Source organism: Drosophila arizonae, chromosome 3 (assembly GCF_054131065.1).
Source record: "Drosophila arizonae isolate 15081-1271.41 chromosome 3, UAZ_ARI_1.0, whole genome shotgun sequence".
Classification (NCBI taxonomy): Eukaryota; Metazoa; Arthropoda; class Insecta; order Diptera; family Drosophilidae; genus Drosophila; species Drosophila arizonae.
The window spans coordinates 30,833,478-30,977,656 of record NC_142923.1 but is presented as its reverse complement, the minus strand read 5'-3'; the positions used below and the strand labels follow the sequence as shown (position 1 = coordinate 30,977,656).

General features: G+C 39.4%; 4 protein-coding genes, 4 long non-coding RNA genes and 2 pseudogenes across 36 annotated transcripts in view; 5 read left to right on the top strand and 5 right to left on the bottom strand.

The window, feature by feature from the left end:
* Window positions 1–22,460, top strand: part of LOC149270059 (uncharacterized) — a 33,646-nt gene extending 11,186 nt beyond the window's left edge. For 4 of the 11 annotated variants that reach the window (XM_089466268.1, XM_089466269.1, XM_089466273.1 and 1 more), the window contains 4 exons: window positions 14,451–14,637; window positions 20,169–20,266; window positions 20,354–20,501; window positions 20,573–22,460. In XM_089466268.1, the coding sequence (XP_089322394.1) occupies window positions 14,451–14,637; window positions 20,169–20,266; window positions 20,354–20,501; window positions 20,573–22,030 (1,891 nt within the window). In that variant the 3' untranslated portion in view covers window positions 22,031–22,460. Of the gene's footprint in view, window positions 1–1,099; window positions 1,868–4,862; window positions 4,962–11,790; window positions 11,911–13,332; window positions 13,353–14,450; window positions 14,638–14,899; window positions 14,916–20,168; window positions 20,267–20,353; window positions 20,502–20,572 lie in introns of those variants that run through there. The other 7 variants (XM_089466276.1, XM_089466267.1, XM_089466274.1 and 4 more) reach the window with 7 other exon arrangements.
* LOC149270060 (uncharacterized) lies at window positions 8,101–9,050 on the bottom strand. Its single transcript, XR_016269551.1, has 2 exons — window positions 8,561–9,050; window positions 8,101–8,502 (listed from the first exon to the last, which is right to left on the bottom strand). It is a non-coding gene; the product is annotated as an uncharacterized LOC149270060 (long non-coding RNA).
* Window positions 22,461–25,544: 3,084 nt separating the features above from the next.
* Window positions 25,545–26,607, top strand: LOC149270058 (uncharacterized; the record flags this gene model as incomplete). Its single annotated transcript, XM_089466279.1, has 1 exon — window positions 25,545–26,607. A coding segment is annotated over one exon (525 nt), but the record flags the coding sequence as incomplete, so codon positions are not given.
* An 8,410-nt stretch (window positions 26,608–35,017) lies between these two features.
* On the bottom strand, window positions 35,018–54,341 carry gus (splA/ryanodine receptor domain and SOCS box containing gustavus). 3 transcript variants are annotated; one of them, XM_089465343.1, is made up of 3 exons: window positions 54,185–54,341; window positions 37,829–38,718; window positions 35,018–36,466 (listed from the first exon to the last, which is right to left on the bottom strand). In XM_089465343.1, coding segments are annotated over exons 1-3 (1,032 nt in total). In that variant the 5' UTR covers window positions 54,187–54,341; the 3' UTR covers window positions 35,018–36,326. The 3 variants fall into 3 exon arrangements, with proteins under 3 accessions (XP_089321469.1, XP_089321468.1, XP_089321470.1); XM_089465342.1 differs by lacking the exon at window positions 54,185–54,341 and adding an exon at window positions 39,074–39,369; XM_089465344.1 differs by lacking the exon at window positions 54,185–54,341 and adding an exon at window positions 39,320–39,342.
* LOC149270057 (uncharacterized) lies at window positions 42,172–45,654 on the top strand. Its single transcript, XR_016269387.1, has 3 exons — window positions 42,172–43,734; window positions 43,825–44,990; window positions 45,049–45,654. It is a non-coding gene; the product is annotated as an uncharacterized LOC149270057 (long non-coding RNA).
* A 3,247-nt stretch (window positions 54,342–57,588) lies between the features above and the next one.
* Window positions 57,589–66,045, bottom strand: LOC149270056 (uncharacterized). Its single transcript, XR_016269386.1, has 4 exons — window positions 65,890–66,045; window positions 58,347–58,498; window positions 58,182–58,261; window positions 57,589–58,125 (listed from the first exon to the last, which is right to left on the bottom strand). It is a non-coding gene; the product is annotated as an uncharacterized LOC149270056 (long non-coding RNA).
* Utx (Utx histone demethylase) lies at window positions 60,661–131,725 on the top strand. 14 transcript variants are annotated; one of them, XR_016269380.1, is made up of 18 exons: window positions 60,675–60,843; window positions 60,899–61,221; window positions 65,636–65,744; window positions 65,871–65,900; window positions 83,684–83,859; window positions 84,456–84,584; window positions 87,680–87,905; window positions 87,962–88,142; window positions 89,577–89,843; window positions 97,270–97,630; window positions 97,775–98,442; window positions 98,506–98,630; window positions 98,697–99,116; window positions 102,018–102,227; window positions 104,445–104,571; window positions 111,954–112,153; window positions 131,273–131,319; window positions 131,379–131,725. XR_016269380.1 is itself a non-coding variant. In XM_089465330.1 (17 exons), the coding sequence occupies exons 1-16, from the start codon at window positions 60,794–60,796 to the stop codon at window positions 112,146–112,148; spliced, it is 3,597 nt and encodes a 1,198-aa protein (XP_089321456.1). In that variant the 5' UTR covers window positions 60,675–60,793; the 3' UTR covers window positions 112,149–112,153; window positions 131,273–131,725. The 14 variants fall into 14 exon arrangements, 12 of the variants coding, with proteins under 12 accessions (XP_089321467.1, XP_089321466.1, XP_089321458.1 ...); XM_089465330.1 differs by having other exon boundaries at window positions 131,273–131,725; XM_089465329.1 differs by lacking the exons at window positions 131,273–131,319; window positions 131,379–131,725 and having other exon boundaries at window positions 111,954–112,241.
* On the bottom strand, window positions 77,371–80,566 carry LOC149270055 (uncharacterized). 4 transcript variants are annotated; one of them, XR_016269384.1, is made up of 3 exons: window positions 80,427–80,566; window positions 78,576–79,742; window positions 77,371–78,517 (listed from the first exon to the last, which is right to left on the bottom strand). It is a non-coding gene; the product is annotated as an uncharacterized LOC149270055 (long non-coding RNA). The 4 variants fall into 4 exon arrangements; XR_016269383.1 differs by having other exon boundaries at window positions 78,576–79,273; window positions 79,405–80,470; XR_016269385.1 differs by having other exon boundaries at window positions 78,576–79,236; window positions 79,405–80,470.
* On the bottom strand, window positions 106,753–107,543 carry LOC149270054 (uncharacterized; annotated as a pseudogene).
* A 233-nt stretch (window positions 131,726–131,958) lies between the features above and the next one.
* Window positions 131,959–139,632, top strand: LOC149270053 (uncharacterized; annotated as a pseudogene).
* Window positions 139,633–144,179: the final 4,547 nt, after the last annotated feature.

Sequence of the window (144,179 nt, the reverse complement as noted above, 5' to 3'; positions counted from 1 at the left end):
AATTTATTACTGGCTTTTGATGTTTTTAATTGATAACAAAATATGGGTATGGACCCGGCAAACGTTGCTTTACCTCCAGATAATAATTTAACACTGTTTCAACATAGTGGCCATCGATGATTGTTTTTTAATGTTACAAACTGCATCTAGATTATTTTGATTGTTCAGTGGCAACATGAATGCCGAATGAGCTGTTCTGCCTCCATCTTATAAAGTAAATGCCAGATGATGGAACGGCTAATGCGAGGCCATTGAAAATGGGAAATCAGTATATATATAAAGTATATATATTCTTGATCAGGGTGACGGGCTGAGTCGATTTAGCCCTGCCCGTCTATCTGTCCGTCCGTCTGTCCGTATGTTTGAACTCGTCGATTTCCGAAGATATGAGAGCTAGAGACTTGAAATTTTTTTCCTAGGTCCGTGTATAGCAGGCGCATATCGAGTTTAGCTTTGAATATCGATAAATTGCCCCGTTATTTTGTTATCGATTAAAAACATTATCGAAAACCAGTAATAAATTTATATCTCCTACATCTTTAAAGCTAGAGTCTCCAAATTTGTTATGTATACTTATATTTTTTACAATTTTATTTTATACAATTTCGGTTTTTGTCGAAATTCACCCCCCACCCCTAATTGACCCCCTCACCCTCACATTTGTAAAAGGCGTATTTTAAATACTAGAGACTTGTGCTTTGGCAAATACATACTCAAAATTGACCTGGTCACATTAATAGGTGTGTTTAACTAAACAAAAAATTATTAAAATATTAAAGTGTTTTTGAGTAAGCAAAGGTAGTATTATTATTGAATATAATTTGATTGAAGCATAAAAATTTTCATTTGCAACATTTAAATAAAATTAGATGGGTCGTGGAGTTCACTGCAGTGCTGAAGAGAGAAATCTCGTTCTCAAGCTTCGTGAAGAGGGTAAAACTTATAAATACATTGCCTCACTAATGGGACGATCGGAGAACTTCGTTACAAATGCTCTAAAACCAAAAAAAGATAAAAAGAAGCCGGGTGCCCGGAGGAAAACTACCGTAAGATAGGATTCCCGTATAGTCACCTTGGCTAAAAGGGACCCATTTAAGTCTTCGAGAGCGATTGCCATCGAAATGGGCAATGTTGTATCGGCACGAACTATTCGTCGACGGCTATTAAGCTCGAATCTACCTGGGAGAGTTGCTCGCAGGGTTCCTCTATTGCGAAAATCAAATATTCGGATGAGGCTTAATTTTGCTCAAACTCACAAGGCCTGGTGTGGTTTAGAGGGAAAGCGTAAATGGAGGAACATTCTCTGGAGTGATGAGATGAAAATAAATTTGTTTGGGAATGACTCAAATTTACATGTCCGAAGACCTAAAGGCAAAGAGTTAGATCCTAGATATACAAAGAAGACGGTTAAGCACGGAGGAGGCAGCATAATGGTTTGGGGCTGCTTTTCGTGGCAAGGCGTTGGTCCGATTCATCGAATTAACGGCATCATGGATAGATTCCTGTATAAGGATATATTGAGTAGTGTTATGCTACCATATGCCGACGACAACATGCCTCTGAAATGGAAATTTCAACAGGATAACGATCCTAAACACTGCTCCCGAGTAGTTAAGGGTTGGTTGCATGAAAATAGAATTGACGTTATTGAGTGGCCAAGTCAGTCTCCAGATCTCAATCCGATTGAGAACCTTTGGGGACACCTTAAAAGGAGACTTTCCAAAACTAGATGCTCCAATAAGAACCAATTATGGGAAAATATTCGGGAGGAATGGTACAACATTCCTGTGGAAATGTGCAGAAAGTTAATATCCTCTATGCCCCAAAGAATCAGCAAAGTCATTGCGAATAAAGGCGGATATACAGGGTATTAACCATACTTATCTAAATATATTCTAAATATTCTACAATATTTGAAAATTTTTAATTTTTTTTTTTTAAATTTGCTGGGCACACCTATTAATCTGGCCAGCAAAATTTTGAGTTTTTTGTGAAGTATGCCAAAATTATGCTAAAAATTATTATTGTTTTGTTGTTGTTATTCTATGATGTGTCTATTTTTAAATATAAGTTGAATTTTTTAGTTACATGAAAAAATATAGACGTTATTTCCATTTAAAAAAAAAAAAATTTCACACCTATTAATTTGACCATGAGTGTATCTATGATATAATCACAATCTGTTTCATGAAGAAAGTACATCCAAAAGAAAAGTTATTGAACAATTAAGTTGCCTTAGTAAGCCACCACTGCAGCCGATGGGTGTTTATGCGTGCGTGCGTATCTCTGTGTGTGTATGCGTGTGTGTGTGTGTGTGTGTGTACGTGCGTGTTTCTTGTGTAAGCAGTAAGACGCGAAAAATGATTAAAACAGCTATTGCTCGAAGGGTTCAGGGGATCTCGTAGTCGGGCACTCTCGACTAGAGCTTTCTTACTTGTTATATGTATATATGTATTTATATCCATTTATTTGATACCGGCTTCAAGCTAACAGCAGATCAGCGTGATTTTCCTGTACATGTGCACACACTCATCGTCTATTCTATGCGTACAGACAGAAGCGCGCCTTTCCCACATTCTTAGAATTTCGATTGATTTCTGGACTTTCTAGCCGTTACTGTAGTTTTGTCTGATGACGCTCTCTTAATAAGCTATTCTATTTTCGCAACTGGCTGGTCAAGCAAAGCAGTGGTGCGGGTGCTAAAGGCGACGCAAGTAATGTTAGAGTAGGAGGTTCGAACCTCTTCGGTGCTATTTTTTTTTCACACATACATATGTATTTCGTTTTTTATAAAATAGATTTTTTATTGGGAAGATGCAGGCTTGACTAAATGGCACTTAATACTTTTCTTTTTCTTAGTCGAATAATTTTATAAGTTTAAATTTGTTTCTTCTTACATATACGCAAATACATACATTTATATATATGTATATGTCGAAGCAAGTAGTATTAATATGTTGGCGAGCACTATAATTGTGCTTACTACCTACTCGCATATTTTCCCTTTTCTGTATGCTTTCGCACTTATGCGTGTGGTTGTAGTGTCGGTGTGTAATGAGGTTGTATGTATGTGGTTGTAGTTTTCGGCTATTTTCCAAGAATTGATTTCATCATATTGCATCAGCCAATATTTGTATTTTGTCGCTTAAGAAGTACCGTTTTAGCGGGGCGACAGCGTTGTGTCGCTGTCGCCGAGTGAGGTTCGATGGTAGGCACAAAGAATAATTGAGAGACACAAGTTAGTTGCGTCCAGAGATCAAGTGCGGTCGAAACTCGCTGCGCGAAACGATGACTGATAAAAATACTGTTCCGACATACAGTTTGACACGAAAGTGTTTTCACTTGGGAAAAAAATAGCAATTTTGTTCTTTGACATTAAAAAAAAACTACTAAATGTGATATTTCTAATTTTTTTTTAATTACATTATGTTTTTCAATTTGTTGTCTTACAAAAAAAAACTTTAAAAAAATTAAAAAACTATTAACATAGGCTTAAATAACAATAACAACATAAAAGATATTCAAATTCAACTGACACGAAAGTGTTTGCACAAAAATAAAGTATTCAAAATAAGGCACTATTAATTATATTAAGTATCAAAATTAGTATTTAGTATGACCCCCATTGGCTTCAATGACCGCTTCCAACCGTCTACTCATGGAATTGATTAGTTTTTGCACATATTCCACCGGTGTCTTCTCCCATTCCTCTAATATACAGGCTTTCAAATCGCTTTTGTTTGTTGGACGTCGCTTGGCTGTCCTTTTTTTGAGATCAGCCCACAGATTCTCTATGGGATTAAGGTCGGGACTTTGTGCAGGAGTATCCAACACCTTTGCACAATTGTAGAGAAGCCAGCACCTAACTATGTTAGCTTTGTGTTTGGGGTCATTATCTTGGTAAAACCTAAATGTTGGTTTACCATCCCTAAAAAATCCAAACTTGCGGGCACTGGACACTTCTCCAACTCCTTTACTAGAAATACACCCCCAGACCATCACTGAAAGTTTTCCGAACTTAATAGTGGGAATTATATTTTTCCGTTCAAGGGCTTTCAACGGCTTTCTCCAAACACGGCTGGGTCCATCGTTGTAATACATCATCTTCGTCTCGTCACAAAATATGGTTTCATCCCAATATGAATCCACATGTCCCACATGCAACCTGGCGAATGTTAGACGTCTTTTCTCATGATTCGACGACAACAATGGTTTTTTCCGCGCAACTCGGGATGCAAACTCGTTCCTTTTTAGGGCTCTGCGGACACTTTCGCGGGATATGTCAATACGACATTCTTCCTGCAGCTCCCTGGCAAGCGTTCTGGTCGAAATTGTTGGGTTATCATTAACTTTCCTGGCCAGAATACGCTCGGCCCTATCTGTTAACGCCCGAGGTCGTCCAGTTGAATGTCTTGGCTCCAGTGTTTCATTGTTTTCTGCGCGGCTTAAAATATTGTAAATGGTCCTCTTCGATATTATAAACATTTCTGATATCTCCGCCACTGATTTTCCTATGGAGTGGTTATAATAAACCAATTGAATCATGTCAAATGACAATCGCTTCCCTGGCATTCTTAATTTGTTTAAATTTTTTGAAGATTGAATCGATTCTTACAAAATATGACGAAAATGCTCAGAACATAGCATTAGCCACAGCTGTGCACATTGAAATCGCCGAAAACAACGGTAAATACGAATTTAGCAGTAAGAAGAAATAAAGAATAACACTTTCGTGTCAGTTGAATTTGAATATCTTTTATGTTGTTATTGTTATTTAAGCCTATGTTTGAAGTTTTTTAATTTTTTTAAAGTTATTTTTGTAAGACAACAAATTGAAAAACATAATGTAATTTAAAAAAAAAATAGAAATATCACATTTAGCAGTTTTTTTTTAATGCCAAAGAACAAAAATGCTTTTTTTTTCCCCATGTGAAAACACTTTCGTGTCAAACTGTATATATGTAAGTCTGCACGCATAGCATCAAGCATTCCAGCCTTATACACGCGCTCATTTGTATGTGTGTATGTATGTACACATATGTAAATGGGTACTCTAGCATATTCTAAGAATCTCGTTGCGATTGATTTGTCTTTGCATTGTATTTGAATTTCCAGCCGCTACACTGGCTTTTCATTGCCATATGGCGTCATGGAAGAGGCATTTTTCGATCTACCACGCCCCTAATGAGGCGTAAAAATAATTTTTGGGGCATCGATAGAGGAGGCTACTAGTAACTCAACTATCCAAATTTGAAGCTTCTAGCTCTTAAGCTGTAGGATATATAAACTTTAGCGGTTTGCCACGCCCCCTATGGGCGGACATATATCTACCATAGCTCGTCGGACTTTCAGGTCTCTAGTATCAATAGTGCCTATAATATAGTAGAATTCAAAAAATCACTATATTTTCAGGTCCGATATACAGTTTGGCAAGAAAGTGTTAACACATAGGGACAAAATTTAAATTTTTTACTTTGAAGCGAAATAAAAGCATTAAGAATATGCATATTCAATTTTTTTTTAAATGAAAATAGGTAAATTAGACTATAAACTATATTAGTAAGTAAAAAAATTACAATATGTTTCCATTAACAAAAGAAAATAACAAAAAACAAAAGAAGTAACAAAAATCAGCTGACAAGAAAGTGTTTACACAACTAAAACAATTAATTCATTATAGTGTTTTAACTACTTTTTAGTTAAAACTAATCATTTTTTTGGCCACCTTTGGCATCTATGACTGCTCCCAAGCGTCTATTCATAGATTGGACCAAGTTTCTTACATATTCCACTGGGATATTTTGCCATTCCTCCAAAACATTGGTTTTCATTTCAGTTTTATTCTTTGGATGCCTCTTAGCGGGTAAAACTGCCACAGAGATTGGCCAAATGTTTTTGATTTCTTGGAAAACGGTATATAATATACTAAGCCGAGCAAGAAAAAGAGGATAGGCTTGAGTTAGAGGTTAAAGGTTAAAATTAAAGGACGGCCTCTTCTATTATCACCCAGGGTAGAGCGAATTACGCTCAGAAAAATGGACGAGAAACCAACTATTTTGATCAGGATGCTTGCCAGTGACCTGAAGGAGGAGTGTAGCATAACCATTTCCCGGGAAAGTGTCAGAAGAGCACTAAAAAGTAACGATCTGTCGTCCCGACTAGCCCGAAAAAAAACACTGATGTCGGCAGATCACGCTCAAAAGCGTCTAATGTTTGCTAAAATGCACGAAAATCTGCCAGATTCATATCGGGATGATGTAATATTTTGCGATGAATCCAAAAAGATGGTATATTATAACAATGGTCCAACTAGAAAGTGGCGCAAGCCCCTAAAAGCCCTCGAGAAGAAAAATATAATACCGACTGTTGATTTTGGAAAGCGTTCGGTAATGGTCTGGGGGTGCATCTCAAGCAAAGCAGTTGGATATCTCTGTTTCATTGAGAACACCATGGATGTTGGACAGTATTTTCACATTTTGCGCACACATTTAGTAACCAGAGCCAACAAATTTGGATTCTTTGTCAATGGCAAACCAACTTTTAGGTTTTATCAAGACAAAGATTCAAATATAAGGCGCATATTGTGAGGTGCTGGCTTCTTTATAACTGGAAAAATGTGATGGATACGCAAGCTAAAGGCCCGGACTTAAGCCTCATTGAGAATTTGTGGGCTTATCTGAAGAAGAGGACCGCAAAGAGGTAACCAAAGAATAAAACTGAGCGAAAAAACCAATGTTTTGGAGGAATGGCAAAATATCCCAGTGGAATATGTAAGAAACTTGGTCCAATCGATGAATAGACGCTTGGGAGCAGTCATAGATGCCAAAAGTGGCCAAAAAAATGATTAGTTTTAACTAAAAAGTAGTTAAAACACTATAATGAATTAATTGTTTTAGTTGTGTAAACACTTTCTTGTCAGCTGATTTTTGTTACTTCTTTTGTTTTTTGTTATTTTCTTTTGTTAATGGAAACATATTGTAATTTCTTTTACTTACTAATATAGTTTATAGTCTAATTTACCTATTTTCATTTAAAAAAAATTGAATATGCATATTCTTAATGCTTTTATTTCGCTTCAAAGTAAAAAATTAAAATTTTTTCCCTATGTGTAAACACTTTCTTGCCAAACTGTATGTATGTAGATATAAAGTTAAACAATTTTTTAAATGCACCCATCTTTATTGAATCGAAACATCAGTTTACGTGCAAAATTTCAGCATTCTAGACTACTTTAGGAGATACAGTTTTATCCGATTTGCCACGCCCCCAATGGGCGGAGATATATCCGCCATAGCTCGTGATCTTGGGTGGTCGACGCGGACCTACATACCAAATTTCAGCTTTCTAGCTCTTCATTAAACATGATATCTGGTATATCGGAAAATGCATTTTCCGATTTGCCACGCCCCTAGTGGGCGGATCGGGAAAATTTTAACACTATAAATCGGAAATATACATGAGTATGTGTTGCAGATTTCAAGTCCCTAGCTTCAATAGCGCCGAAATAGATTGCGTTCATACGGACAGACGGAAAGACGGACGGACAAGACGGACAAAACCAATATACTCTTTCACTTCGTGAATGAGTCTAACAAGTTTCTTACTCTAGCTCTAGCTCTAGTCGAGTGTGCTCGACTACGAGATCCCCTAAACCCTTCGAGCAATAGCTACACACACACACACACATGCACCCAAACATACACAGCACATACAGAAAAACATACACAGACACATACACACACAAACATATACACACACAAGCACCCACCCATAAACATGCATGGGCTGCAGTGCTGCCAACTTTTTACCAGAGAAAAAAGCTGTTTTAGATGGAAACTGAAAAAAAACTGAAAATTTTTACAAAAAAGCCTTTAAAAAAAAAACGGTTTTTATGGCTTGATTATTTTCATGTTTTTTTTTTATTTTTTTATTTTTTTTTTTTATTTTACAAGATTTTCAGCATTTTAGCATCGCTTTCAGAATCGTACGACCTATTAGTACCTATCATGCGAAGATAATTTGGAGGAACTTTGTATTCATAGCAGCATTTGCCCAGTCTTCGCAAACCATATCTGTGTTATATTAAATAAAAAAGTAATATATAAATCGGTATCATCTTTAATCAAATATACTGTTTATTGTGTTTAGGCTCATTGAGTTCCTTAACTTGGACTTTACCAAGTTAAGCTGGCTAAATACGTGTTTCACCTCCGCGTTGGACCATGGTAATGAAAACATTTGCAGGACAACAGCTGCCAAGTCAAGGAAACTGCGGTTGCCGCCAGAATCCTTGTAATTAGACACTTCATTCCAAAATTTGGAGCTGTCATTGACGTTCTCCCACTTAACTAGATTAATGTCATAGTACTGCCGCTCAATGTCGGCTATTCTGTCTGCTTGGAGGTGTTCTATGAATTCTGTTATTCCTTTTTTTTTAGTTGACAGAATTTTGTCAACGGAAAAAGCGTCAATGTTTTTAAAATTTTTAAATTGTCGGGGAGCCTGCAGATAAAATCAAAATTATTTAATGGTCGGTAGAAGAATCAGACAAATTGGTTACCTCTGCTTTAGCTGCTTGATAAGTTCAATTACAAAATAAGAGCACCGAGCACGAATTTCTTGTTCGAGGCTTGCATCGATATTCAAAGATTTGATTTTCTTTTCAAAATCATACCCTTTGTACATTCTACATGCCGAAAAAATCCCACTTATTGTGATCACAGTTTGTGTAAAGTAGTGGTGGTGATATTGGCGAATATCGATATAAACGTATGATAAAGCTGCCACTCTTTGACACATTTGGTATATTTTTACCAAACTTCTTCACAGGTTTATCGAAAATGGAAGATTTTAATACCAAACTTTTTTTACAAGTGGCAACCGCGCTGCTAAATTTCTTATATTGGTGGCAGTATTAAAAAAAAGCGAAAGAAAGACTAATTCATTTTTAAAAAAGCCAGAATTCCCGCTTCCCGCAATTCCCAAATATTTCCCGCAATTGGTCTTCGGAAACAGCCAGATTTGACGGGAAAAAAGCTAAATTGGCAGCAGTGGATGCGATGCTCACAATTATGGGATATCACTTGTAGACAGGGCTGCCAATTTAGCTATTTTCCCACTAGATCTAGTGGGTTGCAACACTAACCAGAGGACACATAGACTAGACATCTAAAACAAATTTTTTCACCGACGAAAAAATGCGCTGAGGAGACTACACAACTTCGTATTTGCTCGGCTCAGTCTCTTGAGGCTCAAGCAGTGAAAATATTGCACGACAAAATCAGTGTGCTGCAAGCGCTCAAACGAAATGGTGCCATTCTTATATGAAGCACGGCTATGCGCTATTTGTCCTACTCTCTCTCTCTCACTCTATCTCTCTCTCTCTATGGCCTCTCAAATAGCAGCAGCGCACAGAAATTGAATATTGTTCGCGACGATCCCAGCTCTTTCCTCTTGAGTGAAGGGTATACCGAAATCATAAAAGCATTTGTCACGCTCATGCAAGCAACATGTAAGCGTTTCGATGGTTATTCGTGGGAAGGGTATGAAAGCGTTGATACGCATAAAGAATATGATTTCGCGACGGGCAAGTACACACACACTTGTAGTCCCTTGCTACATGTATGAGCATTTGTGACCTGCGTGCGTTACTCTTACTGCTTGTAGCAATTTTAAAGTCCAGCATTTGCATTTGGTCGGTCTTACGGACTGTCATAACCACTTTAAAACAGATGTACTATGTATGAACATACATACATATGTACATAAGTACATTTATATATTATTATTGCTAATCATGTTTATAAATGTGTTTATATCCGTAAATAATTATATATAATTAAAATTATTTTACACACATTTTTAACCGAAAAAATTATCGTATGAATGCTATCCAATATATGAAATACATATGTCATATTACACTCAAGCTTTACTCATTATTGTCAAAAATTTCTAATTAAGTCATAATGGCCCATTTGATAGTCACCCTACGATTCAAATCATACAAAATTTACAAACTACTAAATCCAGAGACAATTAGCTTGCCATCCCATACAAGCATACACATACACAAATGTATGTATGCATGTGCTCACTTCACAAGGCAGACCAACGGTAAATTTTGGGCTGATGCTAGACGAAAATACTGAGAAAGAATTGAGTTTCGCGACGCACGCACACAAAAGCACATACACGTAGCAAGGATGTAAGTGTGTGTGTGCATGCTCGTCGCGAAAATGTATTCTTTCTGTGCACAACAGCCTGTGCAAATTGTAAAGCGATCAGAGCGATAGGCAGATCTATCGAGATAAGTTCAAAGATGCATACATATGTACGTATATAAGTATGTATGTATGTATGTATGTACATATATAGTGTGTACAGTGAGCAGGGAATCCAAGTCAAAATTTGAGAATTACGTAGCGTACTTTTATTAAGCTTAAAAACAATTTTTATAAAAGGAACAAGTAAGAACGTTGCAGTCGGGCGATACCGATTGCAATACTCATTCACAGCCCAAACGCTGTGAACCGAAGTATGTACATACATATGTATGTATATTGTGCAATTTTCAAGTCTAGTGCGCATCAAAAAACAGAACATGATCCCATTAAAAATAGAAAATCATTGATAGCTATTGCTATCATCATTGCATCATTGCAGTTAGGATCGTCAAATTAATTAATTATATATCATTTATTAATTAATTAAATTTAATTTAATTAATTATATATCATTTATACAATTTTGATTTGTATTATCTATTTATGTATATCCATCAGAGCTCGCAAATGAGAGTTGATCGTTTTTTCGTATATGCTCTGCTTCGTATCATAACAAGATAAAAGATTGTGCAGACACGATCTCGCTCTGAGGGATACTCTTTATTTTCTTTAGAATCTGTTTCGGTCAGACGCATTGCAATGACTCATTCGTGTGACGCTCTCAAATGAGTGTCGCGTAAAGACTAATACGCTTTTCGCTCACACAAAGACTCTCAGCAAAAGACAGTTTGACTAAAAAACTCAACAGAAATGATCTTTGCTTTCGTGTGCATGTAAATACATGCATACATACATACAAAAAGAAGGAAACAATCACGCGTGATTACACATACAAACGCAACTGACAGTTTGCTTCATTTAACTCAAGCAAACGATCAGTGTTTGACTTGAGCGAAACGAAAACAGAAATAAACGTCTCCCTCAGAGCGCGAGCGAGCTAAGCCAGACGCGACAAAAACAGTTTCTGTCTGAGTTTTTTTGATTGTGTCAGTGAAAGACACTTATTTGCAGACAACGAAAAAGTGTTAACAGTTATTTGCGAGCTATGATATCCATATATTGGATACCGGCTTCAAGCTAGCAGCAGATCAGCGCGATTTTCCTATACATGTGCACACACTCATCGTCTATTCTATGCGTACAGACAGAATCGCGCCTTTTCTCACATTCTTAGAAGTTCGATTGATTTCTGGACTTTCTAGCCGTTACTGTAGTTTTGCTGATGACGCTCTCTTATTAACTATTCTATTTTATCTACTACCTGATCAAGCAGAGCAGTGGCGCGGGTGCTAAAGGTGACGCAAGTTATGTTAAAGTAGGGGAGGCTCGAAACCTCTTCGGTGAAAATTAGTTTTCACACATACATACATATTTCGTTTTTTATAAAATAGATATTTTATTAGGTAGGTGCGAGCTTGACTGAATGGCACTTAATACTTTTTCTTAGTCGAATAATTTTATAAGTTGAAATTTGTTCTTCTTAAATAGCCCTCAAATACATATTCGCAATTACATACATATGTATATATATATATATATATATATATATATATATATATGTAAGTCTGCACGCATAGCATCAAGCATTCCAGCCTTATACACGCGCTCATTTGTATGTGTGTATGTATGTACACATATGTAAATGGGTACTCTAGCATATTCTAAGAATCTCGTTGCGATTGATTTGTCTTTGCATTGTATTTGAATTTCCAGCCGCTACACTGGCTTTTCATTGCCATATGGCGTCATAACAATAATGTGATTTTGTTTTAACTACTGTTGATCGAAACGACGCGGTGGTGCTGTAGCCAGAAGCGCCGGCGATCTTTATTTTAGATATTTTGACATGAGCATGCTATTCGGCTTGGGTGCGAGTTCAAATTCCGCGGAAAACTGGTTTTTGTGAACTGCAAATTTTTGTTATTTTAGCTTTTTTATATTTTATTAATTTTATAAAAATGTTTCCTTCCGTGCTATCAATGCCCATTAAGCCTATTTATGTGTACAAATACATACATAAATGGCGGACGCATATAAATGCCGCAATATGGGCACTATAAATGCCGATTGCCACGCCCCTAGTGGCCGTAGACTTCTCATTTTTGGCCAGTTTTAGATCGAGCAACCGGTAACTTAAATGCAAAATTTTAATTCTTACGCTCAAAAAATGTGAAAATTACAGGGTATTTTTCGATATGCTACGCCCCTAAAGAGGCTTAAAAATCGATCGATAGAGGAGGCTACCAGTAACTCAACTTCAAATTTGGATAGTTAAGATACTGGTAGCTTCTAGCTCTTAAACTGTAGGAGATATAAACTTTTGCGGTTTGCCACGCTCTCTATGGGCGGACATATATCTACCATGGCTCGTTGTACTTGGGTGATCAACCCGCGTAAATATACCAAATTTCACTAGCATTAATAGTGTCCTAAATATAGCCGAATTCGAAATCACTACATCTTCAGGTCCGATTTGCCACGCCCCTAGTAGGCGTAGATTTATAATTTTTTCAACCATCTTTATAGAATTAAAACATCAGCTTACGTGTGATTCAGCTTTCTAGGTTGACAACTTTAGGAGATACAGTTTTATCCGATTTGCCACGCCCTCAATAGGCGGAGATATATCCGCCATAGCTTTTCATCTTGGGTGGTCGATGCGGACCTACATACCAAATTTCAGCTTTTTAGCTCTTCAACAAACATGATTTCACATGATGAACACATGCCCTTCCCACAATTAATAACGAAAACGCAAACATTCAGCACGAGCGTGGCAAACGGCTTGAAGAGTTCGGAATGCTCTTCACTCAGAAGGGAAGACATGGGTTCTTGCTGCGACGAAATTTTAATTATCGTGAGCTGCTGCTTGTGCTCACATGCATATATACATATACATATTTGAGGGACTAGAGAGCATCGAGAGTGAGAGAGAGAGAGCAAGGAAAACATTCACCGAGGAAACGCTTTAAAAATTTCAAAATTGCTTTCTAGCTCTTATATCTTCTGAAATCGGTATGCTCATACGGACGGACGGACAGACGGAGAATATATATACTTTATGCGGTCTGCGATGATTCTTTCTTTCCTATTACATACTTTACACAAAACCATTATACCCTGATTTCCCATATTCAATGGGATATTTTTGAATGTGTGTGTGTATAATTTTGAATGTGTGTGTGTCTACGTATAGGATAACTGTAGTATTTGCTGCACGAGCGTTTGTTAATTTGCCAAACATTTTCATATACTCTGAACTCATTGAAAATGGAGGATCAGGGTGTAATGGTTTTCTTGAAATATAAGTAATTAAAAAAAATTTAAATCTAGACTCATATGTTTTTTGTTACAATATAACCCCCCCCCCCCCCCCCCCCCCCCCCCCCTATATCACCCCTTCCCACCCAGACCTTTGTAAAAGGCGTATTTCTAATACTAGAGTCCTTTGGCACATACACGAACTTAAATGTTATAATAACGATTTGAAAGATTCATGAGCATAGTCCATCAACAAGAAAAGTTATTAAACAATTAAGTTACCGTTGTAAGCCCACACTGCGTGTTTATGTGTGCGTGCATGCTGTATGTGTGCATGTGCAATTGTTGAAGTATCAGTTGCTCGATGATACCAGGGGATCTCGTAGTCGAGCATGATTACTTGTTTCATTAATCATTTCAGAATCATATCATTAGCAAAATGAACGTTTTACCCTTGAAATTCTAGTTTTATTTGATTCGCAACGCCGCCAATGGGCGTAGATATGTCCGCCATAGCTTTTGCTCTTGGGTGGTCGACGCGGCTCTAAATACCAAATTTCAGCTTTCTAGCTCTTCAACTAATATGATTTCTGGTATATAGGAAAATGCATTTTACGATTTGACACGCCCCTAGTGGACGGATCGGGGAAAACGCCTTATAAATCGGAGATGTACACAAGTATGTTTTCCAAATTTCAAGTCTCTAGCTTCAATAGCGCCGAAAAATATTCTGTTCATACGGACAGACAGACGGACGGACAAGACGGACATTGCACAAAACCAATATACTCATTTCACTTTCGTGAATGAGTATAAAAATCTTTAGTCGGGACGCTCGACTACTGACATTTGAATTGATAGTCAAAATTAACACACTTATATTCATAATCAATTTTTTTTTAGGACTTTTCGTTCATTTAACTTAAAAAAAAAATCATCTACTTTGGGTATACAAAAAACTTCTGAGAGCCCCCCCGTTCTGCGAAGAAATTTAGATTTAACTAAATCATATCTGCATTCTGGAGGGAATAATTATAGCAAAAGAAGACCTCTAGTGAGATCCTTACAGAATGTCAACGACTCTATCGATGTAAGTAGCTAATTATATTTATTGTACTCTAAAAAAAAAAAAAAAAAAAAAAAAAAAAAAAAAAACATTCTTAACTAATTCTTAATAGAAACAAATATGAAAACTCTAGTCGAGAGTGCTCGACTAGATAATACTTTGAATCAAACTAAACTAGTAAAAAAGCTCAAGTCGAGAGTCTCGCCTCGGGGCTCCTCGATTACGAGATCCCCTAAACCCTTAAAACAACTGATATTTTAATAATTATTCGCACACGCACACACAGACAGGATATTAGGGCGGTGAGTGCATTTCAACAAAAATCGAAATTCTATAAAGTTCATATGATTCTACATTTCAAATTTTGTGACTCTAGCTTTAAAGATGTAGCAGATATAAGTTTATTGATGGTTTTTATACCCTGAACCCATTTTCAATGGGAAATCAGGGTATAATGGTTTTGTTGAAATGTATGTAACAGGGAGAAGGAGGCGTGGCAGACCCCACAAAGTATATACATTCTTGATCAGGGCGACGAGCTGAGTTGATTTGGCCCTGTCCGTCTGTCTGTCCGTCTGTCCGTCCGTCCGTCTGTCCGTCTGTCCGTATGTATGAACGCGTCGATTTCAGAAGATATAAGAGCTAGAGACTTCAAATTTTTATACCCTGAACCCATTTTCAATGGGAAATCAGGGTATAATGGTTTTGTTGAAATGTATGTAACAGGGAGAAGGAGGCGTGGCAGACCCCACAAAGTATATATATTCTTGATCAGGGCGACGAGCTGAGTTGATTTGGCCCTGTCCGTCTGTCTGTCCGTCTGTCCGTCTGTCCGTCTGTCCGTCCGTCCGTCTGTCCGTCTGTCCGTATGTATGAACGCGTCGATTTCAGAAGATATAAGAGCTAGAGACTTCAAATTTTTTTTTAAATATCCGTAATTACAGCGCGCATATCAAGTTTATCATTAAAAATCGATAACTCATCCCGATCTTTTTTTTATCGATAAAAAACCTTATCGAAACCCAGTTATAAAATTATATCTTCTACACCTTTATTGCTAGAGTCTCCAAATTTTTAATGTATGCTTATACGCAATTTATACAATTTCGGTTTTTGTTAAAATTAACCCCCCACCCTTAAATTCACCCCCTGACCCTCACTTTTGTAAAAAGCGTATTTCAAATACTAGAGACTTGTGCTTTAGCAATTACATGCATATCCATGTTATAAACATAATCTAAAAGTTTCATGAAGATCGTACGTCCACAAAAAAAGTTATTAAACAATTAAGTTCTCATAGTAAGCGCTCACTGCCGCCCATGCGTGTATATGCTTGTGTGTGTATATGTATGTAATTGTTTGTGTATGTGTGTGTATGTGTGTGTATGTATGCCCGTGTGTGCGTGCGTGTGTGTGTGTGTGTGTGTGTGCGTGTTTCTTGTGTAAGCTGAAAGTCGCGAAAAATTATTGAAATAGCTATTACTCCAAGGGTTCAGGGGATCTCGTAGTCGAGTAGTCTCGACTAGAGCTTTCTTACTTGTTTTTAAAATGTCCGTAATTACAGCGCGCATATCAAGTTTATCATTAAAATTCGATAACTCATCCCGATCTTTTTTTATCGGTAAAAAACCTTATCGAAAACCAGTTATAAAATTATATCTTCTACACCTTTATTGCTAGAGTCTCCAAATTTTTAATGTATGCTTATATGCAATTTATACAATTTCGGTTTTTGTCAAAATTTACCCCCCACCTCGATATCCACTCCCTCACCCTCACATTTGTAAAAGGCGTATTTAAAATACTAGAGACTTTTGCTTTGGCAAATACATACATATCCATGTTATAATCCTAATCTGAAAGTTTCATGAAGAAATTGAACAATTAAGTTCCCTTAGTAAGCCACCACTGCTGCCAATGCGTGTTTCTGCGTGCGTGCTTATCTCTGTGTGTGTGCGTGTGTGTGTGGGTATGTATGTGTGTGTGTATGTGTGTGTGTTTTTTTTTTTTATATATTCATTTATTGACAATTTTATTATACTACAAGTTGCAATTTGAGTGATGGCTCGGATAGCGCGCGATGCTTGTGGGACGGCCGTAAAGCATTGCTTCGCAAGCACTATGCGCTACCTTAGCCTGGTACAGCTCGTCTTCTTATTCGCTCGACTCTGCGGAGCTCTATCATCACTGTGGCCGTGAAGGTGCTTGCTAGTTCCCACGCTTCCTCTGATTCCAGCATGGCGTTGACTATGTTGTCCGCTCTGATGGAGTGGCCCAGTGCCTCTTCTAGACGACGCCTCTCCTCTAGGAACCGTCCACATACGAAAAGGATGTGGTTGGCGTCTTCCACATGCCCTCGCCCGCACCAGGGGCACTCGTCAGTTTCCTCGTGACCAAAGCGCTTCAAATAGCTCCGAAAGCATCCATGGCCCGAGAGGATCCGCGAAAGATAGAAGTTAACCTCGCCGTGTTTGCGGTTAACTCATGGTTCGAGCTCCGGGATGAGCTTGTATGTCCACCGCCCTTTAGCTGAGCTATTCCACTTCCTTTGCCATCGTGCAATGCTGTTCGCCCTGATAGCGCTTTATCGCACAGGCGCGTACGAATTCCGCTACACGGCTTCGGCGATCAGGTACTGCAGTGGCACCATCGGAGATAGTCCTGAAAGCGCAGCTGACTCTGATTGCGCTCAGTCTGTAGATCGCGCACATGCCCCGGCTGTAGCTCGGCGTTGCCATCGCTCTTGACCATATTGGCGCAGCATAGAGGATGACAGACCTCGTTGATGTTTAGGTCCCCGCGTGTTAAGCATAGTTATTGAGAGAGCTCTACAAGAATCAGCTGCCTTTTTATGCACATATTCTAAGTGCACGCGGAAAGTTAATCTTGTGTCTAACATGACGCCAAGATACTTAATCGCCCTCTTAGACGCGATGCTAACGCTGCCTATCCTTATATTGGCAGTCTCCACTTTTTTGCGACTGCTTACTAGGACAACTTCCATCTTGTGCGCCGCTAGCTCGAGCCCAGCTCCTGTCAACCAGCTTCGTATGCGATTGATACTTTCGCTGCACATATGCTCTGTATCTTTAAGCTCCTTGCCTATGGCGACGACAGCCACATCATCAGCAAAGCCAATGGTGTGCGCACCTGCTGGTACATCCAAGTGCAGTACGCAGTCGTACATGATATTCCACAGGAGAGGCCCCAGCACTGAGCCTTGGGGTACTCCAGCTGACACTGTATGAGTTTTGGGACCCTCACTCGTGTTGTATACCAGTGTTCTTCCTCTGAAGTAGCTCTTTATTATTTCTTTTAGTTATTTAGGGATATTATATTGTGACAGCGCATTCATATCTCAACTAACTGTGTTGAAGGCGTTCTTAACGTCCAGGGTCGCGATGATGCAGTATTGCTTCGTCCCATGCCTCCATCTGGTGCCTTGGATGGCGGAAGTTGTCAGGCCAACAACTTTTTCTAGAGCATCTGTTGTTGACCGGGCCTTCCGGAATCCAAATTGATTTGGTGATAGGCCTCCGGCGCTACCAATAGCAGTCTCCAGTCTAGAGCAGATCAATTTCTCAAACACCTTTCCTATGGTGTCTAAGAGGCAGATCGGTCTGTATGAAGATGGCTCGTCTGGTGGTTTGCCAGCCTTGGGTAGCAATACCAGGTTCTGGGTCTTCCATTTTGCAGGGAACGTCTCTTGTATTAAGCTTTCGTTGAATAAATCGGCGAACGTACTAGGGTGCAAGGCGAGGGCTAGTTTTAGCGCACGATTTGGGATCCCGTCCGCCCCTGGAGCTGTGTTGGTTCTAAGACCTTTGAGAGCTACAAAGATTTCTTCGTCTGTAACTAAAACAATTTGAGTGCTCGTTAAGCCCTGATTTGCAGTGTGTGTGTGTGTGTATGATGTGTGTGTATGATGTGTGTGTATATGTGTGTGTGTATGCCTGTGTGTGTCTTGTGTAAACAGAAAGACGCGAACAATAATTGAAACAGCTATTGCTCGAAGGGTTCAGGGGATCTCGTAGTCGGGCAGTCTCGAATAGAGCTTTCGTACTTGTTTTTTTTTTCGATTATAAATTTATTGTGGTAGGTGAATATCAAATATCATATTGATATTTTTCAAAACTTTAAATATCGTCGATACGATATTTTTTAAATATTCGACAAGCCTAGAATGAACTGTATTGTACTCTTTGTGAAATCTAGTGTTAACATGGAAGGATATTGCTTTTTTCAATGAATCGAACTAGTTTCTTCAATTACTGTCTCGAATATTTTGATAGCTGACGAAAGTTTGCTAATAGAACTATCTGTAAAGGCAATTTAGCAGGATTGTTTCATTTGGTTATTTTCAGTCCTCACTAATATTATATATGTATAAAAAGTGTAGAATAATTACAAAGTGAGCAATCTCGAACAAAGCAATCGTATTTACTTTTCGTTTCAATTTATTACTAACAAGTAAGAAAGCTCTAGTCGAGACTGCTCGACTACGAGATCCCCTGAACCCTTGGAGCAATAGATATTTCAATAATTTTTCGCGTCTTTCAGCTTACACAAGAAACACGCACACACACACACACACACGCACGTACGCACACACACGCATACAGACACAAACGCATACACACACTCACATACACACACTCACATACACACACACATACACAAACACATACATACACATACACAAACACATACACACACATACACACACAAGCACCCACGCATAAACACGCATGGGCTGCAGTGTGCGCTTACTATGAGAACTTAATTGTTTAATAACTTTAACTTTTATGGACGTACGATCTTCATGAAACTTTCAGATTATGATTATAACATGAATATGCATGTAATTGCCAAAGCACAAGTCTCTAGTATTTGAAATACGCTTTTTACAAAAGTGAGGGTGAGGGGGTGAATTTAGAGGTGGGGGTACATTTTAACAAAAACCGAAATTGTATAAATTGCATATAAGCATACATTAAAAATTTGGAGACTCTAGCAATAAAGGTGTAGATGATATAATTTTATAACTGGTTTTCGATAAGGTTTTTTATCGATAAAAAAAGATCGGGATGAGTTATCGATTTTTAATGATAAACTTGATATGCGCGCTGTAATTACGGACATTTTAAAACAAATTTGAAGTCTCTAGCTCTTATATCTTCTGAAATCGACGCGTTCATACATACGGACAGACGGACAGACAGACGGACAGGACCAAATCAACTCAGCTCGTCACCCTGATCAAGAATATATATACTTTGTGGGGTCTGCCACGCCTCATTCTCCCTGTTACATACATTTCAACAAAACCATTATACCCTGATTTACCATTGAAAATGGGTTCAGGGTATAAAAACAAAAAAAAATTGTGTATATGTATCGAAATTGTAATTATAAGTCTCAAATTTTCTGTATTATTATTATAATTATGAAATTAAATGCCACAAATATTCAATTTTAATTCTTACTAGTCATTATTAATAATTAATCATTTGAAATCTTAATAATAAAAAAAATAACACGATTTTTTTTATTAGATAACAACGAGCGAGATAAACGGCAGACCAAATGACCAAGGTGATGCTTATTTCAATAGACGTTCACTGCCACAGCCTCAAAAATGTCCAACGATAAGGTAATACTTAACATTCTCTAAGAATTGTAGTTCTAATTCACTTTACTAGCTCATGCTAGAAATATTTATTTAATTTTTTTTTTTCAGATCTTCACATTCTAGTCTATCAAGCACAAATCCATTTGAAAGCGAAATTGAATCAGATATTGATAATATTAACGGTTCTCAACTGAGTCTACGTTCTAAAACATATCGGAAAAAAAGAAAAGCTCCTTCAATTCCAACTAAAATTATGGTAAAATTGTATTCATTAACATAAAATATAAAAAAGAAAATAATAATAATAATGACTTAAATTGCTTTCAGATCACGGAGCCAAAAACAAATCCCGTTCAAGAAAAGTCAATTGACTCAGTTCACAATATGGAAGATATTAAGTCACTTACAAGTGCAATAGAAAGTTTTGTAAATTACAGTAATAAAACTTTAGATAATCAATTACCAATACTGGAAGCAACAAAGGATTTCGAAAACCGGCCTTCTATACCAGTAGAAATTAGCCTATTAATTAAGGAAAACACCAATAGAACTGTACCTCACGAACATGTTTGCATTGCGAGCGAAGAGAATACTAAAACAATTTGTGCACCAAAAAGAAAAAATTTATCAGTTAGATCTAGCTTAAGTGCCAAGTCCAACATTTCTAGTCAAGAACATATTTTAGATGCAAAAAAAGAAAATAATGTATCAAGTGAAAATGATTCATTAATCGATTATAATTTATTAAAAATTAAAAACCCTAGTTCTAATGTACATACTGAAGAACTCAACCCGGTTATAAAAAAAGGGGATCTTGATAAAAATTCTTTATCAAATAGAAATCATTTGACTGTTGAACATGTTTTAGACCCGGGAGACTATATCTCTAATGAAAGCAAGTCAAAAAGTGTGAAAACTATTAAAGGAATTAAAGGAACACCCAACGATAATATGGAGGAATATATAGCGGCAAGTATCGAGAGTGTAAACGTACATGCTTCTGATCAAGCCTCTACCTCAAGGAATAATATTTCTAATATTATCCTTTTGAAAACGAAAGCAAATTCTTTAAAATTTACTGAACCGACTAAAGATCAAACTATAGCAGTTCATAACCTTTTAAGACCTGATAACAACAATTATAATATATGTCATGAAGAACATGTTCTTAAAACGAAAGGAGATCATCCTAACGTCGATGCATCACAAAACGTAAAGGTTTCTGAGAACTATGAAATGATCAATAAGGAGATCAAATTAACAATGGCCAATCAATCATTACCGACGGATAAAAAAAAAAGCTATATTTCTTTGGATAATAAAATATATACAAATAGTAATATCCAGAATTGTGAATATTTGAACAATCCATTAACTATTTTTGAAAATCCCAAAAGAAACATTGATTTACAAGGTGCAGTTAAATCTGCCAAAGTTAAATCCGTGAAAGATATAATTGATTCTATAAATCGTAGCCAGCAACTACTCAAAGAAAGCGCAGCAAAGGGTACAGTCCAATATTCAACTGCTTTGTATTCTACAAATAATATGCCATCAAACAAGAATCATAATAAAAGTAAAGTAATTAAAAACGATATTTCGGCTTCAAGTACTTCATTTGAGAATCATTTAGATTTTAAACAAGGATTTCATAAAAATAAGATTGATAAGATTATGTTCCAATGTAGAGAATCCTCGCCGACAGCATCAAATTTGGATTGGAACCCTGTGCCAAAGCCGAAGAGGATTAATAGTTCAATAAGTAACGATATAAATGAACTATAATAAAACTATGTCTATATTTTGTACCGGCTAGAGACCAAGAACCCAAAATAAGGTTATATTGATTATAATATTTATATTATAACAATAATTATTAATATATGCTGATATGAAACTATATTATAAATTGGACAATAACCGAGTAAAATTTTATTTTATATTGAGCAAATACATCACGTCTTATGCAATATATAAAATTGCTGCCGACATGCACATTTTGTAACTAATGTCTGATGGTTCATTCTAAATATTTATCCTCGAATAAGAGATACATATATAATGAAAAATAAATCCCACATATTTTTTTAGAGCTAGAGTGTAAGATGCTTGTCTTCCAAACAATGATCATCGTTTACAGACGAAAATTTAAAATCTTTTGTTTTTAATTATATGAAATTATCAAAAGTCATCTGTTGGAGTATTAATAGAAAGATCTGTATATATAATAGTCAATCTAAACTCTTTTAATAGTTACAAAATAAACAATGATAACGAATATAAAATCTTTTTGTCGCACAAGCAATAATGTCATTGGCTTAAATCGTACACAGATTTGAATATAAAATAACGCTTTGTCATGTTTGAATTTGTTGGCGCCATGTTGGTGTGTTCTAGGTAATTAATAATAGAAATCATTTCAGTAAGATGCTGATATTCCATCAATTTTATACGTTGTGAATGGTTGCCTGTGTTTTGTAGCATAAGAAAGCCCCATATTAGCGGGGAGACCAGCGTCTGTAGGTGTCGTCGAGTGGGGTTCGATAGTATGTAAAATAATCTGATCGTCACCGAAATAAGGAACCTGTCTATAATAAAACAAATAAGAAAGCTCTAGTCAAGACTGCTCGACTACGAGATCCCCTGCATCGTTGGAGCAATAGCTATTTCAATAATTTTTCGCGTCTTTCAGCTTACACAAGAAATACGCACACACACACACACACACGCGCACGCACACACAGGCATACATATACACACACACACGCGCGCGTCGTTCCTCGTTGCAGCGATCACCTCAGCAACAACAGAGGGCGCTGCCGCAGCCGTCGACCTCCAGTGGCTGAGTGCCAGGCACCCAACTCGCTAAAAATAATCGCGATTTCAGGCGTGGGTGGTTGCAGCTATGCGGACATGCTTCGTGTAGTCAAGACCGACCCAAATTTAAAGCATCTGAGCGGCGACGTTCAAGGCATTAGGAAGACAGCTAAGGGGGACCTTTCGTTGCAACTGAGCAGAAAGCCGGAGCATAGCGCTGAGGCCCTTCACGAAGCTGTAGGCAAGGCCTTGGGTGACCGAGCGGTAGTTAAAACACTTACCGAATCGGCTCAAATTGTGATTCGTGACCTATATAAGTAAGCCAGCAAAGAGGAGATCTTGGAGTCAATTAGGGCGGAGTTGAAGGATAGCTCACTCCCCATTGAGGCTATCAAGTCGCTTCGACCGGCTTTTGGTGGCCAGCAAAGAGCTACAGTTGCTCTTCCAATTGGAAAAGCCAAAACTCTGCTCGTGCTGTCCAAAATCAGAATAGGATGGGTTGTATGCCGTATCCGCGCCATGGATCAGATCTTCACATTCTAGTCTATCAAGCACAAATCCATTTGAAAGCGAAATTGAATCAAATATTGATAATATTAACGGTTCTCAACTGAGTCTACGTTCTAAAACATATCGGAAAACAAGTAAGAAAGCTCCAGTCGAGACTGCTCGACTAGGAGATACCCTGAACCCTCCAAGCTGATATTCTAATCATTCTGCACTTCTTTTATGCACACATACATACACATGCATCCACACGCACGCATAAGCCTGCGCTCTGCTAACTGCGCAGTAAGCAGCGACTGCGCTTGGGCTGCGCTGCAGTGTGGGCAATATTATGAGAATTTATTTGTTAAATAATTTCTTTTATAGACATACGATCTTAATGATATGGTGAATATGTGTGTATATTCCAAAGCCCAAGTCTCTAGTATTTGAAATACGCTTTTTACAAAAGTGATGGTGAGGGGGTGAATTTAAGGGTGGGGGTAAATTTTAACAAAAACCGAAATTGTATAAATTGCATATAAGCATACATTAAAAATTTGGAGACTCTAGCAATAAGGGTGTAGAAGATATAATTTTATAACTGGTTTTCGATAAGGTTTTTTATCGATAAAAAAAGATCGGGATGAGTTATCGATTTTTAATGATAAACTTGATATGCGCGCTGTAATTACGGACATTTTAAAAAAAATTTGAAGTCTCTAGCTCTTATATCTTCTGAAATCGACGCGTTCATACATACGGACGGACGGACGGACGGACGGACGGACGGACGGACGGACAGACAGACGGACAGGGCCAAATCAACTCAGCTCGTCGCCCTGATCAAGAATATATATACTTTTTGGGGTCTGCCACGCCTCCTTCTGCCTGTTACATACTTTTAACAAAACCATTATACCCTGATTTCCCATTTTCAATGGGTTCAGGGTATAAAAAGAAAAGCTCCTTCAATTCCAACTAAAATTATGGTAAAATTGTATTTATTAACATAAAATATTTAAAAAAAATAATAATAATAATGACTTAAATTGCTTTCAGATCACGGAGCCAAAAACAAATCCCGTTCAAGAAAAGTCAATTGACTCAGTTCACAATATGGAAGATATTAAGTCACTTACAAGTGCAATAGAAAGTTTTGTAAATTACAGTAATGAAACTTTAGATAATCAATTACCAATACTGGAAGCAACAAAGGATTTCGAAAACCGGCCTTCTATACCAGTAGAAATTAGCCTATTAATTAAGGAAAACACCAATAGAACTGTACCTCACGAACATGTTTGCATTGCGAGCGAAGAGAATACTAAAACAATTTGTGCACCAAAAAGAAAAAATTTATCAGTTAGATCTAGCTTAAGTGCCAAGTCCAACATTTCTAGTCAAGAACATATTTTAGATGCAAAAAAAGAAAATAATGTATCAAGTGAAAATGATTCATTAATCGATTATAATTTATTAAAAATTAAAAACCCTAGTTCTAATGTACATACTGAAGAACTCAACCCGGTTATAAAAAAAGGGGATCTTGATAAAAATTCTTTATCAAATAGAAATCATTTGACTGTTGAACATGTTTTAGACCCGGGAGACTATATCTCTAATGAAAGCAAGTCAAAAAGTGTGAAAACTATTAAAGGAATTAAAGGAACACCCAACGATAATATGGAGGAATATATAGCGGCAAGTATCGAGAGTGTAAACGTACATGCTTCTGATCAAGCCTCTACCTCAAGGAATAATATTTCTAATATTATCCTTTTGAAAACGAAAGCAAATTCTTTAAAATTTACTGAACCGACTAAAGATCAAACTATAGCAGTTCATAACCTTTTAAGACCTGATAACAACAATTATAATATATGGCATGAAGAACATGTTCTTAAAACGAAAGGAGATCATCCTAACGTCGATGCATCACAAAACGTAAAGGTTTCTGAGAACTATGAAATGATCAATAAGGAGATCAAATTAACAATGGCCAATCAATCATTACCGACGGATAAAAAAAAAAAGTTATATTTCTTTGGATAATAAAATATATACAAATAGTAATATCCAGAATTGTGAATATTTGAACAATCCATTAACTATTTTTGAAAATCCCAAAAGAAACATTGATTTACAAGGTGCAGTTAAATCTGCCAAAGTTAAATCCGTGAAAGATATAATTGATTCTATAAGTCGTAGCCAGCAACTACTCAAAGAAAGCGCAGCAAAGGGTACAGTCCAATATTCAACTGCTTTGTATTCTACAAATAATATGCCATCAAACAAGAATCATAATAAAAGTAAAGTAATTAAAAACGATATTTCGGCTTCAAGTACTTCATTTGAGAATCATTTAGATTTTAAACAAGGATTTCATAAAAATAAGATTGATAAGATTATGTCCCAATGTAGAGAATCCTCGCCGACAGCATCAAATTTGGATTGGAACCCTGTGCCAAAGCCGAAGAGGATTAATAGTTCAATAAGTAACGATATAAATGAACTATAATAAAACTATGTCTATATTTTGTACCGGCTAGAGACCAAGAACCCAAAATAAGGTTATATTGATTATAATATTTATATTATAACAATAATTATTAATATATGCTGATATGAAACTATATTATAAATTGGACAATAACCGAGTAAAATTTTATTTTATATTGAGCAAATACATCACGTCTTATGCAATATATAAAATTGCTGCCGACATGCACATTTTGTAACTAATGTCTGATGGTTCATTCTAAATATTTATCCTCGAATAAGAGATACATATATAATGAAAAATAAATCCCACATATTTTTTTAGAGCTAGAGTGTAAGATGCTTGTCTTCCAAACAATGATCATCGTTTACAGACGAAAATTTAAAATCTTTTGTTTTTAATTATATGGAATTATCAAAAGTCATCTGTTGGAGTATTAATAGAAAGATCTGTATATATAATAGTCAATCTAAACTCTTTTAATAGTTACAAAATAAACAATGATAACGAATATAAAATCTTTTTGTCGCACAAGCAATAATGTCATTGGCTTAAATCGTACACAGATTTGAATATAAAATAACGCTTTGTCATGTTTGAATTTGTTGGCGCCATGTTGGTGTGTTCTAGGTAATTAATAATAGAAATCATTTCAGTAAGATGCTGATATTCCATCAATTTTATACGTTGTGAATGGTTGCCTGTGTTTTGTAGCATAAGAAAGCCCCATATTAGCGGGGAGACCAGCGTCTGTAGGTGTCGTCGAGTGGGGTTCGATAGTATGTAAAATAATCTGATCGTCACCGAAATAAGGAACCTGTCTATAATAAAACAAATAAGAAAGCTCTAGTCAAGACTGCTCGACTACGAGATCCCCTGCATCGTTGGAGCAATAGCTATTTCAATCATTTTTCGCGTCTTTCAGCTTACACAAGAGATACGCACACACACACACACACACACGCACGCACACACAGGCATACATATACACACACACACGCGCGCGTCGTTCCTCGTTGCAGCGATCACCTCAGCAACAACAGAGGGCGCTGCCGCAGCCGTCGACCTCCAGTGGCTGAGTGCCAGGCACCCAACTCGCTAAAAATAATCGCGATTTCAGGCGTGGGTGGTTGCAGCTATGCGGACATGCTTCGTGTAGTCAAGACCGATCCAAATTTAAAGCATCTGAGCGGCGACGTTCAAGGCATTAGGAAGACAGCTAAGGGGGACCTTTCGTTGCAACTGAGCAGAAAGCCGGAGCATAGCGCTGAGGCCCTTCAAAAAAGCTGTAGGCAAGGCCTTGGGTGACCGAGCGGTAGTTAAAACACTTACCGAAACGGCTCAAATTGTGATTCGTGACCTATATAAGTAAGCCAGCAAAGAGGAGATCTTGGAGTCAATTAGGGCGGAGTTAAAGGATAGCTCACTCCCCATTGAGGCTATCAAGTCGCTTCGACCGGCTTTTGGTGGCCAGCAAAGAGCTACAGTTGCTCTTCCAATTGGAAAAGCCAAAACTCTGCTCGTGCTGTCCAAAATCAGAATAGGATGGGTTGTATGCCGTATCCGCGCCATGGATCAGCCTAAACGCTGTTTCAAGTGCCTTGATTACCGTCATATGGCTGCAAACTGCGGCAGCGACTGTGACCTAAAGGGCGCCTGTTTCAGGTGTGGAAAGATGGGTCACAATGCAAAAGCATGCACTAAGCCACCAAAATGTAGCCTCTGCATCCGGAAAGGTGAAAAGCAGACGGACCACTCAGCAGGCAGCTTCAAAAGCCCATCCTACCGCGAGGCTGCTCGTAAAATGAAATGTTAAGGTTCCTTCAGCTTAACTTAAATCATTGTGTTGTTGCCCAAGATCTTCTAGAGCAGACCATATGGGAAAAAAGTATAGACGTAGCATTCCTCAGTGAGCCTCACCACTGTAGAAGCAGCTGCTCTAGGACATGGGCAACAGATGCTAATGGCAAAGCGGTATTGTGGGTATGTGGCAACACAACGAATGTTCTTTCGAATGTAAAGTCATTTAATGGGTTCGTACATGGTCAATACGGTAGCCTATGGCTCTACAGCTGCTACCTGGTCCCCAGCATGCAGCTCAGTGATTTCGGAAGGCCATTATAGCAGAAGAATGGGGTAGCCACACAACAAAAGCCAGAGGCCGTATCTCACTGGAGATGTTCGCGACACTAGATGTTGCACTGTTCACCTTCAGTCGGGCTGGATACGGATCTGTAATTGACATTACTTTTGTCACTTCATCCCTCGTTCGGGAAGCAACATGGAGACACTGCGACAGGTGAGACACCTGCCAGGGCGTCAACCTTGTGGAGGGAATCGTATCGGCTGGATACTTTTGATCCCGCGGCTTTTTCAGAGGCCATTCAGTCTCTGGGCACAATTGGTAATGCTGAGGCCAGAGCATGCCAAATGGTGGCCCAAATACAGAGTGCCTGCAATAGCAGCATGTTACGCCGCAAGCAGTTCATGCGACAACAAGAGCATACGTATTGGTGGAATGCACAAATAGGTGACACTCGACGCAAATGCATCCAGGCGAGAAGAAACTATCAACGGGCTCGGGGTAGGACTACGTTTTTCGAAAAACAATCAGCTTACCAGGCAGCCAGAAGACAGTCGAAGAAGGCCATTCGGACAAGCAAAAGAGAATGCTTTCTAGAGTTGTGCGACTCAGCCGAATATGACGCTTGGGGCAGGGCATTTAAGATAGTAGTTAAAAGACTATACGCAGATAAACAGGTGCAGCCGACGAATCGTCTGGAGCTTAAATCGATTGTGGAAACGCTCTTTCCAGAAAGATTAAGCTCCATTCACGCCCCGGAGTCCGAGTCTGCTAATCGGGGCTCAACGCGCACTCAATTTGTTTTAGTTACAGACGAAAAAGCTTAGTAGCTCTCAGAGGGCTTAGAACCAACACACGGGATCCCAAATCGTGCGCTAAAACTAGCCCTCGCCTTGCACCCTAGTACGTTCGCCGATTTATTCAACGAAAGCTTAATACAAGAGACGTTCCCTGCAAAATGGAAGACCCAGAACCTGGTATTGCTACCCAAGGCTGGCAAACCACCAGACGAGCCATCTTCATACAGACCGATCTTAGACACCATAGGAGAGGTATTTGATAAATTGATCTGCTCTAGACTGGAGACTACAATTGCTAGCGCCGGAGGCGTATCACCAAATCAATTTGGATTCCGGAAGGCCCGGTCAACAACAGATGCTCTAGAAAAAGTTGTTGGCCTGACAACTTCCGCCATCCAAGGCACCAGATGGAGGCACGGGACGAAGCAATACTGCATCATCGCGACCCTGGACGTTAAGAACGCTTTCAACACAGTTAGTTGGGATATGATACTGAATGCGCTGTCACAATATAATATCCCTAAATATCTAAAAGAAATAATAAAGAGCTACTTCAGAGGAAGAACACTGGTATACAACACGAGTGAGGGTCCCAAAACTCATACAGTGTCAGCTGGAGTACCCCAAGGCTCAGTGCTGGGGCCTCTCCTGTGGAATATCATGTACGACTGCGTACTGCACTTGGATGTACCAGCAGGTGCGCACACCATTGGCTTTGCTGATGATGTGGCTGTCGTCGCCATAGGCAAGGAGCTTAAAGATACAGAGCATATGTGCAGCGAAAGTATCAATCGCATACGAAGCTGGTTGACAGAAGCTGGGCTCGAGCTAGCGGCGCAAAAAAGTCGAGACTGCCAATATAAGGATAGGCAGCGTTAGAATCGCGTCAAAGAGGGCGATTAAGTATCTTGGCGTCATGTTAGACACAAGATTAATGCGGGCAAGTGCATGTTTAAGACGCCAACCACATCATTTTCATATGTTGGCGGTTTCTGGAGGAGAGGCGTCGTCTAGAAGAGGCACTGGGCACTCCATTAGAGCCGACAACATAGTCAACGCCATGCTGGAATCGGAGGAAGCTTCGGAACTAACAGGCACCTTCGCGGCCAAAGTGATGATGGAGCTCCGCAGACGAGCTGTCCCAGGCCAAGGTAGCGCATAGTGCTTGCGAAGCAATGCTTTACGGCCGTCCCGCAAGCATCGCGCGCTATCCTAGCCACCACACAACTTGCAACTTGTAATACAATAAGATGGTCAATAAATGAATATAATAGAAAACAAGTAAGAAAGCTCTAGTCGAGACTGCTCGACTACGATATCCCCTGAACCCTTGGAGCTATTTCAATAATTTTTCGCGTCTTTCAGCTTACACATGAAACACACACACACACGCACACACAGGCATACATACACACGCATACACTTACACACACACACACACACACACACACACACACACACACACACACACACACACACACACACACACACACACACACACACACACACACACACACACACACACACACACACATAAGGTTTTTTATTGATAAACAAGTAAGAAAACTCTAGTCGAGAGTGCTCGACTAGATACTACCCTGAACCCAACAAATAAAAATGCTCATTTAGTATGGCTGAAATTTCAATTTCGATGTATTTAAAAATATAAATAAAATACCAAACTCATTTAATAAAATATAAAAATATTTTGAAACAATTAAAAAAAATTAACATCAGTTGCGCATCGATCGGGATTCGAACCGCGACTCCTCGATCGAGCGTCATGCTGCTAACACACTAGGCCACCTCACTCCCGATAGTGGCGCTAGCAAAACTCAAATAGATTCACTGCTGCAGCGCCATCTACCAAAACTGAACGAAACTAACTGCTGATGTGATTCAACGAATGTTTCTAGAAGAAGTTTGAATGTATGTGTGCACACGCATACGATGCTGTTGTAGCTGCTGCACGTGCGATTGTTAATTGGCCAAATATTTGATTATTTTTTATTAATTTTTGACTGAACGGAATTTAATGAAACTTTCAGCATATGATCTACATATTATATTGAATATTTTAGAAATTAAAAAAAATGAAAAATCATTTACAATTAGCTTTAGTGGCATCTGATTTGAACTTGAATGTTTTTACTCGATAAAAACATAACGGGATGATTTATCGAATTTTAAAAGCAAACTCGACGTCCGCGCTGTATATACGGTCATTTAAAAAAAAAATTCAAGTCTCTAGCTCTTATATCTTCGGAAATCGACGCGTTCAAACATACGGACAGACGGACAGACGGACGGACGGACAGACGGACAGACAGACAGATGGACAGGGCCAAATCGACTCAGCTCGTCGCCCTGATCAAGAATATATATACTTTGTGGGGTCTGCCACGCCTCCTTCTGCCTGTTACATACATTTCAACAAAACCATTATACCCTGATTTCCCATTTTCAATGGGTTCAGGGTATAACAAGTAAGAAAGCTCTAGTCGAGACTGCTCGACTACGAGATCCCCTGAACCCTTGGAGCAATAGATATTTTAATAATTTTTCGCGTCTTTCAGCTTACACAAGAAACACGCACACACACACACACACAGGCATACATACACACACACGCATACAGACACACATACACACACACACACGCATACATACACAAGCGCATACACACACACACATACACATACACACACACATACACAAACACATACACACACATACACAAACACATACACACACAAGCACCCACGCATAAACGCATGGGCTGCAGTGTGCGCTTACTATGAGAACTTAATTGTTTAATAACTTTTTTTATGGACGTACGATCTTCATGAAACTTTCAGATTATGATTATAACATGGATATGCATGTAATTGCCAAAGCACAAGTCTCTAGTATTTGAAATACGCTTTTTACAAAAGTGAGGGTGAGGGGGTGAATTTAAGGGTGGAGGGTAAATTTTAACAAAAACCGAAATTGTATAAATTGCATATAAGCATACATTAAAAATTTGGAGACTCTAGCAATAAAGGTGTAGAAGATATAATTTTATAACTGGTTTTCGATAAGGTTTTTTATCGATAAAAAAAGATCGGGATGAGTTATCGAATTTTAATGATAAACTTGATATGCGCGCTGTAATTACGGACATTTTAAAAAAATTTGAAGTCTCTAGCTCTTATATCTTCTGAAATCGACGCGTTCATACATACGGACAGACGGACAGACGGACAGACGGACGGACGGACAGACGGACAGACGGACAGACAGACGGACAGGGCCAAATCAACTCAGCTCGTCGCCCTGATCAAGAATATATATACTTTGTGGGGTCTGCCACGCCTCCTTCTGCCTGTTACATACATTTCAACAAAACCATTATACCCTGATTTCCCATTGAAAATGGGTTCAGGGTATAAAAATTATATCTTCTACACCTTTATTGCTAGAGTCTCCAAACTTTTAATGTATGCTTATATGCAATTTGTACAATTTCGGTTTTTGTTAAAATATACCCCCCACCTCTAAATTCACCCCCTCACCCTCACTTTTGTAATAACGAAAACGCATGGTAAACGGCTTGAAAAGTTCGGAATACACTTCACGTAAGGGAAGAAACGGCAGTCTAACGCGAAGAAATTTCAATTTTCGTGAGCTGCTGCTTGTGCTCACATGCATACATACATACGTATACATATTGAGAGAGCAGAGAGCAGAGAGAGCGAGAGAGCAAGAACAAAACTTGAGCATAGAGGCATCTTTTATTCAACATTTGACCATCTCGGTCGAGCGCATGAAGGGGAATGATTGTACCTTCGCATATTTTCGTAGCCCGAACCTAAAAAGTGAAGAGCCGAGCAAAAACGAAATTGATAGGCCCTAGGAGTCAGATTTTTCGGTGTTGAAAAACTTTGTACTACATGTCTAGTGTATGTGTTCTCTGGTCAGTGGCACACCCCAAGGTTCATGTCCCATGCCTACAAACAAACACATACACACACGCACATATAAAGGCACATAGGCATACAAATGCTTCTACAAGTGATATCCCATTATTGTGAGCATCGCATCCCATGCGTACATATAATCAAATGTATACACATACATATGTATGTGAGCACTTCACAAGATCGCCCAAATGCAAATGCTGGGCTTTAAAATGGCTACACGCAGCAAGAGCTTCGCGCACAGGCGTTCAATTGCTCATAGTACAAGTAGCATACTGTAAGTGTGTGTGTGCTGTGAGGAGCAATATTGGTACGCACGTATTAATGTACATATATGAACATACATATGTAGTTGCTGTGCGTTTATATGCATATACGTGCATATACATGTTGCTCTACACAGCGACGCGAGAACTGTAGGAGCGACCCTCGCGGCTGGAAAGGGGTCAAGGTCCGACTATAGTTGGCCTCTTTCGCTCCTACAGATTCAGCAATGGGCTCGCGTCGCACGCACTTCGATCATTGAGGACCGTTAGCCGAGGTGCCGTTCGGGTCGGGTGATAGTAGTGGACACTTTCACATACAGCTCAATACGAGGAGTTAAAGAAAAGTGATTATTTAGAGTGAAAGTCAGAGGACAAGAGTGTCGAAGTAAAACTAGTACGTGAAAGTCAACGCGAGTGGCAAACAGGACTTCAAAGGATTCCCAGGACATCGTGTGAGCAGCAAGGACATCCAATGGGAATCCTTGCGATGACTAAAGAGGCAACCAGGATCGTCAGCGGCACCAGCAAGGCTATTGGTGCAGACCAGCAGTTTAAGCGAGGCCTGCAGGAAGTTATACTCTAAGTGAAGTGTAAAATTTATAAAACCTATTAAAGAAAATATACTTTACGTTTTTGTACCATAAAACACAAGTGACTAATGATTATCGCAGAGCTTCAACTAATAAATTTGTTGGCACGAACTCACAGTCAGCTGAAACTAGCCCAGCTTAGACTCGGGATAAACCGAAGGTTCGTTACAGTGCATACTCGTCGAGAAAAAATTTTCATTATGCGCACCAACGCTTTCATACCAGAGCTTGCAAGTGAGGGTTGATCGTTTTTTCGTTTATGCTCTTCTTCGCATCATCACCAAAAAATTGTGCAGACACGTCTCGCTCTGAGCGTCACTCTTTGTTTTCTTTAGAATCTGTTTCGCTCATGACTCATTCGTGTGACGCTCTCACATGAGTGTCGCGTAAAACTAACACGATTTTCCCTCACACAAAAACTCTCAGCAAAAAACAGTTTGACTAAAAAACTCAACAGAAATGATCTTTGCCTTCGTGTGCATGTAAATACACGCATACATACATACAAAAAGAACGTGATTACCCATACAAACGCAACTGACAGTTTGCTTCATTTAACTCAAGCAAACGATCAGTGTTTGACTTGAGGAAACGAAAACAGAAATAACTGTCTCCCTCAGAGCGCGAACGAGCTAAGCCAGACGCGACAAAAACAGTTTCTGTCTGAGTTTTTTTGACTGTGTCAGTGAAAGACACTTATTTGTAGACAACGAAAAAGTGTTTACAGTTATTTGCGAGCTATGTTTCATACCCTTCCCACAAATAATAATGGGTTCTTGCTGGGACGAGATTTCAATTTTCGTGAGCAGCTGCTTGTGCTCACATACATACAAACATATACGTATTTAAGAGACTAGAGAGCGTCGAGAGAGAGAGCAAGAAAAAAATTTAGCATAGAGGAATCTTTTCTTCAACATTTGACCATCGAAGCGAAATCACTGTGCTTTCGTATATTTTCGTGGCCCGACCTTAAAAGTGAAGAGCCCAACAAATACGATGTAGTCTGGGAGATAACTTCCGAAAAAAAAATGTGCAAAACGCTTTGCACTACTGGCCCGGTCTATGTGTTCTATGGTTAGTGGTTACATTCATTTAACAAAACCGTTATACCCTTTTTCCCCATTTTCAAAGGGTTCACGGTGTAAGCCACTAGAGCATTAAGGAGTTCGAGAACCCGAGCAAGCTTTGTATAGCTTCTTATTATTGGGAACCTCGCCCATTTTATTTATTTTTTCTTTACTATAGTAAAGTAAAACTAGAAAGACTTGAACTATTTAATTAAATTTCAGTGAAATTAAGTCTTTATTAAGTGTCATAAAATGTAAAAGTTAAATTAAGTGTATACCATATAAATTTTAATATAAGTACATATGTTGGGATAAACTAGTGTCCATGAAAATTAAAAAAAAAAAATTATTTTACTGACTGAAATATGAATCGTCTCATGAATTATACCCACAATAAGATATTTATGCTCCCTGTCAATTCAACTTGAGTGTCAAAACTATCAATGTATAATGCTTACAAGTGATTATAAATATATAATTAGCTCGTTTTAAATTTTAGTGTCCCCAGCTTAATTTAAACCGTTTGTAATCAATTTGTATTTTTGAGATATTTTTAATTAATAACTGAATGTCAGCATTTTATTAATACTTCGCAAATAATTTTTAAAAAGTTAGCAGCTTTACTGCAAGAAAAATGCTGACTATTTATGTTTGGATATATTTATTTTTAGATTTCTCTAATCGCTCAAAATTAATTTTTTTTTTTTTTTTTTTTTTTTGATACAATAATGCTTTCTTTGTTGTTTGAGTATCGTTCAAATCAGTACTGTTAGCAATTAAAAAAATGTTTTTTGCTTTGAAATTATTATTGCACCATTATCTGTTAAAAGACTTCTATTTGACTTCTATTGGACTAAAGTCCGCCTGTGGTATTACGCTCTATTGAGTACATATGTACATGCGTTTTGTTCACCCTATCAATACCTAATATGCCAAGATTCAAAATAAAATCTTAATTTAAGGATATATAGTTATTTTTACACATAGAATGTTTTAAAAAACTTTTTTTTTTTGCCATATATGTATGTACATATTTTTTTTATATTTTACTAAATTATAAATCTGAACACGCTCTCAATCAAAATTAAATGTTAAACTATGTTTAAACGTACTTAAAATGGAGGCTATGTCTATTATATTATGGTACAGTTGTATGCTTTTGAATATACCACGAGGTTTTCGTCGTTTTTATTTAATTATTTCTTCTTTTATATTTGTATTTATGCGCTTAGTTTAATAATGCCAATTGAATAGAAAAGTAATTTTCATTAGTTAGCAAATGCTTTGTGATTATTTTAAATATTGTTAATCATATTGACTTAATTTACAATACAAATAGGAAAACGAATGTAAAGTATAGTTACAATTACATACTTTTATATATTCCTTGACGGCAAAAACTAACATTGATTAAGACTATTACAAACTAATACTATTTGCCTTAACTTCCCCATCACATGCAGTAGAGATGCAAAATGATAACTTATATAAACCCGATTTAAAAATATTATCTACGATTTTTATACAATAAATATGTTTTCATAGACTGTGGAAGCTGTAATTGTTGTATACGCTCTTCCAAATTTACTCGACCAATTTTTTGTCGAATCGACCTTCGGCAAAGATCCATTAATGGCAAAGGTTCAGCTGCAAAATAATGAAAATAATAATAAATTAATATATATATATATAGAAAACAAATTTTGTTTTGCCTATTTCAGAAATAAATTCCTCTCTTATATGTAAACTAGTCTTAATTCCAAATATCAGGAATCCTGTAGGTGGTAAACGCAGAGGAAATTTTCAGTGCACTTTTTAATACCATAAACTTAACATATTACTTAGTAACTTGCCATTATTAGTTTCATGTTCTGATATGCACTTTTTAAATAATATTCCACGGAAAACAATTAAAATCCTTAGATTTTTTGCTAAAAATACAATCTGCAATAACACTGGACTATACAAAACACACAAACATTTATGCATATATAATGTTACCTACAGATTACAAATACCTTAGGTTTTGTTTTCCTTTTTGATTTTTTTATTTTAAATAAAAACAATAATAATTTGAGCACTTGCAACAGAAGAAAATTTTTCGTGCCAATTTTTATACCTAAAAGCTTCAACAGATCAGCTGACTTTAAGGCGTTCAAACAAAGAAAGAATTGACTTGAAGTTCAACCAAGATTAAGCCGTCCTGAGTGTCAGAGGTAAACGTCAAATCCTGGCCACAATAAACACGGATCCAAAAACATCTGCGCCAAAAATACAGGAGGACATATTTCTAGCCTCAGGAGGTAGCATGCATCCCTAAACTGTGTGAAATGTGCTCCACAAGGAGGGGTACAATGCCCGAACTTCGCGCAATAATCCTTTGATTTCCGACGCCATTAAAAAAAAAAAGAAATTGCTCAGAAACACTAAAACAAGCCAAACTCATTTTAAGATTCAGTAATTTGGAGAGCCGAATCCATATTTAACATTTTTGGATCAGATGGGGCTGAAAAAGTATGGAGAAAATGCAATACTGCTCTACAGCAAAAAAAAAATGAACTGCAACTGTGAAGCATGGAGGCGGAAACGCGATGGTTTGGGGTGTATGGCCACATCTGGAGTTGGGAAACTGGTATTTATAGATACCAAAATGGATAAACATTACTATTTGGGAGTGTTGAAAGATAATCTCAAGGAGAGCGCGACTCAGCTCCAGTTAGGTGACGGCCATTAATATTTTCAACAAGATAATGACCCGAAACACACCTCTTATCTAGTGAGGGATATATATATATATATATATATATATATATATATATATATATATATATATATATATATATATATATATATATATATATATATATATATATACAAAATAAAAATATTTTAGAAATCCTTAGAATTAATTAAAAATGTTGAAAAGTTTTAGCCCATTTGAGTAATAATAGATTTTTTTTTAAAATTATATACAGGGCAAAATTGTGTATACCCAAATTTTATACTTACGATCTAATCCACCGATATAACGCATTGTTATTTCGCAGTGTCCCCATACAGCTGAAACAACTGGATATAGTTTTTTTCCTTTGAGGCCTTTAAATGCAATGCCTAGGTATTGCTGATCAACAATAAAGCTTAATGTTCCCTCGTCCATATCTAAAGCAACTAAAAATTTATCTGGGACCAAAAAAGCTTCATCATTTTTTAAAATTGCCGGATATGTTACACCAGCCGAATTCTTTGAGTCGTGATACAGTTTATTTCTGCCCAAGTCCCAGCCCCAACTCTGGTCAGTAGATCCAACTAAGCTTTGGTACCCAACAGAGTGCAAGGGTGCATCGCCTGATGCAACCCCTACAACTGCATGAGTACCCCTTTGCCTTGTTGGCCAATATATCTCCCACACGTGTAATCCTTTTGTAAGTCCTACTTTTCCGCGAATGCAGTCTGTACTTTGTGCGACGGGATGTCTATGAAATGTCAACTTATCATCTTCTTTTACGAATATATTTAACGATCTGTCCTCTGAGTTCCATGAATGTTTCAGTTGAACTTCTCGATTTGCTGGGGGCATATCAAGCAAAATATCAATTCGAGCAGGTTTCACGAAATCCGCTTGCAGTTCTCTAGGTATAATTGGTTTAAACGTCGCCTGAGAATCATTACGGTTAACTGTTTTAACGCCGCCACTAATTTTTTGACCCATGTTCATGCCACGGCAGCTTCGAGATCTCCTTTGGTCAATAGCAACTTTATAAGATAATCGAAGACGTTCAAAATCCCTAGGTTCTAAACGAGATAGCACAACTCGCGGGGATAGTGTAGATGATGCAGAAAAGCTTTGAGGACGTCGTCTATCACTTGACCTAACTGAAGGTGTCCGACCACCCTTATACCTGAAAAGATTCCAAAGTAATTTACATGTAAGAAAAAGTAATACTTTAACTATAGAAAGAAAAATTATTAGCTACAATCCAAAAAATTAACTTAAGTAGATATAGTTATACGTTAAATTCATTTACACAACTACAACAAAACAAACACAGTCATTCAAGACTACAGGAATAAATGCGAGCCTATGAGTTTAATTTAATTATCGACCTATACACATATATGTATGCTTTATATATATATATATATATATATATATATATATATATATATATATATATATATATATATATATATATATATCAATATATATATATATATATATATATATATATTGATATATATATAAACAAATGTTACCTTTTTTTCCCAAGTTCCATTTACAATTACTTCAACTGGGTGTTCCAAATATGCAAATACAAAATGGCGTCAGCTGCGGGACTTCACAAATTTACTATTGCTTTATCACATACAACGCAATTTTATTTTTATATATGCATGTATTTACAATATAACATATTATTTATTAATTATGAGCGTATGGTGATTTAAAAATTAATTTTTCTTGATTTCTTCAAAACACCTTCTGTGCTCAACCCCGCTTACCAAACTGCAATATCAGTTGTCAAGGTTGCTTAAACATATATACACATACACATGTACTTGATTTTGTATATTATTATCACAGGGTGAACTAAATAATACACAAATTTCAGTGTTACGAACACCCTGTGAAAAGGGTATACCTACACGATAAGAATTTGAGCAATAAACCTTTTCTAAATACACAGCGCATATTTATCGAAAACTAATTTAAATTTAATTTTAAAGTTTTATCTAATTGTATGAAACAATCTGTACGTCCAATATAAATAAATATACAATCGATAAATTTTCTCCAAATACGATGTAATTCAACAATTTGTTTATACAAGTTTGATGATTTTATAATAATATCTATTATCTATACAACAAATTTAAAAATAACAAGTAAGAAAGCTCTAGTCGAGACTGCTCGACTACGAGATCCCCTGAACCCTTGGAGTGTTAGCTATTTCAATAATTTTTCGCGTCTTTCACAAACACGTACGCACACACAGGCATACATACACACACACGCATACAGACACAAACGCATACACACACTCACATACACACACACATACACAAACACATACACACACATACACAAACACATACACACACAAGCACCCACGCATAAACACGCATGGGCTGCAGTGTGCGCTTACTATGAGAACTTAATTGTTTAATAACTTTTTTTATGGACGTACGATCTTCATGAAACTTTCAGATTATGATTATAACATGAATATGCATGTAATTGCCAAAGCACAAGTCTCTAGTATTTGAAATACGCTTTTTACAAAAGTGTGGGTGAGGGGGTGAATTTAAGGGTGGGGGTAAATTTTAACAAAAACCGAAATTGTGTAAATTGCATGTAAGTATACATTAAAAATTTGGAGACTCTGGCAATAAAGGTGTAGAAGATATAATTTTATAACTGGTTTTCGATAAGGGTTTTTATCGATAAAAAAAGATTGGGATGAGTTATCGATTTTTAATGATAAACTCGATATCCGCGCTGTAATTACGAACATTTTACAAAAAATTTGAAGTCTCTAGCTCTTATATCTTCGGAAATCGACGCGTTCAAACATACGGACAGACGGACAGACGGACGGACGGACAGACGGACAGACGGACAGACGGACAGACAGACAGACGGACAGGGCCAAATCAACTCAGCTCGTCACCCTGATCAAGAATATATATACTTTGTGGGGTCTGCCACGCCTCCTTCTGCCTGTTACATACATTTCAACAAAACCATTATACCCTGATTTCCCATTTTCAATGGGTTCAGGGTATAAAAACAGTCACTGACCAAACAACACATAGACTAGACATGTAGAGCAATGTTTTTCCACGCCGCAACATCTGTCTAGCAAGTCCCGGCCAACTTCGTATTCGCTCGGTTTGGTATTAGATGGCTCGGGTAATGAAAGATAGCACGACGAAATCAGTGCGCTCTAAGCACGCAAACGAAATGGTCATGTATGCGCTTTGCGTTTTTTGTCTTACTCTCCCTCTCTCTCTCTCTCGTGGGCTCTCAAATCATGAAGCTCAGCAGCGCATTAAAATTGAAATTTCTTCGCGATGGTCCCAGCTCTTTCCTTTTGAGTGAAGAGTATACCCAAATCTTAAAATCGTTTGCGACATTCATGCAAACAAAATGTTATCGTTTCGATATATATTTATGGGAAGGGTATGAATGCGTTGAGGCGCATAAAGAATATGATCTAGCGACGGGCATGCACACACACACACACTTGTAGTCCCTTGCTACATGTATGAGCATTTGCGACCTGCGTGCGTTACTCTTGCTGCTTGTAGCAGTTCTAAAGCCGAGCAATTGCATTTGGTCGGTCTTACGGACTGTCATAACCACTTTACACAGATGTACTATGTATGAACAATATATGCAAATTGTAAAGCCCAAAATTTGCCGTTGGTGCCTTGTGAAGTGAGCACACGCATACATACATTTGTGTATGTGTATGCTTGTATGGGATGGCAAGCTTATTGTCTCTGGATTTAGTAGTTTGTAAATGGGCCATTATGACTTAATTAGAAATTTTTGACAATAATGAGTAAAGCTTGAGTATAATATGACATGTGTATTTCATATATTGCAGAGCATTTAATAAAGTTAATAGTGTTTTAATTTTTTCGGTTGAAAATGTGAAATATAAAATAATTTTAATTATATATAACTAGCTGGCCCGGCAAACGTTGCATTGCCCTATATATTATTTCTAGGTAAAAAATTGTTGAAAGCTATGTTGTTCAGGTTGGGATACACTCTGATTAATTTATTAATCGGATTTTCATTCAAGCACCTTGTGGTAAACGACATTCTTCGTTTTTTGGTCGGGTGCAAGAACAAATAATGCGGATGGTTTGCCAACACGTGAGCATGCGTACAATTGACCATGAGAAAAACACGCATTTTCTAGATTGAGGCCACAAATAAAGATTGGCCCTGTGACTTGAATTTGAATTTTTTATTATTATTATTATTTTTTTTTTATATAGTATATATATTCTTGATCAGGGTGACGAGCTGAGTTGATTTGGCCCTGTCCGTCTGTCTGTCCGTCTGTCCGTATGTATGAACGCGTCCATTTCAGAGACTTCAATTTTTTTTTAAATGTCCGTAATTACAGCGCGCATATCAAGTTTATCATTAAAAATCGATAACTCATCCCGATCTTTTTTTATCGATAAAAACCCTTATCGAAAAGCAGTTATAAAATTATATCTTCTACACCTTTACTGCTAGTCTCCAAATTTTTAATGTATGCTTACATGCAATTTATACAATTTCGGTTTTTGTTAAAATTCACCCCCCACCTCTAAATTCACCCCCTCGCCCTCACTTTTGTAAAAAGCGTATTTAAAATACTAGAGACTTGTACTTTGGCAATTACATGCGTATTCATGTTATAATCATAATGTGAAAGTTTCATGAAGATCGTACGTCCATAAAAAAAGTTATTAAACATGCGTGTTAATGCGTGGGTGCTTGTGTGTGTATGTGTGTGTGTGTATGCGTTTGTGTGTGTATGCGTGTGTGTGTGTATGTGTGTCTGTATGCGTGTGTGTGTATGTGTGCCTGTGTCTGCGTTTGTGTGTGTATGCATGTGTGAGTGTATGTGTGTCGCAGTTCGTGTCGTGTTTCTTATGTAAGCTGAAAGACGCGAAAAATTATTGAAATATCTATTGCTCCAAGGGTTCAGGGGATCTCGTAGTCGAGCAGTCTCGACTAGAGCTTTCTTACTTGTTTTATTTAGATTTGGAAACAAAATTTTTTTTTGTTGATTTTTTTTTTTTTTTTGAATAATTTTTGAATAATTTTTGTTGAATAGTCTTTCTTTTTTTTTGTTTTTGTTGAATAGTCTTTTTTTTTTTTTTGTTTAATAGACAGGTCTGCTCGAGGCTGTGCCGTAGAATGACTGACTACATTTGTTTATTTACTTCTATACAGGACCGAAACTGTCACTGTTGTCAAGGCTACTGAGTATAAATGGAAATTTGAATCTTTAGGGAAAAAACCGCGTTTTTCAAGTATTCCTCAAATTTTTTCAGTATTTTAAAGATCTACTGACCTACTCGTGGCGGAGACAAATCCAACAAATCAAAAACCATGAAAATTTGTCCAGCAGATCTCGAGTTATAAGTGCTTGGACACTTTTACACAACTCTTTTATATATATAGATTATTTACGGATATAAAGTTTATATATATATATATATATATTGAAAAGTTCGGTATACTCTTCACACAGAAGGGAAGGCATGGGCTCTCGCAGCGAAGAAATTTCAATTTTCGTGAGCTGCTGTTTGTGCTCACATGCATACATACATATACATATTTGAGAGAGCAGAGAGCATCGTGAGAGAGAGAGAACAAGGGAAACATTCAGCGCATAGGGATCTTTTGTTCAATATTTGACCATCTCGGTCGAGCGCATGAAGCAAAATGATTGTGCTTTCGTATTTTTTCGTAGCCCGAACCCAAAAATGGAGGAGCCGAGCAAATACGAAGGGTCTGGGAGATAACTCCCGAAAAAAAGTGTGCAAAACGCTTTACACTCTATGTGTTCTCTGGTTTGTGATTAAAGCTAATCATCTTTGGAAAATATAAAAAATAGTATATACTAAAAAAAAAAGTTTAAAACGAGCAAAAGTGGCTAAAAAGCTCTTTTTATGTATCTATCTGAAAAACTTCAATTTAGAATCAAAAAGTGAAACAAATGATTTTACCATCTTATTTAAATACATATATCAAATGAACCTAATTCCAAAATTTCAGACAGATTCATTTTTTATGTTTTTACAGGCATTTTAAAGTCGACTTAGCCAACATGTATCCATACGTGCTCGCCACTGTATATTCTTGATCAAAGCGACGAGCTGAGGCGATCATACAAAAACAAGTAAGAAAGCTCTAGTCGAGACTGCTCAACTACGAGATCCCCTGAACCCTTGGAGCATTAGCTATTTCAATAATTTTTCGCGTCTTTCAGCTTACACAAGGAACACACACACACACACACACACACACGCACACACACACACACACGCACACACAGGCATACATACACACACGCATACACACACGCATACACACGCACACACACACACACATATATATATATATATATATATATATATAATTTATATAATATAATTTTGTCAATAAATGAATATAAAAAAAAAACACACACACACACACACCCCAAATATCTAAGAGAGATAATAAAGAGCTACTTCAGAGGAAGAACACTGGTATACAACACGAGTGAGGGTCCCCAAACTCATACAGTGTCAGCTGGAGTACCCCAAGGCTCAGTGCTGGGGCCTCTCCTATGGAACATCCTGTACGACGGCGTACTGCGCTTGGAACTACCAGCAGGCGCGCACACCATTGGCTTTGCTGATGATGTAGCTTTCGTAGCCATAGGAAAGGAGCTCAAAGATACAGAGGATATGTGCAGCGAAAGTATCAATCGCATACGAAGCTGGTTGACAGGAGCTGGGCTCGAGCTAGCGGCACACAAGACCGAAGTTGTACTAGTCAGTAGTCGCAAAAGAGTGGAAACTGCCAATATAAAGATCGGCAGCGTCACCATCACTGCTGCCAATTTAGCTTTTTTCCCGTCAAATCTGGCTGTTTCCGAAGACCAATTGCGGGAAATATTTGGGAATTGCGGGAATTCTGGCTTTTTTAAAAATGAATTAGGCTTTTTTCGCTTTTTTTTAATACTGCCACCAATGAAAAAATGTAGCAGCGCGTTTGCGACTTGTAGAAAAAGTTTGGTATTAAAATCTTCCATTTTCGATAAACCTGTGAAGAAGTTTGGTAAAAATATACCAAATGTGTCAAAGAGTGGCAGCTTTATCATACGTTTATATCGATATTCGCCAATATCACCACCACTACTTTACACAAACTGTGATCACAATAAGTGGGATTTTTTTTTGGCTACAAATTTCGCCATGCCAAAGGAATATAAGCAAAAGTGCCGTGATGCTTGGATAAAGAGCGAAGAATTCAAGGAGTGGCTTCGCAGGGATGACACGGACGACACAATGGTCTATTGCAGTTATTGTAAGACTACGATATCGAACAAGAAATTCGTGCTCGCTGCTCTTATTTTGTGATTGAACTTATCAAGCAGCTAAAGCAGAGGTAACCAATTTGTCTGATTCTTCTACCGACCGTTAAATAATTTTGATTTTATCTGCAGGCTCCCCGACAATTTAAAAATTTTAAAAAACATTGACGTTTTTTCCGTTAACAAAATTCTGTCAACTAAAAAAAAAGGAATCACAGAATTGTTAGAACACCTCCAAGTAGACAGAATAGCCGACATTGAGCGGCAGTACTATGATATTAATCTTGTTAAGTGGGAAAACGTCAATGACAGCTCCAAATTTTGGAATGAAGTCTCTAATAACAAGGATTCTGGCGGCAACCGCAGATTCCTTGACTTAGCAGCTGTTGCCCTGCAAATGTCCAACGCGGAGGTGGAACGCGTATTTAGCCAGCTTAACTTGGTAAAGTCCAAGTTAAGGAACTCAATGAGCCTAAACACAATAAACAGTATTCTTAGCATAAGGTAATATTTTATTAAGAGTGAAAAGATGATACCGATTTATATATTACTTTTTATGACTGGGCAAATGCTGCTATGAATACAAAGTTCCTCCAAATTATCTTCGCATGATAGATACTAATAGGTCGTACGATTCTGAAAGCGATGCTAGTCGCGACGACTTAGATAGCATGTTGAAAATCTTGTAACTTAAATAAAAAATATAAAAAAAAAACATGAAAATAATCAAACCATAAAAACCGCTTTTTTTTAGGCTTTTTTGTAAAAATTTTCAGCTTTTTTTTTCCGTTTCTTCCATCTAAAAACAGTTTTTTTTTTCTGGTAAAAAGTTGGCAGCACTGGTCACCATTGCGTCAAAGAGGGCGATAAGATATCTTGGTGTCATTATAGACACAAGATTAACTTTCCGCGAGCACTTAGAATATGTGCATAAAAAGGCAGCTGATTCTTGTAGAGCTCTCTCGAGAATCATGCTTAACACGCGAGGACCTAAACAGCAACGACGTCTCCTCCTAATGAGCGTCATTAAGTCTGTCATCCTCTATGCTGCGCCAATATGGGCAAGAGCGATGGCAACGCCGAGCTACAGCCGAGGCATTTGCGCGATCTACGGGCTGAGCGCAATCAGAGTCAGCTGCGCTTTCAGGACTATCTCCGATGACGCGGCGCTCGTCATAGCCGGTATGGTGCCACTGGAGTATTTGGTCGCCGAAGCCGTGGAGCGGAATTCGCACGGGCCTACGCGACTCAACGCTGTCAGGGCGAACAGTATCGCACGATGGCAAAGAAAGTGGAATAGCTCAGCTAAAGGGCGGTGGACGCACAATCTCATCCCGGAGCTCGAACCATGGGTTAACTGCAAACATGGCGAGGTTAACTTCTACCTTACGCAGATCCTCTCGGGTCATGGATGCTTTCGGAGCTATTTAAAGCGCTTTGGCCACGAGGAATCTGACGAGTGCCCCTGGTGCGAGCGAGGACATGTGGAAGACGCCAACCGCATTCTTTTTGAATGTGGACGGTTCCTGGACGAGAGGCGTCGTCTGGAAGAGGCAGTGGGCCGCTCCATCAGAGCGGACAGCTTAGTCAACGCCATGCTGGAATCGGAGGAAGCTTGGGAACTAACAAGCACCTTCGCGGCCACGGTGATGATGGAGCTCCGCAGAGTCGAGCGACTGAGAAGACGAGCTGTCCCAGGCTAAGGTAGCGCATAGTGCTTGCGAAGCAATGCTTTACGGACGTCTCGCAAGCACCGCGCGCTATCCTAGCCACCACGCAACTTGCAATTTGTTATATAATTTTGTCAATAAATGAATATAAAAACAAGTAAGAAAATTCTAGTCGAGAGTGCTCGACTAGATACTACCCTGAACCCAACAAATAAAAATGCTCATTTAGAATGGCTGAAATTTCAATTTCGATGTATTTAAATATATAAATAAAATACCAAACTCATTTAATAAAATATAAAAATATTTTGAAACAATTAAAAAAAAATTACCATCAATTGCATCGATCGGGATTCGAACCGCGACTTCTCGATCGAGCGTCATGCAGCTAACACACTAGGCCACCTCACTCCTGCTAGTGGTGCTGGCAAAACTCAAATAGATTCACTGCTGCAGCGCCATCTACCAAAACTAAACGAAACTAACTGCTGATGTGATTCTAAGAATCTGCTAGAATAACCAAACTATTAAAAACGCACATAAAGTATAGTTAAAATTTCAATTTCGGTGTATTCAAAAATATAAATAAATAGAAAACTCATTTATGAAAATATAAAAATATTTTGAAACAATTAAAAAAAAACGTACATTAGTTGCATCGATCGGGATTCGAACCGCGACTTCTCGATCGAGCGTCATGCAGCTAACACACTAGGCCACCTCACTCCTGCTAGCAATGCTGGCAAAACTCAAATAGATTCACTGTTGCTGCGCCATCTACCAAAACTAAACGAAACTAACAGCTGATGTGATTCAACGAATGTTTTTGTTGTAGCTGCTGCACGTGCGTTTGTTAATTGGCCAAATATTTGATTATTTTTTATTAATTTTTGACTGAACGGAATTTAATGAAACTTTCAGCATATGATCTAAATATTATATTGAATATTTGAGAAATTTAAAAAAAAGAAAAATCATTCACAATTAGCTATAGTGGCATCTGATTTGAACTTGAATGTTTATACTCGATAAAAATATAACGGGATGATTTATCGAATTTTAAAAGCAAACTCGACGTCCGCGCTGTATAAACGGTCATTTAAAAAAAAATTTAAGTCTCTAGCTCTTATATCTTCGGAAATCGACGCGTTCAAACATACGGACAGACGGACAGACGGACAGAGAGACAGACGGACAGGGCCAAATCGACTCAGCTCGTCGCCCTGATCAAGAATATATATACTTTGTGGGGTCTGCCACGCCTCCTTCTGCCTGTTACATACATTTCAACAAAACCATTATACCCTGATTTCCCATTGAAAATGGGTTCAGGGTATAAAAATAAAAAAACACACACACACACAAACATATACTCACATCATACACACACACAGAGATACGCACGCACGCATAAACATGGCTGCATAAGATTGGCTACAGTGGTGGCTTACTAAGGGAACTTAATTGTTCAATAACTTTTCTTGTGGACATACGATCTTCATGAAACTTTCAGATTATGATTATATCATGGATATTCATGTATTTGCCAAAGCACAAGTCTCTATCGGGATGAGTTATCGATTTTTAATGTTAGCTCGATATCCGCGCTGTAATTACGGACACTTAAAAAAATCTGAAGTCGTTAACTCTTATATCTTCTGATATCGACGCGTTCATACATACGGACGGACAGACGGACAGGGCTATATCGACTCAGCTCGTCGCGCTGATCAAGAATATATACTTTATGGGGTCTGCCACGCCTCCTTCTGCCTGTTACATACATTTCAACAAAACCATTATACCCTGATTTCCCATTGAAAATGGGTTCAGGGTATAAAAAGTGCGAGTGAAAGTCCATATTGTTTTGTTTTGTATTCTTCTTTATTTTTGCATAGAGTGCGATCACTTATTTTGCGTCATCAGAATAAGACGAGCTTATCAACGGTCCAAAGAGCAATTAAGAAAGTTAATTACTTAAAGAGACAAATAAAAAAAAGACACCAGTCGATATGCTGAGAAAAGAAGTACGCATTAATTTTCCCGGGCGAACATGACGTGGCCTACCCAATGGCAGCATGTTGTCTTTTCTGATTAGAAAAATTGAATTTGGAAGGAGCTGATGGCTATAATTATTATTTCCATGACTCATAGAAGACCATTATTTGGAACGGTTGCCAAGCCGCTGCGGCGGGGGTGATATGGCATTGGTGTAGGTATTAATATCTTACTACAGCACTTGTAAGCTTCAATTTTTGACTTCGCGCATGAACGCATAGGTCTATAACACCATGTTTAAAACTGCTGTTCCGCATTTCTATAACCTGTCTGAAAACCGGCATTAGATTTTCCAGCATGATAATGCTTCAACTCAGACCGATCCGTAAAGTTCAGGGTAAACAAGTAAGAAAGCTCCAGTCGAGACTGCTCGACTAGGAGATACCCTGAACCCTCCAAGCTGATATTCTAATCATTCTGCATTTCTTTTATGCACACATACATACACATGCTTCCACACGCACGCATAAGCCTGCGCTCTGCTAACTGCGCAGTAAGCAGCGACTGCGCTTGGGCTGCGTTGCAATGTGGGCAATATTATGAGAATTTATTTGTCGAGTAATTTCTGTAAACATATGATCTTAATGAAACTTTCAGAGTGTAATCATATGGTAAATATGTGTGTACATTCCAAAGCCCAAGTCTCTAGTACTTGAAATGCGTCTTTTACAAATTGGGGGTGAAGGGGGCGTGGTATCCAAAATCTGTAAATTACAAAATCTTTGTACCGATTAACTTTATATACAACGCAAATTTGAAGACTCCAGGTCTAAAAATGTTAAAATTAGGCCAAAAAAACAAAATCAATTTTTCGATTATTCTCGATAAAAAAGTTATCGGACGATTTATCGAAAAAATAAAGCAAACTCGTACTGCGTATGGTACTCACGAGTATGCATGCCAAACTTCAGCTCTCTAGCTCTTGTAACTTCTGAGATCGACGCACTCATACGGACGGACGGACGGACGGACGGACGGACGGACGGACGGACGGACGGACGGACGGACGGACGGACGGACAGACGGACAGGGCTATATCGACTCAGCTCGTCACGCTGATCAAGAATATATATACTTTGTGGGGTCTGCCACGCCTCCTTCTGCCCGTTACATACTTTTTCACAAAACCATTATACCCTGATTTCCCATTTTCAATGGGTTCAGGGTATAAAAATTGATGGAGTGGCCATCATACTCACTCGATCTTAATATCATTGAAAACGTCTGGGGATGGCTGGTCAGGAAAGTATATGAGTTCGGAAAGCATTATAGTACAAAGACAGAGTTAATCGAAGGTATTGAAAACGATTGGTCAAAAATATCCTTGAATTATATTGAACAACTTTATAATTGCATTCCTAATCGAATTTTTTAAGTCATTAAAAAAAAGAAAGGCACTACGCACTACTAATATTACTTAAAATTAATAATAGCTTAATATGCAGATGTTATTTTTGGTCATTAAATTAAATAAATTGAATTTATCGCAGGGGGCGCTAATTTGATGACCAAATTTTTGTAACAATTTTGTTGTACATTTTACAAAAAAATTAAAAATATTATTACAAATTATTCCTTATTGTTACAGTAACCATTGTTTTTTTTTTTTATTTATTTTAAAGAGAAATAGATGTAGTACAATACAGAAAACAAGTAAGAAAACTCTAGTCGAGAGTGCTCGACTAGATACTACCCTGAACCCAACAAATAAAAATGCCCATTTAGTATGGCTGAAATTTCAATTTCCATGTATTTAAAAATATAAATAAAATACCAAACTCATTTATTAAAAAAAATATATATATATTTGGAAACAATTAAAAAAGTTAACATCAGTTGCACCGATCGGGATTCGAACCGCGACTTCTCGATCGAGCGTCATGCAGTTAACACACTATGCCACCTCACTTCTGCAAGTGGCGCTGGCAAAACTCAAATAGATTCACTGCTGCAGCGCCATCTACCAAAACTAAACGAAACTAACTGCTGATGTGATTCTAAGAGTATGCTAGAATAACTAAACTATTACAAACGCACATAAAGTATGGTTAAAATTTCAATTGCGGTGTATTTAAAAATATAAATTAAATAGAAAACTCATTTATGAAAATATAAAAATATTTTGAAACAGTTAAAAAACATTAACATCAGCTGCACCGATCGGGATTCGAAACGCGACTTCTCGGTCGACCGTCATGCAGTTAACACACTACGCCACCTCACTTCTACCAGTGGCGCGGGCAAAACTCAAATATATTCACTGCTGCTGCGCCATCTACCAAAACAAAACGAAACTAACAGCTGATGTGATTCAACGAATGTTTCTAGAAGAAGTTTGAATGTATGTGTGCACACGCATACGATGCTGTTGTAGCTGCTGCACGTGCGATTGTTAATTGGCCAAATATTTGATTATTTTTTATTAATTTTTGACTGAACGGAATTTAATGATACTTTCAGCATATGATCTACATATTATATTGAATATTTTAGAAATTAAAAAAAATGAAAAATCATTTACAATTAGCTATAGTGGCATCTGACTTGAACATGAATGTTTTTACTCGATAAAAACATAACGGGATGATTTATCGAATTTTAAAAGCAAACTCAACGTCCGCGCTGTATATGCGGTCATTTAAAAAAAAAAAATTGAAGTCTCTAGCTCTTATATCTTCGGAAATCGACGCGTTCAAACATAAGGACAGACGGACAGACGGACAGGGCCAAATCAGCTCGTTGCCCTGATCAAGAATATATATACTTTTTGGGGTCTGCCACGCCTCCTTCTGCATGTTACATACATTTCAACAAAACCATTATACCCTAATTTCCCATTTTCAATGGGCACGTCCATGGTATAAAAAAGCACCTACTTATTTGAATATATGTGGACACCCGTATATGAAAATGCATTGCGTTTCTTCGCGCTGGACTAAATGATTAAAACCAAACACATTAATTTATAAGAAAAATTTCAAGAGTAGCTTTAAATATGTAAGACTGATTTTATAAGGGATTTAATCGATAACAATAAATCGGGTCAAATGGTCAAGTTTTGAAGGAGGGGGCTAAAAAAAAATAATACTTGATCTGGCTTACAAGCACATTCAGTTCGCGACAAGTACCAAATAAAGCATTTGGAGGACAAGGACACATTTCTAGCGCTCTACGTATTACATAAAATACAAGCAACAATGCTCAAAAGGATGGAAACTCGAAACTAGTTCATTGGGCTATGAAATCATACGAACTCCCTTTGTAAGAAATCATAGACGTACTCAGATGAGTCAAACTACAATATTTGTTTGGAAGGGCACTATGCACGTAGAAAGGAAATACTTCCTTATCTGACGGTAAGCCACGGCGGTGCTGGCTGCGGTTGCATAGCTGCATTGTGCTTTATTTGGCACTTATCTGGTTTAGTAAGTGCAGATGGTCGGCCAGATCTAATATTATTAGACTCATTCACGAAAGTGAAATGAGTATATTGGTTTTGTGCAATGTCCGTATTGCTGTCCGTCCGTCTGTCCGCCTGTACGTATGAACGCAATCTATTTCGGCGCTATTGAAGCTATAAAGTGTTAAAATTTTCCCGATCCGCCCACTAGGGGCGTGGCAAATCGAAAAATGCATTTTCCGATATACCAGAAATCATGTTTGTTGAAGAGCTAGAAAGCTGAAAATTGGTATATAGGTCGGCGTCGACCACCCAAGATCACGAGCTATGGCGGATACATATATCTCCGCCCTTTGGGAGCGTGGCAAATCGGATAAAACCGCATCTCCTAAAGTTGTAAACCTAGAAAGCTGAAATACACATAAGCTGATGTTTTAATTCTATAAAGATGGGTAAAAAAATTATATATCTACGCCTACTAGGGGCGTGGCAAATCGGACCTGAAGATATAGTGATTTTTCGAATTCTGCTATATTTTAGGCACTATTGATGCTAGAGATCTGAAATTTAGTATATATACGCGGGTTGATCACCCAAGTCTAGCGAACTATGGTAGATATAGTCTGTCCGCACACAGGGAACGTGGCAAACCGCAGAAGTTTATATATCCTACATTTTAAAAGCTAGAAGCTTCAAATTTGGACAGTTGAGTTACTGGTAGCCTCCTCTATCGATGCCCCAAAAATAGTTTTTACGTCTCTTTAGGGGCGTGGCATATCATAAAATACCCTGTAATTTTCATTTTGCAGTTCGTTCTAAGAACTGGCCAAACTGGCCCATTAGGGGCGTGGCAATCGGCAATAATAGTGCCCATATTGCGACATTTATATGCGTCCGCCATATATTTATGTATTTGTACACATAAATAGGCTTAATAGGCATTGATAACACGGAAGGAAACATTTTTATAAAATTAATAAAATATAAAAAAAGCTAAAATAACAATAATTTGCAATTTACAAAAAAGTGTTTTCCGCGGGATTTGAGCTCGCCCGACTGCAACGTTCTTACTTGTTTTTAATATGCCCCTCGTATTTAAAACGGCCAATCATTGTTTGAATAGTTGGCTTGGCTCCGGACATTAGTTTAGCTATCTCGGCATACGACTTTTGCCCCTTTGAATAGAGATGAATTAGTTCTTCTAAAGTTAGCTCTTTACGGGGCATTTTTACGCAGAAATTAGCGAATTTTGTCCAAAACAAAATTTGAAGATATTGCACACGTTTCAAAAATTCCCGTTATGTTTCAGAAGAACTATGGCGCCAGACGCAAGCAAGAGTACGGCGTTTTTTTTTTAAGCGAAAATACGTGAATATTTTTAGTTTTTTAGGTTTATTACTGGACCAAAATAAATATTGCTATTATTTAAATGGTATTGTATAGTGAAAAGTTGATTTTGTTACCCTTCATAAAAACTTTTATGTTTTATTTAAATTTGATGAAGTTATAGCGTGTTTCATGAAAATTTATCAGCGGTACGGTGACTTTAGTTGCACAGTGTATATACATATATTGGATTTGGATTTTTAAATACATACATATGTATGTACATATGTATGTATGTATGATCTGTTTCTTACAGGGTATTTCAAAAATTTTTCCTAGTTAACAATTTTTACACATAGTTGATAGTTTTTTATATACATAGGACTAATATACAAATTTTACGTATGTATCTATGTTTGAATAAAGTCAAGCACATTTAATATCGCTTAATGCACTTACAATGAAAAGAAAATACGCGAATTCATATACACATACATATGTACGTACACATGTGTATAGGCAGACACGCAACATATTTTATATTTCATGTAAAACTTATACTTAATATCATTTGTTTTCATGTTAAATACATATGTGAGCGTATCATCATTTATAAATATACATATGTATGTATTTATATATAAGCATATGTATAGTGTACACACACACACACACACACACACACATACATACATATACATATAATATCTAAAACCGCTTTAAACATTGTACATGCCTGTTATTATATAATTATTATATATATTTACATACGTAGCTCATACACTTCATTAATTTTACGATAAGATTCACTTACATTACTTCCGTCAATTTTACTTTCTCCTTTTAAAAAATCAAAACAACGGTAGCACACAATAAAAGAACTTAAATCTATGATTCCACATCGAAACGCATGGAATCAATACAAAAAAGAAGATATTCAATTGCAGTGGTATTCTTTGATTATGTTAATGTTCAATGATTTAAGGTCTTACACACTAGATATTATCGAAGAATGTCATACGTACTTCATATATGGGATATGTAATCTTGTAATATAATTAGATAGACTAGACATGTAGAACAAATTTTTCTACAGCAGAAAATGTTAAGTTGGTCGACCACTATACTTCGTATTTGCTCGGCTCGGTCGCTGGAGGTTCGAGCAGTGAAAATATTGCACAACAAAGTCAGTCAGCTGCAAGCGATCAAACGAAATGGTCTCATTCTTATATGAAGCACAGATATGCGCTATTTGTCCTACTCTCTCTCCCCCTACTCCCGAGCAAATACGAAGTATAGTGGTCGACCAACTTAACATTTTCTGCTGTAGAAAAATTTGTTTTACATGTCTAGTCTATCTAATTATATTACAAGCAGAGCTTGCAAATGAGAGTTGAGCGTTTTTTCGTTTATTCTCTTTCTCGCATCATAACCAAAAAAATTGTGCAGACACGTCTCTCTCTGAGCGTCACTCTCTGTTTTCTTTAGCATCTGTTTCGCTCAGACGCAATGCGATGACTCATTCGTGTGACGCTCTCACATGAGTGTCGCGTAAAACTAACACGATTTTCCCTCACACAAAGCCTCTCAGCAAAAAACACTTTGACTAACAAACTCAGCAGAAAATGTTTTCGCCTTCGTGTGCATGTAAATACACGCATACATACATACAAAAAGAACGCAGAAATCGCGCGTGATTACCCATACAAACGCAACTTACCGTTACTTCATTTAACTCAAGCAAACGATCAGTGTTTGACTTGAGGAAACGAAAACAGAAACAACTATCTCCCTCAGAGCGCGAGAGAGCTAAGCCAGACGCGACAAAAACAGTTTCTGTCTGAGTTTTTTTGACTGTGTCACTGAAAGACACTTTTTTGCAGACAACGAAAAAGTGTTAACAGTTATTTACGAGCTATGATTACAAGATTACATATCCCATATCCCATATATGAAGTACGTATGACATTCTTCGATAATATCTTCGATAATAGAGTTGCTGCTTTTGCTATATTAGCAATTTTGATAAAACGCAAAAAAGTGAGATCAAAGTCGGATAAAAAAAAAAAGTGTTGGGTGAAAGCACTAACCAGAGAACACATAGACTAGACAACTAGTGGAAAGCTTTTTGCACGCTTTTTTTGAGGCTTTAGCACCCCAGACAGCTTTGGACTCGCTCGGCTCCTTACTTTTAGGTTCAAGCTACGAAAAAATACGAACGCACAATCATTTCGCTTCATGCGCTCGACCGAGATGGTCAACTTTTGAACAAAAGATCCCTCTATGCTCAATGTTTCCCTTGCTCTCTCTCTCTCTCGATGCTCTCTGCTCTCTCGAATGTGTATATGTATGTATACATGTGAGGCTCACATTGTGAGCACAAGCAGCAGCTCACGAAAATTGAAATTTCTTCGCAGCAAGAACCCATGCTTTCCCTTCTGTGTGAAGAGTATACCGAACTTTTCAAACCGGTTGACATGCGTTTTCGTTATTATTTGTGGGAAGAGTATGAAAGCGTTGGTGCGCATAATGAAAATGTTTTCGCGACGAGCATGCACACATACACTGTCCCTTGCTACATGTACTATGAGCATTTGTATGCCTGTGTGTGAAGCTCTGGCTGCCTGTAGCAATTTTGAAGCCCAGAATTTGCATTTGTCGATCTTGTGAAGTGCTCACATACATATGTATGTATGTATGTATATACATTTGATTGTGTGTACGCATGGGAGGCGCTGCTCACAATTATGGGATATAACTTGTAGAAGCACTTGTATGCCTGTGTGCCTGTACATGTGCGTGTGTGTATGCATGGGAGATGAATATTGGCGTGTGCCTCCCTCAACTTAGAATGGTGTGAACGATTTTGGGTTTTATTTGAAGAGGCGCGCTTACATTTAAGTAGATGATTTTATTTCAATGCACATATACAGGTGAAATTTACCTTTTTAATAAGAAGCATATGTATGTACATACATACATATACTGGCTAAATGGACCCATTTTAAAGAGTGCATCTGTTAGATGTCATAAAAATCATGCAATTAAAAAATACCTTTAAAAGTAATAGGAAGTGCACTTGTTACTTTAGTTAATCATCTACTTAAATGTAAGCGCGCCTCTTCAAATAAAACCCAAAATCGTTCACACCATTCTAAGTTGAGGGAGGCACACGCCAATATTCATCTCCCATGCATACACACACGCACATGTACAGGCACACAGGCATACAAGTGCTTCTACAAGTTATATCCCATAATTGTGAGCAGCGCCTCCCATGCGTACACACAATCAAATGTATATACATACATACATACATATGTATGTGAGCACTTCACAAGATCGACAAATGCAAATTCTGGGCTTCAAAATTGCTACAGGCAGCCAGAGCTTCACACACAGGCATACAAATGCTCATAGTACATGTAGCAAGGGACAGTGTATGTGTGCATGCTCGTCGCGAAAACATTTTCATTATGCGCACCAACGCTTTCATACCCTTCCCACAAATAATAAGGAAAACGCATGACAAACGGTTTGAAAAGTTCGGTATACTCTTCACACAGAAGGGAAGGCATGGGTTCTCGCAGCGAAGAAATTTCAATTTTCGTGAGCTGCTGCTTGTGCTCACAATGTGAGCCTCACATGTATACATACATATACACATTCGAGAGAGCAGAGAACATCGAGAGAGAGAGAGAGCAAGGGAAACATTGAGCATAGAGGGATCTTTTGTTCAAAAGTTGACCATCTCGGTCGAGCGCATGAAGCGAAATGATTGTGCGTTCGTATTTTTTCGTAGCTCGAACCTAAAAGTAAGGAGCCGAGCGAGTTCAAAGCTGTCTGGGGTGCTAAAGCCTTAAAAAAAGCGTGCAAAAAGCTTTCCACTAGTTGTCTAGTCTATGTGTTCTCTGGTTAGTGATATAAGCATACATTAAAAAATTGGTGTCTCTAGCAATAAAGGTGTAGAAGATATAATTTTATAACTGGTTTTCGATAAGGGCTTTTATCGATAAAAAAGATCGGGACGAGTTATCGATTTTTAATGATAAACTCGTAATCCGCGCTGTAAATACGGACACCCTCATCAAGAATATATATAGTATATATATATATATATATATATAAACCATCGATGGACCGTCCATCGATTTTGTTTGAGTCCGATGGACTAAAATATCGATAGTATCGATGGTTCCATCGAAAATAGCTCCATCATTCAAAATTATTGAAAATTCATAGAAAAAAAATCAACTTTATAAACATTTACACTTAGTAAGTTCAAAACAATTCATGATTTTTTGTCTTAATTCATAAAAATAATATTTGTATTCCAGTTCATAACAAAACAGTCTATCCTAAAAATAAACTTTAGTTCATATTTATCTTATAACTAAAAAACAAAAAGTTCGACTGTAATTAATAAGTCTTAAAATTTAACTTAAAATTAAAAAACAAAGCTTGACTATCTTTCACAAAAGTCTTGAGCTTAAAACTGAAATTAATTATCGTGAGATCCATTATGTGCACGCTTTAAATGCTCTTGCATATTTGATGTGTTCCCGCTCGTTTTATATTGCTGCCCACACAACCGGCATTTCACAAAGTTTTTTTCTTTGCATTTTTCAAAAAACTTCCATACTTGAGATTTCTCAAATTTCTTTCGCTTATTCGGAGGCGCAATATTTTCAGTGTCTACCGTAACAGCAAATGAAGATTCCTTATTGGCGTCTGCAGGCGAAGAAGCAGTTTTATCTAAAATCCAAAACAATTAGAAAAAACGTGTTTGCTATTAATTATATGAATCTTACCAGATGGGATCAAAAATTTTTGCATTTTCCGTGGAGGAACCGCCAACAATTAAATAATGTGGTAATTAGGTATCTATGTGCTATATGTTAAAAAATAAATCAAATTGTTTGTGTAAAATAGATTTTAATTTTAATAATAATTTGAGTATCAACGTATGAACTTACTTGTGGCTTGGCGTCTGTAGCGATCTATCGACATCGAGAAAATTCCATCGATCTATCTAACAAAAGAAAGTCCATCGATACTATCGATATTTCCATCGATGGATTTGCAGCACTAATATATACTTTGTGGGGTCTGCCGCGCCTCCTTCTGCCTGTAACATACATTTCAACAAAACCATTATATCCTGATTTCCCATTGAAAATGGGTTCAGGGTATAAAAACCCCTTCAATTCGTATTTTAATTTCTTACACTCCGTTAAATGGAAACCTCGGTAAATCGAAAACCTCTATAATTCGTAAAAAATTCGGTTCCCTTGCCACTACGAATTATCGAGACGCAACTGTACTATAATTTATATCATTTTTGCTAAAAAAAATTTCCTTTAATTTACCATTTTTTATAAAATGTTTTTAGTAGCAATTTTTCAATCATTTTTGAAAATGAAAATATTGATAGGTTTTGTTATTTTTTTTTTCTTTTCTCCTCTCTCTCACACACACACACACACACACACACACTATCTATATGTCGTATTCACAAGCAAGCATCAGCTCACAAAAATTTAAATTTATTTACGACGATCCCAATGTTTCCCTTATGTGGAAAGAGTATATAGAATACTTGAAAACCTTTGCCATACTCTTTTCGTTTTCATGAGAATGTGTTATCGTGAAAGTCATGAACTCACTTACAGCTCCTTGCTATTCAAATAAGCATTTAGATACTTTTGTATCTACTCTTGCCGCCTGTGCAATCTGGCGTTAATCGGTCTTGCGAACGGAATTCACACATTTGCATATGGGCTGCGATAACCGATTGTCAATTGTCATTTAATTTAGTCGCTAACCAGAGTGCACATAGACGAGAATACAATTTTTTTCGACGAAAAAATGCTCTGAAGAGACCAGACAACTTCGTATTTGCTCGGTTCGGTCTTTTGAGGCACAAGCAATGAAAATAAGGCACGACAAAATCAGTGCGCTGCGAGCGTTGGCACGAAATGAAGAGATTTTCATAGGAAGTGAGGCTATGCGCTACTTTTCCATCATTCTCCTCCTCTATGCTCAATTTTTTTCTTTCTCTCCCTCTCTCTCAATGCTCTCTGCTCTCTCAAATATGTATATGTATGTATGCATGTGAGCACAAACAGCAGCTCACGAAAATTGAAATTTTGTCGCAGCAAGAACCCATGTCTTCCCTTCTAAGTGAAGAGTATTCCGAACTCTTCAAGCCGTTAGCCATGCGTTTTCTTTACTATTTTTGGGAAGGGTATGAAAGCGTTGGTGCGCATAATAAAAATGTTTTCACGACGGGCATGCACACACACACTTACAGTATGCTGCATGTACTATGAGCATTTGTATGCCTGTGTGCGAAGCTCTTGCTGCCTGTAGCAATTTTTAATCCCAGCATTTGCATTTTGTCGATCTTGTGAAGTGCTCACATACATACATATGTATGTATACACATTTGATTGTATGGGATGCGATGCTCACAATTATGGGATAACACTTGTAGAAGCATTTGTATGGCTATGTGCCTTTACATGTGCGTGTGGGTATGCTTTGTTTGTATGCACGGGAGATGAACATTGCCGTGTGCCTCCCTCAACTTAGAATGGTGTGAACGATTTTGGGTTTTAATTGAAGAGGCGCGCTTATATTTAAAAGAGCATTGGGAGAGAGTGAGAGCAAGGGAAACATTGAGCACAGAGGGATCTTTTGTTCAACAGTCGACCATCTCGGCCGAGCGCATGAAGAGAAATGATTTTGTGTTCCCATATTTTCGTAGCCCGAACCTAAAAGTGAGGGGCCGAGCAAATACGAAGTGGTCTATGAGATAACTCTCGAAAAAAGTGTGCAATACGCTTTACACTACTTTTCCGGTCTCTCTCAAATATGCATATGTATGTATGCATGTGAGCACAAGCAGTAGCTCACGAAAATTGGAATATTTTCGCTTTAGACTCCCGTTTCTTCGCTTCTGTGTGAAGAGTATACCTAACTCTTCAAATCGTTTGCCATGCTTATGCAAAATGTTTGCGTTTTCCTTATAATTTGTGGGAAGGGTATGAAAGCGTTGCAGTTCTGTTACATTTCGTCCATCTATAGTACAAGAATTTGAAAAATTCTCTAAATAATAATATGCGGACTTTTCAGAATTATCAAAAAAAAAAAAAAAAAAAAAAATAAAAAATTACATCCAATATTAAAATAAAATCAACTTTTTTACCGAATTATTTTATTATATAATTTTTTACGAACATATTAATAAAAGTAAGATGAGAGGAATACCCCCATTTAAAGCTGGTAAACAACGGAGTAATTGGATTGAACTTGTAGTTCATGAACGAGTGAACAATTAAATTGACATAAACATATTATTGAGAAGAAAAGTCAAATTTCGTTGATCAACCATATTTTTGCCGTTACTGCAAAATGCAAAATGTTTCCAAACTCTATTGATGATCTTTATATAGTTCAAGAGTTAGATAGGTAATTTAAATATTTTTAAATGTTTAAAAAAACGATAACCTTTTAAAAATTTTAGCCGATATTATGGTTTCCTTGATTTGACGGATCCTAAGAATAATGGAATTAAAGATCTTATTCAACAATCCATTACAATCTTGCAAGATGAAGTGGCTAGCTCTCATTCAATAAATATGAGCAAGCAACGTGATGGACAACATGCCAATGTAAAAAGTGAACATATTAAGGAAAACTCTGGCATAGAATCCCATGCTTGTGATTCGAAACTTGCATTGCCAAGTGACTTCATAACTAAGGGAAATATTGGAGTTGGAGAAGTTGATATAAAAACCTACTGTAAACTAGGTCATTTGCATTTGCTATTGACTGAATATTATGAAGGTAATTTTATCTGTTAGTTCAATACTAAATCCACAATCAATTTGGACACTACTAAATAATGTTGTCATAGCGATTTGGCAATATTAAACATTAATGGAAGAATTGTCATTTTGATACCCTGAACCTCTTGAAGGAGGTGTGGCAGACGCTATAAAGTATATATATTCTTGATCAGGGCGACAAGCGGAGTCGATTTGGCCCTGTCCGTCTGTCTGTCCGAATGTCCGATCGGTGCAACTGATGTTAACTTTTTTAATTGTTTCAAAATATTTTTATTTTTTATTAAATGAGTTTGGTATTTTATTTATATTTTTAAATACATCGAAATTGAAATTTCAGCCATACTAAATGGGCATTTTTATTTGTTGGGTTCAGGGTAGTATCTAGTCGAGCACTCTCGACTGGAGTTTTCTTACTTGTTTTTAAATGTGCGTATACAGCGCGGACATCGAGTTTATCACAAAAAATTTATAACTCATCCCATTATTTTTATCAGAGCTCGCAAATGAGAGTTGATCGTTTTTTCGTATTTGCTCTGCTTCGTATCATAACCAAAAAGCTTGTGCAGACACGATCTCGCTCTAAGCGACACTTTATTATACTCATTCACGAAAGTGAATCAGTATGGTTTTGTGCAATGTCCGTCTTGCTGTCCGTCTGTCCGTATGAACGCATACTCGTGTATATCTCCGATTTATAAAGTGTTAAAATTTTCCCGATCCGCCCACTAGGGGCGTGGCAAATCGGAAAATGCATTTTCCGATATACCAGAAATCATGTTTGTTGAAGAGCTAGAAAGCTGAAACTTGGTATGTAGGTCCGCGTTGACCACCCAAGATCACGAGCTATGGCGGATATATCTACGCCCCTTGGGGGCGTGGCAAATCGGATAAAACTGTATCTCCTAAAGTTGTAAACCTAGAATGCTGAAATTTTGCACGTCAGCTAACGGTATGATTCTATAAAGTCTGAAGATAAATTATAAGTCTACGCCTGTTGGGGGCGTGGCAAATCGGACCTGAAGATATAGTGATTTTTTAAATTCTCCTATATTTTGGACACTATTGATGGCAGAGACCTCAAATTTTGTATATATACTCGGACTGATCACCCAAGACCAAAAAGTTTTGTCGGATATATGTCCGCCCACAGGGGGCGTGGCAAACCGCAAAAGTTTATATCTCCTAAAGTATAATAGCTAGAAGCTTCAAATTTGGATAGTTGAGTTACTGGTAGCCTCCTCTATCGATTCTCCAAAAAATAATGTTTACGCCTCTTTAGGGGCGTGGCATATCGAAAAATACCCTGTAATTTCCACATTTTTTTAGGGTAAGCATTCAAACTTTGCAGTTAGGGTAACGTTATCTCTTTCTAAAAACTGACCAAAAATGGGGTGTCTACGCCCAGTTGGGGCGTGGCAAATCGGAAAAACCTGTATATTCTACAGTATTAGAACGAAACTTAACTACTAAATTGTTGATGGGATGTGAATGAGTATTCCGCAGTCGGTAACGCCCGACTGCAACGTTCTTACTTGTTTTCTTTAGAATCTGTTTCGGTCAGACGCATTGCAATGACTCATTCGTGTGACGCTCTCAAATGAGTGTCGCGTAAAGACTAATACGATTTTCGCTCACACAAAGACTCTCAGCAAAAGACAGTTTGACTAAAAAACTCAACAGAAATGATCTTTGCCTTCGTGTGCATGTAAATACATGCATACATACATACAAAAAGGACGCAACAATCGCGCGTGATTATTTTTATCGATGAAAAACCGTATCGAAAATCAGTGTGTGTGTGTGTATATTCAGACATTTTAACGTCGACTTACGTGGATCCTTACGTGCTCTCCACACTAGGTCCTCCAAAAGAACTCGTAAAAAACTTTTCAAGATATATTCGTTTATATAAAACTAATCTAAATCAAAATAAAATGCTTCTTTAAGAATATGACGAAACATTTTATCTTTTGGGTGCATTGGCAAGACAATATAAAAAGATATGGAGGATATACATACATACAGTGACGAACTTAATTATTTGCACAGTAGTAAGCCTTTCAACTTTATAGAAACTTCGAAAATTTGAATTCTAATATAGAAAATTTTGTAATAATTGAACATATTTTTTGGCTTTGCTTAATAATGGCACCTAAGTTAAACATCGGTAGCTCAGAGGAAAACTACCTTGCATTTCCAATCTCCATTTCCAATCAACGCAAATTTTATGCGGAAATTGGAGAGATAATCGAAAGAAGCCGATTCACTATTCGAAGCACCGTGCAACACTTCAATCCGAAACCTGCAAAGTCCAAAACATCCAAGTCGTATCAAGTTGTTGAACAGCCATGAATGCAGAAAATCGTTAGAAAGGTAAATCCCAAAATCCATCAATACAGATTGCTAATGGGGTTAAAATGAAATAGGGCAGGATGTGCACCCAATTACGATACGCAAAATACTGCATAAGGCCGAATACAGAGCATGTGTGGCTAGAAAAAAACCGTGCATCACAGATGGTAATAAAAACAAGCGTTTGGACTAAGAAATATGTTAGCAAGCCATCTGATTACTGGAGTCAAGTGTTGCGCTGTGATGAGTGAAAATTCAATATATATGGATCGGATGGACGCCAATCGGTTTGAAGAAAACCGAATACTGCATTTGACAAAATTAACGTTAAGCCAAGAGTTAAGCATACTGGTTTTGCATGTCTGCTGCATCTGTGGGCGAGTTGGTAACAAACATTTGTATCTCAATATTTTGTAAGATAACCTAAATAAAGGGCTACAACTACCAATCTCGTTCACATTTCAACATGACAACGACCCAAGCATTTTGCTCATAGCGTCAAAATGTGGGTGTCGTATAATACCGCCACAATCTTTAGGCCTAAAATCAATTGAATATTTGTGGGAAGTATTGGGTAGGCGCATCTGAAAACGGGAAATAAAAAAAGCCGACCTAAAACAAGAAAGCTCTAGTCGAGACTGCTCGACTACGCGATCCCCTGAACCCTTCGAGCAATAGGTTTTTAACACACTTATACACACACACACACACACACTTAAATAAGTTTAAAATTTACACGTCACTTAGTTCTACGATGGTTCGCTGATTCGCCTTAGCGGAGCTGGTTCAACGCACTCCGGCTGGGGAAGGGTTGTGCTAAAACACTGCTTGCCTTTTTATTCGTCGCAAGGATTCCCACTGGATGTCCTTGCTGTCCCACGATGTCCTGGGAGTCTTGATTTGCCACTCGCGATGACTTTCACTTTACTGTTTCACTTTGACATTCTCTACACGTAACTCCAAACTCAGATTTTTAACTCCTCTTTTCACTTTTTAACTCTCTCTGACTGACCTCGTATGGAGCTGGCGGTGGCCTTTTATAGCCCAGCCACAGGCCCTGCTTTGGGTGGTAACGGGGCCTGTTCGGCTCTGGAGCCGGGCCTTTCTGCCGTTCGTGCCCATAAAAATTGTAAAGTGGCGTGATCTGGGATACGCCACTTTCCCGCCAAATTGCGTGGCAGCCTCCCATTGGCCGAAGTACCGTTGGTGCCCTGCGAGTGAAAGTGTCCACTACTATCACCCGACCCTAACGGCACTTCGGCTAACGGCCTCCGATGATCTTCGTGCGTGCGACGTCGCTCCTACAGTATTCGTGTCGCTGTGTGGAGCAACATGTATATGCACGTAGATGCATATAAACGCACAGCAAATACGTACGTTCATATACATTAATACGTGCACACCTATATTGCTCCGCACAGTGTATCTTCTGATATACACGCGCATATCTAGTTTTTCTCCAAATATCGATAACTACTCCCGATATTTGATCATCGATTAAAAGCCTTATCGAAAGCTAGTTATTTAATTATACATATCTCCTACACTTTTAGAGCTAGAGCATCAAAATTTTTAATGTAGATTTATATGTATTTTAAATAATTTCAATTTTTTTTTTTTTTTTTTTAATTAATCTCCCACCTTTATATCTACCCCCTCACCCTCACATTTGTAAAAGGCGTATTTCAAATACTAGAGACTTGTGCTTTGGCATATACACGAACTTTAATGTTATATTAATGACATTGTTCATGAAACTATGTTCATCAACAAAAAAGGTGATTAAACCATTAAATTTCCATAGTAAGCCTACACTGTTGCCAGTGCGTGTTCTTACATCTCTATGTTTTTCTGTGTGTGTGTTGCGTGTGCTACGAAAGACTCGAAGAATTATTGTGAAATATCAATTATTCGAAGGGCTCAGGGGATTTCATACTTAAACAGTATCGACTAGTGCTTTCTTACTTGTTTTGTATAAATTTGTATAATTACACTATATTAAATTACCTATTTACACAATATAAATAAATTAAAAGAATATTAAATTTTTTTCTTTCTAGCTCTATCTGCGTATCAAAAGTATATGCGGCTATGTCCAAAATATTGGAATAACCATAGCTTTTTATACGGTCTTGGAATCGTTTACTTTGAATTTCGTTGTTTTAAATGGTAAGGCACATTATATATTGACTTCATATAGTCGATATAAGGATTATTATTTTCAATTTAAGTTAACCGTATATATGTTTTCTCATTAATTAAAACAATTAATTTGCTACTCGTTCATCAAAAAAGTAGAGGAATTGAAATATACCCGCTTTGTAGGTTTGTATACTAGCGTTGACCACCCAAGGGTAAAACTGCATCTTATACAGCTTTAAAGCTAGAACGCTCGCACGGTAGTTAAAATTGCATCATTGAAAATCGTACAGCTAATATGACTTTAAAAATTAGCTTTTAACACTGACCAAAGAACACATAGATGAGACATGTAGAACAAACTTTTTCACCACCGAAAAAATGTGCATTAGGGACTACTCACCTTCGTAGTTGCTCGGCTCCGTCTCTTACGGCTCAAGCAGTGTTCGTTGTTCGTTGCGAGCGCTGAAACGAAATGGTCCCATTCTTATATGATGCAAGGCTATGCGCTATTTGTCCTACTCTCTATCTCTCTCTTTGGTCTCTCAAATCACCGAACTCAGCAGCGCACAAAAATTGAATGTTGTTCGCGACGATCCCAGCTCTTTCCTCTTGAGTGAAGGGTATACCGAAATTATAAAAGCATTTGTCACGCTCATGCAAACAAAATGTAAGCGTTTCGATGGTTATTCGTGGCAAGGGTATGAAAGCGTTGATACGCATAAAGAATATGATTTCGCGACGGGCAAGTACACACACACTTCACAAGATCGACAAATGCAAATTCTGGGCTTCAAAATTGCTACAGGCAGCCAGAGCTTCACACACAGGCATACAAATGCTCATAGTACATGTAGCAAGGGACAGTGTATGTGTGCATGCTCGTCGCGAAAACATTTTAATTATGCGCACCAACGCTTTCATACCCTTCCCACAAATAATAAGGAAAACGCATGACAAACGGTTTGAAGAGTTCGGTATACTCTTCACACAGAAGGGAAGGCATGGGTTCTCGCAGCGAAGAAATTTGAATTTTCGTGAGCTGCTGCTTGTGCTCACAATGTGAGGCTCACATGCATACATTCATATACATATTTGAGAGAGCAGAGAGCATCGTGAGAGAGAGAGAGAGCAAGGGAAACATTCAGCGCATAGAGATCTTTTGTTCAATATTTGACCATCTCGCTCGAGCGCATGAAGCGAAATGATTGTGCTTTCGTATTTTTTCGTAGCCCGAACCCAAAAATGGAGGAGCCGAGCAAATACGAAGTGTCTGGGAGATTACGCTCGAAAATAAGTGTGCAAAACGCTTTACACTAGTTGTCTCATCTATGTGCTCTCTGGTTAGTGATGCCATGAAGCAGACATCTTCTAAGGGTCGCGTGCTGGCTATTTTCCATCTTAATAATGCAATTTGATGGACCAAATAGTGTGGAAAACACATAATATGAAGGATAGTCTTGAAATGTATGTCAGCTATTGGGGTCGGCAATTTAGTTTTTTCTTAATAGGCATAACATTTGGGCATAACATTTGGAAACATTTTTATGAAGTTTAAAAAATTTACATAAGGTTATAAATCTTTATTTATTTTTTTAAACTTTCGGCAAGGTTTGAGCCGGCAGCAAAGTCCACGCCCATTGAAGTTGTGACAAATAGACATTTGTAGCGTCCAACTACGAAATTCATTTGCGTATGCCATACATACATATATGTATATGAATAAGCTTAATAGACTCTGAATGGACGAAAAGAATCATTTTTATAAAAAACATACATTTTCGGTTTAAAATTTCCCGCGGCACTCACTTTTGCTCCACAATTAAATAAAATCCATAGTTCTCAAAAATAGTAATTAAGACAAAACAACTATTCTATGTCAGAGAAACGCTGGAAACTCAAAAACAATGAAAAGACAATTTAATCGAAATTGAGACAAATGTACACGCGCATAAAAGCGCTGGGATGGTTTTAGGAGTCTACGGCCACTAGGGGCGTGACAATCGGCATTTAAAGTGTCCGAATTGCGGCATTTATATGCGTCATTATAAGCTAAATAGATATCCATAATACAGAAAGAAACATTTTTATAAAATTTAAAAAATATAAAATAACAAAAATTCGCGATTTACAAAAAAGAGTTTTCCGCGGGATTTGAACTCGCACCCAAGCCTATTAAAGAGTTTTCCGCGGGATTTGAACTCGCACCCAAGCCAAATCACATTATTGTTATGACGCTATATTGCAAAGAAAAGCAAGGTTAGCGGCTGGAAATTCAAAAACAATGCAAGTACAAATCAATCGCAACTAAGATTCTTAGAATATGCTAAAGTACGCATTTATGAGTACATACATAGACACATACAAATTAGCGCGTGTATAAGGCTGGAATGCTTGATGCTATGCGTGCAGACTTATATATGCATCTTTACATATGTATATACATATGCATGTACATATAAGCGTATATGTATTTGAGGGCTATTTCAGAAGAAAACAATTAAGAAAACTCTAGTCGAGATTGTTCGACTAGATACTACCCTGAATCCAACTAATAAAAATGCCCATTTAGTATGGCTAATATTTCAATTTCGATGTATTTAAAATATAAAAATATTTTAAACCAATTAAAAAAATTAACATATGTCGCAGCGCTCGGGATTCGAACCCGCGACTTCTTGACCGAGTGTCACGCAGCTAGTCACTACGCCACCTCACTTTCGGAAGCCGCTTTGGCAAAACTGAAATAGATTCACTGCTGCAGCGCCATCTAGCAGAACTAAACCAAACTAACTGCTGATGTGATTCTAACAATCTGCTAGAATAATCAAACTTTTAAAAACGCATATTTAGTATGGTTAAAATTTCGATTTCGGTGTATTTAAAAATATAAATTAAATAGATAACTCATTTATGAAAATATAAAAATATTTTGAAGCAATTAAAAAACAAGTAAGAAGGCTCTAGTCGAGACTACTCGACTACGAGATCCCCTGAACCCTTGGAGTAATAGCTATTTCAATAATTTTTCGCGTCTTTCAGCTTACACAAGAAACACGCCAACAAACACACACACACACACACATACACAAACAATTACATACATATACACACACAAGCATAAACACGCATGGGCGGCAGTGAGCGCTTACTATGAGAACTTAATTGCCTAATAACTTTTTTTGTGGACATACGATCTTCATGAAACTTTTAGATTATGATTAAAACATGGATATGCATGTAATTGCCAAAGCAGAAGTCTCTAGTATTTGAAATACGCTTTTTACAAATGTGATGGTGAGGGGGTGAATATAGTGGTGGGGGGTACATTTTAACAAAAACCCATTTTCAATGGGAAATCAGTGTATAATGGATTTGTTAAATGTATGTAACAGGCAGAAGGAGGCGTGGTAGACCCCATAAAGTATATATATTATTGATCAGGGCGACGAGCTGAGTCGATTTAGCTCTGTCCGTCCGTCCGTCTATCCGTCTGTATGCTTGATCGCGTCGATCTCAGAAGATATAAGAGCTAGACATTTGAAATTTTTTCCTAGGTTCGTGTATACCACGCGCATATCGAGTTTTGCTTTAAATATCGATAAATTGCCCCGTTATTTTGTTATCGATTAAAAACATTATCGAAAACCAGTAATAAATTCATATCTCCTACATGTACATGTACATCCACAAGAAAAGTTATTGAACAATTAGGTTCCTATAGTCAACCACCACTGCAGCCAAAGCGTGTTTATGCGTGCGTGCGTATCTCTCTGTGTGTGTGTGTGCGTATGATGTGTGTGTGTGTTTTTTTTATACTCTGAACCCATTGAAAATGGGAAATCAGGGTATAATGGTTTTGTTAAAAGTATGTAACAGGCAGAAGGAGGCGTGGCAGACCCCACAAAGTATATATATTCTTGATCAGGGCGATGAGCTGAGTCGATTTGGCCCTGTCCGTCTGTCTGTCCGTCCGTCCGTCCGTCCGTCCGTATGTATGAACGCGTCGATTTCAGAAGATATAAGAGCTAGAAACTTCAAATTTTTTAAAATGTCCGTAATTACAGCGCGCATATCAAGTTTATCATTAAAAATCGATAACTCATCCCGATCTTTTTTTATCGATAAAAAACCTTATCGAAAACCAGTTATAAAATTATATCTTCTACACCCTTATTGCTAGAGTCTCCAAATTTTTAATGTATGCTTATATGCAATTTATACAATTTCGGTTTTTTTTTTAATTTACCCCCCACCCTTAAATTCACCCCCTCACCCTCACTTTTGTAAAAAGCGTATTTCAAATACTAGAGACTTGGGCTTTGGAATATACACACACATTCACCATATGATTACGCTCTAAAAGTTTCATTAAGATTGTATGTCTACAAAAGAAATTATTTAACAAATAAATTCTCATAATATTGCCCACACTGCAGCGCAGCCCAAGCGCAGTCGCTGCTTACTGCGCAGTTAGCAGAGCGCTGGCTTATGCGTGCGTGTGGATGCATGTGTATGTATGTGTGCATAAAAGAAGTGCAGAATGATTAGAATATCAGCTTGGAGGGTTCAGGGTATCTCCTAGTCGAGCAGTCTCGACTGGAGCTTTCTTACTTGTTTTTATATTCGTTTATTAGCAATCTTATTATACTACAAGTTGCAAATTGAGTGGTGGCTCGGATAGCGCGCGATGCTTGCGGGACGGCCGTGAATCATTGCTTCGCAAGCACTATGCGCTACCTTAGCCTGGTACAGCTCGTCTTCTTATTCGCTCGACTTTGCGCAGCTCCATCATCACTGTGGCCGCGAAGGTGCTTGTTAGTTCCCAAGCTTCCTCCGATTCCAGCATGGCGTTGACTATGTTTTCCGCTCTGATGGAGCGGCCCAGTGCCTCTTCTAGACGCCTCTCCTCCAGGAACCGTCCACATACGAAAAGGATGTGGTTGGCGTCTTACACATGCCCTCGCCCGCACCAGGGGCACTCGTCAGTTTCCTCGTGGCCAAAGCTCTTCAAATAGCTCCGAAAGCATCCATGGCCCGGGAGGATCTGCGAAAGATAGAAGTTAACCTCTCCGTGTTTGCGGTTAACCCATGGTTCGAGCTCCGGGATGAGCTTGTGCGTCCACCGCCCTTTAGCTGAGCTATTCCACTTTCTTTGCCATCGTGCAATGCTGTTCGCCCTGACAGCGTTGAGTCGCGTAGGCTCGTGCGAATTCCGCTCCACGGCTTCGGCGACCAAGTACTCCAATGGTACCATACCAGATATGACGAGCGCCGCGTCATCGGAGATAGTCCTGAAAGCGCAGCTGACTCTGATTGCGCTCAGTCTGTAGATCGCGCAAATGCCCCGGCTGTAGCTCGGCGTTGCCATCGCTCTTGCCCATATTGGCGCAGCATAGAGGATGACAGACCTAATGACGTTCATTAGAAGCAGACGTCGTTGCTGTTTAGGTCCCCGCGTGTTAAGCATAATTCTCGAGAGAGCTCTACAAGAATCAGCTGCCATTTTATGCACATACTCTAAGTGCTCGCGGAAAGTTAATCTTGTGTCTAACATGCCAAGATACTTAATCGCCCTCTTTGACGCGATGCTGACGCTGAATATCCTTATATTGGCAGTCTCCACTTTTTTGCGACTGCTTACTAGGACGATTTCCGTCTTGTGCGCCACAAGCTCGAGCCCAGCTCCTGTCAACCAGCTTCGTATGGTTCGCTGCACATACCCTCTGTATCTTTAAGCTCCTTGCCTATGGCGACGACGGCCAATCATCAGCAAAGCCAATGGTGTGCGCACCTGCTAGTACTTCCAAGCGTAGTTCGCCGTCGTACATGATATTCCATAGGAGAGGCCCCAGCACTGAGCCTTGGAGTACTCCAGCTGACACTGTATGAGTTTGGGGACCCTCACTCGTGTTGTATACCAGTGTTCTTCCTTTGAAGTAGCTCTTTATTATCTCTTTTAGATATTTAGGGATATTATATTGTGACAGCGCATTCATTATCATATCCCAACTAACTGTGTTGAAGGCGTTCTTAACGTCCACGGTCGCGATGATGCAGTATTGCTTCGTCCCGTGCCTCCATCTGGTGCCTTGGATGGCGGAAGTTGTCAGGCCAACAACTTTTTCCAGAGCATCTGTTGTTGACCGGGCCTTCCGGAATCCAAATTGATTTGGTGATAGGCCTCCGGCGCTAGCAATAGCAGTCTCCAGTCTAGAGCAGATCAATTTCTCAAACACTTTTCCTATGGTGTCTAAGAGGCAGATCGGTCTGTATGAAGATGGCTCGTCTGGTGGTTTGCCAGCCTTGGGTAGCAATACCAGGTTCTGGGTCTTCCATTTTGTAGGGAACGTCTCTTGTGGTAAGCATTCGTTGAATAATTCAGCGAACGTACTAGGGTGCGAACGTACAAGGCGAGGGCTAGCTTTAGTGCACGATTTGGGATCCCGTCCGGCCCTGGAGCAGTGTTGGTTCTAAGACCCCGGAGAGTTATTATGATTTCTTCCTCTGTGACTAAAACAATTTCAGTGCTCGTTGAGCCCTGATCAGCAGACTCGGACCCAGGGGCGTGAATGGAGCTTAAACGTTCTGGAAAGAGCGTTTCCACGATCGATTTGAGCTCCAGACGATCCGTAGGCTGCACCTGTCTACCTGCGTATAGTCTTTTAACTACTATCTTATATACCCTGCCCCAAGGGTCATATTCGGCTGAGTCGCACAACTCTAAAAAACATTCTCTTTTGCTTGCCCAAATAGCCTTCTTCAACTGTCTTCTAGCTGCCTGGTAAGCTAATTGTTTCTCAAAAAACGTAGACCTACCGCGGGCCCGTTGGTAGCTTCTTCTCGCCTGGATGCATTTGCGACGAATGTCACCTATTTGTGCATTCCACCAATACGTAGGCTCTTGTTGTCGCGTGAACTGCTTGCGGCGTAACATGCTGCTATTGCAGGCACTCTGTATTTGGGCTACCATTTGGCATGCTCTGGCCTTAGCATTACCAATTGTGCCCAGAGACTGAATGGCCTCTGAAAAGACCGCGGGGTCAAAAGTATCTAGCCGATACGACTCCCTCCACAAGGTTGACGCCCTGGCAGGTGGCTCACCTATTGTGAATAGAAGTGCCGTATGATCGCTGCCCGTATAGCTATCGCAATGGCTCCATGTTGCTCCCCGAAAAAGGGATGAAGTGACAAAAGTAATGTCGATAACAGATCCGTATCCCGCCCGACTGAAGGTGTACTCGTGGCCAGTGTTGAGCAGTGCAACATCTAGTGTCGTGAAGATCTCCGGTAGGATACGACCTCTGGCATTTGTTGTAAGGCTACCCCATTCTAACGCCCAGGAGCTAAAATCTCCAGCTATAATGGTCTTCCGACCCCTAGCATCCTCGGCAAGCTCGTCGAGCACCGTCGTGAATTCACTGAGCTGCATGCTGGGGGCCAGATAGCAACTGTAAAGCCATAAGTTACCATATCGGCCGCGTACGGCCCCATTGAATGACTTAACATTCGAAAGTACGTTCGTTGAGTTGCCGCATACCCACAACGCAGATTTGCCATCAACGTCTGTTGACCATGTCCTAGGGCAGCCGGTTATACAGTGGTGGGGCTCACTGAAAAAAGCTACGTCTATACATTTTTCCCTAATGGTCTGCTCTAAAAGATCTTGGGCAGCAATACAATGATTTAAGTTAAGCTGCAAGAACCTTAACATTTCATTTTACGAGCAGCTTCACGGTAGGAAGCTGCCTGCTGAATGGTCCGTCTGCTTTTCATCTTTTATTTTGGTGGCTTGGTGCATGCTTTTGCACTGTGACCCATCTCTGCACACCTGTAACAGGCGCCCTTTAGGTCACAGTCGCTGCGACAGTTTGCTGCCATATGACCGTAATCGAGGCACTTGAAACAGCGTTTAGGCTGTTCCACGGCTCAGATACGGCATACTACCCATCCTATTCTAATTTTGGACAGCTCGAGCAGAGTTTTAGCTTTCCCAATCGGAAGAGCAACTGTAGCTCTTTGCTGTCCACCAAAAGCCGGTCGAAGCGACTTGATAGCCTCAATGGGGAGTGAGCTATCCTTCAACTTCGCCCTAATTGACTCCAAGATCTCCTCTTTGCTCGCTAACTCATCTAGGTCACAAATCTCAATTTGAGCTGATTCGGTAAGTGTTTTAACTACCGCTCGGTCACCCAAGGCCTTGCCTACAGCTTCGTGAAGGGCCTCAGCGCTATGCTCCGGCTTTCTGCTCAGTTGCAACGAAAGGTCTCCCTTAGCTGTCTTCCTATGTGTGTGTATGTGTGTGTGTGTATGTATGTATATGTGTGTGTGTGTGTGTGTGTGTGTGTGTGTGTGTGTGTGTGTGTGTGTGTGTGTGTGTGTGTGTGTGTGTGTGTGTGTGTGTGTGTGTGTGGGTGTGGGTGTGGGTGTGTGTGTGTGTGTGGGTGTGGGTGTGTGTGTGTGTGTGTGTGTTTTTTTTTTTTTTTTTATATTCATTTATTGACAAAATTATACAAATTGCAAGTTGCGTGGTGGCTAGGATAGCGCGCGGTGCTTGCGGGACGGCCGTAAAGCATTGCTTCGCAAGCACTATGCGCTACCTTAGCCTGGGACAGCTCGTCTTCTCGATCGCTCGACTCTGCGGAGCTCCATCATCACCGTGGCCGCGAAGGTGCTTGTTAGTTCCCAAGCTTTCTCCGATTCCAGCATGGCGTTGACTAAGTTGTCCGCTCTGATGGAGCGACTTACTGCCTCTTCCAGACGACGCCTCTCCTCCAGGAACCGTCCACATTCGAAAAGAATGTGGTTGGCGTCTTCCACATGCCCTCGCTCGCACCAGGGGCACTCGTCAGATTCCTCGTGGCCAAAGCGCTTCAAATAGCTCCGAAAGCATCCATGACCCGAGAGGATCTGCGTAAGGTAGAAGTTAACCTCGCCATGTTTGCGGTTAACCCATGGTTCAAGCTCCGGGATGAGCTTGTGCGTCCACCGCCCTTTAGCTGAGCTATTCCACCTTCTTTGCCATCGTGCAATGCTGTTCGCCCTGACAGCGTTGAGTCGCGTAGGCTCGTGCGAATTCCGCTCCACGGCTTCGGCGACCAAATACTCCAGTGGCACCATACCGGCTATGACGAGCGCCGCGTCATCGGAGATAGTCCTGAAAGCGCAGCTGACTCTGATTGCGCTCAGCCTGTAGATCGCGCAAATGCCTCGGCTGTAGCTCGGCGTTGCCATCGCTCTTGCCCATATTGGCGCAGCATAGAGGATGACAGACCTAATGACGCTCATTAGGAGGAGACGTCGTTGCTGTTTAGGTCCCCGCGTGTTAAGCATGATTCTCGAGAGAGCTCTACAAGAATCAGCTGCCTTTTTATGCACATATTCTAAGTGCTCGCGGAAAGTTAATATTGTGTCTATCATGACACCAAGATATTTTATCGCCCTCTTTGACGCAATGGTGACGCTGCCGATCTTTATATTGGCAGTTTCCACTCTTTTGCGACTGCTGACTAGTACAACTTCGGTCTTGTGTGCCGCAAGCTCGAGCCCAGCTCCTGTCAACCAGCTTCGTATGCGATTGATACTTTTGCTGCACATATCCTCTGTATCTTTGAGCTCCTTTCCTATGGCTACGACAGCTACATCATCAGCAAAGCCAATGGTGTGCGCGCCTGCTGGTAGTTCCAAGCGCAGTACGCCGTCGTACATGATGTTCCATAGGAGAGGCCCCAGCACTGAGCCTTGGGGTACTCCAGCTGACACTGTATGAGTTTGGGGACCCTCACTCGTGTTGTATACCAGTGTTCTTCCTCTGAAGTAGCTCTTTATTATCTCTCTTAGATATTTAGGGATATTATATTGTGACAGCGCATTCAGTATCATATCCCAACTAGCTGTGTTGAAGGCATTCCTTACATCCAGGGTCGCGATGATACAGTATTCCTTCGTCCCGTGCCTCCATCTGGTGCCTTGAATAGCGGAAGTGGCCAGACCAACAACTTTGTTAAGCGCGTCCGTTGTTGACCGGGCCTTCCGGAATCCAAAGTGTGTGTGTGTGTGTGTGTGTGTGTGTGTGTGTGTGTGTGTGTGTGTGTGTGTGTGTGTGTGTGTGTGTGTGTGTGTGTGTGTGTGTGTGTGTGTGTGTGTGTGTGTGTGTGTGTGTGTGTGTGTGTGTGTGTGTGTGTGTGTGTCCGGTGTGTGTGTGTGTGTGTGTGTGTGTGTGTGTGTGTGTGTCTTGTGTAAGCAGAAAGACGCGAAAAATGATTGAAACAGCTATTGCTTGAAGGGTTCAGGGGATCTCGTAGTCGGGCACTCTCGACTAGAGCTTTCTTACTGCTTCTTACTTCTTACTTCTGAGATCGACGCGTTCATACATACGGACGGACGCACAGGGCTAAATCAACTCAGCTCGTCGCCCTGATCAAGAATATATACTTTATGGGGTCTGCCATGCATCCTTCTGCCTGTTGCATACATTTAACAAAACCATTATACCCTGATTTCCCATTGAAAATGGGTTCAGGGTATAAAAAAAAAGTACGTTGAATTTTTTCGCAATATTTGTACTGTATAAGTTAATAAATACTAGACGTCTGCATTAATGGCAAAAAAAGCACATTCAACTGTACAAAGTCATCATTGAATTGAGTGAAAACTTGTACAAAACGAAATTAGAATGAGTGAGCGGCTGAAGTCGTGTTTCTCTCGGCAGCACAAAAATATAGCCGAAAAGAAACGAAGTGAGTGAGTGAGCAGCAGAAGCTATTAAATGTTGTATATTTAAAACATTCGAATATTGTCAGCTGTTTTCTGCTGTGTGTATCTGTTAAAAGAAAGAGGAAACAAGTAAGAAGGCTCCAGTCGAGACTACTCGACTAGGAGATACCCTGAACCCTCTAAGCTGATATTCTAATTATTCTGCACCTCTTTTATGCACACATACATACACATGCATCCACACGCACGCATAAGCCTGCGCTCTGCTAACTGCGCAGTAAGCAGCGACTGCGCTTGGGCTGCGCTGCAATGTGGGCAATATTATGAGAATTTATTTGTCAAATAATTTCTTTTGTAGACATACGATCTTCATAAAACTTTCAGAGTGTAATCATATGGTGAAAATGTGTGTACATTCCAAAGCACAAGTCTCTAGTACTTGAAATGCGTTTTTTACAAATTGGGGGAGAAGGGGGCGTGGTATCCAAAATCTGTAAATTACAAAATCTTTGTATCGATTAACTTTATATACAACACAAATTTGAAGACTCCAGGTCTAAAAATGTTCAAATTAGGCTAAAAAAAACAAAATCAATTTTTCGATTATTCTCGATAAAAAGTTATCGGACGATTTATCGAAAAAATAAAGCAAACTCGTTTTGCGTATGGTACACACGAGTATGCATGCCAAATTTCAGCTCTCTAGCTCTTATAACTTCTGAGATCGACGCACTCATACGGACGGACGGACGGACGGACGGACAGACGGACAGGGCTATATCGACTCAGCTCGTCACGCTGATCAAGAATATATATACTTTGTGGGGTCTGCCACGCCTCCTTCTGCCCGTTACATACTTTTTCACAAAACCATTATACCCTGATTTCCCATTTTCAATGGGTTCAGGGTATAAAAATAAAGAAATATGTGTGCAATGTATTTTTTGTTGTGGAATTTTTAACTTATATATTTATTTCAAGTAATTAATTAATAATATTCGAATTTAAAAACATAATTTTATTACTTCTATCAGGGTTGGAAGCTATAGAACATCGCTTTTCAGTAATTAAATTTCTTGCAATTGAAAACGTTCTCTCAGAAGCTGCGCTGCTGGCTGGAATACAAAATATTTGGCAGCTTGTTTTATGCAGTATTGGGAAAAAATGTTTGTGCATTTTCCACCATGCCAAAACGTCAAAATTGGTTGAGTATGGAACATTTATATTTGTATAGCCTGCTATTTCCATTTCAATCTGATCTTTATTGGAGTCAACCTGGGCAGCTTCTATAAACTCATCAAATTCATCGCTAGCTGTTTGAGTTTCAAACGTTTCACAACTTGAGTCTACTAAAAAATGCTTCATAATAGTTTTGCAGTCATTTATTGTTGTTTCCTTTTCATTTTGCGAAAATTGTTTTAGCTTATTTGTTGGTGGAAACAAAAACAATGCAATGCTGTGATATTTTGATAAATTTGGAGTAATTGTATCCACAATTTGAGATCGTAGTGAAAACTTCATTGATTCAATTAGTTGAACATCACTGTACTCGGACTGACATTTTTTTTTTAAATTATATATATTAGGTAGAACCAAATGAATAGTCGGGCGTTTAACTGCTTCTAGTTTTTTGGAAACGTTTTCAAATGCGTCTAAGAGACAGACTATGGCAGCTAAATTATTTTTATTGATTCCTTCTATTCTATATTCTTGTCCTTTTTCTTTCAAAATTGAAATTATTTGCGTCCAATTACTATCTACCGACTTAAGCAAATAGTATACTGTGTTCCATCGTGTTGGGCAAAAGCTTTTTAACGAGAGACCCAAAGAAGAATTAGCTCCTGACTTTTTAAAATACTTCACCAGCTTAGTAGAATGTGATACAATATTTGCAAGCTCAGGAACAGACTCAATTGATTTCTCGACGGCGTTGTTCAATAAATGATTGACACAATTAATTTTTTCTAAGTTGCAGAAGGCTTTAATCATGTTTGACCCACGATCAGTAACAATAACTGGATTGTCATTTTCGAGGTCACATCCAAAATCTCTTAAAACGTCGGCGATTTTTGCATGTACATTTGCACCTAAACAAAGAATAATAAATTTAAAACTTTTACAAATAGATTAAATATCGATACATACCTGTGCAGGAGACTTCCTTCATCGACTTCATGGCTAATAATCGGTCAACAAGAGCTCCATCCTTAATGTAGTGTATAGTACAGGAAGAGTAAGATGATTTTAAAAAATTGTCTGTCCATATGTCACTGGTAATGGCGTATCCGAAACTCTTACATTTTTTAATTTCATCTTGAATCGGGCCAAAGTGTGTGTCGTATATTGCACCTATGTTTCTTGATATAGTTGTTGGATGCGGTAGCAATTTCTCGACGTCGACATTACTACCAAAAATTGCTTCTACTTTAATCAAAAATGATGCAAAGTTTTTGAGTCCGGAATCTTCGACAATTTTAAACGGGCGACAATTTTTTATTACCCATTCGGTAACAACATTAACAGCTTCATGCTTTGTTGCAGAATTTGTTTCGATTAGTAAAGTTTTCTCTGTTTTACAGTTCACATTGTAGCATTTGTGCTTCACCAAATTTGATGTGCTACCTGAAAACTTCAAAACCGAGAAACACATTTTGCAAGAAAGAAGGCCATCGAACTCGATTCCACATTCGTTTTTTATTTTGGCAAAATATCGCCACACTTCGCTTCGTCCGCTTTTATCTGTCAAGCTGTACACTCCACTTTGTATCATTTTTTTTATTTAATCGCTTTTAAGCAACGCACTCTCCTAAATTTTATATATTGAAACCAAATAAATATTAAATCTGCAAATATCAACACAGGAAACATATATGGACGGTCACAACTACACATTTTGTTAGTAAAACTAAAACACAAGCTTTAAACAAAACAAAACACAAAAACAACACGCTGGTATTTGCGGAAAAATACATACATTTTTTCCTGCAGGTTCCGCTTCCATTTCGCACGTCTGCTCACAATCTCTCAAACCACAAAAAGAATACACAAAATATTCTTCGAACTACTTGAGTAGTTCGAGCGTTTTCGAAGTTTTCATTTCACTTTGCTCTTCTTTCGTTATACTCAGTTATTCGGCATGAGACACAACATGTTCGTCTTGCGAAACAGTAGTATACACATTCGTCTCTTTCTGTCCTTTTCACTCAATCATATTCCACTCAATTCGAATGTACTCAATGTGGCTTTGTTATGAATGTAATCATGCAGACGTCTAATAAATACCCAATTCTATTTAGAAAATTTTTTGTTTCACTAAAAAAACGTTAAAACAAAAAATACAAAATTGCCTTAAAGTTTAAAAAGCTTGCTGTGCCAATAATTTAGTTCGTCACTGTATATTCTTAATCAGGGCAACGAGCTGAGTCGATTTAACCTTGTCCGTCTGTATGTCCGTCCGTCCGTTCGTATGTATGTATGAACGCGTCGATCTCAGAAGATATAAAAGCTAGAGACTTGATTTTTTTTAATGTCCGTTAAAATAAGTCCATCCACAAGAAAAGTTATTAAACAATTAAGTTCCAATAGTAGGCTAACAGTGCGGCCAATGCATCTTTATCCGTGCGTGTGCATGTGTGAAATGTGAAAGACGCGAGGAATTATTGAAATATCAATCGAGCAGTCTCGACTAGAACTTTCTTGTTATGAATTATATTTTTATTCGTAAATTGGCAAACGATTATCGAGCTCAGTAAAATCAATTTGCTCCTCGGCACTTTGGAGGCACTTTAAATAATGCTGATTTGATTTTAATAAATGCCAAATTTCCCGCCAGCAGCTAGATTAAAATTTTTCCTGCATTTGGCTGTTGAAAAGGGCCAGATCTGCCCAGTAAAAGGCTAAGTGGGTAGCACTGCCCGGAACCTAAAAGTGAGGAGCCGAGCAAACACCAACGACCGAGCCCAGCAAATACGAAGTATAGTGGCCCACCAACTTAACCTTTTTTGCTGTAGAAAAGTTGGTTCGACATGGCTAGTTTATGTGTTCCCTGGTTAGTGGTAGAATCCTAGTATTGTTCCATTTGTCAACTTGTTTCATTAGATTCATTACTTAATTTTCACCGATGTATCGAATATATGTAATGAGGTATATCGATATTTTTCATTTTCGTTTCACCACTAGTCCGTAAATTAACTATGAAATTATGAATCTGTATTGACTGAGTGCTTTTTACATTAACTTAGAAGGAAACACTGCCAAATATCAACTGTCACAACTTCGAAAAGCTAGTACAAACAAAAAAAATAAAGTTTAATTAATAATTATACAAATTAAAGTATGTGTGTCCTGTTTATATATTATTGTAAATTCATATGTGTAATAATAATATATGTGCGTATATATGTTTAAATGATGTATGATGATTGATTTAAATGATTGTATGTATGTATGTACATATGTATAGATAAATAAGTAAATAGATGGTTTACAAAGCGAATACATGTATATGTATATGTGTATATATGTATTTGGACTTTATATTCCTTACTTGTTTTATAAAAGAAAATATTTTGATATTTTATGTTCTCGATATGTCATAAGCAATTGTATGAAATATAGTCCATATAAATATAATTTTATTAACAGGAACTTTTGTATTATAATTAGTTGGGATTTTAAAACCAAAACATTCAATACGAATTAGTAATTTTGTGTTCAAAATGGGCCACATTTCTATATACATTTCAAATTAAAATGATCAATATGACTGCAATTTAAAAGTAAAGATTGGTAAATCATAAGCGAGAGCAAACTCTGTGACACTTTAATTATTTTGCTACAGGCAAAATGCCATTTTTTATGTTTACTTGTATATTATATTTATATGGGACACTTAAAGCAATTATTTTTTATAAAATTTATTTGTTAATAACCTAATTGGTTAATTGTAGGCAGAACTTATTCCTCGTGCCAAAGAGTCTACGACAATTATGTTTCATCGGGCTGTAATAATAATAATAAAGGAAAGATATATGTATATATATATATATATATATATATATATATATATATATATATATATATATATATATATATATATATATATATATATATATATATATATATATATATTATATATATATATATATATATATATATATATCAGTGTTGCCAAATCAGCTTTTTTCCCATCAAATCTTGCTTTTTTGAAAAGCCGATTGCGGGAAAAATTCCAAAACAGCGGGCAGCGGGAATTCTAGCGGGAATTAAAAGAATAATTTGCTTTATTTACGCTTTTTTATTTATTGAAGAAATTTTCGTATTTTGTATATATAGTTCGTATGAAGAATGAAGTTTTTTCATTGTAGTTAAATTAAAACCAAATAGCTCAGTAATTCAATTTTTAATGAACGAACCAATCGGTAACAATATGGAACTAACTAAACTAGGATATGATTTATATTTAATTCAAAAAAACTTATTATGAACAACAATATCGAACTTTTTGATTCTATGTAAATGAAGCGAAAAGTTTAAAAAATGTATGCAACTCTTTTGATAGCGTGTAGTACAAGAATTTATGTGTTTAAGGTTGCCGACAAATTTTCAAATAGTGAGATATGTTGATTCCTTGTCATGCATATACAGTCTGTCATAACGACTTTACACAGATGATTTCGTTTGCGTACTTAGAGCGCACTGATTTCGTCGTGCTATCTTTCATTACCCGAGCCATCCAATACCAAGCCGAGCGAATACGAAGTTGGCCGGGACCTGCTAGACAGATGTTGCGGCGTGGAAAAACGTTGCTCTACATGTCTAGTCTATGTGTTGTTTGGTCAGTGATAAAAGGTAAACCATCAGAGCTTTAATTTTTTTGTATTATACTACATCTATTTCTCTTTAAAATAAATTCCGAATAGTTTTTAATATATTTTTTGTAAAATAAACAAAAAAAAAAAAAAAGAAAATGTAACAAAAATCTGGTCATCAGATTAGCGCCCCCTGCGATAAATTCAATTTATTTAAGTTAATGACCAAAAATAACATCTGCATATTAAGCTATTATTAATTTAAAGTAATATTAGTAGTGCGTAGTGCTTTCTTTCTTTTTTTAATGACTTCAAAAATTCGATTAGGAATGTAATTTTAAAGTTGTTCAATATAATTCAAGGATATGGTTGACCAATCGTTTTCAATACCTTCGATTAACTCTGTCTTTGTACTATAATGCTTTCCGGACTCATATACTTTCCTGACCAGCCATCCCCAGACGTTTTCAATGATATTAAGATCGAGTGAGTATGGTGGCCACTTCATCAATTTTTTGCCCTGAACTTCACGGATCGGGCGGTCTGAGTTGAAGCATTATCATGCTGGAAAATCGAATGCCGGTTTTCAGACAGGTTATAGACCTACACCAACGCCACACCACCCCCCCGCCGCAGCGGCTTGGAAACCGTTCCAAATAATGTTTTTCTATGAGTAGATCATGGATATAATAATTATAGCCATCAATTCCATCCAAATTCAATTTTTCTCATCAGAAAAGACAACATGCTCCCATTGGGTAGATCACGTCATATTCGCCCTAGCAAAATTAATGCATATCTCTTTTCTCAGCATATCGACTGGTGTCTTTTTTTTTTTACATTCTGTTTCTTTAAGTAATTAACTTTCTTAATTGCTCTTTGGACCGTTGATAAGCTCTTCTTAATTAATGAGTTGATTATTACCGCTTATTTAGTTTTTTTTCTATAGTTTTCCCTATTTGTAAGAAAATTGCCAATTAGTTTTCTGTTTTTTCAGCAATTTTATGGTAGCATAGTTTAGATTCAAAGTATGCCTCAATCTTTGATTTTCAACCAAAGATAAAACCTTTTCTTTACCCATACTATAAATATATTGAATACTTTGAGCTTCACAAAAATTGTGGTGAGAGTAATTGATAAAGATAAAGTAAAGATAATTACAATTGCATTTGGGGGCGCTAATCTGATGGCGCAAAATAAGTGCACATATTTTTTGCGAAAATAGAGAAGAATAGAAAATATAACCTGATGACGCGCAATGTATGTATATATATAATAATTATGTTAATAAATAAATGAGAAATTTTATACAAAAATATTGCCTTAAGTGTCCTATACAAGTAAACATAAAAGTATGTATTTGTTTGCATGTGTACGCAAAGTTCTTTGAGAAAGTTTCCCAAATCAATGTAATACATTGTATATTAATTTCTATTTCTTAAGGTCAATTAAACTATTCCAAGAACTTTTGTACTTGAACCCATATTTCGTCTGTGCAAATGAAATCCATCTGCGTTTAGGACTGATGCTTAAAGTTAATGGTGATTTTCGTAGTGCACTTAAACACTTCCAGTTGGCATTGGCGGATTCATCACCCTCGACTTTTTCGGATCTTCAAGGTATATATAAAAAATCATTATTTATATTTATAAATATGGATATGCTTTTGTTGGCTCATTCTACTTATTAAAAAAAAAAAAAAATAAAAATTATTCACCATTAAAAAAATGAATGCGCGTATTGTGTGTAATGCCCGTTTAAATGTCTGTCTGTTTTTGCGTATAAAAGCAAAATTTTCCAGTTATAGAAGCGAGCGACTTGAAGTTTAGAGCATATACCCTTATATTTCGAAAATTCTCCCGATCCGCTCATTAGTGGCGTGTAAAATCGGAAAACGTATATTCTGTATGCCAAAAGTATGACTTTATTTAGGTATGGCAAATTGGGGATATGGTAATTTGGGGATGTGGTATTTTCCACAATTTTTTAGAGCAAGAAACAAAATTTATCGACTAATTGTCGTTAGCATCCTCTATTGACTTGCACAAAAATAAAATATATATTATAGGTGAAATCGGAAAATAGGCTATTCTGAAGCCGGTAACACCCGACTGTAACTTTATTACTTATTTTATTGAAGGCCTGTCAAAATCTTCAAATCGTTTTACAATTTATGTGTACTAATACTTTGTATTATTATTTACGACTTTTTCAGTGAAATTTCAAATAGCTCATCTGTATGAAGTACAAAATAAACACAAGGCTGCAAAGGAATCATATGAATTTATCTTAAATGACAAAAATATATCGCTTGACTTAAAAGCCGATATTTACAGACAATTAGGTAAGAATGTATTTTATGGATTTATTAAGATTATTGTTTTACGAAGGAGTGGTTTCTCTCATAGTTTCTTGGGGTGAATCATTAAAGAAATGAAAGAAAAAATTTGAATTTAACTATCTTTTCACCATGCACCAATTTTACGAATGCTGAAAGAGTAATGTGTTTTATTCATAGCTCGCAAATGAGTGCTGACACTTTTTCGTTGTCTGCAAATAAGTGTCTTACACTCACACGATAAAAAAGACTCAGACAGAGTCGCTCAAATCAAACACTGATCGTTTGCAAAATGAAGCAAATTGTCTTTTGCGTATGTATGAGTGATCGCACGCGATTGTTTCGTTTTTTTTTGTATGTAAGCGTGTATGTATTTCCATGCACACGAAAGCAAAGATCATTTCTGTTGAGTTTTTGAGTCCATCTGTCTTTTGCTGAGTGTCTTTGTGTGAGCGAAAATCGTATTACTCTTTACGCGACACTCATTTGAGAGCGTCATACAAATAAGTCATTGCAAAGCGCTTGAAAAAAACGGATTCAAAAACAAAGAGAGCCGCTCAGAGCGAGATCGTGTCTGTATAATCTTTTCGGGTATGTTACGAAGCATAGCATATAAGAAAAAACGATCAACACTCAATTTAAAATGCTATATTTTTTCACTTTTTAATTTTCCTTTAAATCAAAAATGGCAGACAGTGGTTATGGCGTTATTTCAACAATCTGATTTTTCGGCGTCGGTAAAATCAAAACTAAAATACAAATAAATAAAAATATAAATATGATTTAATTTTTTTTATACCCTAAAAGCATTGAAAATGGGAAACCAAGGCATGATGTTTTGTATGTATGTAACAGAAATATGGAAGCGCGGCATACCCCACAAGTTATATACATACACCGGAATCCGTTTACTTGGAGAACGCTTTGATAGAAGGAGCTATAGGTTTTAACACAACAAAATTTAATTTTTATACCCTGAACCCAATGAAGGGTATAATGGTTTAGTTAAAAGTATGTAATAGGCAGAAGGAGGCGTGGCAGACCCCACAAAGTACAGTAGAGTCCGGTTATAGCGACACTCAAGGGACCGTCGATTTTACGTCGCTATACGCGGAGGACGCTTTAACCAGAAAGAGTAAAAAATTTTTTTTTTTTCATTTTTTTTTACGGTTGCCATGTTCGTAATAGCTTTTACTTTAAAAGAATTTAAATTTCTAATCAAAACAACCATTTTTTATACCATGAACGCATTGAAAAAGGGAAATCAGGGTATAATGGTTTTGTGAAAAGTATGTAACAGGCAGAAGGAATCATCGCAGATCATTCTTAATCAGGACGACGAGCTGAGTCGATATAGCCCTGTCCGTCTGTCCGTCCGTCCGTCCGTCCGTATGAGCAAAAGGATCTCAGAAGATATAAGAGCTAGAGAGCTGAAATTTGACATGCATACGCGTGTATACCATAGGCAGTACAAGTTTATCATATTTCTTCGATAGCTCATCCGATAACTTTTTTATCGAGAATAATCGAAAAATCGACATTGTTTTTTCAGCCTAATTTGAACACTTTTAGACCTGGAGACTTCAAATTTGCGCTGTATATAAAGTTAATGGATACAAAGATTTTGTAATTTACAGATTTTGTAAAAAACGCATTTCAAGTACTAGAGAATGTACACACATTTGGAATGTGCACACATTTGAACATTATGATTACGTTCTAAAAATTTCATTAAGACGTACGACTACAAAAGAAATTATTCAACAAATAATATCTCATAATATTGCCCACACTGCAGCGCAGCCCAAGCGCAGTCGCTGCTTACTGCGCAGTTAGCATAAAAGAAATCTAGAATGATTAGAATATCAGCTTGGAGGGTTCAGGGTATCTCCTAGTCGAGCAGTCTCAACTGGAGCTTTCTTAGTTGTTTATAAACTTATTTCAATAACATGGTTTTGTACTTTGTCTCTCTGTCTCTCTATGTCTTTGCAGCATTTGTGGCGTTGCTACGCACACAAGCAAGGGTACTGATCACTGATCAATACATACATGTATACATTTCTAACGGAGTCTTTTTATGCTGAAATTTATTGTCATTATTTCGGAATTTTTTTTATCACGTCGTAATAACCGGTGATTGACTAAAAAATATTTAAAAAATCGTCGGCATAAGCGGATTATCGTTAAAAGCGGAGACGTACTAAGCAGAGGCTCTTTCATATAAGTTTGTATGTGGACCAACTAAGACATCGAATTTTCGTTGACATAACCGGTTGGACGCTTTAAGCGGAGTCGTTATAACTGGGTTCTTCTGCATATATTTTCTTGATCAGGGCGACGAGCTAAGTCGATTTGGCCCTGTCCGTCCGTCCGTCCGTATGTATGAACGCGTCGATCTCAGAAGATATAAGAGCTAGAGACTTGGAATTTTTTTCCTAGGTCCGTGTATATCGATAACTACTCCCGATATTTTTATCGATCAAAAACCTTATTGAAAGCTAGTTTTTAATTATATCTCCTACACCTTTAGAGCTAGAGCTTCCAATATTTAAATGTGGGCTTATATATATTTTATACAATTTCGGTTTTTGTTAAAATTTACGCGCCACTCCTATTTCCACCCCCTCCTTTGTAAAAAGCGTATTTCAAATACTAGAGACTTGTGCTTTGGAATATACATGCATTTTCCCCATATGATTACGCTCTGAAGTTTCATTAAGATTGTACGTCTAGAAATTAAATTATTCAACAAATAAATTCTTATAATGTTGCCCACACTGCAGCGCAGCCCAAGCGCAGTCGCTGCTTACTGCGCAGTTAGCAGAGCGCGTTCTAATACGTGTGTGTTTATGTATGTGTGCCAAAAAGAAGTGCAGAGTGATTAGAATATCAGATTAGAGGATTCAGGGTATCTCCTAGTCCAGTAGTCTCGACTAGAGTCTTCTTACTTGTTTTTTAAATCGAAATGGATTGCATTCATACTGAAAGACAGACAGATGAAAAGGCTGACAGTGCACAAACCCAATACTCATTTCACTTCGGTTAATGAGTAAAATAAATGCATTTAATTTAATTATTATTAAAAATTTCTTCATTTTCAGGATGGATGTATCATTGTGTCGAATGCCTAGGCGAAAAAAAAGAACGTGAATCGAAAGCATTACGGTTTCTACAGAAATCAATTGAAGCAGAGCCAAAGTGTGGACAATCATTATATTTATTGGGGAGATGTTACGCTGGCGTGAATAAGGTTCATGATGCGTTTTTAGCTTATCGGAATTCTGTCGAGAAAAGTGAAGGGAATGCAGACACCTGGTGCTCGATTGGGTAATATTATTTATTAATTTACATCATGAGCAATCAATACTTGTTAATATGTATAGTGTTTTATATCAGCAGCAAAATCAACCAACAGATGCTCTACAAGCATACATATGCGCAGTACAATTAGATAAGGAGCATAAGTCGGCGTGGACAAATTTGGGAATTCTATATGAAAGTTGCGGGCAATTGCGAGATGCTTACGCATGCTATCTCAACGCGGTGAAACAAACGTCAAACCAGGTATAAATTTGGCATTTTTAATATTTTTAATGTATTCCTAATATAACTCATAATACATTCGAGACCCGATAATTCGAAATGACAAGGGGGTCAGTTTTTTTTTGTATACCTTTAACCCATTTTCAATGGGAAATCAGGGGGTAATGGTTTTATTAAAAATATATATTCTTAATCAGGGCGACGAGCTGAGTCGATTTACCTCTGTCCGTCTGTCTGTTCGTCAGTCCGTATGTATAAACGCGTCGATTTCAGAAGATATACGCGCATATCGAGAATTTCTTCAAAAATCGATAGCCACACCCGATATTTTGCTATCGATTAAAACCCTATCGAAAACTAGTTATTTTATTATATCTTATAGAGTCTGCAAATTTTAAATGTAGACTCATATGTATTTTATAGAATATTTGTTGAAATTTACCCCCACCCCCATATATCCACTCCTCATCTATATATGTGTAAAAGGCGTATTTCAAATACTAGAGATTTGTGCAAAAACACGCATTTCACTGTTAATAACGATCTAAATAAAAAAAAAAAAACAAGTAAGAAAGCTCTAGTCGAGACTGCTCGACTACGAGATTCCCTGAACCCTTTAAGCAACTGAGTTTCAATAATTATTCGCACACACCCAGACATACCTGCGCACGCATAAACTCGCATTGGCTGCAGTGGTGGCTTACTATGGGAATTTAATAGTTCAATACCTTTTTTTTGTGGATGTACATGGATATGCATGCATTTGCCGAAGCACAAGTTTCTAGTAGAAAAAAATGTCAAGTCTCTAGCTATTATATCTTCAGACCGACAGGGCCAAATCGACTCAGCTCGCCGCCCTGATCAAGAATTTATATACTTTGTGGGGTCTGCCACTTCTCCTTCTGTCTGTTACATACTTTTAACAAAACCATTATACCCTGATTTCCCGTTTTCAATGGGTTCAGGGTATAACTAGATTCATATAGTAAAACCACACTGCAGTCCATGCGTGTTTATGCATGCGTGCCTAGATGTGTCTGTGAGTGTGTTTGTGTGTGTATTTCTTGTGTAAGCAGAAATACGCGAAGAATTATCAGTTCATAGAAGGGTTCAGGTGTATTTCTTGTGTAAGCAGAAATACACGAAGAATTATCAGTTCATAGAAGGGCTCAGGTGATTCTCTTCTAGAGCTTTCTGGTTTTTTCGATTCACCCAAAAATTCTATAATCGAGAATTATCGAGAACTAATTTTTTTTCGAAATAGATTTTTTTTCGATTTATCGCGGTTTGCGGTTAAGCGGGGTACAAATGGTCTAGACTTGACTGTATATGATTTAAATTTATAAATATGGAGTAGACTAATTTATTTTCATTCAAAGTCGCCATGTCTGGAGATTTTTGAATGTTTCAAATATAGATTTACAAATTGCATTAAACATGAAGATTTTTTTTTAGAAAATAAATTCTGTCAATGAAGGAAGTAAACCTATATTATTTACAAGCAGTACAAATGGACTGACAAAGGGCATATTACAACGAGTGAAATTCCTCGAAACCCAGCTTAGTCAAGCACCACTGCCAAGTATTACATCTAAACGACGCCAGCTTTGCTCAATTGAAGAGGCTTGGAATCTTCCAATATCATTAGAAATAAATTCTCGTCAACAGCAGCAAAACCTCCAAATGCAGCACAGACAGTATGGAAAGCACTCATTTGTGCAAGTAAGTTACCGTAAATATTGCGTAGTTTTAAAGGTACTGTTAAAGAGCACCCAAAAATATATTGGTTAGGCGTGCTTGAAAATGGCATTAAAGCTTGATTCGAGAGCTTTAAGGCAATATAATCACAGTTTATAGCATATAAAAGCTATATATAAGTACTGTGTTAGAGATATCCGGAAATTAAGTCATTGGCCATTAAATTAATTTAATTAATTAATTAATTAATTGAAATTAAACAAGTACACTAGTCGGCATAAATATTTTGACAAAATCGTTTTTGACTATTAAAGCTGGCATTGCTTAGAACCGTTACATAAATGAGCGACAATTGTGAGCAAAGCAAAGAGTGTATTGATAGCTCTAGGCATTCCAAATTTAATGCTGTGTAGCTTTTCCGTTCTCTTTCTGCTGATAAGAATGCATGCAAGGATCGAGATTTTGAGTAGCATAAGTCTTTTGACGAAAGCTTTTTTAAATTGTCTATTCACTTATGAGCAGTTAACATCCAAGTAATTTTTGTATTTAACTTTAATTGGTATTAAGTGTTAATATAAAATTAAAAATGTAAAAAAAGTTGTAAAAATCCAAGGATATTTGAGCCACACCTTCAATGGCCGCATCTTTTAGCCCTAGCACGACTATAGGGGATGCTGAAGAAATATTTTTCGGACCGCTCAAAATGCTGCAATTTTATTTTTAATTTGACGGCCAAGAACATAATCTATGTACAGTGACGAGCAAAACTAACACGAATTCAATGTTGCAACTTCAAGAGTGTATTTTTGCTTCTACTATATAGATGTTTAAGATCTTAATTTTATTTTGTTAGTATGGTTTTTAGCTGTCTTGAAAATTTGAAATCATTCGGTTGGCTGGAATAATTATAAGAAATAAAAATGTAAAGAAAGTTAAATGTTACAGTTTTGCACCCGGGTCATTTTTCAACAAATGTATTTATTAATATTTTTTTAATAATTAATGCATAGCACTCTTGACTTTTTTTGCTCATTAATGTCATTTGCCATCATTTTTGTGTACCGTCACACCATTTCAGCAAAGTCGCGCACCAAATGTCCTTGTTCCTCTCCCACAGCTCTTTCATTCCATTTGGAGCCACCCATAATTCGCAAGCTGCGATTACACATGACTCCGTATATTTTCAATGGTATTCATGTCTGAAGAGTATTCAAGACACTTCAGGGACTTGAATCCTTGCCATATTATCCACTTTTTGACTAAATTAGACGTGTTCTTTGAGTCATTGTTCTGCATTTTTGAGTAGTAAACCATCGATTAAACCAAGAGTCCAGCACAATTTTTGTTTATTCTCCCCTAAACCAAAAGAGAGCAGCCACTGCGCTTGACAGTTTTCCTTACTGTAATTTTACAGTCAACAGACTGGAAAAATATATCGGAATATTTTTGATTGATAAATATCGAATCTTTTTTGGGAAAATTTTTGATATATTTGAGTGATAAGTGAACCAAGCGAAAAGTACAAAAAATTGAATATAATGAAAACGAATTATTCTGACTTTGAAAATGGAACATCCGAATGTCATTTGTACCTCAAAGTAATAAAAACAAGTGCGTAAGGCTGATGTCAGAGAGGCCGCGATAAGCGATGCGATAATATGGAGCGACAATAAGCGAGAATGCTCTACATGCAGATTTACATATAATCGCTTAAAACATGTCAGACTGCAAGCGAAGCGTGAAGAGAGCCAAAGCGGGAGGTAAGGTGAGTTGCGAGAAAGCATTCCTGAATCGTTTTCTCGCTTTATCGCATGATAAAGCTTTTCTGATATGTGTGTTTTCGTTGCGTGCTGAGCTTATATAACTGTTGGTTAGTAGGTGAAATATATTCTTTTTGGCAATTCAAGCAATATTTCTCTCTTTCACTCTGACGTGCTATCGCTTTGCAGATCGCTGCGATAATTATCGCTTATAGCATCGCATCGCTTATCGCGGCCACTCTGACATCAGCCTAAGATCTTACTCCAAACCTATAACAGAATCTCCGCCATATTTTATTGTTGACTTTACATGATTTTTTTTTTTATAAATAAAATATCCTCTCTCAAGTTGCGGTCAAGTAATATTCGTTTTTTCATAGCAATTAGGCCGTTGTTCCAATTTTTTTTGTCATCTGTTTTGGCAAAACATGTGTATGTATGTACTAGAGTGCTGCATGAATTCCAGAAAAATGGTGTTCGAATTAACAGTTTACAATATACATATGTGACATAAAGGCTAAGCTGACAACGGGCGGAGAAGCTAAGCTGACAAAGGGCGGCGCTCATGTATGATTCAAGGCAGAATATTCAGCTGAGCAAAAAAGAATTGAAGGAGTGGGAGTGTGAGTGTGAGTACAAGAGTTGATAAGTTCGGTTACAGACACAAAAAAGATCTACAGTGGCTCACAGCTTATTTGACCCAACGTAAAATAAAAATTTCATCTGCTCATTACTTTTTACCCAATAAAAATTTTTGAAAAATTCAAACGTGGAATTGTTATTTCAATATTAAATTAATGGAAAGCATTACTTTTTTATTGATATTTAAAAAAAACACAGTAAGAAAATAACAAAAACTAAAAAAAGTCATAAAATCAATGTCACAGCTTATTTGACCCACACTTTTTTAAGAACAGGTATATTCGCGTAAAATGGAAATTAAAGGTACTATTTCAGTTTTTGGTTTGATTATTGAATTCGCAATGTGAAGCTGAAATATTTTTACCATTCAAAGTGAGATTTTGTTAAGGAAACACGTGTTTGCAAAAATGGGAAAGCGCACAACAATACAGCAGCGGGAATTGGTGCTACACCACTTTTAAAATGGAATTTTGCGGCGAAAAATTGCAGAGTTCGTTAATTTACCTGAATCTACAGTAAAAAACATAATAAACCTATTTGTTTTTGAAAACAGAGTGGTTAATAGGGGTAGAACGGCTGCCAACAAAATTTTCAATGACACCGATGAGCGATACATTGTGCGCCAAATGAAGGAAAACCCCAAGTTATCCCCTCCAAAACTGGCTAGTCAGATGGAGCAAGAGCTGGGGAAGTCGTGTGGTGCAGAAACGATTCGTCGTATACTCCGAGACCATGATTTACATGGTAGAATTGCTCGCAAGAAGCCTTTCATTAGTAAGAAAAATAAGGAAAGCCGGCTCCTACTCGCTAAAGAGTACATAAACAAGGACACCAGCTACTGGAACAAAGTCATTTTCGCTGACGAGTCCAAGTTTAACATATTTGGTTTGGATGGGAGGCCCTACGTCTTGCGACAAGCGAATACCGAGCTGCAAGAGAAGCACCTGAAACCCACAGTAAAGCATGATGGAAGGTCTGTGAGGGTTTGGGCCTGTATGTCTGTCTCTGGAGTTGGAAAACTAGCTTTTATTGAAAGCACCATGGATAAGATTATGTACTTAAGCATTTTAACACAAAATCTTATGCAAAGTGCTGAATATCTTGCCCTGAAAGAGGACTTTACATTTTATCAGGAGAACGACCCAAAGCACACATCGGTTGTCGTTCAGTCTTGGCGGGTATGGAACTGGCCGCATAACCTCAAACCTTTAGCACAGTCCCCGGATCTTAGTGTAAATGTAATGTAATAAAAACTTGTGGTTCATTTTAGACACTAGTATCAGGTCTCGAAATATTTTCAACAAAAAAGATTTAAAAACGACATTAGTCGAGGAATGGGGGAAAATCCTGTCCGAAACAACAAAAAAATTGGTGGCTTCAATGCCTGGAAGGCTTCAGGCAGTATTAGATCAATAAGGGGGCTATGCAAAATAGTAAGTGTAAAAAAACTACCCATAATTTTGAAATTACTGTTAAAATTAACTAATGGGTCAAATAAGCTGTGACATTGATTTTATGACTTTTTTTAGTTTTTGTTATTTTTTTACTGTGTTTTTTTAAATATCAATAAAAAAGTTATGCTTTCCATTAATTTAATATTGAAATAACAATTCCACGTTTGAATTTTTCAAAAATTTCTATTGGGTAAAAAGTAATGAGCAGATGAAATTTTTATTTTACGTTGGGTCAAATAAGCTGTGAGCCACTGTACATGCACGGGACTGTTAATTAACATGGCTGATCAGTTCAGAGTAACTATAAAAGGCATTGTTTAAATCTATCTAATAAATCCATACATATGTATGTACATATATTAGAGCTAGGGATTTAGAGGCAATTTTTAGACTCATTCACGAAAGTGAAATGAGTATATTGGTTTTGTGCAATGTCCGTCTTGCTGTCCGTCCGTCTGTTCGTCTGTCCGTCTGGCCGTCTGTCCGTCTGTCCGTATGAACGCAATCTATTTCGGCGCTATTGAAGCTAGAGACTTGAAATTTGGAACACATACTCGTGTATATCTCCGATTTATAAAGTGTTAAAATTTTCCCGATCCGCCCACTAGGGGCGTGGCAAATCGGATAAAACTGTATCTCCTAAAGTTATAACCCTAGAATGCTTAAATTTTGCATGTAAGCTGATGTTTTAATTCTATGAAGATAGGTGAAAAAATTATATATCTACGCCCACTAGGGGCGTGGCAAATCGGACCTGAAGGTATAGTGATTTTTCAAATTCTGGTATATTTTAGGCACTATTGATGCTAGAGACCTGAAATTTTGTATATATACGCGGGTTGACCACCCACGTCCAACAAGCTATGGTAGATACACTTCGCGTCATCAGGTTAGCTCCCCCCCTTACACTCATTTTCTTGTACGTTTTTCTCTTTGCCTATTGCACGCAACTTCTTGGTTTTTTTTTTTATTTCATTATCATCATATGAGATGTCTCTCATACCAAAAAAAAGCGCGAGTAAAAACCCGGTATGTTTTATTTTTTATTCTTTTCTATTTTCGCAAAAAATGTGTGCACTTATTTTGCGTCATCAGATTAGCGCCCCTAAATGCAATTGTAATTATCTTGCTTATTTTGGCAATTACACTCACCAAATTTTTTGTGAAGCTCAAAGCATTCAATATATTTATAGTATGGGTAAAAAAACAGTTTTATCTTTGGTTGAAAATCAAAGATTGAGGCATACTTTGAATCTAGACTATGCAACCAAAAAATTGCTGAAAAAACAGGAAAAAACAGAAAACTAAGTGGCAATTTTCTTACAAATAGGGAAAACTATGGAAAAAACTATATAAGCGGCAATAATCAAGCGATTTCAGAAGGAAATAGAAGAGCATTAGTTCGGGAAGCTTCGAATTCCCATGAATCGACCACCAAGATTAGGGATAAAATCGGTGTTAAGACGAGCTTATCAACGGTCCAAAGAGCAATTAAGAAAGTTAATTACTTAAAGAAACAGAATGTAAAAAAAAAGACACCAGTCGATATGCTGAGAAAAGAAATACGCATTAATTTTGGCCGGGCGAACATGACGTGGTCTATCCAATGGCAGCATGTTGGCTTTTCTGATGAGAAAAATTGAATTTGGAAGGAACTGATGGCTAAATTTATTATATCCATGACTTACTCATAAAAGAACATAATTTGGAACGGTTTCCAAGCCGTTGCGGCGGGGGGGGGGGGGGGGGGGTGTGTGGCATTGATGTGGGTGCAATATCTTACTACAGCGCTTGTAAGCTTCAATTTTTGACATCGCGCATGAGCGCATAGGACTATAACACCGTGTTTAAAACTGCTGTTCCGCATTTCTATAACCTGTCTGAAAACCGGCATTAGATTTCCCAGCATGATAATGCTCCAAATGCAAATCCAAATCCCTGAAGTCCTGGATTCAGGGCCAAAAAATTGATCTCATGGAGTGGTCACCATACTCACTCGACCTTAATATCATTGAAAACGTCTGGGGATGGTTGGTCAGGAAAGTATATGAGTCCGGAAAGCATTATAGTGTAAAGACAGAGTTAATCGAAGGTACTGAACACGCTTGGCCAACCATATCCCTGAATAATATTGAACAACTTTATAATTCCACTCCTAATATTTGATACTGAATACCAGAGCCGCAATTTTTAAACCTAGCACGGCTACAAAACGCTCTACAAATGAATTTAAGCTAATGTCAAGCTCTGTTCTATCAAATTAATATGTTTAAAATGCATATTGACCTATAAATCTTCGACTGCAGCTGCCAAACAGAAAATATTGCCATAACAGGTAGAATCCTTTTACGGGATGCTGGAGAAATGTTTTTCTGAGACCTCAAAATGCTGCAATTTTTATCAATTTGACGGATAATAACATAATCTGAGAACGTACTGTGTTGACGTTGATATAAATAAATGAAAGTTAAGCTTAGGACAAGTAGGAGTAAGGACGTGTCGCTCATTAAGTCTAAGGCAAGCTTAAAAGACAGGTCTTTAGTAAGGAATAAGTGCATAAGTCAAGGAAGCTGTGGAGAACTGATTTATGGACAGATAACAGATTCTTGTAGTATAACGCATATCAAAAACATTTTTTTCATCATTATCACTGATTCAATGAAATAGGGCCAATATTTGGGTATCCTAAATAATAATGGCTTTCAATCTGACTATAGTTATATCGGAAAATAATTTTTCCAGTAGCAGGATAATGTTCTTTGCCATGATAGCTTGGGTGATATTCAGCTTTGTTAAGGACATTGCTATTACTCCTTTGATCTAGCTCCCTATAAATCCATAATTAAATACAAAAGACTACTAGAGTCTATTGAACGCAAAATAACAATTTGGTTAAAGAAAACCAAAGAAGAAGCAATTTCTGAGGACACTTTCCATTGATACGGGATATGTTATGATATTTTGCAAAATTTAGTGGAGTCAGGTCCGCGACCTGACCAAAATTTTGTTGAAGGCTAAAGAGATATGCATTTGATTAAAAAAACTTGTCTTCATTGTTTTACTTCTGTTCAGTTCAAACTTCTTTTTCTTAGTATTACATTCTTGTCAAAATACTGTCATGCCCCAAATTTAAATTTAATAAGTATCTTTTAAGTATCTATGAATATACTTATTTTTGTTTATTATGAAAAATAAATAATAAATTCTAAATGAATCCGTTAAAAAGTTATGCTCAAAGTAAGCGAAAATTTTTTCGTCAAAATAATTATGCCGACTAGTGTATGTTTATATAGATAGTCCCACTACAAGTTATTCAATACATATATTTTGATAATATTGCCCACAGTGCACCGCAGCGCAGGCGCAGTTGCTTCTTGCTTGCTTATACGTGCGCATGCATGTGTTTGTGTATGTGTCTTTAAAATAAGTTCAGAGTGATTAGAATATTTGGTCTTTGCGGGCTTCAAGGTATCTCCTAGTGAAGTAGTCTCGACTAGAGCATCTTACTCGTTTAATTTTACAATTTGGAAATAATTCTTTTACTTTATTCTTCTTTATAATTGAGAATATTTTTCAAACGTTTTATTTATATAGGGGCCGCCGCCACCCTACCCACATAATTATGGAAGTCAAACCAATCCAACACCCGCAAAACGAGCAAAAGATGATGATACTGAAATGTCGACGATTAATAGATCAGAGAAATTAGAAACTAATACACAATTCTCACAACAAAATAAAAAAATATTTAGTGTGCAGCAAGACAAACTTGGACTACAGCTAACCGCTTCAAACTGTCATCCTCTTAACATAATGTCTTCATCAGCAACACCTGGAAGTGATGTTTCATCTGGAAGAATAAATACGTATTCTTCTGATGCATCATCAACTAATATTATTAAAGAAGAATCAACTGATTTGGAACATTTTTCTTCAAACAATCAGGTTTCATTAGGTATGTGTAAGAATAATACATGAATATCTACAATAAAAATTTTGTCAATGCAAATTCTGCCTAATGGCAGAAAACTCATTTTCTATCTTAAGTGGCAAAAAATAGTATTATTAATTAAACCTACATTTTGTATATGCTTACTAGGTCGGTCGATTACTACATGCAGTCAAAACTCTTCGGAATTAATTAAAGACTTTAACCAAAGTTATTTCGATAATAGCAAAAACTCTGTTAAGCATGAAAGCTCAACACAAAGCAATGATGATAGTTATATTATTGAACAGAAGACTAAAAATGAATATGATCTTAATCCCGATATATCACCAAAATTCAATATACACATGGAATCTAAGCAATTATGGTCTGCAGTACAGCTTTTACCGGTTCATGAGCCACCAATCAATTTTACTGTTTTTTTGAGAAATTCCCCTCCGCCAACGCCACCGGATTGTCCGCCACAGAAACTTTCAAGGGAACAGCTCTTACCACCAACGCCGTCGGTCCACTTGGAAAATAAAAAAAATGCTTTTAGTCCACAGTTGCAGGAGTTTTGTCTAAAGCATCCTATTGCAGTTGTACGTGGACTAGCTGGCGCTCTTAAATTAGATTTGGGACTCTTTTCAACTAAAACCCTGGTCGAAGCTAACCCGGATCACAGCGTTGAAGTCAGAACCCAAGTGAATCAGTCTCCTGATGAAAACTGGGATATATCTCAAGCAAAGCGAGTTTGGGCTTGTATATCTCATCGATCTCATACAACTATAGCAAAATATGCTCAATATCAGGCATCAAGCTTTCAAGACAGCTTAAAGGTAATAAATTTAGCATCACATTGTTTTGAGCATTGAAAATTAATAATAATCATGAAAATTAAGGATGAAGGCGACAAAGGCTCAGTTGGATCCCAAGTGATGTCGGATTCCGATTCGAAGGACTCAGTATCCAATTCGAATATTAATTTAAAACGTAAAAAAAACAAAAACGGTAGTAAAATGCTAAGGTAACACAAAAATAATATTTAAAAAATAATTTTTGCGGATGCTAATATTTTATTTTTGTTTAATAGGTTCGGAACCAATGTTGATCTTTCTGATGAACGAAAATGGAAACCGCAATTAAGCGAATTACAAAAGTTGCCTGCTTTTGCTAGAGTAATTTCTGCTGCCAATATGTTGTCTCATGTAGGTCACGTCATTTTGGGAATGAATACTGTGCAATTATATATGAAAGTGCCTGGAAGTAGAACACCTGGGCATCAAGAAAATAATAATTTTTGCTCAATAAATATAAACATTGGTCCAGGAGACTGTGAATGGTTTGCTGTCCCAGATTCTTATTGGGGTGGCATCCATAATCTTTGTGAAAAAAACAATATCAGCTATTTACACGGCTCGTGGTGGCCTGTTTTAGAAGATTTATATAAAGAAAATATTCCAGTCTACCGGTTCATTCAGAAGCCTGGAGACCTAGTTTGGGTAAATGCTGGGTAAGTAACTCAAGATAATAGGAATTTTTTCGTTATTTATTGTTTTTAATAAATAAAATAAGGCAACAGGGACAAATTGCATAAATTCAAAAATTTCGAATAAAACAAAAAACCAAAAAAAAAAAAAAAAAAAAAAAAAAAAAAAAAAAACACATAAACAAAGTGCCTCGTTTCATGAAAGTGACCAAACCACTTTTAATATTTTCCCCATAAGATTAGCTTTAGTCTTTTTTGCATGTTTTCTACGAAATTCTGTACAACCTCTTTGGGAATTCTATTACATTTCGTTAGTCTATTCCAATCCATAGTCGTCTTTTCTGCCCAAGTATTCTTTTCAAGATTGACCAAAGATTTTCAATTGCATCGCCCTTTGCTTAAATTCTATTCAATCCATTTCTTAACAATTTTAGCCGTGTGTTGCATAAAACCGGGAAGACTCCGTATTAGACTTTCCATTATCTAATACGAGGACCAAAGTTCCAAAATATAAAGCAATATAGTGTACTTTGGCTCTTGAGTCGAGAAAAATCTTCATCATTGAAAATCAGGGTATAATGGTTTTGTGGAAATGTATATGACAGACTCCATATACATATACTTATATATATACTTATATATATACTCTTGATCAGGGCGACGGATGTCGAGTTCGAAAATGGGAAATCAGGGTATAATGGATCATCATTTTAATCATTAATTGCTCCGTTATAAATGTAGATTCAAATATACTTTATAGAATTTCGATCTTTGTCAAAATTTACCCTCCATTCCTATATTCCCCTCACCCACATATTTGTAAAAGGCGTATTTCAAATACTAGAGACTCAAATCTCATGAAGTTTCATGAAGGTAGTCCATCCATAAAAAAAGTTATTAAACAATTAAGATCCCATAGTTAGCTACTACTGCAGTGTGTGTGTGCATGTGCGAATAATTATTAAAATATCAGTTGCTCAAAGGGTTCTGGGGATCTTGTTGTCGGGCAGTCTCGACTAGAGCTTTCTTACTTGTTTAATTATCGATTAAGCCCTTATCAAAAATCTGTTTTCAAATTTATCTCCTACATCTTCAAAGCCATAGTAGTCAACCTTTAAATGTAGATTCATATTTATTTTATATAACTTCGATTTTTGTTATCATTATCACCCTTAAATTTGTGAAATGCGTATTTCAAGTACTAGAGACTTATCATCATACACTGGTCGGCATATATATTTTGACATCATTTACATTGCACTATTAGTATATTTTTCTAAGTACCGTTGCATTTAACGAAGCGAAAATGAATTTTAAAGTAACGTGCACACTAATAACTGTAAATTTGCGAAATATTTTGTCTATTATGTTTTTTCCGTTCTTTCTGCTGATAACAAATGCCAGAAGCCAACGATTTTAGCAGCGGCATAATTATTTCGATAAGAATGTAATACTAAGAAAAAAAAGTTTAAAGTAAAAAAAAAAAGTAAAAGAATGAAGACAAAATTAACCAAAGGCATATCCCCTTTAGCCTTCAATAAAATTTTGGTCAGTTCGAGGATCTAAATCCACTAAATTTTGCAAAAAATCAGGACATATTCGTTATCAAGGGAAAGTGTACTCAGAAATTGCTACTTCTTTTATTTTCTTTAAGTAAATTATTATTTTGCGTTTCAATAGACTCTAAAAGTAATCTTTGGTATCTTATTATGAATTTATAGGGAGCCAGATCAAAGGAGGAATACTAATATCTTTAATAAAGCTAAATATCACCCGAGCTATCATGACAAATACTGAAAAATTATTTTTCGATATGACGATAGTCGCAAAGACAGACATTATCATTTAGGATACTCAAATATTGGCCCTATTTCATTGGAATGAAGTTATCTAGCCCATTGAATGCAACAAGTGTTTAGAGCATGACAGAGCTTCTACCATGGTTATTTTCTCTTCAAGCATTTTGCTTTTTGGCAAACAAATTTCTTTTTGAGATGAGTTATGCTCCAAGAAGCTGTTTTTTGTCTATAAAACACTTCTTTCTCCAAAACTTCATTGCCTTGTGCACTTATTCCTTGCTAAAGGCCAGTCTTTTAAGCTTGCATTGGACTTGATGACAGACATGTCCCTGCAACTATTTGTCCCAAACTTTACTTTATTTCAACGCCAACACAATACGTCCATAGATTATTGTATTATCATATTGTATGTTTGGCAACTGGAGTTGTGATTTGCAGTGCGTTTTATAGTCGTGCTAGGGCTAAAAGATGCGGCCATTGAAGGTGTGGCTCAAATATCCTTGGATTTTTACAACTTTTTTTACATTTTTAATTTTATATCAACACTTAATACCAATTAAAGTTAAATACAAAAATTGCTTGGTTGTTAACTGCTCATAAGTGAATAGACAATTTAAAAAAGCGTTCGACAAAATACTTATGCCACTCAAAAACTCGATGCTTGCATGCATTTTATCAGCAGAAAGAGAACGGAAAAGCTAAACAGCATAAAATTTGGCATGCAGAGAGTTATTAATACACTCTTTGCTTTGCTCACAATTGTCGCTCATTTATGTAACACTACTAAGCAATGCCAGCTTTAATAGTCAAAACACGATTTTGTCAAAATATTTATGTCGACTAGTGTATTATCTGAAAGATTCATGAAGATAGTTCACCTTCAAAATAAGGTTACTAAACAATTAAAATTCCATAGTAATGCAGCCCATTCCTGTCTATGTGTATGATGTTTCTAATGTAAGCTGAAAAGAAGCGAAGAATTATTGAAATATCATCTCATAGTCGAGCAGCCTAAACTAGGTTTTTTTTTTTTTTTAATTAGTCTATACTGTGGTAAGTTTTTCACTTCAGTTATTTATGTTACATTTATACTACGAAATAAAATTCTTTTTACTTATTATTTCAGATGTGTTCACTGGGTACAGTCTGTAGGGTGGTGTAATAATATTGCATGGAATGTTGGACCACTAACTGCACGACAGTATTCTCTTGCCATTGAGCGTTATGAGTGGAACAAGCTTCAAAGTTTTAAAAGTATTGTACCTATGGTGCATTTAAGCTGGAACTTAGCAAGAAATATTAAAGTTTCAGATGTGAAACTCTTTGAATTAATAAAGTAAGTACGCGTGTAAATTTAAACTAGTTATTTTATAGAGCTTAATTTTAATTAAGACTGACAAGTTCTAAAAAAGTATTAGAGGTAAGTCAATATAGATTCATAAGATTGGCTAAGCCTTTTCTAGAGGCGTGACAAAATTTATTTTTTTGTACGCGCCCAAACCAGCAGCATGAACAGCATGTCTTCTTTGCAGTGCCCAATGCTTAACAGTCTATATTATTAATACCTCTAAAGATCACACATACCAATGTCTTAAAGAGAAATTTAATCTCTTCACGGCTGAAAAAAAAATTTGTTCTATTGCCAAAAACAACAACAATTTGAGTAATTTATTCAAACGGTAGACTTTAGAAATAAGAAAAAATTGACCACTATTAATTGGAACGCTGCGTAAGCTTACCTTTATTTCAAAAGAAAAGCATAACAAAAGCAACCAATGTAACAGAATCACTATCTAGTTATAGTCTGCGAATAATATGGCAATGCAGCATGTAAACATTTTAAAATTGCTACAGATCAGTGAAAGTTTAACAACGATCGTAAGTGGGAAGCCTATTTGCAACGAAATTAGAGTATTGATATAGCAAACAATTAAATGTGTCTAGATCGTCTGTGCATGAGGTGATAAATATTTAAAAAAAAAATGGGAATATTGAAAATAACATTGCAAATAGAGGCCGAGCATCAGCAATAACATTCCGCGACAAAAGACAATCTTTAAGATATTTGGCCTCTGAGTGGTCGCAGAAAATTGGCAAGTCTGTCGAGCGAAAATGGACGCATTGCAATGCAATTTAAAAAAATAAGGTTTTTATAAGGTATGTTTTGCATCGTACCAATAGCTTATCTTACTCGTAGGCCAAGGACACACCTTTACTAATGCTTCGTCAAAATAAAAACGCTTGCAGAGGGCTCAGGAAAGGATGTCTTGGACTCAAAGGCAACGGGATACCATCATATTTAGCGATGACGCTAAATTTGATGTTAGTGTCGGCGATACGAACAAACGTGACGCTAAATTTGACGTTAGTGTCGGCGATACGAACAAACGTGACATCCGTAAGAGTGCAGAAACATACCATAACTACTGCCTTAAAAGAGTGAAGTTTCTTGCGAGCATGTATGGTATGGCTATGGGGATATAGTCGGCCAAGGGATTAGGAAAACTGCATTTCATAGAAGGGATGTTTACATTACATTAATATTTTAAAAGTTAGTTTTCGGCCTTCAATACCAGAACTGGAAGTTTTCAGCATCGCGCTCATCCAAACAAACGAAAAATGACTGGAATCAAATGCAGGTTTTAGATTGGCCATCAAATAGTCCAGACTAACCTTAATTGAAAATATTTAGTGGCATTAGCCACCATCATTACAAGGCAAGCTTCGATATGAGCCACAAAGAAACATTGCTGATTGGAAAATCAAGCTGAAAGAGATGTGGGACTCAATTTCTCAAGAGCACTGCAAAAATTTGTTAAAATCAATGCCAAACGAGTTAATTGCGTAATGCAGGCCAAGGGCGACGTTACACAATTCTAATATTGATTAAATTATTGTTTTAAGCATGATCGTAAATCACATTACGCAGCGTTCGAATTAATAGTGGTCAATTTTTTACCTTTTAGGATAACCGTTTGAATAAATTACTCATATTTTTGTTCTTGTTGAAAATATAGCAAAACTTTTTTTCATCGTGATGAGAATCAAATTCTCTTCTTCTGGTATGTCTTATCTTTACTAGTATTGATAATATAGTGTGTTAAAAACAAGTAAGAAGGCTCCAGTCGAGACTGCTCGACAAGGAGATTCCCTGAACCTTCCAAGCTGATATTTTACTCATTCTGCACTTCTTTTATGTGTGTGTGTGTGTATGCGTCTGTGTCTGTATGCGTGTGTGTGTGTATGTATGCCTGTGTGTGCGTACGTGCGACGACGCGAAAAATTATTGAAATATCTATTGCTCCAAGGGTTCAGAGCAGTCTCGACTAGAGCTTTCTTACTTGTTTTTTTTTTTAGGGAACTAGGCATTTATACAAATAAAAGATAATTTTTGAACTAGGTATTTGTACAAAAAAAGATTCATCTTAAAACGGAAACTTTAAGAAAAAAAATTAAATGTGGAACGTATATTAAATTCTTAGTTTTCATTGTTTTGTAATACAAAAAATATTTAGATATATATTTACATATAAATGTAAAATTTTATTTCCAGAATGTGCTTGTGTCAATCTTTAAAAAACGTTTTTCACATACAACAATTTGTGAAGTCGAAAGGAGTTGAAATACGATTTAATGGGCGTGGAAAAAACGAAGCGTCCCACTATTGCGGACAATGTGAAGTAAGTTTTTAATTTTTATTTATAATAAAGCAATACATACTTGTATAAGAACATATATTCATTAATGATTAATATACTTGCAAAATAAAGCAAATAGGCATTACAAATAATGAGGGAATAATGAAACAGATCTATAACTGACATTTAATCGAGTAAAAAAATAGCCCCTAATAATAGAACAACCTGAATTTAATTAAATAATTTTTAAAAGCTCCCCTATCATACAATATATAAATCACATAGACTTGAAAACCCTAATTATACAAACATCCCCATATTCTGTTCAGCTGTATTCACTTTACAAAAAATGTAAAACTGTTAGTTCAATTTTTTTCAAATTATATGTATATATATACTAGTCGGCATAATTATTTTGATGAAATTTGAAAATAAGCATAACTTTTTAACGGATTTATTCCGAATTTTATTTTAGTATGTCTTAAATAATACTAAAAAATTGAATACTTTTCCCTAAAGGTTCTTTAATTTCGGAGCTGTCAAATTTTAATTGAGAATTTACCCAGTAGGCTTGATACAGTGACAGTTTTCGGTCCTGCTGTCATGCCAAAACAATTATGCACATTTGATCAATACGTGAATAAATAAACTATTATGTGTATTTTTTTAAACAAGATTTAAAAAATTTACGCATGCGTTCAGAAGCAAAATATCTCGATAGTTGTGGTAGGTACTGGTATTTGTTTGTCTTAGACATTAATTTGTGTAAATTATTTCTGCATCTCCAATCTCAGATACACACATTATTTGCACTCATCATTTCGACATGCTTCCTATCGAACCCACGTGACCCGTGGAACAAATACCAACGTAACATGTCAAAAGACATTTTATATCGAACTCCTGTCAGCTCAAGAAATCCCGATCTTGATGCGAATCAGGAGATGCATAACCAGGCCTTGCTCTTGATCGAAGATATGTGTTACCTCATATGCGGCAGTTTGTTAGTTAGGTTAGGGATGCCAGCGCCAGATCGCGGAATGAATGACGCATTTAATAGAGAATTGGAACGTGAACGTGAATATGATCCACATGAACTAATCCAATCAGTTCAAACGAATGTACCACTGTTAAATCCTAAGCAGTGGGAAGTTTATGACACACTGATTAATGCAATTGATGATTGAAATGCTAAATTATTTTTATACTCATTCACGAAATCCATCCGTCTGTCCGTCCGTATGAACGCAATCTATTTCGGCACTAGTGAAGCTAGAGAAATTTGGAACACATCCTCGTGTATATCTCCGATCTATAAAGTGTTAAAATTTTCCCGATCCGCCCACTAGGGGCTTGGCAAATCGGAAAATGCATTTTCTGATATGCCAGAAATTATATTAATTAGAGCTCGAAAGCTGAAATTTGGAATATAGATCCGCATCGACCACCCAAGATCACGAGCTATGGCGGATACATCTAAGCCCATTGGGGGCGTGGTTGGTTTATATCTCATAAAGTATAATAGCAAGAATCTTCAAATTTAAATAGTCAACCTCCTCTATCGATGACCCAAAAATAATTTTTACGCCTCTTTAGGGGCGTGGCATATCGAAAAAAAAAAACTTTGCAGTTAGGGTATCTCGTTCTAAAAACTGACCAAAAATGAAGTGGGTACGCCCAGTAGGGGCGCGGCAAATCGGGAAAAACTGCATTTTCTACAGTGTTAGAGCGAAATTTAATTACTAAATTGCTGATGGGATGTGAATGAGTATTCCGCAGTCGGTAACGCCCGATTGCAACGTTCTTAGTTGTTTTTGGATGCCCCCGGTGGAACTGGGAAGACACCTAACCAAAAAACGAAGAATGTCGTTTACCACAAGGTGCTTGAATTAAAATCCGATTAATAAATTAATCAGAGTGTATCCCAACCTGAACAACATAGTGTTCAATGATTTTTTCCATAGAAATAATGGATAGGGAAAGGTAACTGTCCTTCCAAAAGGAGTCTGGTCCTTCGATGGACCAATGTATAATATATAATCAAAACATGTAGACTGCAACTTGCGGTCTCTTTGAAATTAACACGAATGAAGTGCTGGCACCAGTGCTTTAATTTGTACTGTTTATTAGATCAAATAACGCAAGCGCAGCTTGCACAGTGAGAGCGCAAACAGAGAGCGACACCATTAACAGTGGCTCATAATTAATAATTCAATACTTCAATTTCTTATATTAGATTTCAATACATCTCAATTCAATTATATGCAAATGCCTTAACATCGGCCGCGTTGAAAGGCCGTAGGGCTTCAATAAAATAATTAAGGATAAGTTAGTTGACTGGCAGCGGGGCAACGCGATGAATTGTTCTTTTGTAGGTGCCAGATTTTGTCTTAATGACAACTACACGCACCCTACCAACTCCGCCGGCTATGGCTTCCGTTACCACGCCCAGCATCCACTGTTGTGGAGGAGCGTTGTCCTCTCCCACGAGCACGACTGTTCCGACCTCTATGTTCTGCCTCTCCTTCATCCATTTTGACTTCTGCTGGAGGCTGAGCAGGTAGTCCCTTGACCAGTCTATCCAGAACCGACGCTTGATGCTTGATGTCAGCTGCCATCTTTTTAAGCATGTCAGCTTGACGTCGTCGACTGGCCGACTGGCCGACTGGTCGATTGGCAGCGGCACGAGCGTTGCTCCTATCAGGAAGTGACCTAGCGTAAGCACTTTACCGTCATTGGGGCAGCTGCTGGAAACGACCATTGGCCGCCAATTGAGCACGGCCTCGACCTCGACCAGCACCTCGTCCTGACGTAAGATTGCGCTGCTCATTGGCTTCAGCAGTAATCCCTTGGCAGATTTCACTGCCGTTTCCCAAAGGCCAACGAAATGTGGCGCTCGAGGAGGAAGACAAATTACATTCCCCGCTCCGCAGCAAACGTTTCCATGTCCGCGGTGCTGCAATGGAAAGTAGCTTTGAGGTCCAGCGTGCGTGTAGCACCCACGAAATTGGTGGCATTGTCGCAATACAGCTTCCCGACAAGCCCACGTCGACCAACGAACCTGGATAAACACATTAAAAAGGAATTCGAGGTTAAATTGGTGACTAATTCTAGATGCACAGCCTTCGAGGTAAAACAGACAAATATTGCAATATACATTTTAACTGGCGATTTGCCACGAATTCCCAGCGAAACTAGTATTGGGCCAAAAAAGTCCACTCCACTGATCCCATTATTTGGGATAGGAGTTTCGGCTTGTAGCGAAAACAATGTACGCATTTTCGAACTACTGCACTGCAAGCCTCTCGAGCATTGACCAGCCAAACCTGCTGACGAAGCAGGCCCATTAGTATCAGTGGATTGACGTGGCAATGAGAGCGATGCAAATGCTCCAAATAAAGCGTCATGAAACGACACTTTTTTGGAAGCAATAAAGGGAATTTGGCATTATGTGCCAGTGGCCTTCAATAAACGACCTCCGACTCGTAGCAACCACAACACACGCCTGTCATGCTGATGTGGGTGCAAAAATGGTGTCAGTTTTTGCAATGACAGTTTCTTCGCTGATTTCAATGTGCTGAATTACAGATATAACTGCAAGGAATGCGAAACTTAACACAAAAGCTGTAGGAATCAGTGAAGAATGACTCTTGTTTTCCATTAATAAAGCGGACCATATATGCAACTATGCGGATTAACTTAGAGAATGACGAAGTTTATTCAATAAGTTGTACGATGGGATTTGTTACCTCATCGATCGCGATCAATTACTTGCAGTTCTACGTTTCTCTAGCAGCTCTAACTCTTCTGATAAGGTGATTTGTGGACTGGCAGGCCACAATGTGTCAGAAACCTTTATAAATACTGGTCCGCAAAACCACCATGATGTTTTAAGCTGGTCAACTGAACATCCCCGAGGTACAATATCTGTTGGGTTATCTTTGAAGGCATTCGCAGCCAATGAAGCACAACCTCCGAGTATGACCAAGATGTGACTTGATTGATAGGACAGTCCAGTATTTTCTTTACCGCATCCCACAAGGTAGCTAACAATTCTGCAGCACACAACTCCAACCACGGAACAGATTTAGTTTTCAAGGCTGCTAACTTAGATTTGGCGACTAGTAGCCTGGTAGTGATACCCTCATCTGTTTGCATTCTTACATATAAACAACAGCCGTAAGCTCTCTTTGAGGCATCAGCAAATCCATGGATTTGGTATCCTTTTGATTTGAGTGTGCCAACGTAACGAGGTATATGCAACTTGCTTAAGTTTGAGAAACAGCTAGTTACTGCCTCAAATTCTTGCCTCATTTGGACAGGCAATTGGTCATCCCACCCAAGTTTATGCAACCACATTTCTTGTAAAAGGACATTCGCACGAGTTACGATCGGACTTAACAAACCTAAGGGGTCGTATAACCTTGCCACAGATGACAAAACGGATCTTTTGGTCGGTTGCACTTCTACTGGACAGCTCATGGAATATCTAAAACTGTCATTCATCGGATTCCAAATTAATCCCAATGTTTTTGTGTCCTCTAGATGACCAATGACTATATCATTTCTAGATGGTTGTGCTGCAAGTTGTTTACAATTGGACGACCATTTCGTGAGAGGAAACCCAAACGTTTGAAGAATTGCTATCAAGTCTCGATGCAACAAGCACAATTCTTCAACGTTATCTGCTCCTGTCAACAAGTCATCAACATGGAAATCTTGGGCTAACGATCTTGCAACAGCTGCATGAGTGGAAGCATGCAAGTCGCTTAGATGTTTTAAACATCGAATTGCAAAGAATGGAGCAGTCGCTGTCCCATACGTTACTGTATTCAAACGAAAAATTTGTAACGGATAAGTGGGAGTTTCCCTCCACATAATAAGTTGAAAATTGCGGTGGGACTCGTCAAGTTCAATTTGACGGTACATTTTAGCGATGTCTCCTGTATCATCCCAAGGACGAAGTCTAAATATTAACAAAGTCTCCCACAACTGCAGCTGGATGGTCGGGCCCACCATGAGTAGATCATTCAGCGACAATTGAGATGAGGACTTGCTAGAGGCATCAAACACTACTCAAAGTTTAGTGGATGCGCTGTGCGGTCTTAGCACGCATTGATATGGAATGAAATAATGTGGCTCTCTCGGAATTTTATTATCAGTTGGGCTCATATCTCCCAAGGCCAAGTACTCTTTCATAAAGTCAATGTACATTGGTCTTCTTGTTTGCTCATTCTTCTTTCCAAGGCCAGAAAACGTCGCTTGGCTTTGTTGGCTTGACTTGAATGGCAACGACACTCTGAACCGACCCGTGGTAGTTTGGCAAATAGTCTCTACAAATGACTTCTCGCACAGTTGTATACAAATGGGAATTAATTGATTTTGGCTTTTCATCCAACTCCCAGAATTTACGAACTATGGTATGTCTATGTCGTCCTTTACGACACTTATGAAATTCGAAGAACTATTAGCTGCACTCGATGTTCGGCAGCGACCAGATACAATCCAATCAAAGACAGTCAACTGCAATGTTGGGCTGTTATCAAGTCCCTTTATTCTGCCATCTCTTAGTATATCAACAAAGATATCAGCACCGAGCAGCAGATCTATACATTGGTGCTTGTGGATTTGAAGATCAGCTAATTGTACGTTATCAGGTATCTGATTATCTCTTTAGTAAGCTTCTCTTTTGATACAACTGCTGAGCTACTTTGAGCCGTCTCAGAGCTGTATCTATGCAGTATGGTATGGTGCGGCTTAGAGCACACACGACAGTGGGCTGATTTGCAGGCAGCCACTGAGTGTCCTGTTCGCAAATAATTTATACAGAGCGGATAGCTCTTTGCGAACGCAAAACGTTTCTGATAGGGTATTGCTGCGAATGACGAGCACGAGTGAATGAAGTAATCATTCTTTTTACAAAACACGCATTTTGGACTCTGTGGTTGATTTGGCAGAGCGACAGCCAGTGAAGTTTTCCCAATTCTTTTCCTATTATTCTGAACTACCTTACGACTTGGACCAGATGATTCTTGAGCACTTAAATGCTGATATCGTCTGTTTGAGGCAGCTTCACAATCTTGCCGCAATGGAAGTTTATTGTAGTCAAGATTCTCTTCCCACCTAGAGCGCGTGCCAGCGTCCGCTTTCATCATTACTAAATGGATGAGCATGGCATTCGAAATCTGCTTATCAGATCCTAGCGATAATAGAAACATACGTAAGAGGTCAAATAGTTTCGAAATACTGTTAAAAAATATGAGACACTGATAGGGCAGAATGTCTTAGTTTAAGTCCGTCAAAAACTTTTTGGGTACTGATACTTTACGGCAAGAAGCATTATCTTGCTGCAGTAGCGAGTCAATGGCTAGAAATAGTCTGTTTCCCGATGTAAAATCATGGTGGCTACTAAGTGCGCGCGATAAACGCAAAATTATTACCAAAGTCAACAAAAGCTCACCCGCTTGTACATTCTGCCTGTTCTTCGTAAAGTCTGGACCTTAACAAATGAAAATGTTTGGTCTATGCTGAAATCTAACAGATTATTCAATAAGGACCGAAAACGGGATGATATCATTAAGGAAATTACCGAAATTTGGTCGAAACTAACAATTGACTTTGCCAGATCCGTGGTGGCATCAATTCCAGCAAGGCATCGGGCTGTAGTGGCTCATTTGTGTAACAGTACTAGGCTTTCGTCAAAATACTAAGCCGACTACTGTAAGTCAAAAGAGTATGATTCAATCGCGCGTATGTCCAATCGGTCGCAGTATGTCTTTCGGCAAAATTAAGTCGAGCAATCTTATGGCGACTTAGCACATGGGTGCTTTGGTCAGTTTAGACCTCTTTATGATTCCTGAGCTCTTAAGTACTCGGCAAACAGTCATCGCTTTCACAGATCCGCCCGCATGTGAGGTCAAAGCTGTACAAGCGGGTGAGCTTTTGTTGTCTTTGGTAATAATTTTTCATTTATCGCGCGTACTTAGTAACGGGCTTCGCCTCGAAATAGACTCTCCTGACTCAAAAGGTAAGAAAATACTGGCTTCTTCATAATGAGAATTTAGATAGGAAAAACGCGGCATCTCTTAAAAACTATCTAAATTTACTTAATTACAATGTCTGTAAAGCCAAAAGTCTGCTCCCCACATATTAAACTCAAATTTGTTACTATGGGCTATAACTATGTATGATACACCAAAATTCGTAGTTTTCTATAAATTGAACACAAATATCGGTAAATTGTACTGAACATGCACTGCCAACAAAATACTATAAAATTTATTTTTGAAAAACCTTACAAATGTTAAAATTGGTGGTACTAAGTTTAAGTTGCTGAGTGGGTTATAACTATCATAAGCACTGTATATATAGTAATATTAATAAATAAAATAATAATAAAATAAAAATACGTTCCTTCTTTTTAGGTTGAAGTATTTAACGTGTTATTCATAAGAGAGCAAGAGAAAAGACATGTGGTCCACTGTTTACCATGTGTGTTGAAACTATCTCCATCATTACAAGGCATTGTTTGCTTGGAAGAGTACCGATTGTCAGAGCTGGAGCATGTGTACGACTCTTTTACATTATATAGAACACAAGGACTTGGACAAACACATTAACTTAAGTAATGTAATATTATATTTTTTCCTTACAATGAACGTTTTGTACACCGAAAAGAAATTATTAAATTTATATATGTAGTTCTGAAAAAATTTTACGTTTGGCCATTATCTATAGAGCACTTCTGGGTTTCTCTTGCTACCTTAGAGCATGTTTTTATATTAACCATGGCACACAAATGTTGACCGTTTTGCGATGTATGCATTTGCATGTAAATGTCAGAGGTAATACGGAACCTACCTTTATTGTTTTTTATACCCTGAACCCATGAAAATGGAAAATCAGGGTATATTGATTTTGTTAAAAGTATGTAGCAGGCAGAAGGAGGCGTGGCAGACCCTACAAAGTATATATATTTTTGATCAGGGCGACGAGCTGCGTCGATTTAGTTCTGTCCGTCTGTCCATCCGTCCGGTCGTATGATCTCATTTGCAGTGCACTTATTAGACTCATTCACGAAAGTGAAATGAGTATATTGGTTTTGTGCAATGTCCGTCTTGCTGTCCGTCCGTCTGTCCGTATGAACGCAATCTATTTCGGCGCTATTGAAACTAAAGACTTGAAATTTGGAACACATACTCGTGTATATCTCCGATCTATAAAGTGTTAAAATTTTCCCGATCCGCCCACTAGGGGCGTGGCAAATCGGAAAATGCATTTTCCGATATACCAGAAACCATGTTTGTTGAAGAGCTAGAAAGCTGAAATTTGGTATGTAGGTCCGCGCCGATCACCCAAGATCACAAGCTATGGCGGATATATCTCCGTCCATTAGGGGCGTGGCAAATCGGATAAAACTGTATCTCCTAAAGTTATAAACCTAGAATGCTGAAATTTTGCATGTAAGCTGATGCTTTAATTCTATGAAGATAGGTGAAAAAATTATATATCTACGCCCACTAGGGGCGTGTCAAATCGGACCTGAAGATATAGTGATTTTTCGAATTCGGCTATATTTTAGGCACTATTGATCTAGAAATCTGAAATTTGGTATATATACGCGGGTTGACCACCCAAGTCCAACGAGATATGGTAGATATATGTCCGCCTATAGGGGGCGTGGCAAACCGCAAAAGTTTATATCTCCTACCGTTTAAGAGCTAGAAGCTTCAAATTTAGATAGTTAAGTTACTGGTGGCCTCCTCTATCGATGCCCCAAAAATACTTTTTAAGCCTCTTTAGGGGCGCGGCATATCGAAAAATACCCTGTAATTTTCACATTTTTTGAGCGTAAGAATTCAAATTTTGCATTTAGGTAACCGGTTGCTCGTTCTAAAAACTGGCTAAAATTGAGGAGTCTACGGCCACTAGGGGCGTGGCAATCGGCAATAATAGTGCCCATATTGCGACATTTATATGCGTCCGCCATATATTTATGTATTTGTACACATAAGTAGGCTTAATAGGCATTGATAGCACGGAAGGAAACATTTTTATAAAATTAATAAAATATAAAAAAGCTAAAATAACAAAAATGTGCAATTTACAAAAAAGTGTTTTCAGCGGGATTTGAACTCGCACCCAACCCAAACAGCATGTTTGTCAAAATAGCTAAAATAAAGATCGTCGGCGCTTCAGCCTACAGCACCACCGCGTCGTTTCGATCAAGGGTAGTTATAACGAAATCACATTATTGTTATGACGCCGCATAGCAAAGAAAAGCCAGTGTATCGGCTGGAAATTCAAAAACAATGCATAGACAAATCAATCGCAACGGGATTCTTAAAATATGCTAGAGCACGCATTTATGTGTACATACATACACACATACAAATGAGCGCGTGTATAAGGCTGGAATGCTTGATGCTATGCGTGCAGGCTTACATATATAATTATATATACATATGTATGTATTTGCGTATATGTATTTGAGGGCTATTTAAGAAGAAATAAATTTAAACTTATAAAATTATTCGACTAAGAAAATGAAAAGTATTAAGTGCCATTCAGTCAAGCTCGCACCTTCCCAATAAAATATCTATTTTATAAAAAACGAAATATGTATGAAAAAATAAAAAAAATAACACAGTAAAGGTTCGAACCTCCCCTACTCTAACATTACTTGCGCCGCCCTTAGCACCCGCGCCACTGCTTTGCTCGAGCAATCAGTTGCTAAAATAATAAGAGAGCGTCATCAGACAAAACTACAGTAACGGCTAGAAAGTCCAGAAATCAATCGAAATTCTAAGAATGTGAGAAAAGGCGCGCTTCTATCTGTACGCATAGAATAGACGATGAGTGTGTGCATATGCATAGGAAAATCGCGCTGATTTGCTGTTAGCTTGAAGCCGGTATCCAATGTATGGATATAAATATATAATAAAAATCAAAATTGTATAAATTATATATGTATGTAATTTGAATGCAATAGCTATCGATGATTTTCCAATTTTAATGGCATCATGCCGTGTTTTTTGCTGCGCACTAGACCTGAAAATTGCACTATATACTCTGGTTGACAGCGTTTGGGCTGTGAATGAGTCTTCTGCTATCGGTATCGCCCGATTGCAACGTTCTTACTTGTTTTTTTATACCCTGAACCCATTTTCAATGGGAAATCAGGGTATAATGGTTTTGTTGAAATGTATGTAACAGGGAGAAGGAGGCGTGGCAGACCCCACAAAGTATATATATTCTTGATCAGGGCGTCGAACTGAGTTGATTTGGCCCTGTCCGTCTGTCTGTCCGTCTGTCCGTATGTATGAACGCGTCGATTTAAGAAGATATAAGAGCTAGAACTTCAAATTTTTTTTTAAATGTCCGTAATTACAGCGCGCATATCAAGTTTATCATTAAAAATCGATAGCTCATCCCGATCTTTTTTTATTGATAAAAACCTTATCGAAAACCAGTTATAAAATTATATCTTCTACACCTTTATTGCTAGAGTCTCCAAATTTTTAATGTGTGCTTATATGCAATTTATACAATTTCGGTTATTGTTAAAATTTACCCCCCACCCTTAAATTCACCCCCTCACCCTCACTTTTGTAAAAAGCGTATTTCAAGTAAGTTTCATGAAGATCGTACGTCCATAAAAAAAGTTATTAAACAATTAAGTTCTCATAGTAAGCGCACACTGCAGCCCATATGTGTTTATGCGTGCGTGCTTGTGTGTGTATGTGTGTATGTGTTTGTGTGTGCGTACGTGCCTGTGTGTGTGTGTGTGCGTGTTTCTTGTGTAAGCTGAAAGACGCGAAAAATTATTGAAATATCTATTGCTCCAAGGGTTCAAGGGATCTCGTAGTCGAGCAGTCTCGACTAGAGCTTTCTTACTTGTTATACCCTGAACCCATTGAAAATGGGAAATCAGGGTATAATGGTATTGTGAAAAAGTATGTAACGGGCAGAAGGAGGCGTGGCAGACCCCACAAAGTATATATATTCTTGATCAGCGCGACGAGCTGAGTCGATATAGCCCTGTCCGTCCGTCCGTCTGTCCGTCCGTCCGTCCGTCCGTATGAGTGCGTCGATCTCAGAAGTTATAAGAGCTAGAGAGCTGAAATTTGGCATGCATACTCGTGAGTACCATACGCAGTACGAGTTTGCTTTATTTTTTCGATAAATCGTTCGATAACTTTTTTATCGAGAATAATCGAAAAATTGATTTTGTTTTTTTAGCCTAATTTGAACATTTTTAGACCTGGTCTTCAAATTTGCGTTGTATATAAAATTAATCGATACAAAGATTCTGTAATTTACAGATTTTGGATACCACGCCCCTTCTCCCCCAAATTGTAAAAAACGCATTTCAAGTACTAGAGACTTGTGCTTTGGAATGTACACACATATTCACCATATGATTACCCTCTAAAAGTTTCATTAAGATCGTATGTCTACAAAAGAAATTATTCAACAAATAAACTCTCATAATATTGTCCACACTGCAGCGCAGCCCAAGTGCAGTCGCTGCTTACCGCGCAGTTAGCGCAGGCTTATGCTTATGGATGCATGTGTATGTATGTGTGCATAAAATAAGTGCGGAATGATTAGAATATCAGCTTGGAGGGTTCAGGGTATCTCCTAGTCGAGCAGTCTCGACTGGAGCTTTCTTACTTGTTTTTATATTCGTTTATTGACAATCTTTATAATACAAGTTGCAAGTTGCGTGGTGGCTAGGATAGTGCGCGATGCTTGCGGGACGGCCGTAAAGCATTGCTTCGCAAGCACTGTGCGCTACCTTAGCCTGGGACAGCTCGTCTTCTCATTCGCTCGACTCTGCGGAGCTCCATCATCACTGTGGCCGCGAAGGTGCTTGTTAGTTCCCAAGCTTCCTTCGATTCCAGCATGGCGTTGACTATGTTGTTCGCTCTGATGGAGCGGCTCAGTGCCTCTTCCAGACGACGCCTCTCCTCCAGGAACCGTCCACATTCGAAAAAAATGTGGTTGGCGTATTCCACATGCCCTCGCTCGCACCAGGGGCACTCGTCAGATTCCTCGTGGCCAAAGCGCTTCAAATAGTTCCGAAAGCATCTATGTCCAGAGAGGATCTGCGTAAGGTAGAAGTTTACCTCGCCGTGTTTACGGTTGACCCATGGTTCAAGCTCCGGGATGAGCTTGTGCGTCCACCGCCCTTTAGCTGAGCTATTCCACTTTCTTTGCCACCGTGCAATGCTGTTCGCCCTGATAGCGTTGAGTCGCGCAGACGCGTGCGAATTCCGCTCCACGGCTTCGGCGACCAAGTACTCCAATGGTACCATACCAGATATGACGAGCGCCGCGTCATCGGAGATAGTCCTGAAAGCGCAGCTGACTCTGATTGCGCTCAGTCTGTAGATCGCGCAAATGCCCCGGCTGTAACTCGGCGTTGCCATCGCTCTTGCCCATATTGGCGCAGAATAGAGGATGACGGACCTAATGACGCTCATTAGAAGATGTCGTTGCTGTTTAGGTCCCCTCGTGTTAAGCATAATTCTCGAGAGAGCTCTACAAGAATCAGCTGCCTTTTTATGCACATACTCTGAGTGCTCGCGGAAAGTGCCGCTAGCTCGAGCCCAGCTCCAATCAACCAGCTTCGTATGCGATTGATACTTTCGCTGCACATATCCTCTGTATCTTTAAGTTCCTTTCCTATGGCTACGACAGCTACATCATCAGCAAAGCCAATAGTGTGCGCACCTGCTGGTAGTTCCAAGCGCAGTACGCCGTCGTACATGATATTCCATAGGAGAGGTCCCAGCACAGAGCCTTGGGGTACTCCAGCTGACACTGTATGAGTTTGGGGACCCTCACTCGTATTGTATACCAGTGTTCTTCCTTTGAAGAAACTCTTTATTGTTTCTTTAAGATATTTAGGGATATTATATTGTGACAGCGCATTCAGTATCATATCCCAACTAGCTGTATTGAAGGCGTTCTTAACGTCCAGGGTCGCAATACTGCAGTACTGCTTCGTCCCATGCTTCCATCTTGTGCCATGGATGGCGGAAGTGGCCAGACCAACAACTTTGTTTAGCGCATCCGTTGTTAACCGGGCCTTCCGGTCACCTTTCCCATGGTGTCTAAGAGACAGATCGGTCTGTATGAAGATAACTCATCTGGTGATTTGCCAGCCTTGGGTAGCAACACCAGATTCTGGGCATTCCATTTTACCGGGAACGTCTCTTGAATTAGACATTCGTTGAATAATTCAGCGAACGTACTAGGGTGCAAGGCGAGGGCTAGCTTTAGTGCACGATTTGGGATCCCATCCGGCCCTGGAGCAGTGTTGGTTCTAAGGCCCCGGAGAGTTACTATGATTTCTTCCTCTGTGACTAAAACAATTTCAGTGCTCGTTGAGCCCTGATCAGCAGACTCGGACCCAGGGGCGTGAATGGAGCTTAAACGTTCTGGAAAGAGCGTTTCCACGATCGATTTAAGCTCCAGACGATCCGTAGGCTGCACCTGTCTACCTGCGTATAGTCTTTTAACTACTATCTTATATGCCCTGCCCCAAGGGTCATATTCGGCTGAGTCGCACAACTGTAAAAAACATTCTCTTTTGCTTGCCCGAATGGCCCTCTTCAGCTGTCTTCTAGCTGCCTGGTAAGCTAACTGTTTCTCAAAAAACGTAGACCTACCGCGAGCCCGTTGGTAGCTTCTTCTCGCCTGGATGCATTTGCGACGAATGTCACCTATTTGCGTATTCCACCAACACGTAGGCTCTTGTTGTCGCGTGAACTGCTTGTGGCGTTACATGCTGCTATTGCAGGCACTCTGTATTTGGGCTACCATTTGGCATGCACTGGCCTCAGCATTACCAATTGTGCCCAGAGACTGAATGGCCTCTGAAAAGACCGCGGGGTCAAAAGTATCTAGCCGATACGACTCCCTCCACAATGTTGGCGCCCTAGCAGGTGGCTCACCTATTGTGAACAGAAGTGCCGTATGATCGCTGCCTGTATAGCTATCGCAATGGCTCCATGTTGCTCCCCGAAAGAGGGATGAAGTGACAAAAGTAATGTCGATAACAGACCCGTATCCCGCCCGACTGAAGGTGTACCCACAGCCAGTGTTGAGCAGTGCAACATCTAGTGTCGCGAAGATCTCCAGTAGGATACGACATCTGGCATTTGTTGTGGGGCTACCCCATTCTAGCGCCCAGGAGTTAAAATCTCCAGCTATAATGGCCTTCCGACCCCTAGCATCCTCGGCAAGCTCGTCGAGCACCGTCGTGAATTCACTGAGCTGCATGCTGGGGGCCAGATAGCAACTGTAAAGCCATAAGCTACCATATCGGCCACGTACGAACCCATTGAATGACTTAACATTCGAAAGTACGTTCGTTGAGTTGCCGCATACCCACAACGCAGCTTTGCCATTAACGTCTGTTGATCATGTCCTAGGGCAGCTGGTTCTACAGTGGTGAGGCTCACTGAGAAAAGCTACATCTATACATTTTTCCCTAATGGTCTGCTCTAGAAGATCTTGGGCAGCAACACAATGATTTAAGTTAAGCTGCAAAAACCTTAACATTTCATTTTACGAGCAGCTTCACGGTAAGATGGGCACTTGAAGCTGCCTGCTGAATGGTCCGTCTGCTTTTCACCTTTCCGGATGCAGAGGCTACATTTTGGTGGCTTGGTGCATGCTTTGGCACTGTGACCCATCTCTCCACACCTGAAACAGGCGCCCTTTAAGTCACAGTCGCTGCCGCAGTTTGCTGCCATATGACCGTAATCGAGGCACTTGAAACAGCGTTTAGGCTGCTCCACGGCTCGGATACGGCAAACTACCCATCCTATTCTAATTTTGGACAGCTCGAGCAGAGTTTTAGCTTTCCCAATTGGAAGAGCAACCGTAGCTCTTTGCTTTCCACCGAAAGCTGGCCGAAGCGATTTGATAGCCTCAATGGGGAGTGAGCTATCCTTCAACTCCACCCTAATTGCCTCCGAGATCTCCTCTTTGCTCGCTAACTCATCTAGATCGCGAATCTCAACTTGAGCCGATTCGGTAAGTGTTTTAACTACCGCTCGGTCTCCCAAGGCCTTGCCTACAGCTTCGTGCAGAGCCTCAGCGCTATGCTCCGGCTTCCTACTAAGTTGCAACAAAAGGTCCCCTTTAGCTGTCTTCCTAATACCTTGGACGTCGCCGCTCAGATGCTTTAAATTTGGGTCGCTCTTCACTACGCGAAGCATGTCCGCATAGCTGCAACACCTATACCACCGCGATGGCGTCACTTCTGGAACGTTTTTGCAGCGGCTTGCGTCCCTTAACAACCGTCCAGCTGTTCGAACTCGTCTGTCAACCTGCCTGGTTGGTTTTATCGGCTGCAGCCCGTAGAGCCATTGGCTCTATTGGATTTGCTGCGCTTTTATTGTGCCTCGGCTTTTTCGAGGGAGTTTTTCTCTGCTCAGTGGCAACTTACCTCGACCGCTTGGGCGTATTACTACCTGCTGTAGCACTAACGCTCGCTGTTTTAGCCTTCTCAGCTACTTTCTTGACCAGCGTGGTCTGCACCTCGCAGTCTTTGACCGGTCGGTTGCAGAACGCTTCGGCCGTCTTGTGGAGACTGACCACCCTAGCCAGCTCCTCTCTCATTAGTGCATTTATATGCCGCTGCCCCCAAAATAGGGCAGACAAACCCTCTAGCGAAACTCCTATTTGAGCTAACGCTTCTTTTAAAGACTTGGGTGCCTGGCACTCAGCCACTGGAGACTGATTACAAGTCGACGGCTGCGGCAACGCCTTCTGTTGTTGCTGCGGCGATCGCTGCAACGAGGAACGGCGCGCGAAAGCTTGCAGCTCCTCCTCCATCATGGCCTCCATATTGCTCCGACTACCATGGCGTGAAGCCTGTAGTGGGCACTGCCTACTAATATAATTTGAGTTTAGAGACCGCCGTAACTTAAACTCAACTTAACTACAGCGAGAGCCCGAAAGTATGCACTACTTTTAATACATGCTACCTCACACCAGCAGCTAGGTTGCTGTCTTTGCTGAGACTTAGCAACTCACCAAAGTTAGTGAGCAGCTGATTGTCCGCTGCAATTTCCAGCACTACTAACAGCTGTTAGAGTGAATGCACCTGATTTTTTATTATTTGCACAAATGTGACGCCTAATGTGACAAATCTTTTCGCGCTTAAAAAAAGAAAGGGAAAGAGGAAAGCCCTGACGCCAAAAACAGTGACGCTATTGCCCCCCTCTCTTGCACCACCGGATTGTACCACTGGGGTACTCCGCGAGACCGCCGCGAAGTAAGTCTTTGATAGATTTTTTGCCGTCGCTGGGTGTGTCGCGCCCACAGCAACCACGTTGTCTACAGTTCTTTCCACTTTCACAGGGAAAAACACAGATCAAGCTATTGTCCACGATGGATCACGATGACGTCGACCGTACTCCACGAAAACCCAACTCGAACTCCGTGTTTATGTCTGTGTGTGTGTGTATGTGTGTGTGTATGTGTGTGTTTTTTTTTTTTTTTTATATATTCATTTATTGACAAAATTATACAAATTGCAAGTTGCGTGGTGGCTAGGATAGCGCGCGGTGCTTGCGGGACGGCCGTAAAGCATTGCTTCGCAAGCACTATGCGCTACCTTAGCCTGGGACAGCTCGTCTTCTCGATCGCTCGACTCTGCGGAGCTCCATCATCACCGTGGCCGCGAAGGTGCTTGTTAGTTCCCAAGCTTCCTCCGATTCCAGCATGGCGTTGACTAAGTTGTCCGCTCTGATGGAGCGGCCCACTGCCTCTTCCAGACGACGCCTCTCCTCCAGGAACCGTCCACATTCGAAAAGAATGTGGTTGGCGTCTTCCACATGCCCTCGCTCGCACCAGGGGCACTCGTCAGATTCCTCGTGGCCAAAGCGCTTCAAATAGCTCCGAAAGCATCCATGACCCGAGAGGATCTGCGTAAGGTAGAAGTTAACCTCGCCATGTTTGCGGTTAACCCATGGTTCAAGCTCCGGGATGAGCTTGTGCGTCCACCGCCCTTTAGCTGAGCTATTCCACCTTCTTTGCCATCGTGCGATGCGGTTCGCCCTGACAGCGTTGAGTCGCGTAGGCCCGTGCGAATTCCGCTCCACGGCTTCGGCGACCAAATACTCCAGTGGCACCATACCGGCTATGACGAGCGCCGCGTCATCGGAGATAGTCCTGAAAGCGCAGCTGACTCTGATTGCGCTCAGCCTGTAGATCGCGCAAATGCCTCGGCTGTAGCTCGGCGTTGCCATCGCTCTTGCCCATATTGGCGCAGCATAGAGGATGACAGACCTAATGACGCTCATTAGGAGGAGACGTCGTTGTTGTTTAGGTCCCCGCGTGTTAAGCATGATTCTCGAGAGAGCTCTACAAGAATCAGCTGCCTTTTTATGCACATATTCTAAGTGCTCGCGGAAAGTTAATCTTGTGTCTATCATGACACCAAGATATTTTATCGCCCTCTTTGACGCAATGGTGACGCTGCCGATCTTTATATTGGCAGTTTCCACTCTTTTGCGACTGCTGACTAGTACAACTTCGGTCTTGTGTGCCGCAAGCTCGAGCCCAGCTCCTGTCAACCAGCTTCGTATGCGATTGATACTTTCGCTGCACATATCCTCTGTATCTTTGAGCTCCTTTCCTATGGCTACGACAGCTACATCATCAGCAAAGCCAATGGTGTGCGCGCCTGCTGGTAGTTCCAAGCGCAGTACGCCGTCGTACATGATGTTCCATAGGAGAGGCCCCAGCACTGAGCCTTGGGGTACTCCAGCTGACACTGTATGAGTTTGGGGACCCTCACTCGTGTTGTATACCAGTGTTCTTCCTCTGAAGTAGCTCTTTATTATCTCTCTTAGATATTTAGGGATATTATATTGTGACAGCGCATTCAGTATCATATCCCAACTAGCTGTGTTGAAGGCATTCCTTACATCCAGGGTCGCGATGATACAGTATTCCTTCGTCCCGTGCCTCCATCTGGTGCCTTGAATAGCGGAAGTGGCCAGACCAACAACTTTGTTAAGCGCGTCCGTTGTTGACCGGGCCTTCCGGAATCCAAATTGGTTTGGTGACAGGCCTCCGGCGCTTGCAATCGCAGTCTCCAGCCTAGAGCAGATCAGTTTCTCAAACACCTTTCCCATGGTGTCTAAGAGACAGATCGGTCTGTACGAAGATGGCTCATCTGGTGGTTTGCCAGCCTTGGGTAGCAATACCAGATTCTGGGCTTTCCATTTTGCCGGGAACGTCTCTTGGATCAGGCATTCGTTAAATAATAAGGCGAACGTACTTGGGTGCAAGGCGAGGGCTAGCTTTAGCGCACGATTTGGGATCCCGTCCGGCCCTGGAGCTGTGTTGGTTCTAAGACCTCGGAGAACTACTGATATTTCTTCCTCTGTAACTAAATAATTTCAGTGCTCGTTGAGCCCTGATCAGCAGACTCGGACTCAGGGGCGTGAATGGAGCTTAAACGTTCTGGAAAGAGTGTTTCCACAATCGATTTAAGCTCCAGACGATCCGTAGGCTGCACCTGTCTACCTGCGTATAGTCTTTTAACTACTATCTTATATGCCCTGCCCCAAGGGTCATATTCGGCTGAGTCGCACAACTGTAAAAAACATTCTCTTTTGCTTGCCCGAATGGCCTTCTTCAGCTGTCTTCTAGCTGTCTGGTAAGCTAATTGTTTCTCAAAAAACGTTGACCTACCGCGAGCCCGTTGGTAGCTTCTTCTCGCCTGGATGCATTTGCGACGAATGTCACCTATTTGCGTATTCCACCAATACGTAGGATCATGTTGTCGCGTGAACTGCTTGCGACGTAACATGCTGCTATTGCAGGCACACTGTATTTGGGCTACCATTTGGCATGCTCTGGCCTCAGCATTACCAATTGTACCTAGAGACTGAGTGGCCTCTGAAAAGACCGCGGGATCAAAAGTATCTAGCCGATACGACTCCCTCCACAATGTTGACGCCCTGGCAGGGGGCTCACCTATTGTGAACAGAAGTGCCGTATGATCGCTGCCTGTATAGCTATCGCAATGGCTCCATGTTGCTCCCCGAAAGAGGGATGAAGTGACAAAAGTAATGTCGATAACAGACCCGTATCCCGCCCGACTGAAGGTGTACTCATGGCCAGTGTTGAGCAGTGCAGCATCTAGTGTCGCGAAGATCTCCAGTAGGATACGACCTCTGGCATTTGTTGTTGGGCTACCCCATTCTAGCGCCCAGGAGTTAAAATCTCCAGCTATAATGGCCTTCCGACCCCTAGCATCCTCGGCAAGCTCGTCGAGCACCGTCGTGAATTCACTGAGCTGCATGCTGGGGGCCAGATAGCAACTGTAAAGCCACAAGCTACCATATCGGCCACGTACGAACCCATTGAATGACTTAACATTCGATAGTACGTTCGTTGAGTTGCCGCATACCCACAACGCAGCTTTGCCATTAACGTCTGTTGACCATGTCCTAGGGCAGCTGGTTCTACAGTGGTGAGGCTCACTGAGAAAAGCTACATCTATACATTTTTCCCTAATGGTCTGCTCTAGAAGATCTTGGGCAGCAACACAATGATTTAAGTTAAGCTGCAAAAACCTTAACATTTCATTTTACGAGCAGCTTCACGGTAAGATGGGCACTTGAAGCTGCCTGCTGAATGGTCCGTCTGCTTTTCACCTTTTCGGATGCAGAGGCTACATTTTGGTGGCTTGGTGCATGCTTTGGCACTGTGACCCATCTCTCCACACCTGAAACAGGCGCCCTTTAAGTCACAGTCGCTGCCGCAGTTTGCTGCCATATGACCGTAATCGAGGCACTTGAAACAGCGTTTAGGCTGCTCCACGGCTCGGATACGGCAAACTACCCATCCTATTCTAATTTTGGACAGCTCGAGCAGAGTTTTAGCTTTCCCAATTGGAAGAGCAACCGTAGCTCTTTGCTGTCCACCGAAAGCTGGCCGAAGCGATTTGATAGCCTCAATGGGGAGTGAGCTATCCTTCAACTCCACCCTAATTGCCTCCAAGATCTCCTCTTTGGTCGCTAACTCATCTAGATCGCGAATCTCAACTTGAGCCGATTCGGTAAGTGTTTTAACTACCGCTCGGTCTCCCAAGGCCTTGCCTACAGCTTCGTGCAGAGCCTCAGCGCTATGCTCCGGCTTCCTACTCAGTTGCAGTAAAAGGTCCCCCTTAGCTGTCTTCCTAATGCCTTGAACGTCGCTGCTCAGATGCTTCAAATTTGGGTCGTTTTTAACTACACGAAGCATGTCCGCATAGCTGCAACCCCCTACGCCTGAAATCGCAATCGCGTCAGTCCTGGGACGTTTTTGCATAGGCTTTCGCCCTTTGACGACTGTCCAGCTGCTCTGGTTTGTCTGTCGGGCGGCCTGGTTTGAAGTTTCAGATTCAGCTGTAGCCCGTAGAGCCATTGGTTCTTTTGGGTTCGCTGCACTTCTATTGGGCCTCGGCTTTTTTGAGGGAGTTTTCCTCTGTTCGGAGGCAACTTCCCTCGACCGCTTGGGAGTATTGCTACCTACTGTTGCACTAATGCTCGCTGCCTTAAAGTTTTCGCCTACTTTTTTGAGTGGCGTGGTCTGCACCTCACAGTTTTTAACCGAACGGTTGCAGAACGCTTCGGCCGTCTTGTGAAGGCTGACCAGCCTAGCCAGCTCCTCTCTCATTAAGGCATTTATATGCCGCTGACCCCCAAATAAGGCAGACAAACCCTCTAGTGTAGCTCCTATTTGAGCTAACGCTTCTTTTAGTGACTTGGGTGCCTGGCACTCAGCCACTGGAGCCTGGATAGAAGTCGACGGCTGCGCCAACACCCTCTGTTGTTGCTGCGGCGATCGCTGCAACGAGGAACGACGCGCAAAAGCTTGCAGCTCGTCCTCCATCATGGCATCCATTTCTGCTCCGACTACTACGGCGTGAAGCCTGTAATGGGCAATGGCTACTACTATAATCTGAGTTTACAACCCGCAGTAACTTAAACTCAACTTGACTACAGCGAGAGCCCGAAAGTATGCACTACTTTTAATAACTGCTACTTCACTCCAGCAGCTAGGTTGCTGTCTTTGCTAAGGCTTAGCAACTCACCAACGTTAGTGAGCAGCTGATTGCCCGATGCAATTTCCAGCACTACTAACAGCTGTTAGAGTGAATGCACCTGATTTTTCTTATTGCGCAAGTGTGACGCCTAAAGTAACAAAATTTACACGCTCACAAAAGACAAGGAAAGGAAAGAAGCCCTGACGCCAAAACACTGACGCTATCGCCCCCCCTCTCTTGCACCACCGAATTATACCGCTTGGGAATTCCACGAACCGCCGCGCAGTCTCTGGTAGTTTTTTGAGGTCGCTGGGTACGCCGCGCCCACAGCAAACACGTTGACTTCAGTTCTTTCCACTTCCACAGGGGAAAACACAGTTCAAGCTATTGTCTACGATGGACCACGATGACATCGACCGCACTCCGTGAAAACGCAACTCCAAGTATGTGTATGTGTGTGTGTGTATGCGTGTGTGTGTGGGTATGTGTTTTTTTATTTTATTTTTTTTTATATTCATTTATTGACAAAATTATATAACAAATTGTAAGTTTCGTGGTGGCTAGGATAGCGCGCGGTGCTTGCGGGACGGCCGTAAAGCATTGCTTCGCAAGCACTATGCGCTACCTTAGCCTGGGACAGCTCGTCTTCTCAGTCGCTCGACTCTGCGGAGCTCCATCATCACCGTGGCCGCGAAGGTGCTTGTTAGTTCCCAAGCTTCCTCCGATTCCAGCATGGCGTTGACTAAGTTGTCCGCTCTGATGGAGCGGCCCACTGCCTCTTCCAGACGACGCCTCTCCTCCAGGAACCGTCCACATTCGAAAAGAATGTGGTTGGCGTCTTCCACATGCCCTCGCTCGCACCAGGGGCACTCGTCAGATTCCTCGTGGCCAAAGCGCTTCAAATAGCTCCGAAAGCATCCATGACCCGAGAGGATCTGCGTAAGGTAGAAGTTAACCTCGCCATGTTTGCGGTTAACCCATGGTTCAAGCTCCGGGATGAGCTTGTGCGTCCACCGCCCTTTAGCTGAGCTATTCCACCTTCTTTGCCATCGTGCGATGCTGTTCGCCCTGACAGCGTTGACAGACCGAATGACGCTCATTAGGAGGAGACGTCGTTGCTGTTTAGGTCCCCTCGTGTTGAGCATGATTCTCGAGAGAGCTCTACAGGAATCAGCTGCCTTTTTATGCACATATTCTAAGTGCTCGCGGAAAGTTAATCTTGTGTCTATCATGACACCAAGATATCTTATCGCCCTCTTTGACGCAATGGTGACGCTGCCGATCTTTATATTGGCAGTTTCCACTCTTTTGCGATTGCTGACTAGTACAACTTCGGTCTTGTGTGCCGCAAGCTCGAGCCCAGCTCCTGTCAACCAGCTTCGTATGTGATTGATACTTTCGCTGCACATATCCTCTGTATCTTTGAGCTCCTTTCCTATGGCTACGACAGCTACATCATCAGCAAAGCCAATGGTGTGCGCGCCTGCTGGTAGTTCCAAGCGCAGTACGCCGTCGTACATGATCTTCCATAGGAGAGGCCCCAGCACAGAGCCTTGGGATACTCCAGCTGACACTGTATGAGTTTGGGGACCCTCACTCGTGTTGTATACCAGTGTTCTTCCTCTGAAGTAGCTCTTTATTATCTCTCTTAGATATTTAGGGATATTATATTGTGACAGCGCATTCAGTATCATATCCCAACTAGCTGTGTTGAAGGCATTCCTTACATCCAGGGTCGCGATGATGCAGTATTCCTTCGTCCCGTGCCTCCATCTGGTGCCTTGAATAGCGGAAATGGCCAGACCGACAACTTTGTTAAGCGCGTCCGTTGTTGACCGGGCCTTCCGGAATCCAAATTGGTTTGGTGACAGGCCTCCGGCGCTTGCAATCGCAGTCTCCAGCCTAGAGCAGATCAGTTTCTCAAACACCTTTCCCATGGTGTCTAAGAGACAGATCGGTCTGATTGTTTGCCAGCCTTGGGTAGCAATACCAGATTCTGGGCTTTCCATTTTGCCGGGAACGTCTCTTGGATCAGGCATTCGTTAAATAATAAGGCGAACGTACTTGGGTGCAAGGCGAGGGCTAGCTTTAGCGCACGATTTGGGATCCCGTCCGGCCCTGGAGCTGTGTTGGTTCTAAGACCTCGGAGAACTACTGATATTTCTTCCTCTGTAACTAAATAATTTCAGTGCTCGTTGAGCCCTGATCAGCAGACTCGGACTCAGGGGCGTGAATGGAGCTTAAACGTTCTGGAAAGAGTGTTTCCACAATCGATTTAAGCTCCAGACGATCCGTAGGCTGCACCTGTCTACCTGCGTATAGTCTTTTAACTACTATCTTATATGCCCTGCCCCAAGGGTCATATTCGGCTGAGTCGCACAACTGTAAAAAACATTCTCTTTTGCTTGCCCGAATGGCCTTCTTCAGCTGTCTTCTAGCTGCCTGGTAAGCTAATTGTTTCTCAAAAAACGTTGACCTACCGCGAGCCCGTTGGTAGCTTCTTCTCGCCTGGATGCATTTGCGACGAATGTCACCTATTTGCGTATTCCACCAATACGTAGGCTCATGTTGTCGCGTGAACTGCTTGCGGCGTAACATGCTGCTATTGCATGCACTCTGTATTTGGGCTACCATTTGGCATGCTCTGGCCTCAGCATTACCAATTGTACCCAGAGACTGAATGGCCTCTGAAAAGACCGCGGGATCAAAAGTATCTAGCCGATACGACTCCCTCCACAATGTTGGCGCCCTAGCAGGTGGCTCACCTATTGTGAACAGAAGTGCCGTATGATCGCTGCCTGTATAGCTATCGCAATGGCTCCATGTTGCTCCCCGAAAGAGGGATGAAGTGACAAAAGTAATGTCGATAACAGACCCGTATCCCGCCCGACTGAAGGTGTACCCACAGCCAGTGTTGAGCAGTGCAACATCTAGTGTCGCGAAGATCTCCAGTAGGATACGACCTCTGGCATTTGTTGTGGGGCTACCCCATTCTAGCGCCCAGGAGTTAAAATCTCCAGCTATAATGGCCTTCCGACCCCTAGCATCCTCGGCAAGCTCGTCGAGCACCGTCGTGAATTCACTGAGCTGCATGCTGGGGGCCAGATAGCAACTGTAAAGCCATAAGCTACCATATCGGCCACGTACGAACCCATTGAATGACTTAACATTCGAAAGTACTTTCGTTGAGTTGCCGCATACCCACAACGCAGCTTTGCCATTAACGTCTGTTGACCATGTCCTAGGGCAGCTGGTTCTACAGTGGTGAGGCTCACTGAGAAAAGCTACATCTATACATATTTCCCTAATGGTCTGCTCTAGAAGATCTTGGGCAGCAACACAATGATTTAAGTTAAGCTGCAAAAACCTTAACATTTCATTTTACGAGCAGCTTCACGGTAAGATGGGCACTTGAAGCTGCCTGCTGAATGGTCCGTCTGCTTTTCACCTTTTCGGATGCAGAGGTTACATTTTGGTGGCTTGGTGCATGCTTTTGCACTGTGACCCATCTCTCCACACCTGAAACAGGCGCCCTTTAAGTCACAGTCGCTGCCGCAGTTTGCTGCCATATGACCGTAATCGAGGCACTTGAAACAGCGTTTAGGCTGTTCCACGGCTCGGATACGGCAAACTACCCATCCTATTCTAATTTTGGACAGCTCGAGCAGAGTTTTAGCTTTCCCAATTGGAAGAGCAACCGTAGCTCTTTGCTTTCCACCGAAAGCTGGCCGAAGCGATTTGATAGCCTCAATGGGGAGTGAGCTATCCTTCAACTCCACCCTAATTGCCTCCGAGATCTCCTCTTTGCTCGCTAACTCATCTAGATCGCGAATCTCAACTTGAGCCGATTCGGTAAGTGTTTTAACTACCGCTCGGTCTCCCAAGGCCTTGCCTACAGCTTCGTGCAGAGCCTCAGCGCTATGCTCCGGCTTCCTACTCAGTTGCAATAAAAGGTCCCCCTTAGCTGTCTTCATAATGCCTTGAACGTCGCTGCTCAGATGCTTCAAATTTGGGTCGCTTTTAACTACACGAAGCATGTCCGCATAGCTGCAACCCCCTACGCCTGAAATCGCAATCGCGTCAGTCCTGGGACGTTTTTGCATAGGCATTCGCCCTTTGACGACTGTCCAGCTGCTCTGGTTTGTCTGTCGAGCGGCCTGGTTTGAAGTTTCAGTTTCAGCTGTAGCCCGTAGAGCCATTGGTTCTTTTGGGTTCGCTGCACATCTATTGGGCCTCGGCTTTTTTGAGGGAGTTTTCCTCTGTTCGGAGGCAACTCCCCTCGACCGCTTGGGAGTATTGCTACCTACTGTAGCACTAATGCTCGCTGCCTTAAAGTTTTCGCCTACTTTTTTGAGTGGCGTGGTCTGCACCTCACAGTTTTTAACCGAACGGTTGCAGAACGCTTCGGCCGTCTTGTGAAGGCTGACCAGCCTAGCCAGCTCCTCTCTCATTAAGGCATTTATATGCCGCTGACCCCCAAATAAGGCAGACAAACCCTCTAGTGTAGCTCCTATTTGAGCTAACGCTTCTTTTAGTGACTTGGGTGCCTGGCACTCAGCCACTGGAGCCTGGTTAGAAGTCGACGGCTGCGCCAACGCCCTCTGTTGTTGCTGCGGCGATCGCTGCAACGAGGAACGACGCGCAAAAGCTTGCAGCTCGTCCTCCATCATGGCATCCATTTCTTCTCCGACTACCACGGCGTGAAGCCTGTAGTGGGTAATGGCTACTAATATAATTTGAGTTTAGAGACCGCCGTAACTTAAACTCAACTTGACTACAGCGAGAGCCCGAAAGTATGCACTACTTTTAATAACTGCTACTTCACTCCAGCAGCTAGGTTGCTGTCTTTGCTAAGGCTTAGCAACTCACCAACGTTAGTGAGCAGCTGATTGCCCGATGCAATTTCCAGAACTACTAACAGCTGTTAGAGTGAATGCACCTGATTTTTCTTATTGCGCAAGTGTGACGCCTAAAGTAACAAAATTTACACGCCCACAAAAGACAAGGAAAGGAAAGAATCCCTGGCGCCAAAACAATGACGCTATCGCCGAATTATACCGCTTGGGAATTCCACGAACCGCCGCGCAGTAAGTCGCTGGTAGTTTTTTTGAGGTCGCTGGGTAAACACGTTGACTTCAGTTCTTTCCACTTCCACAGGGGAAAACACAGTTCAAGCTATTGTCTACGATGGATCACGATGACATCGACCGCACTCCGTGAAAACGCAACTCAAACTCGGGTGTGTGTGTATGTGTGTCTGTATGCGTGTTTGTGTATGTATGCCTGTGTGTGCGTAAGTGCGTGTGTGTGCGTAAGTGCGTGTGTGTGTGTGTGTGTGCGTGTTTCTTGTGTAAGCTGAAAGACGCGAAAAATTATTGAAATAGGGGAACCAAGGGTTCAGGGGATCTCGTAGTCGAGCAGTCTCGACTAGAGCTTTCTTACTTTTTTTTTTTTATTATTTTAAGAATTATTTTAATTATGTTAGATATAGTTAATAAATCTACATTTTAATATTTTTTTTTTTTTTAAGTTTTCTTACTAACACTTTCTTTTTAAATAAAATACCCCCATCGGGTTGGTGTTATTATTGGAATTATATCCAACCGATCTGACATACGCGCGTTTGAATCATCGTCTTTTGGCTTACAGTATATTTATAAATTTTTACCCTAACAGGTCATATTATCTGATGGGAAGAAGTTTAACCTGGATGGTCCTGATGGGTTTGATACTTATTACCATGATTTGAGGAAGGATCTTATGTTTTTTCTTTCAAGGACAGACTCCACCATGATTTGGGGTACATTTTGTTCATTTGGTACCTGAGAATTGAAGTTTGTAACGAGCCGAATGAACGGTGAAGAGTATATTCAGACTCTGGATAGTAGTCTCATTCCATATTTAAGGGAATTACGTGAGAAATCAATGGTTTTCCAACAGGATAATGCAAGAATCCATGTGTGCAGACGTATAAAGGAGTGCTTGGAGGCATGTCATGTTGATGTCCTTGACTGGCCAGCCTGTTTTTCAGATATAAACCCGATAGAAAATGTCTGGGGTAATCGTGTGTATGCATATAAAAATCAACAATTGGAGAATGAGAAGTTTCGAAAAGAACCTTTTACTAAATTTAGTGGTTTCAATGAGGAAGAGAATTTTTGAGTTAACTAAGGCAAATGGAGGTCGGACTAAGTATTACCATTAGTTTTTCCATCAATCTGCAAGGAATTCGCATTTTTTATACCAAAATATTTTTCTTTGTTTTTAATTTCTTCTTAAGAAATCGTTATTAAATCGTTAATTTTAAGTGAACAAGTTTTTTGCCATTCATAATTGAAATACTGAACTACTCATTTTTAAAGATTTTCAGGAAATATGCCATTTGGGAAAAATTTTAAGCCAATTCGTTTGAGTGGATTAAAAGTGGGCTATAATTATGATAAGCACTGCATATCCAAATACATATGTATGTATGTGTGAATCTCTATTCATGCTTCGTATGGAGTATTGTAAGTACATATGTATATATATATGTACATACATACACACATATGTATGTATGTATGTGTAAGTTAACGACAGACCCTACAAAAGGGCATTGCACCCGCCCAATTATATCACGGCTCCAGTGCATGCACTTTTGACACGTGCGCTTTGTCAGCAAAATACAACCGCAACCGTGGGAGCCTATCGTCAGCAATAAAAATATCAATGCACTTGGCCAAAACACATTCTGGTCAACGTGTGCATTTCCGCCACGAGCGCCGAGTCAGCGCCCCGATCAGCCCCACCGTGAGAGCCATCGTGTCACAAGACACCTATTAGCAGCAACAGCAGTGACCACGGCGACAGCGAAGCCAATAGCAGTAGCGGCAGCTTTCATATAAATAGTACTTGTATAATTATTCTTAAGTTTAGTTCTAATCCAACTCCGAAAGTGAATAAATGTTTTTTAAATCCAAAAACCGCTTTCGAATATTTAATTGGCGCCCGAGCAGGGACCCGCAATCGTTATCTTAGAAAGTTTACGCGTCGAAAAACATATTGTTCGCGAGAGCACCTATAACGAAATATAGCTGCTAGTGAACGCGACGAAAATCCTTAGTGCATAATCCGCAGCTATCGAAACGTTAGTACCTAATCCGTAGCTAACGGGAGCATTCGAACGATCCGTAACAGTGCCAAATCCGTAGCTACATCGTGTTCGTGAAAGAGTAACTCTAACTACGTAAACGAGGTACGGTCGTGGGTCAAAGACATTGACCTCCCGTAGGGTACCGCGGAATCTGAGGAAAGAGAGCAATCCGGACCATCATCGCGGGAGTCAACGATGCTAAAAATTATATTGTAAGCATAGTGAATAAGATTTAAAAACAAGAAATAAACAGCAAACATTAAACAATTATATTGTAAGCATAGTGAATAAGATTTAAAAACAAGAAATAAACAGCAAACATTAAACAATTCACCTAGAAATTGAGAAAAAGAAGAAATAAACAAAAAAATATTGAACTTTAACACTTAGTATTTAAGAAAACTCTAAAATTGTACTGCTCAGCGACATCTAGTTGCCCGGTATAGCGTATGGCCCGTGAAGCCATACAATAATAGTCAGGAAGATCACTGCGTTGATCGCGTAGGAATTTACTAACATAAATCAAGATTTCAAGAACATTTTCTGAAAACAAACCACCATCATTTTCCGACTCGATAAAAATTCTTTAAATCTGTCCGTGACCATTGACGAACTAACTAACTAACGACCGCATTCTCTAAAATAAACATGCCACCACCAGAAAATAAACTCCCATCCACCAGTACAGGTGCCACAAAACCAACTTACTTGACCGAACCAATTGAGAGTACGATAGAAAGATACCTTAGGAAGATATTGTCTGAGAAAGGTGACGAGTTACTTAATCCAGGTACAACCGTTTCAGTCGAGCAAGATCAGACGATTCTCCCAGAACATATGGGACGAATCAACGAGCTAGACAAGTTACCAGACGTTGTAAGAATTTTAAAAGACTTTTCTGGGAATAGAGCAGAATTCGCTTCATGGCGCAAAAGTGTAGACAGCATATTTGAGGCATACTCTACTGTACAGGGAATACCAAACCACTATGGTATCTTAATGGTAGTAAGAAGTAACATAGTTGGCGAAGCCGATGCTGTATTAGAAGCGTATAATACCCCACTAAATTGGAAAGCCATATCCCAATGCCTCACTGATCATTTTGCAGATCGCAGAGATCTTAAGAATACAAACTCTATACTCTTAGAAAGAATGGGCGATCAATAGACGAATTTTACCAAGCCGTTTATTATCATCTATACCTTAAACATGTCCTTCACTTGTGGCGACTGATTGAGAACCAGTCGATTAGTCCTCCGAAGAACAATCATCAAAATAAAATTACTCAATCTTCATTTCGATATAATAACCCACATGTCTTAAATCAAACCAACTTCAATCCGGATCTTTATTATCCACCAAAGCCTAAGTTTAACCCCCAGAATTCAGGTTTCATACCAAGACCCATACACCAACAACCACTACAGTTCTTTAACGCACCACCAAGACCAATAGCTCCAAAGCCACAACCGGCTCCACAACCAATGGAAGTCGACTCGTCTACCAGAACCAGGAATGTGAATTATATGAATAGGCCAAATTATAACCAATTTGCTGGGAAAATACCCTTATCTTCTAGACAATTTCACATCAATACTGGGGAAACCCAGTAAGGCTAACGCTTACGCAAATGCCTATGCAAACGCATACGCCGCCGAAGCTTATGCCGAGGCATACGAGCAGTGTATGAGTGAACAGGCCTACTATGCTGCTGCAGAGGAGCAAGGTATCGTCGAAACACCATACGAGAACGAAGCAACCACAGACAACCAGATTCAAGTAGAAATTTCTGACATGTCTGACGTCAATTTTTTAGCTTAAATTCCTCGTTACCTTACTTCCAATGCAAAACGAGGGACGGACAAGTACTGAACTTCCTCATTGATACTGGTTCCAACCAGAATTACATACAGTCTTCCCTAGTAACCAACGCAAAAAAGAACAAAGAAGCTTTTTTCGCTAATTCTATAGGCGGAAAAATAGCCATAACCCATCACATATTTCTGAATCTTTTTAACCTCAACACTCCAATCAGATTTTTCGTATTGCCCACTCTAAAAACTTTTCATGAAACAACTCAATGTTGTTATTGATGTCAGGAATGATATCCTTATAGTAAATGGCAGTAATGAATTCCGTATTAAGCAATTACCTGAACAAGAAGTTAACAATATAAAGGTCCGAACAAATCATATGTCCGATAGCCAGAAAGAAATAATAGATCGACTAATTCAAGAAACTAAACCGTTATTTGCAGACCCAGACCAAAGTAGTAGGAGAGATCCGAACCAATACCGACACTCCGGTTTACAGCAGGCATTACCCATATTCTATTGAACTAAAGCAAGAAGTCGAAAAGCAGATATCAGAAATACTTGACGACGGAGTCATTAGACCCTCTAGATCACCGTATAACGCTCCAGTATGGATCGTACCAAAGAAATCTGATGCCTCAGGAAAAAAGAAATACCGACTAGTAATTGATTATCGCAAGCTAAATTTGGTCGCAATCTCCGACCGATACCCAATGCCAGAAATAGGGGACATTATAGCCCACTTACCTCAAAAGTGGTTTCCACCAAATTTCTTTGAAGGAGACAGACATAGAAAAGACAGCATTTTCTGTTAACGGAGGGTAGTACGAATTTACAAGACTACCTTTTGGTCTCAAAAATTCCCCTTCAATATTCCAAAGAGCCTTAGATGATATTCTAAGGGATCATGTTGGAAAAATCTGCTATGTCTACATTGATGACATCATTGTTTTCAGCAAAACTGAAAACGAACATGCTCATCACCTAAAAAAAGTCTTCACGACTTTACTTAACGCTAATATGAAAATCCAAATGGACAAGTGCGAATTTTTCAAAAAAGAAGTAAATTTCCTAGGATTCACCATTTCAGACAGTGGCGTTAAGACAAATCCAGAAAAGGTTGAAGCGATTTCCAGATTCCCCATACCCAAAACTCTGAAAGAACTACGATCGTTCTTAGGCCTCTCCGGCTACTACCGTAGATTCATAAAAGATTATGCAAAACTAGCTAAACCCCTTACCACTTACCTCAGAAGTGAAGATGGTCGTATATCAGCAAAAGCATCAGATAAAGTACAGATAAAGTTAGATAACAAGGCAATAGAAGCATTCAACAAAATAAAGCAAACTCTTTGTTCTAATGACGTAATTTTAAAATCCAAAGTTCTCTAAAGAATTCCACCTAACAACCGATGCTTCGAATTACGCAATCGGTGCAGTCCTTGAACAAGAAGGCAGACCCATTACTTTTATATCACGAATATTGTCAAAAACAGAGGAGAACTATGCAACAAACGAAAAGGAAATGCTAGCCATAGTTTGGGCATTGCAAAACTTTCGAATTTTCTTGTATGGAACTGCCAAAGTTATTATATTCACAGACCACGAACCAATAACCTTTGCTCTAAGTAATAAAAATCACAACGGGAAATTAAAACGTTGGAAGAGTTACTTAGAACAGTTCAATTACGAGTTAAAGTATAAGCCAGGAACCACTAACGTAGTAGCAGACGCTTTATCAAGGAACCCAATAAACGAAGTCAATAGTACAGAAACCATAGTTATGAGTGATGAAAGTTCGTCACACAATCTCATCCCCACAATAGAAACACCTATTAACGTTTTCAAGAATCAGCTATTCATAGTAATCGGCGAAAAGCACGATTATAAATTCAAAATTCCCTTCCCTACATACCATAGGCATACAGTAACACAGCCCCACTTTACCGAAGACGAATTAATTGACATTTTTAAGAAACGACTTGACCCAAGACTTATTAACGGCTTATTTACTCCAGAACATATAATGGGCAAAATACAGGAATTCTACCCACTTCACTTTTTCAATTATAAAATACGATACACTCAAAGAAAGGTAGAAGACATTACGAGCGTCGATGAACAGTATAAAATTATAACACAAGAGCATAGACGAGCACACAGAAATGCATCAGAAAATAAACCCCAAATTCTAGAAAACTTTTTCTTCCCACAACTACACAAAAAAGTTAAAGAAATTACAAAATCATGCTTAACATGCAGAGAGTCAAAATAATAGAGCAGATACTAGAAAGAGAAAAAATCATGTTCTTAAATGCAGAAGAATTGTTAGAATTTAGCCAAATAAAAATCGCAAGTAATGGAAAAAATATACTCTATACAATCAACATACCTTTAATCTCAAATGAAGTTTGTACAACCATGTTAATTAAGCCAATTAAAAGAAAAAATTATATCAATGAAATAAAATTCGAAAATATTGTAAAATGCGAAAATTCAATCTATGCTATAAGAGACTCATGTGAGTCGCATAATGAAAAAACAATTTGTAATAAAAATAAGTTAGTCGATTTAAGAAATGATACTTGTACTCTGCCACTGCCGTGCTATCAACAAGCAACACGTACCCAATCACGAACAGTTGTTTGTCGGAACAATATTGCTCAACGATTTCAATGGATCAATCAAGATCGACGAAGAGGAAGTAGAACTCCATGGTACCTTCCTGGTACAATTCGAAAACTCCACGATACGCATCGAAGATGACATATACGAATCAAAAGTAATGTCCTTCGCAGAAGCCACCCCACTGCTATTTCAAATCTTGGCGGAAACAAACAAGATTGATGAAGTCCTTTCAATGCAAATGCTCAAGGAAATAAATCTAAACAACACAAGAAAATTAGAAACCCTAAAGAGCAGCAACGATATAAGAGCAACAATATAACTCAATATAACTCTCTCTGGAACTCTACTGATAATTATGGCAGTAGTTGGCTACTTGCTAAAACGGAAGACCCCAGCCACCACAGGCCAAGTCACAACATCCGAAGCAGAAAAGAGAGAAAATGCTCAAGTTTTCTATATTGCGACCGAGGACGTCCGCATCTAAGGGGGGAAGAGTTAACGACAGACCCTACAAAAGGGCATTGCACCCGTCCAATTATATCACGGGTGCAATGCCGTCCACCCGTCAATTTGACACGTGCGCTTTATCAGCAAAATACAACCGCAACCGTGGGAGCCTATCGTCAGCAATAATAATATCAATGCACTTGGCCAAAACACAAAACACAAAACACGAGTCAGCGCCCCGATCAGCACCACCGTGAGAGCCATCGTGTCACAAGACACCTATTAGCAGCAACAGCAGTGACCACGGCGGCAGCGAAGCCAATAGCAGCAGCGGCAGCTTTCATATAAATAGTACTTGTATAATTATTCTTAAGTTTAGTTCTAATCCAACTCCGAAAGTGAATAAATGTTTTTTTTTTAATCCAAAAACCGCTTTCGAATATTTAATTGGCGCCCGAGCAGGGACCCGCGATCGTTATCTTAGAAAGTTTACGCGTCGAATAACATAGTACCAACTATTGTTCGCGAGAGCACCTATAACGATATAGCTGCTAGTGAACGCGACGAAAATCCTTAGTGCATAATCCGCAGCTATTGAAACGTTAGTACCTAATCCGTAGCCAACGGGAGCATTCGAACGATCCGTAACAGTGCCAAATCCGCAGCTACATCGTGTTCGTGAAAAAGTAACTCTAACTACGTAAACGAGGTACGGTCGTGAGTCAAAGACATTGTTGCCACCCTATAAGTGTCCGCCCGTAGGGTACCGCGTAATCAGTGTGCGTCGCAGAATCTTTAGTAACAGACACACCACTAATACTGGAATCTGAGGAAAGAGAGCAATCCGGACCATCATCGCGAGAGTCAACGATGCTAAAAATTATATTGTAAGCATAGTGAATAAGATTTAACAAGTAAGAAAGCTCTAGTCGAGACTGCTCGACTACGAGATCCCCTGAACCCTTGGAGTGTTAGCTATTTCAATAATTTTTCGCGTCTTTTAGCTTACACAAGAAACACGCACACACACACACGCACACGCACGCACGCACACACAGGCATACATACACACACACACACACACACACACACACATACCCACACACACACGCATACACACATACACATACTTGGAGTTGCGTTTTCACGGAGTGCGGTCGGTGTCATCGTGATCCATCGTAGACAATAGCTTGAACTGTGTTTTCCCCGGGCGTTGGCGCAGCCGTCGACTTCTAACCAGGCTCCAGTGGCTGAGTGCCAGGCACCCAAGTCACTAAAAGAAGCGTTAGCTCAAATAGGAGCTACACTAGAGGGTTTGTCTGCCTTATTTGGGGGTCAGCGGCAAATAAATGCCTTAATGAGAGAGGAGCTGGCTAGGCTGGTCAGCCTTCACAAGACGGCCGAAGCGTTCTGCAACCGTTCGGTTAAAAACTGTGAGGTGCAGACCACGCCACTCAAAAAAGTAGGCGAAAACGTTAAGGCAGCGAGCATTAGTGCTACAGTAGGTAGCAATACTCCCAAGCGGTCGAGGGAAGTTGCCTCCGAACAGAGGAAAACTCCCTCAAAAAAGCCGAGGCCCAATAGATGTGCAGCGAACCCAAAAGAACCAATGGCTCTACGGGCTACAGCTGAAACTGAAACTTCAAACCAGGCCGCTCGACAGACAAACCAGAGCAGCTGGACAGTCGTCAAAGGGCGAATGCCTATGCAAAAACGTCCCAGGACTGACGCGATTGCGATTTCAGGCGTAGGGGGTTGCAGCTATGCGGACATGCTTCGTGTAGTTAAAAGCGACCCAAATTTGAAGCATCTGAGCAGCGACGTTCAAGGCATTATGAAGACAGCTAAGGGGGACCTTTTATTGCAACTGAGTAGGAAGACGGAGCATAGCGCTGAGGCTCTGCACGAAGCTGTAGGCAAGGCCTTGGGAGACCGAGCGGTAGTTAAAACACTTACCGAATCGGCTCAAGTTGAGATTCGCGATCTAGATGAGTTAGCGAGCAAAGAGGAGATCTCGGAGGCAATTAGGGTGGAGTTGAAGGATAGCTCACTCCCCATTGAGGCTATCAAATCGCTTCGGCCAGCTTTCGGTGGAAAGCAAAGAGCTACGGTTGCTCTTCCAATTGGGAAAGCTAAAACTCTGCTCGAGCTGTCCAAAATTAGAATAGGATGGGTAGTTTGCCGTATCCGAGCCGTGGAGCAGCCTAAACGCTGTTTCAAGTGCCTCGATTACGGTCATATGGCAGCAAACTGCGGCAGCGACTGTGACTTAAAGGGCGCCTGTTTCAGGTGTGGAGAGATGGGTCACAGTGCCAAAGCATGCACCAAGCCACCAAAATGTAGCCTCTGCATCCGGAAAGGTGAAAAGCAGACGGACCATTCAGCAGGCAGCTTCAAGTGCCCATCCTACCGTGAAGCTGCTCGTAAAATGAAATGTTAAGGTTTTTGCAGCTTAACTTAAATCATTGTGTTGCTGCCCAAGATCTTCTAGAGCAGACCATTAGGGAAAAATGTATAGATGTAGCTTTTCTCAGTGAGCCTCACCACTGTAGAACCAGCTGCCCTAGGACATGGTCAACAGACGTTAATGGCAAAGCTGCGTTGTGGGTATGCGGCAACTCAACGAACGTACTTTCAAATGTTAAGTCATTCAATGGGTTCGTACGTGGCCGATATGGTAGCTTATGGCTTTACAGTTGCTATCTGGCCCCAGCATGCAGCTCAGTGAATTCACGACGGTTCTCGACGAGCTTGCCGAGGATGCTAGGGGTCGGAAGGCCATTATAGCTGGAGATTTTAACTCCTGGGCGCTAGAATGGGGTAGCCTCACAACAAATGCCAGAGGTCGTATCCTACTGGAGATCTTCGCGACACTAGATGTTGCACTGCTCAACACTGGCCATGAGTACACCTTCAGTCGGGCGGGATACGGGTCTGTTATCGACATTACTTTTGTCACTTCATCCCTTTTTCGGGGAGCAACATGGAGCCATTGCGATAGCTATACAGGCAGCGATCATACGGCACTTCTGTTCACAATAGGTGAGCCACCTGCCAGGGCGTCAACATTGTGGAGGGAGTCGTATCGGCTAGATACTTTTGATCCCGCGGTCTTTTCAGAGGCCATTCAGTCTCTGGGTACAATTGGTAATGCTGAGGCCAGAGCATGCCAAATGGTAGCCCAAATACAGTGTGCCTGCAATAGCAGCATGTTACGTCGCAAGCAGTTCACACGACAACATGAGCCTACGTGTTGGTGGAATACGCAAATAGGTGACATTCGTCGCAAATGCATCCAGGCGAGAAGAAGCTACCAACGGGCTCGCGGTAGGTCTACGTTTTTTGAGAAACAGTTAGCTTACCAGGCAGCTAGAAGACAGCTGAAGAGGGCCATTCGGGCAAGCAAAAGAGAATGTTTTTTACAGTTGTGCGACTCAGCCGAATATGACCCTTGGGGCAGGGCATATAAGATAGTAGTTAAAAGACTATACGCAGGTAGACAGGTGCAGCCTACGGATCGTCTGGAGCTTAAATCGATTGTGGAAACACTCTTTCCAGAACGTTTAAGCTCCATTCACGCCCCTGAGTCCGAGTCTGCTGATCAGGGCTCAACGAGCACTGAAATTGTTTTAGTTACAGAGGAAGAAATATCAGTAGTTCTCCGAGGTCTTAGAACCAACACAGCTCCAGGGCCGGACGGGATCCCAAATCGTGCGCTAAAGCTAGCCCTCGCCTTGCACCCAAGTACGTTCGCCGAATTATTTAATGAATGCCTGATCCAAAAGACGTTCCCGGCAAAATGGAAAGCCCAGAATCTGGTATTGCTACCCAAGGCTGGCAAACCACTAGATGAGCCATCTTCGTACAGACCGATCTGTCTCTTAGACACCATGGGAAAGGTGTTTGAGAAACTGATCTGCTCTAGGCTGGAGACTGCGATTGCAAGCGCCGGAGGCCTGTCACCAAACCAATTTGGATTCCGGAAGGCCCGGTCAACAACGGACGCGCTTAACAAAGTTGTCGGTCTGGCCACTTCCGCTATTCAAGGCACCAGATGGAGGCACGGGACGAAGGAATACTGCATCATCGCGACCCTGGATGTAAGGAATGCCTTCAATACAGCTAGTTGGGATATGATACTGAATGCGCTGTCACAATATAATATCCCTAAATATCTAAGAGAGATAATAAAGAGCTACTTCAGAGGAAGAACACTGGTATACAACACGAGTGAGGGTCCCCAAACTCATACAGTGTCAGCTGGAGTATCCCAAGGCTCAGTGCTGGGGCCTCTCCTATGGAACATCATGTACGACGGCGTACTGCGCTTGGAACTACCAGCAGGCGCGCACACCATTGGCTTTGCTGATGATGTAGCTGTCGTAGCCATAGGAAAGGAGCTCAAAGATACAGAGGATATGTGCAGCGAAAGTATCAATCGCATACGAAGCTGGTTGACAGGAGCTGGGCTCGAGCTTGCGGCACACAAGACCGAAGTTGTACTAGTCAGCAGTCGCAAAAGAGTGGAAACTGCCAATATAAAGATCGGCAGCGTCACCATTGCGTCAAAGAGGGCGATAAGATATCTTGGTGTCATGATAGACACAAGATTAACTTTCCGCGAGCACTTAGAATATGTGCATAAAAAGGCAGCTCATTCTTGTAGAGCTCTCTCGAGAATCATGCTTAACACGCGGGGACCTAAACAGCAACGACGTCTCCTCCTAATGAGCGTCATTAGGTCTGTCATCCTCTATGCTGCGCCAATATGGGCAAGAGCGATGGCAACGCCGAGCTACAGCCGAGGCATTTGCGCGATCTACAGGCTGAGCGCAATCAGAGTCAGCTGCGCTTTCAGGACTATCTCCGATGACGCGGCGCTCGTCATAGCCGGTATGGTGCCATTGGAGTATACGCGACTCAACGCTGTCAGGGCGAACAGCATCGCACGATGGCAAAGAAGGTGGAATAGCTCAGCTAAAGGGCGGTGGACGCACAAGCTCATCCCGGAGCTTGAACCATGGGTTAACCGCAAACATGGCGAGGTTAACTTCTACCTTACGCAGATCCTCTCGGGTCATGGATGCTTTCGGAGCTATTTGAAGCGCTTTGGCCACGAGGAATCTGACGAGTGCCCCTGGTGCGAGCGAGGGCATGTGGAAGACGCCAACCACATTCTTTTCGAATGTGGACGGTTCCTGGAGGAGAGGCGTCGTCTGGAAGAGGCATTGGGCCGCTCCATCAGAGCGGACAACTTAGTCAACGCCATGCTGGAATCGGAGGAAGCTTGGGAACTAACAAGCACCTTCGCGGCCACGGTGATGATGCAGCTCCGCAGAGTCGAGCGATCGAGAAGACGAGCTGTCCCAGGCTAAGGTAGCGCATAGTGCTTGCGAAGCAATGCTTTACGGCCGTCCCGCAAGCACCGCGCGCTATCCTAGCCACCACGCAACTTGCAATTTGTTATATAATTTTGTCAATAAAGGAATATAAAAACAAGTAAGAAAGCTCTAGTCGAGACTGCTCGACTACGAGATCCCCTGAACCCTTGGAGTGTTAGCTATTTCAATCATTTTTCGCGTCTTTCAGCTTACACAAGAAACACGCACACACACACACACACACGCACGTACGCACACACAGGCATACATACACACACATGCATACAGACACAAACTCATACACACACTCACATACACACACACATGCACAAACACATACACACACAAGCACCCATGCATAAACACGCATGGGCTGCAGTGTGCGCTTACTATGAGAACTTAATTGTTTAATAACTTTTTTTGTGGACGTACGATCTTCATGAAACTTTCAGATTATGATTATAACATGGATATGCATGTAATTGCCAAAGTAGTATTTGAAATACGCTTTTTACAAAAGTGAGGGTGAGGGGGTGAATTTAAGGGTGGGGGGTAAATTTTAACAAAAACCGAAATTGTATAAATTGCATATAGGCATATATAAAAAATTTGGAGACTCTAGCAATAAAGGTGTAGAAGATATAATTTTATAACTAGTTTTCGATAAGGTTTTTTATCGATAAAAAAAGATCGGGATGAGTTATCGATTTTTAATGATAAACTCGATATCCGCGCTGTAATTACAAACATTTTAAAAAATTTGAAGTCTCTAGCTCTTATATCTTCGGAAATCGACGCGTTCAAACATACGGACAGACGGACAGACGGACAGACAGACAGACGGACAGGGCCGAATCGACTCAGCTCGTCGCCCTGATCAAGAATATATATACTTTGTGGGGTCTGCTACGCCTCCTTCTGCCTGTTACATACATTTCAACAAAACCATTATACCCTGATTTCCCATTGAAAATGGGTTCAGGGTATAAAAACAAGAAATAACAAGCAAGAAAGCTCTAGTCGAGACTGCTCGGCTACGAGATCCCCTGAACCCTTGGAGCAATAGATATTTCAATAATTTTTCGCGTCTTTCAGCTTACAAAAGAAACACGCACACACACACAGGCATACATACACACACACGCATACAGACACATACACACACACACACACGCATA

Excerpts from the sequence above, each read along its gene's own strand:
- gus (XM_089465342.1), bottom strand. The coding sequence starts at position 39,093 with ATGGAACTTGGGAAAAAAAG. Across the intron at positions 38,719-39,073 it reads ATGGAACTTGGGAAAAAAAG|GTATAAGGGTGGTCGGACAC; the intron begins GTAACATTTGTT and ends GAATCTTTTCAG. Across the intron at positions 36,467-37,828 it reads TTATATCGGTGGATTAGATC|CTGAACCTTTGCCATTAATG; the intron begins GTAAGTATAAAA and ends ATTATTTTGCAG.
- Utx (XM_089465330.1), top strand. The coding sequence starts at position 60,794 with ATGTTTCCAAACTCTATTGATGATCTTTATATAGTTCAAGAGTTAGAT. Across the intron at positions 61,222-65,635 it reads ATTGACTGAATATTATGAAG|CTCTATCTGCGTATCAAAAG; the intron begins GTAATTTTATCT and ends TTTTCTTTCTAG. Across the intron at positions 99,117-102,017 it reads CTAGTTTGGGTAAATGCTGG|ATGTGTTCACTGGGTACAGT; the intron begins GTAAGTAACTCA and ends TTATTATTTCAG.